General features: G+C 34.9%; 11 protein-coding genes and 2 non-coding genes across 13 annotated transcripts in view; 5 read left to right on the forward strand and 8 right to left on the reverse strand.

The window, feature by feature from the left end:
* Positions 1–4,668: 4,668 nt before the first annotated feature.
* Positions 4,669–6,802, forward strand: LOC104904936 (hypothetical protein). The gene is made up of 2 exons (XM_010693360.4): positions 4,669–4,958; positions 6,008–6,802. The coding sequence occupies exons 1-2, from the start codon at positions 4,731–4,733 to the stop codon at positions 6,449–6,451; spliced, it is 672 nt and encodes a 223-aa protein (XP_010691662.1). The 5' UTR covers positions 4,669–4,730; the 3' UTR covers positions 6,452–6,802.
* A 6,308-nt stretch (positions 6,803–13,110) lies between these two features.
* Positions 13,111–22,242, forward strand: LOC104904935 (hypothetical protein). The gene is made up of 2 exons (XM_010693359.4): positions 13,111–13,412; positions 21,604–22,242. The coding sequence occupies exons 1-2, from the start codon at positions 13,179–13,181 to the stop codon at positions 22,051–22,053; spliced, it is 684 nt and encodes a 227-aa protein (XP_010691661.1). The 5' UTR covers positions 13,111–13,178; the 3' UTR covers positions 22,054–22,242.
* Positions 22,243–25,124: 2,882 nt separating this feature from the next.
* On the reverse strand, positions 25,125–25,196 carry TRNAH-GUG (transfer RNA histidin (anticodon GUG)). The gene has a single exon. It is a non-coding gene; the product is annotated as a tRNA-His (tRNA).
* A 1,975-nt stretch (positions 25,197–27,171) lies between these two features.
* On the reverse strand, positions 27,172–32,425 carry LOC104904937 (methylthioribose kinase). Its single transcript, XM_010693361.4, has 6 exons — positions 32,065–32,425; positions 30,735–31,044; positions 30,161–30,335; positions 29,855–30,056; positions 27,935–28,149; positions 27,172–27,589 (listed from the first exon to the last, which is right to left on the reverse strand). The coding sequence occupies exons 1-6, from the start codon at positions 32,248–32,250 to the stop codon at positions 27,418–27,420; spliced, it is 1,260 nt and encodes a 419-aa protein (XP_010691663.1). The 5' UTR covers positions 32,251–32,425; the 3' UTR covers positions 27,172–27,417.
* Positions 32,426–33,509: 1,084 nt separating this feature from the next.
* Positions 33,510–42,737, reverse strand: LOC104904938 (probable bifunctional TENA-E protein). Its single transcript, XR_008967740.1, has 10 exons — positions 42,541–42,737; positions 42,296–42,358; positions 41,394–42,178; positions 40,980–41,300; positions 38,742–38,877; positions 37,018–37,194; positions 36,454–36,583; positions 35,858–35,895; positions 34,279–34,419; positions 33,510–34,074 (listed from the first exon to the last, which is right to left on the reverse strand). It is a non-coding gene; the product is annotated as a probable bifunctional TENA-E protein (transcript).
* A 3,303-nt stretch (positions 42,738–46,040) lies between these two features.
* LOC104904939 (triacylglycerol lipase 1) lies at positions 46,041–51,733 on the forward strand. The gene is made up of 10 exons (XM_010693364.4): positions 46,041–46,391; positions 46,484–46,597; positions 47,201–47,341; positions 49,362–49,472; positions 49,593–49,736; positions 49,856–49,896; positions 49,981–50,057; positions 50,682–50,777; positions 50,880–51,277; positions 51,434–51,733. The coding sequence occupies exons 1-9, from the start codon at positions 46,206–46,208 to the stop codon at positions 51,200–51,202; spliced, it is 1,233 nt and encodes a 410-aa protein (XP_010691666.1). The 5' UTR covers positions 46,041–46,205; the 3' UTR covers positions 51,203–51,277; positions 51,434–51,733.
* Positions 51,734–52,739: 1,006 nt separating this feature from the next.
* LOC109135930 (mechanosensitive ion channel protein 10) lies at positions 52,740–55,860 on the reverse strand. The gene is made up of 5 exons (XM_048636293.2): positions 55,738–55,860; positions 55,432–55,609; positions 54,827–55,120; positions 53,783–53,985; positions 52,740–53,410 (listed from the first exon to the last, which is right to left on the reverse strand). The coding sequence occupies exons 2-5, from the start codon at positions 55,579–55,581 to the stop codon at positions 53,212–53,214; spliced, it is 846 nt and encodes a 281-aa protein (XP_048492250.1). The 5' UTR covers positions 55,582–55,609; positions 55,738–55,860; the 3' UTR covers positions 52,740–53,211.
* On the reverse strand, positions 55,832–58,860 carry LOC130590008 (mechanosensitive ion channel protein 9-like). Its single transcript, XM_057391857.1, has one exon. The coding sequence runs from the start codon at positions 56,582–56,584 to the stop codon at positions 55,832–55,834; it is 753 nt and encodes a 250-aa protein (XP_057247840.1). The 5' UTR covers positions 56,585–58,860.
* A 12,438-nt stretch (positions 58,861–71,298) lies between these two features.
* LOC104904940 (gallate 1-beta-glucosyltransferase 84A23) lies at positions 71,299–75,597 on the reverse strand. Its single transcript, XM_010693365.4, has 2 exons — positions 74,368–75,597; positions 71,299–72,150 (listed from the first exon to the last, which is right to left on the reverse strand). The coding sequence occupies exons 1-2, from the start codon at positions 75,433–75,435 to the stop codon at positions 71,692–71,694; spliced, it is 1,527 nt and encodes a 508-aa protein (XP_010691667.1). The 5' UTR covers positions 75,436–75,597; the 3' UTR covers positions 71,299–71,691.
* Positions 75,598–91,883: 16,286 nt separating this feature from the next.
* On the reverse strand, positions 91,884–93,112 carry LOC130590250 (uncharacterized). Its single transcript, XM_057392312.1, has 2 exons — positions 92,179–93,112; positions 91,884–91,891 (listed from the first exon to the last, which is right to left on the reverse strand). Exons 1-2 carry the CDS (start codon positions 93,110–93,112, stop codon positions 91,884–91,886), a joined length of 942 nt encoding a protein of 313 aa, XP_057248295.1.
* A 9,824-nt stretch (positions 93,113–102,936) lies between these two features.
* LOC104904941 (UDP-glycosyltransferase 84B2) lies at positions 102,937–104,598 on the reverse strand. The gene has a single exon (XM_010693367.4). The coding sequence runs from the start codon at positions 104,460–104,462 to the stop codon at positions 102,966–102,968; it is 1,497 nt and encodes a 498-aa protein (XP_010691669.1). The 5' UTR covers positions 104,463–104,598; the 3' UTR covers positions 102,937–102,965.
* Positions 104,599–127,202: 22,604 nt separating this feature from the next.
* LOC104904942 (RNA pseudouridine synthase 4, mitochondrial) lies at positions 127,203–136,670 on the forward strand. The gene is given in 11 exon segments (XM_010693368.4): positions 127,203–127,539; positions 127,542–127,663; positions 128,937–129,005; positions 129,123–129,260; positions 129,344–129,391; positions 129,492–129,572; positions 131,284–131,397; positions 131,555–131,659; positions 135,268–135,373; positions 135,612–135,658; positions 135,751–136,670. Coding segments are annotated over 11 exon segments (1,434 nt in total). The 5' UTR covers positions 127,203–127,298; the 3' UTR covers positions 136,114–136,670.
* A 5,097-nt stretch (positions 136,671–141,767) lies between these two features.
* Positions 141,768–144,179, forward strand: part of LOC104904943 (probable cinnamyl alcohol dehydrogenase 1) — a 7,768-nt gene continuing 5,356 nt past the window's right edge. The window contains exons 1-2 of the mRNA XM_010693369.4: positions 141,768–142,072; positions 142,594–142,707. Of these exons, the coding sequence (XP_010691671.1) occupies positions 141,984–142,072; positions 142,594–142,707 (203 nt within the window). The 5' untranslated portion in view covers positions 141,768–141,983. The remainder of the gene's footprint in view (positions 142,073–142,593; positions 142,708–144,179) is intronic.

Consider the following 144,179-nt stretch of genomic DNA (forward strand, 5'->3'; position numbering starts at 1 on the left):
AATAAGTTTCTTGTATTTTTTCTTGTGAGGATGTAGTTGAATTTATATTTCATCTGAATTTACTAAAATCTTTGTTCATACATATAATTGTGGTTTGCTTCATAATTGACAGGTTCAACATAATATGAGTGTCGAAAGAAAACGCAAAATGTGTATTGCACTAGCGTACACAATGTCTCTAATAATTACATTTACAAGGAACCTTGCATGACTTCAATTTTAACGGGGGATGTGGATGAAAGAAGTGATAAATGGCCGCCCTATTCGATATGTCAATGCATTTAGGATGAAGCCTCAATTATTTTTGAGATTATGTAAGGACTTATCATTAAATTATGGGTTGAAAGCTAGTAGTAACATGCCTTTTTTCGAGAAAGTCGGCATATTTTTGTACGCAATTGCTCAAGGTGCCTCAAATAGAGTTCTTGGTGAGCGTTTTCAACGTTCTGGTGATTCTATTAGTAGAGCAATTCATGAAGTTCTTAATTCAATTTCTTGTCGAAAGGTGAAGAGTCTTGCACATGATATTATAAAGCCTTATGATCCCGATTTCACAAGTGTGCCTGCAAAAATAGCTCAAGATAAAAGATATATGCCATTTTTAAGGTACATTTTATATATATAAGGTTTCTACTTGTGTCATATATATGTATAAAACTATAATGTTTATATATATCTAATATGGGATTTATATGATATTTTTACAGGATTGTATTGGATGTATAGATGGTACACATATAATAGCATGTATACCTGAGGATCAACAAATGCCTTATAGAGGAAGGAAAGGAATTCCCACATTTAATGTAATGGCTGTCTGTGATTTTGATATGTGTTTTACATTTGTATCAGCGGTGTGGAAGGTTCAGCACATGATACTCGGGTTTTTCTTCATGCGATTGAAACTCCAGAATTAAATTTTCCTAAGCCACCTGAAGGTATTTTTATTTACAAATCATTTTTATGTTTCGAATATAATTTTACAAATTTGGGAATATAGTATGTGTTACATGCTAATAAATAATTTTTTCTTCAATCAAATTTTCATGTAGGTAAGTACTACTTGGCTGATAAAGGGTATCCAGATCGAAAGGGTTATTTGGTACCATATCCCAAAAAAAGGTACCATCTAGAACAATTTAAACACACACCTCCACGAGATGATCGAGAAACTTTTAATCGCTGGCACTCATCTCTTCGAAGTTGCATTGAGAGATGTTTTGGAGTCCTGAAGCAGAGGTGGAAAGTACTTACTAACATGCCACAATATAATGTTGAGACACAAATACAAATTATGGTTGCTACATTTGCATTGCATAACTATATTAGAATAAATTCACCTAATGACCCTCTTTTAGAGTTTTAGAGGAGTATCCTGATTTTATACCCTCGTTGGAGCTTCCTGATGTTCATGTTACTTCAGATGGAGGAATTAGAACGGGAAGCTATACTGAAATGCAGATTATTCGTGATTGTATAGCTGAATCTTTATGGCGAGCTAAACGTAGCCAAGTAAATTAATGTAAAGGATATTAGTTTTTGTAGAATGTGTTCCTGATGAAGACTATTTTTGCTTTTTAGTTAATGCATATGAATGCCTTTTATTATTTTAGTGTTTCACAATCCTAATTTTAAATTTATGCTAAATTTATTTGGAGAGCTAGACAACATTATTGAATTATTCGAAATAATATTATTTTTTTATATTTTATTCATTACAAGATGGTTTTAGTTTTCATAGAGCGTATACATTTGAGTACTATATTAAGAGTCGTAAAATCCAACTAAAATTTATTTGTTATGAAAAGTAAAATAATGCATTGTGTTCATAATATAAACATTTGATTTAACCATATAGTAATTAATCATATAATTATAATTAATATTATAATTAAATAATGTCTTTTTATCATATATAATCACAACAGCTGCTTTTACCGAACACTTATATTATAAACATCTACTTTCACAGCTAAGAGCTAACATCTACTAGTCGACAGCTATCAGCTACCCGCACAGCTGACAGCTACTCCAACAACCAACAGCTACTTTTGCCGAACATGCCCTTAATGTATCAATAAAAAATGAATTGGGTTTTTTTGGGATATGAGCATAGTTTACTAACGTTTACATTCGTATTCTCTAATTGACTAACCGAAAGAACTAAGAAATTAGTCATATTGAAGTATTAATTAATAAACAAATTAAACTTTAGTTATCAACAAAAGTCACCTAGGATATACATTGGTTGCAGCAAAGAATTTAGATATGCATGGGGTGAGAAGTGCATCATAGAATATGAAGAGAAGTAATTCACATAATCGCATGTTAATGAAGAGAATAGAGATGTGATCCATGAAAATTTGAGAATAAATTTTGAAACAAAGTAGTGTGTTCGAATATGATTCAAAATTAATTAATTAGTTACTTATATTCCTAATTTCTAGAATCCTTTGTTAGTAGTTTCTTAGTTTTTACTTAGTCAGAGTCATGAGTCATGACTCATGAGTGTATGTCGTTAGTGGGATCGTCATGCATTTACCCACTTCTTCTAAGCACTTCTCATCACTTACAAATCTAATTTTTGAATGCACATTATCACAAATCTTTTCATTGAATGGAACACTTTTCTCCATAGACTTTCTTTCTTATTTTTTAGATATATAGCAGTTATACTGGACGGTATTGGCTTATAAAATTTCATGTATTCCATTATTGTTACATCTGATAAGAATCATGAACTTGTTATACTGTTGCATCACTTTCTTCTCTCCTCTCTCAAGTTTCTATGGACAGGATAAATCTCTCAAGCACGTAAATAATATTATTTCCTATAAATTATTTACCGTCCCACTACATCTACATGCTAAGGTTAATTCATGGTAAAAATTTGTGAGATACGATGAAGAACTATATTCGGGTTCTTGGTGAAGTCATTGTGGGAGCCCAATGGTTGGAGTTCCGATCTCCTAACCTCATGGTTAGGTGTTCGACTCTCATCAGCTCCAATTTGAGAGTTTGTGTAAAAATGTAGGTTCTTGGTTTGTTATAAAGAAAAAATCGAATTACGGTTAATGATTTGCTAACGTCAAGAACAAGAAATATGATTCTCTTTTAAGCAAGAACTAATATTGTAGCTCATGAGATGCCTTGGGTCAATTGCAATAAACAAATATGGTATTATTTATAAATCATTTTGTTACTTTTCTTACTTTTTATCTAGTGAGAAATTGAAAAATTGAAGTCATGTCATGAAAAGTAAAAAAACTTTAAAGGTTTGTGTTTGAAGATAATAACGTAAAACGAATTGGGGTAAGAGAATATGTCATCAGTAATCTCTTGTTAGTTTCGTAATAAGAGTGTTAGAGGTATAATTTAAGACTTTTTAGTTAAGTATAATTATTATAAGATTTTGTCATATTTTAATTGAAACATCTAGACAATAAAGTTATAGCATATTGATGGTTAAGCTCTCACTTTTCATTTCAAAAGTCACGTGTTCGATATATCATATATACCTTGTAGACTGTAGTTACACAATATTTATACTTCCTCCGTTCTTCTTTAAATGAAACATTGGGTGAAATGACACTATGATCAATTTCGACTCCAATTTATCGACGTTATATAAAGAAAAACATAGTCGAGTGGGATCTTGTTAGATACGTCTCGATGCATACTATTAAATTACTCACTCCGTCCCAAAATATAGACATTCAATATAAGAAACTCAAGTTTGAATTTATTGAGCAAAAGACCCATAACATCATAACAATCTTTGTTGAATATGATCCAATTTTTCTCTGAATTGATCCATCATATCTTCCATTCGTTGAATGTATGAGTCGTCCATACACCACAGTCCGCAGGTCAAACATTAAAGTCAAAATTTTCGAATTTAAGGGAGTGCACAAAAGCCTACCCATGAAAATGTTAGAAGAAGAAGAGAAAAGTCCTCGCAAGCGCGTTTTGCATTCATCAGCCTCAACTCAACTAATATTATAGGTGTCGTCACTGATCATTCACTTCCCTTTCAAACTTGCCCAACTTGCTCCCTCTCTCCAAAAAAAACTAACAAAAATAATAAACTAAACGGCTTATTCAATCTACTCCAATACACCTTTTCATCATGTTTCATCTGAGTTAAAGGTCTATTTGACAATTAGAGTTTAGGATCAAAAATAGAGTTTTGGATCATTTTTCGAGTTTTGACTAGTCAAAAACTCTAAAAGGGGTGTTTGGTAAAAGGGAGTTTTAGAGAGAGTTTTGGAATAAAAACTCTCAAAATGAAAAAGCTCATAATATGAGCTTTTTCTTTAGAGGATTACTTAAATATATGTTCAATGACCTTTTTGCCTCTAAGAATAATACTACTCATATGTATTAAAATGTTTATAAATATCATTTCACATAAACAAATGATAATAAGCTTTTAACAATCAGTTAATTGTTACCAAACACATTTATACAAAAAAGTTGTCAAATCAACAGTCAAATCTGCTGAACAAAAAGTTAAAACTCTAACAGCAAACTCTAAATTCTAACAGCTAAACTCTAAACTTTATTTGTCAAATAGGGGCTAAAAACTTTTTTGTGAGAAAAAATTGGTCAAATCAGAAGAACTTTTTAAAACGTTTATTAGTATTATAAATAGAGAGAGTTGCAAGCTTGCAACAAAGAGAATTACCCAAACACAAGAACAATCCTTCATTCCTAATTAGCTTATCACAATGTTCCCACTTGTTACTCTTACCTCCTTCCTTCTACTCCTTACCACCCATGTTACCGCGGTAACTTACACCGTCACAAACACTGCCACAAACACCGCAGGCGGAACACGATTCAACAATGAAATCGGTATAAACTATGCACGCCAAACTCTCTCCTCCGCTACAAATTTCATTTGGAGAACCTTTCAGCAAAGTAATCCAGCTGATCGTAAGAGCACCGTCCAACAGGTACCTCCCTAAAATCATTAGTGTACATGTGTGGAGAATAATTGTGTTAACCTTTTAGTAGGTTAACCTGCATTCAATATATATAGTGTTTTATACAGGCCTATGACTAGTTACAGACTAACTATTCTATCCTTTTACATACATATAATGTTATCTAATAATTAGTACCATATTTTCTTATGCCTTCTTGGAAGAAAAATTAGACATGTATAGTGTGAGAGTATGCAACCTTATCTTAAAAATCATGAACGTAGTCATTCATTCAATATATTTTCAGTACAATATATATGTCGCGTATTAATTACTAGTTGTATTGGTTAAATTCGCTTATATGTATATTTTCATAATATTAACTTATTAGTAATACTATTACTAATAAAATCAATATTGCGAGTAATCATCAAAGATTGTTCTTAAATTAAAATCAAATTAAACAAAATAAATAAATTTGAAGTTTATCATACATACTTTCTCGTTTTCTTTTTAATATTAAAGTTTGAATTCTATTTGTCAGCAATACACTAAATCGAATTATTATTTTTTTAAGATGAACGTAATCTAATTATATATTCCAATAAATTTATGTAAGGCGAACATGCAAAATAGTTTGTCAAGATTTTCCAAAAGGAGAAACAAAATGAAAATGAGGGAGACAGAGAGTACACTGCTTATATAATTTGCATATACCTATCCTTTAAAATTTAGTGTTGATAATATCCCATTAGTCAAATAGCAAAATGAGAAAACTTGTACGTCAACAATTATCTACAAAACTAATATATATGCTAATAATTGTAAGTTGTAACCAAATAAAGTTAAGCTCAATACAATATGAATATGTCAATATAAACTATTGGGTGCCATATTTGCTTGACAATAACCAAGGATGTTTTGGCTTAGTGGTTAAGATTGAGGTGATGTGAACGATAAGTCATATCAGGTTCGATTCTCCCTCTCCTTCTTTGTACTTTGTACTGCCATCGTGGCTCATATAGATAAAAAGAAATTATTCGCTTGACAATAAACATCTTATATGTACTTGATCTCAGGTGAGCCTAACCGTGGAAGCCATTAGCGGCGTAGCATATACACAAGGCGACCGAATCCACCTGAATTCGAACTACGTGCAAAGCTACTCCCGCAACGTGAAAGCTGAAGTTACAGGCATTTTGTACCATGAGATGGCCCATGTGTGGCAATGGAACGGCAATGGGCAGGCTCCCGGAGGTTTGATCGAGGGGATCGCGGATTATGTGAGGCTTAAGGCGGGCTATGCGCCGTCTCATTGGGTTCAACCGGGTCAAGGAGATAGGTGGGATCAAGGTTATGATGTTACAGCCAGGTTCCTAGACTATTGTAACAGTCTAAGAAATGGGTTTGTGGCTCAGCTAAATAAGAAGATGAGGGGTGGATATAATGATTCATACTTCAATGATTTGCTAGGTAAATCTGTTGGTCAGCTCTTTAGTGACTACAAGGCCAAGTACAACTAACATGAACTAAGTTATCAGTTATGTCTTATGTGTAACATATATATATACTATATGTGTGTTTAAGTTATGAAGCATATCAATAATAATGAGAGTTTAACTCTATGCATAAAGAACAAAAGAGTGTGTACTGAAGTACTGTTAACAATTTCTTAAGTCTCAAAATCAACAAAGTAGATGAGATTTTTCGCAAGATTTTCTTTTGATATGTTGCTTCTTGTTTTGACTATCTGTTCAAGTTTAAGTTTATAGTTGTACGTCTTGATGATATAACAAGTCACTTAAGACTACCCTAAGCATTATATTTATAAAAAAGATGGGATTTCCATATCCTTTCCCAGTTTTCCTCCTATTTATGAAGTCCTCCTTTAAAATCAAGTAGGATTTGCGGATTAGTGTTACTAGTGCAGGAGAGTCGCATCTATCAGTAATAATTAAAGATTATCAAATTAGGCAATTAGCTCCCAAGTTGTAACAAAGGTTGCCTTGTCCCGCCTAGTGGCGAATCCGGGATTTGACCTGCGTGGGTTCAAAATTTATCGACCAAATACTCATACTTAATTGATTTAAAATTGCAATTTATTAGTCTAAATCTAAGTTATGACTAATCTCTATCCTATAAGGGAAGAAGAGGGGAGCACAAAAAATACTAGCTAACTAACTATATTTTCTTTAAAAAATAAGTACAGAAATACAACGGCACTGGATAGTGGATACTTAAGTGGAAGTCAATAACTTGTAAAACATTTTCAACTAATTTTTTTTAAAAAAACAATTCCTATTGATTGAGAATTACTTTTAATTTTTTTAAGAAAATACAAATTATAAAACACACTATACGAACTATCGTTTCTTCTCTTTTTCCTTCCATAATTTTTTTTCTCGTTCCTTGCAATAATTATTACCTATTGTATTTAGTAAAATTTTATATGATTTCGTACTCATCGAATACATATAAGGCTAATAACTACTAAGTTTGCTTATTGTTATTTTTTTTAAAATGAATGAAAATATAGACTTCCTCCGTTCTGTTTTAAATGATGAAACATTGCGTGAATGACACTATTCATTAATCAATTTTGACTCTAATTTATCATCATTATATAAAAAAAAACATAATTAAGTGATATCTTGTATGTTAGATTCATCTCGACGCATACTATCAAATAATTATAACTTTTTGATATTTTTTATGTGTACACAACTAAAGATATTAATGATTAAAGAAACATGTTGGGTTGCGTGAAAAAACAAACTTTTTATTTAAAATAGAATGGAGTAAGTAGTATAATCTATTGTATCTAACAAATTAAAGGTAAAACGCTAAGTTGTATCAAAAAAGAAAAAACAAGAAATGCAAAGCAAATTGTTAGGAATCGCCAAAGCCTTGAAAGGGATAAAAAGAAAAGAGAAAAGTAGGCTGCCAAAAAATTGTAAAAAAAAGGAGGAAGAGAGAAGCATAAAAAATAAAACCCACAGGATCCGAACCTGTGTAGAAAATGTAGGTCAGTAATATCTTTTCGCGAAGCTACCGCTGACGGCTGAACCAAGGGCTTGCTGCTTGCATGTGAAATAATACTGCGCGGGAAGTATATAACCTTTTCTCTTTTTTCATTTTTCGTCGTTTTTTCTTTTTTTTTCCAGATTTTCGTGGGTTCAGTTGAACCCACGCTAGATCTGCCCCTGGTCCTGTCATGATGGGCCTTCCAATGACAAGAAATATCATCTTGGCATCTAGAGTTCTAGACCACCTGGCTGGCATGTTTAGGCTATATTCTCTTCAAATTATTTTACAAATTCTTATAATAGACGGTCTCTCATTAGTGTTAACATGAGACCAACTGATGTCATGCTAACATCATGCGCATGCATTAAATAAGCAGTGGTATTAGTTAAGCGATTGAACCTATTAGTTACGCTAACCCTAAATTACTTCTGGATGAATTACTTAAGCACTTGAACCTATTAGTTACGCTAACGCTAAATTGCTTCTGGATCAATTAGTTAAACGCAGAAATATATTAGTTAAGCATTGAACTATATAAGTTAAGCGCTTGGACTTATTAATTATGCTAGTAAAATCATCTCATTTCCTCCTCAATTTATATTCTCTCTCCTCAGCCAACTCTAATTTGTATCTCCTATGTCCCTCTCTTATACCAACTTGTGTGTCTCTCTCCTCTATCCCTTTCTCTCTCCTCTGCACCGTCATTTCCCTCTCCTCCACCAAACTTCCATTTCTTTTGGAAGCCTACATCTGATCTCTTTCTTTTTCATTATTTTCTTTGTCTGAACATATGAAACTTTCAACTATATAACTTCCTTTTTCGCGACTTCTTCAATCTTGATGATGATAATTTCTCAAAACTCTTTGTTGTCCTCCATCAATGGATCTAAACTCTAATTAATCTCTTATTATGAGTTATAACTTTTAGGTAGAAAGTTACATTTTTTTCAAGTCAATAGTTATGGTTTTCTAGTGATTAGTTATCGTTTCCATGTAATTAGTTATGCAATTCGGTAAATAGTTATATTTATAACGTTAATAGTTATGTTTTTAGTTATTAGTAATTGTTTATAGTTATTAGTTATAACTTTCATGTTATTAGTTATAGTTATGATTTTGGATAAATTATTATATTTGCAAGGTTAATAGTTATGGTTTTTATTTAGTTATTAGTAATTGTTTACACGTTATTAGTTATAGTTTTCATATTATTAGTTGTTGTTATGGTTCCGGATTAATGGTTATATTTGTAAGTTTAATACTTATCGTTTTTAGCTATTAGTAAAATGTGTTAAAATCTGGTTTCTATGATATAACTAATATACTTCAATACTTAACTAATATAATTCACCGCTTAACTAATTCATCTAGAAGCAATTTAAAGTTAGCATAACTAATAGGTCCAATAACCAATTTCGCTGCTGGTTTGATGCACGCACATCATGTAAGCATGACATTACTTGGTCTCACGTTAACACTAACGTGAGACCGTCTCTTCAAAAAACAAACTCAAATTATCTTTGCTTAACTTAACTTATTGTTGTGCAATTTGATTTGTTTTTGTTGAACTTATTTTTTTTACTGAACTAAGTTTTTTCGAACTTATTTTTTACTGAACTTATTCTTGCTGAAACTTAGAGTAGATCTTTGTTGAACCTAAGTTATTTCTAAAACAATAAATGATACTAAAGAGAAGTGCATGTCTGTCGCATTAGTTTCAAGTTTCAACTATATATACAAATATATTGAAAGGCGTGTGTGACAATGTATATACGCCACGTGGCACCTCTATTACTCCACTAGAATTGTCCAATGTGTACATAAAGCATGTCAATTTACAAAAGTAAAATTATCTTGCAACAAGATTTGAACACATGACCTCTTGCTATTATACATGACATAATTACCATCTCAACCAACTTTTAATCATGCTTTAAGTGTCCACATTATTATATTTGTATCTTTTAAATGTTGAGTTTTCCTTAATATATTTTAATGAAAATGGAAAAAAATGCATATCAAGTTCGAAAAACAATACTAACCCGTTACAACGCCCTAGCCCAAATACTAATTACTTACTAACAATCAAATTGCCTTTTTTTTTTTATTCAAAAGAGGCCATGCCAAGAATAAAGAAAAACCAACGTAAATCAAACAAACGAAGAAAAAACAAAATAAACACCTACATAGGAACTAACCGTGGAGTTGTACCTCCACGAGCATCCTCAACTAAAATCCTATGAAGCTCCAATGGGGCATCCTCCAACACAATTGAGTCATTAACGTGCTCCACACCTCGATTAGCTAACCAGTCCGCGGCTCGATTACGCTCTCGAAAAACATGAATCACCTTAACAACCCAATCCTCTTTATGTAACAATGATAAACAATGACGAATGAGGTGGGTGCACCCACCACAACTACTACTACCCGAATTTAAAGCTTGCACACAACTACTATATAAAATTTCCATATATGATTATTAAAAAAATTAAAGATTTGATTGTTTTTATTATTGATCAAGATTTTTCTATTAAAAAAAGGTGAAAAAAAGTCCGGTCGGATGAGAGTTGGAGTCGGGTGTTAGGATTTTAATTCGGGTCGAAAACGCATGTCGGAGTCAGACTGGGATTTAAAATCCGACTTCTTGTACAGTTGGTGTCAGATCATGCATAATCCAAATCCGACCTGTGTTACCATCCTAAGACCCTAATTATATGAAATATGATTGATAGGTTGTCGTACACCTACCCGTCAAAAATAAGTCATACAAAACCTTTTAACAATGTAGTAGGGTAAGTAGGGTCGAATCCACAGAGAGATGGTCGTTTTAGAGAAACTAAACAAGATCAAGAATAATTGAATAATTAAAGTTCTAAACCAATCAAACTCCGAAAATCAAACTAAAAAGGATCTAGGGTAATGGTTCACCATGTTTATAACTATAATCTATCAAAATATCATCAATATTTCAATCAATCAGATATCTAGAACACAGGTTAATCTTTGGTCAGACATTAACGCTCTAAAATCAACATATGCTAGTACGGTCGCTCAATATAATTAGATTTGCTAATTGTAGGTAAACCTCTAAAGAGTACTATCTCTTGATCTATGACTCGACATTAGCAATATTATTTAATCAGACAATTAATCATATTGCAAGATTAACAATAAAACACTAATCAATTAGAGAAATTAATAACTAATCAGACCATTAATAAATATCAATCAATAATCATATCATATAAACATGGATTCCCAAACCCTAGAAATAAAACTACTCTATCATGAAATAAATAATGAAATCTAAATCTACAAAGAAAAGCATAATCAAATAAATCAAGGAAAGAAACTAAAGAAACTCATGAATTAATGAAGAATAAGAACTAGGATTTACAACTAAAACTAGAGAGAGAAAAAGGAGAGAAAACTAAAACCTAAAACTCAAAATAACGTCTAAGGGAGGAGGAGAGAGAAAAAGAATGAAAACTTATCTAAATAATATTCACCTCATATGACTAGGAAAGTAATTTTACAATATAAGGAAAGTCTTAAATAAATCATTAATAGGCGGATTAGTGATCTGCGCGTACGCGTGACAGATTCCAGCAGAAACAGTGCAATCTTCCGAAAGCAAGGCATAACTCCTTGACTAAAAGTCTCATTGGGCGTGCCACCTATCGTTGGAAAGTTCTTCAAGTCTATATTGCAATTCTGCTGGAATTACTCGATTCTAAGAATCACATCAAAAGTTATGATCATTAGTAGACATAACTCTTTTTCACATTTCTTCTAATGATTTTCCGCTTCGTTTTCGCTCAAACTCGTACTATAAAATATCCATGACGATCCTTATGCAATGTAGCTTCTCTCCAAGTGCTCATAATCGTCATGCTTAGCTAATCATACTCCAAATACGTTATCAATGCATGAAATTCATCAAAAACAAGAAAACATACCGAATATGAGTAGAAAATCATAACTTAAGAACATAATGCAATAATAAACCTAAATATGAAACTAAATGCTCTAAAATGCAACCTAAACGCACCTAAAAACTATATATATAAATAACTTATCAATAATACAGAATACATGCATGATATACTACAATACTATTAATTATTATGTAGTACACTGGGGAGTGGGGACTGACTACACTGCAATAACAGTAGTCTTACCGCCGTACGTATGAAAATTAATTTCATATTTTGTTGTGTTTTTATGTGGCTAGTTCTTTAGGACTTGGCACTCATATTGTTAAACATTGCTCTCGAATTATTTAAAATCACCCCAATTTCCTTCTATAAGTATTATTATATCCTTACAATATGTTTTTTGACATTTTTTTACTCTAACTTAACTCTTCCTTTAATTCATATTCTCCCTCATCTTCGCCATCACCACCGACTATCACCACCGACGAGCACCACCAACGAGCACCACCGACGAACACAAAATTTCGATGAGTACAAAATTCCGACGAGGTAAAATTTTTTTAACAAAGTTCATGGGGCACAACGGTCAACGTGTGGCATGGACCACAGTCAAAATTTTCGTTGAATGTATGAGTCGTCCATACACCACAGTCCGCAGATCAAACATTAAAGTCAAAATTATCGGATTTAAGGGAGTGCACGAAAGCAGGACCCATGAAAATGTTAGAAGATGAAGAGAAAAGTCCTCGCAAGCGCGTTTTGCATTCATCAGCCTCAACTAATATTATAGGCTATTAGGTATCGTCATTGATCATTCACTTCCCTTTCAAACTTCCCAACTTGCTCCATCCCTCCAAAAGAAACTAACAAAAATAATAAACTAAGCGTCTTATTATTCAGTGTACTACAATACACCCTTTAATTTTGCTCATATGATTTAAAGTTTTTTTTAGAGAAAATTGGTCAAATCAGAAGAATTTTTTAAAACAGATATACTTCCTCCGTTTCTTTTTACTCGCTACACTTTTCATTTCACGGACTCCTAGACAATTTTTGGAGAAGAGAGAGGTAGAGAGTAAAAAGAAAAGGGATCCATGTGGGAGGAGAGAGATAGAGAGAGTTTATTGCCAAAAAAAGAAGTGTAGCAAGTAATGTGAAACTTCCCATAATAGAAAGTGTAGCGAGTAAAAAGAAACGGAGGAAGTAGTTCATTAGTACTCTATATATAGATAGAATTGCAACAACACAAGAACAATCCTTCATTCCTAATTAGCTTCTCACAATGTTCCCACTTGTTACTCTTATCTCCTTCCTTCTACTCCTTACCACTACCACCCATGTTACCGCGGTAACTTACACCGTCACAAACACTGCCACGAACACCGCAGGCGGAACCCGATTCAACAATGAAATCGGTATAGACTATGCACGCCAAACTCTCTCCTCCGCTACGAATTTCATTTGGGGAAACTTTCAGCAAAGCAATCCAGCTGATCGTAAGAGCACCGTCCAACAGGTACCATATTTTTTTATGTCTTCTTGGAAGGGAAATTAGACATGTATAGTGTGAGAGTATGCAATCTTATCTTAAAATTAATATACGTAGTTATTCATTCAATACATTTTCAGTACAATATATATGTCGCGTATAAATTACTAGTTGAATTCGCCTCAATATATACTACCTCCGTTTCTTTTTAATTGTTACACTTTGACATTTTACACTATTCACAAATTGCACTTTGACTCTCGTCTGTGATTTATACGTGAATAAAAACATAGTCATGTGGGATCTTGTTAGATTCATATTAGTATGTATTTTATTAATATGTAGTTTTTATATTTTTTACAAATACAAAATTAGAGATATAAAGGCTCAAAGTAGTGCATCGGCATGCGTGAAAAGTGTAAGTGTAACAATTAAAAAGAAACGGAGGTAGTATATGCATATTTTCATAATATTACCTCCGTTTCAAATTAATTGTTACACTTTGACATTTTACACTATTCACAAATTGTACTTTGACCCTCGTTTGTGATTTATACGTGAATTAAAACATAGTCATGTGGGATCTTGTTAGATTCATCTTGTTAGATTCGTATTAGTATGTATTTTATTAATATATACTTTTTATAATTTTTACAAATACAAAACTAAATATATATGTCCTCAAATTTTTGCATTGACATGCATGAAAAGTGTAAGTGTAACAATTAATTTGAAACAGAGGTAGTATTAACTTATTAGTAACACTAGTACTAATAAAATCATATTATTGTAATCATCAAAGATTGTTCTTAAATTAAACTAAAACAAAAAGAAATAAGTTCAAAGTTTTTTATTTTTATTTTTTTAGTATACTAGCGTGTAGGAAACACCAACACATTCGCTGGTAAGACATGTATAGCATGCTAAGTAAATACCCCAGCGTTGATCAAACCCCTGACCTCAGGGGCCAAGGGATAGCACTCTACCCACTTGAGCTAACTCCTATCCTTATAAATCTAAAGTTTATCATACATACTTCCTTTGTTTCTTTTTCAATATTAAAATTTGAATTTAATTTATCAACAGTACACTAAATCGAATTTTTTTTTTTAAGATGAATATACTCCTATAAATTTTATGTAAGACAACATGCAAAATAGTTTCTCAAGATTTTCCAAAAGGAGAAACAATAAAATGAAAATGAGGGAGACAGAGAGAGTTATTCACTGCTTATATAATTGCATACCTATCCTTTAAAATTTAGTGTTTGTTGTGAGAAATAGAGAGAGAAGTTATGCAAATATATCAGAGAGTATTGTATTACATTGATATGAAGAACTGATTTCTTACATCGGTATTTATAGGCAAAAGTATACTGTTTTAACATTACATTTTCAACGATTTCTGCGCAGACGAAACTTTCCTAACATGCAGTAAATGCATGGCATGACATTCACTATGCTTGAACAGTGAAATTTTCCAATTCACTGTTTCTCAACACTCCCCCTTGAATGTCCATTTATAATTCATAATAGACGTTATCTTATTAAGAATCTTTGTTAGGAAAAATCCTGTGGGAATAATCCGTAACTAGGGAAAGAGTATAACTATTATGTATTTTATATGCTTAAAATCAACTGCCTCATTAAAAACCTTGTCAGGAAAAACCCGGGTGGATAAAAACCTGATCGAAGGGAAAAAGAGTGCAGCGCATATAATACTCCCCCTGAATCTAGCATATCATCAGAAGATGAGCATTCCAATTTTTCGGACTAATTCTTCAAATTTCTTCGCCGGAAGGGATTTGGTGAATAAATCTGCAAGATTCTCACATGATTGGATTTGTCGAATGTTGATCGTCCCTTCCTTTTGGAGGTCATGAGTGAAGAAGAGCTTTGGTGATAAATGTTTAGTTCTGTCTCCTTTGATGTACCCTTCGCTTACTTGGGTGATGCATGCAGTATTGTCTTCGTAGATGATAGTTGGATTTGTTGTTATTGTTTCCATCCCGCATTCTTCTTGGATATTCTTGATCATTGACCTTAGCCATACACATTCCCTTCCAGCTTCATAAAGAGCAATTAATTCTGCATGATTTGATGATGTGGCCGTCAAAGTCTGCTTTGTAGATTTCCAAGATATTGCAGTACCTCCATAAGTGAATACATATCCGGATTGAGACTTAGCCTTTTGTGGGTCTGAGAGGTAGCCAGCATCTGCATATCCAATGAGTGACGCATTGGGTCTTGACTGATAGAATAATCCGAGATCTTGTGTTCCTCGAAGATAACGTAATAAGTGTCTGACTCCATTCCAATGTCTCTTGGTTGGTGCATTGTGTATCTAGCTAACAAGTTTACTGAAAAAGCTATGTCAGGTCGAGTATTGTTAGCCAAGTACATTAAAGCACCAATTGCACTTAGATATGGTACTTCAGGACCAAGAATCTCCTCGTTCTCTTCTCGTGGTCTGAATGGATCATCTTTCTCATTCAGGGAACGCACTACCATTGGAGAACTTATTGGGTGGGCTTTGTCCATGAAAAAACGTTTCAGGATTTTTTCTGTATAGTTTGATTGATGGACAAAAATCCCATTTCTTAGATGTTCCATTTGCAGGCCAAGGCAAAATTTTGTCTTCCCGAGATCTTTCATCTCAAATTCTTTCATCAAGTATTTTGCAGTTGCTTCAAGTTCTCTAGGAGTTCCGATAATGTTCAAATCATCGACATATACAGCAATGATCGCGAATCCTGATTTAGATCGCTTAATGAAAACACAGGGACTGATTTGATTATTTTTGAATCCTTCTTTCAATAGGTATTCACTAAGACGATTATACCACATTCTTCCAGATTGTTTTAACCCATAGAGTGATTTTCTCAATTTTATTGAGAACATCTCTTTGGGCATGCAATTTTCTGGTAGTTTTAGTCCTTCAGGAACTTTCATATAAATATCTGTGTCAAGTGAGCCATACAAATATGCGGTCACTACATCCATCAATCTCATTTGCAATCCTTTCGAAACTGATAAACTTACCAGAAATCTTAGTGTAGTTGCATCGACTACTGGAGAATATGTCTCATCATAATCAATCCCGGCATTTGCGAAACCTTGGGCTACTAATCTTGCCTTATATCTAGTAACCTCATTTTTCTCATTTCGTTTTCTCACGAATACCCATTTGTACCCAACTGGTTTTACACCTTTTGGTATTTGGGTTATTTGACCGAATACTTCACGTTTTTCAAGTGATCTCAATTCTGCTTGAATTGCCTCTTTCCATTTTGGCCAATCTTTTCTACGGCGACATTCATCAACTGTATTTGGCTCTACATCATTTTCATCGTATGTCATTTCAACCGCTATCGAGTAAGCAAAAATTTCATTCAAGACAACATCTTTTCGATTCCATTGTCTCTTTGTAGAAACATAATTAATTGAAGTTTCATTGTTGTCTACGCTTTCATGTTCCTTTTCTTCTGGAACACGTTTCTCTTCATTTTTGTTTTCATCATGCTCTGTTGGGAGATTTATATTAATTTCGTTCGTTGTCTCCCCTTGCCTTTTCATTTTTCTCGGTTTTAAATCTTTAGAACCGGGTGGTCTGCCACGTTTTCGACGTGCTATTGACTCATTTTCAATTGCCTTATTGTCATTAGGAATTTCAATCCGTTCCGGAGCATTCGCAGCAGGTACATGTGACTTTGTCACTTTCTTAGAATCTGTGAATGCATCTGGCAATTGGTTTGCAATACTTTGCAGATGAACAATTTTCTTGACTTCTTGTTCACATGAATTTGTTCTCGGGTCCAGAAACGACATTTGCGATGCGTTCCATGTAATTTCCGATTTTATATTTTGTGGGTCCACTTTCTCTCCCCCTAAGGATGGGAATACCGACTCATTAAAATGACAGTCGGCAAATCGAGCCGTAAATAGATCACCAGTTGTTGGCTCTAAATATTTGATAATTGATGGAGATTCAAATCCAACATATATTCCCATCCTTCTTTGTGGACCCATTTTAGTACGTTGGGGGGAGCAATAGGTACATGTACAGCGCACCCAAAAATTCTCAAATGTGAGATATTCGGTTCTCGACCAGATACTAATTGTAATGGTGAGAATTTGTGATAGGCTGTCGGCCTTAATCTTATCAATGTTGCCGCATGTAATATAGCATGACCCCAAGTAGTAGATGGCAATTTTGACCTCATTATTAATGGTCTTGCAATTAATTGTAGTCTTTTGATTAATGATTCAGCAAGACCATTTTGTGTATGTACATGAGGTACAGGGTGCTCAACAATAATCCCAATAGACATGCAATAGTCATTAAATGTTTGGGATGTAAATTCCCCAGCATTGTCTAATCTTATTTTCTTTATTGTATGATCTGGGAATTGAGTTCTTAATCGAATTATTTGAGCCAAAAGTTTTGCAAATGCAACATTTCTGCTTGACAGAAGGCTCACATGTGACCATCGAGTAGAGGCATCAATTAATACCAGAAATAACGAAATGGTCCACATGCAGGATGAATAGGCCCACAAATATCTCCTTGAATTCTTTCTAAAAACATTGGAGATTCAGTGGCAATCTTATTTATAGATGGCCTGATTATCAATTTGCCAAGTGAGCATGCAGAGCATGTTAATTCATTTGACCGAGGAATTTTGACATTCTTTATAGAGTGTCCATTTGAGTTTTCAATGATTCTATGCATCATTCCTGTGCCAGGATGGCCTAATCGGTCATGCCATAGAGTAAATGATTTTCTATTATCTAACTTCTGGTTAGATATCATATTAATTTCAATCGGACGTATATCTATGCGATATAGTCCCGAGGAAATTGCTGGCAATTTTTCATAGATGTATTTCTTGCCGTTTTTCTCTGCCGTTAGGCATATGAATTCCTCTTTGTTCACTGTCATTGTTTCCAAATGGTAACCATTCTGACGTACATCTTTGAAACTTATGAGGTTCCTTCGAGATTTACTCGAATATAATGCGTCATTAATTATCAATTTTGTCCCATTTGGAAATATAATGCAAGCTTTTCCAGAGCCTTCAATTAGCTTGGCTGTCCCAGAAATTGTACTAACATTTGCTTGGAATATTGTAAGTTTTGAAAAATACTCTTTATTTTTCAATATGGTGTGTGTTGTCCCACTGTCCAGGAGACATTGTTCTTTAGTTCCAACTTCTGATGAATTCATATCTTCATAAATAATAAATACGATGATTAGTATAAGAAAAATACGTATTTTTATTAATAATAAGGAACAAATACATGAAAGTGGATATTGAAGCAGTTGAAATAAACTAAGCACATTAATCGATTGTGATCTAAACAAACTTATTTTCAACTTCAGCATCATCCATAAAAAAATCTGAAACATCAAGGCTGGGCATGGATGTAGTGGCTTCATTAACAAAGTTTGCTTCAGCATTTTTTCCTTTGTTTTTTATTGAAGCTTGATATAGATCTACCAAATGTTTGGCAGTACGACATGTGCGGCCCCAGTGCCCAGTCATGCCACATCTATGGCAAGTATCATTTCCTTTATAGGACGTCTGCCTCTGATTTCCAGATGATTGTCCCCAATTTTTATCAGAATGTTTAAAATTATTATTTCTTGGGGAAAATCGGCCTCTTCCACGTCCACGCCCTCGGCCACGGTAATTACCACGTCCTCTCCCACGACCGTTGTAATTACCGCGTCCACCACTATGTATAGCATTTGCTTCTGGTGGATTAGAGCTTTCTATAGCATTTATCTCATGAGTGGCTGAAGACCCCGTAGGTCTAAGATTATGATTTTTCAGCAAAAGATCATTATTTTGTTCAGCCACAAGTAGTACTGAGATTAGCTCAGAGTACTTTTTGAAAGCTCTGAACCTGTATTGTTCTGCCAATATGATATTAGAGGCGTGGAAAGTGGAGAGCGTTTTGTTTATCATTTGCTCTTCTGTGATGGGATGATCACAATATCTTAACAATGATACAATTCTAAACAATGTTGAATTGTAATCACTGACCGTTTTAAAATCCTGGAACCTCAGATTGGTCCAGTCATAATGTGCCTTTGGGAGAAGCACATTTTTGTGATGCCCATATCTTTCATTTAGGCTATCCCATAGTTCTTTTGGATCATCCACAAGTAGATATTCACTTTTTAAACTTTCATGTAAATGATGTCTTAGGAGGACTAAGGCTTTTGCCTTTTCTTGTACAGTCGCAATTTTAACTGATGCGGCTGTTGTAGTTGCATCCCCTTGTTGGGTTGTCACATCTTTAATTGTATGTTCCAGTCCTTGGGCCTTTAAATTCATTTGGGCGTCCACCGTCCATTCTAAAAACTTTTGCCCAGATAGATCTAGTATGTTAAATTGTCTTTTCACTAGATCTCCCATTCTTTTGACTACAAATAGGTAAATATTTGAAATTAGTAATGATGATAAATCACATATATATATTATCTCCCCCTGATTTATATCATTATTATTATAGATAAATAATACAAACAAAAAAAACTAAAAATAGCGTACAACAATAATGAAGCTAAGCAAAAAAAAACAAGAAAATACCAAAAATAGAAACAAAATACAACAAGTGAATAAACAAAAAAAACTTCCTAAAATGCACTTAAAGACAAAAAAAATTGATATTCATGTGCATTTTTCGCCATTCTTCCGGGGGAAATTTTTTTTTTTTGTCTCCTATTTATGTATTAGGAGATATATCATTAATGCCATGAGGAGGAAAAAGAAACCGGCTATAAGAAATAAGTAGAGTTTTATTTTCCTAAAATCCTCTTCAAAAGAGGAAGATGAGGGTGGAGGACGGTTGTCGTCGGCGTTAAACATGGTGGCCGGAAGGTTGAGGAAGAAGGAAAAAAATTTGTGGGTTTAGAGAAAGAAAAATCGGAAGAAGATAAGGGATATGTGGTGAAAATGGGGATGGTAATCCGCTTTTATAGAGGGTTATCCCTAACTGTGCAGTTCATATACAGTTAAAAAATATACAACGCAATAAAATTCTAATATTGACAAATATATATTAGAGCATGCTAGTAAATTGGTAATATAATATATGTAACTATAAATGCAAAAAAAGTAGAAGATTAGAGACAATAATATATAATAATGTTCTGAATGCTTGTTCCCTGCATACATACGACATTATTGCACATATAAGACATAATAATGCTATCATTCACTAGGCCGTCCATATAGGTGGCAATAAAAAAAATTAACCTGTCCATATAGGCGGTTTAAGAGCAGATAAAATAAAATAACGTAAATAAAATGTCCTTGCCCTCCATGAAGGTGGCGTTAAAATTATTTGTTTTCTGCGTTAGTAGTATGGTGACGTTTACTACTAGTTTCTTCCTGTTCATCTCTATCTCTTTTATTACTGGGCGGAGGTTGATTTTCAGCTGGTTGTATAGGAGGGTTATTATTGGTGTTGGGAACAGGGGTTTGTGGGTTTTCTCTGGTATGAGTATTTGTACCGTTGTTACGGTTACTGGGTCGGGGCTGTATTACAGTTCCCCTCGCTGGGTTGGTAGTGAATGGCACATTGTTTCGCTCTATCCAAAAATAAATACCCGAGACAGAGACATTGTGTAAAACAATGTTAATCCCGTTACTTTGTTGGTCCATGTTCGGGTAGTAAAAGGGTTGGGCTTGGAGAAAAAAATTTAAACTTAAAAACAAAATGGATGTAAAAATTTTAAAGATACCTTAAAAAAAATTTCCGGTAGAACACTCGTGCTGATAACGTGTTGTGAGAAATAGAGAGAGAAGTTATGCAAATATATCAGAGAGTATTGTATTGCATTGATGTGAAGAACTGATTTCTTACATCGGTATTTATAGGCAAAAGTATACTGTTTTTAACATTACATTTTCAACGATTTCTGCGCAGACGAAACTTTCCTAACATGCAGTAAATGCATGGCATGACATTCACTATGCTTGAACAGTGAAATTTTCCAATTCACTGTTTCTCAACAGTGTTGACAATATACCATTAGTCAATAGCAAAATGAGAAAACTTGTACATCAACAATTATCTACAAAACTAATATGCTAATAATTGTAAGTTGTAACCAAATAAAAGTAAGCTCAATACAATATGTCAATATAAACAATTGTGTGCCTTATTTGCTTGACAATAAACATCTTAGATGTACTTGATCGCAGGTGAGCCTAACCGTGGAATCCATTAGCGGCGTAGCTTTTACACAAGGCAACCAAATCCACCTGAATTCGAACTACGTGCAAAGCTACTCCGGCAACGTAAAAGCTGAAGTTACAGGCATTTTGTACCATGAGATGACCCATGTGTGGCAATGGGACGGCAATCGCCAGGCTCCCGGAGGTTTGATCGAGGGGATCGCGGACTATGTGAGGCTTAAGGCGGGCTATGCACCGTCTCATTGGGTTCAACCGGGTCAAGGAGATAGATGGGATCAAGGTTATGATGTTACAGCCAGGTTCCTAGACTATTGTGACAGTCTAAGAGATGGATTTGTGGCTCAGCTTAATAAGAAGATGAGGGGTGGATATAATGATTCATATTTCAATGATTTGCTAGGTAAATCTGTTGGTCAGCTCTTTCGTGACTACAAGGCCAAGTACAACATGAACTAAGTTATCAGTTAATCAGTTATGTATGTAACATATATATATATATATAGTATATGTGTGTTTAAGTTATGAAGCATATCAATAATAATGAGAGTTTAATTCTATGCATAAAGAACAATAGAGTTTGTACTCAAGTACTGTTAACAATTTCTCAAGTCTCAAAATCAACAAAGTAGATGATAATTTTCGCAAGAGTTTCTTTTGACTATGTGCTTAATATCCTTTTAATATGTTGCTTCTTTTTTTGACTATCTGTTCAAGTTTAAGTTTAAGTTTATAGTTATACGTTTGGATGATATAACAAGCCACTTAAGACTACCCTAATGCATTAGATTTATAAAAAAAATGGCAAAAGATCTTTATTATGAGTTACATTACAGCTTTTAGGTAAAAAGTTATATTTTTTTCATCAGGTCAGTAGTTATGATTTTCTAGTGATTCATTATCGTTTCCATGTAAATAGTTATGATGCAATTGGGTAAATAGTTATATTTGTAAGGTTAATAGTTATGGTTTTAGATACTTCCTCCGTTTTTTTTAGATGTTACACTTTCTATTTTAGGAAGTTTTAAATTAGATGTTACAATTTTATTTTGGGTAATAATTTCTCTCTATCTCTCTCATATCACATGTTCACATGTGGCCCTTTTGTTTTCCATTCTCTCTATCTCTCTCCTCTCCAAAAATTACCTAGGAGTCCGTGATTTGAAAAGTGTAGCATCTAATAAAAACGGAGGAAGTATTAGTAATTGTTTATATGTTATTAGTTATATAGCTTTCATGTTATTAGTTATATAGTTATATATGGTTCTGGATAAATTGTTATATTTGTAAGGACCTAAGGTTAATAGTTATGATTTTTAGTTATTCGTAATTGTTTACACGTTATTAGTTATAGTTTTCATATTATTAGTTATGGTTATGGTTCTGGTTCTGGATTAATGGTTATATTTGTAAGGTTAATAGTTATGATTTTTAGTTATTAGTAAAATGTGTTATAATCTGGTTTATATGATATAATAACTAATATACTTCAACGCTTAATTAATATAATTCAACGCTTAAATAATATTTTTCACAGCTTAAAAAATTCATCCAGAAGCAATTTAAAGTTAGCATAACTAATAGATCCAATTGCTTAACTAATTCCATTGTTGGTTTGATGCGCGCACGTGATATAAGCATGACTAACATGAGACCGTCTCTTCAAAAACGGACTTAAATTATTTTTGCTTAATTTAACTTATTTTTGTGCAATTTGATTTATTTTTGTTGAACTTATTTTTACCGAACTAAGTTTTTTTAAACTTATTTTTACTGAAATTATTTCCGTTGAATTTATTTTTATTCTGAAACTTAGAGTAGATCTTTGTTGAACCTGCTAACTTATTTTTACTGAAATAATTTTTGTTGGTGTACATTAATTGTTAGCACTAATAGCAAATAGAAAAATATTTTTGGTTGATCTTTGGGTTAGTTAACTTTAAAAAGAAAACACATTTAAAGGAAAATAAAAAGAATAATTTCATATGCCATATTCACTAGAATCTAATAGTCGTGAACCCTAAGACTTGTCTACATATGAACAGTTTTAAACCAATTAATGATACTAAAGAGGTGTAGGACGAAAGTGCATGTTTGTCGCATTTGTTTCAACTATTACTTACTAACAATCAAATTGCCTTATTAACTTGTCGCAGACTCGGAATGTTTGTATGTTACATGAGTTCTATAAATTCTTAACCTAATGTTTGTATGTTACATGAGTCACCACCTATATTTTGTTAACCTTTTACTTCCTCCGTTTCAAATCAAATGCGACACTTTGATATTTTACATTATTTATAAATGTCACTTTGACAATCGTATGTGATTTATACGTTAATAATAATATAGTCATGTGAAATCTTATTAGATTAATCTTATTATGCATTTTTTTCAATATGTATTTTTTATAATTTTTATAAATACAAAATTAGATATATATGTTCTCAAAATTTTACATTAGCATACTGAAAAGTGAAAGTAGCACAACTAATAAGTAATGGCAACATTCCACTAATAGTCTTAGTATCTAAAACTAGTTACAATTTACTAATTGATATTTACGCTACTATCTAAATGACTAAATATTTCATTTTTAATCGGTTGTATCACTATAACTTTCGCACTTGCAACAATATCTTTAATCGAATAGCATATATAATAATTATGAAAAGTTGACAAATATTAAGTTATGCATTGAATAATTGAAACAAATTATTAAAAAACTACCGTAGTAAAATTTGACAATAGTGTAAAGTCAAACTGAAACAAATAATTTTGTTTCTTCTAAAAATAATTGAATATAGATAAATTAAGTATATTATTTGAGATGGACTATAATAGACATTAACATGTAACAACTTTAAAGTAAATTTTTGTAGTAGTAATAATATGCTTTGAGCAGAAAAAATGTGGTGTATGTGTGGGGAAGACCGAAGGAAGGGGTGTTAGACTGTAGTTAGAGGCGGAGCTATCTTTTGACGTGTGGGGTCATTTAGCCCCACTAAAATCTTAAATTGCGGTATTTTTTAGTTAAAATTTTAGTTTTATTTCTGTAAAATTGGACCATTTACACTAATTAAAATAATGATAAAGATAATTACACCCACTAATATGTTATTCTGCAATACTTGAAAAGGAAAGAGATCGGTAAAAAAAAAAAAAAAAAGATCCGACCTGCCGGAATCGAACCAGCGACCATTTACACTAATTAAAATAATGATAAAGATAATTACACCCACTAATATGTTATTCTGCAATACTTGAAAAGGAAAGAGATCGGTAAAAAAAAAAAAAAAAAATCCGACCTACCGGAATCGAACCAGCGACCATTTACACTAATTAAAATAATGATAAAGATAATTACACCCACTAATATGTTATTCTGCAATACTTGAAAAGGAAAGAGATCGGTAAAAAAAAAAAAAAAAAGATCCGACCTGCCGGAATCGAACCAGCGACCTAAAGATGGCTGGGGATATCCCACTACAGTCTTCCGCTCTACCAACTGAGCTAAGGTCGGACAAATCTGTGGCTGCTGGGATTCGAGCCCAGGTCTCCACGGCCACAACGTGGAATTCTAACCACTAAACTACAGCCACTTTGTTGAACTAATTGGGCACGCATTCCTTATATTTTAGTCTATACACATTTTGTTGGTTCTTTGGCACTACGAACTTGACCAAAAGTTAGGTACGAGCACTTTCTTATGTTTTACTTTTCTGCTAAAATAACATGACATTGTCAAGATTCAAAGACTTCTTTTTGTTTAGAAAAAAAAAAGAGGGGGAGTTTGTAAAGCTAAATCAAGTCCCATTAAATTAGAGATATTTTAAGGGAAAATAGTCGGCTATATAATCTCATTGCTCGAGATACAATTCCATCGAGTTAACAAATGGGCAACAATATTACCTGTCCTCTTATAGATTCAAGACTTCATATCAATACTTCGGAAGGGTGGTTAGTTGCATGATTTGACTACAACAAGAACATCTTTTTTCATTTCTAGACATCTTTAATATCACTTTTCCGGGTAGAATTTTAAACTAGTTTGTGAGTTGAAATGTGTGCTACTTTTTTTACAAAGTTTTTGAAAACATTGTCGAATAGTAAAAGAAACATTACAAAAAATAGCTACAATATAAAATAACATACTATGAGATCTTAAAAGTTAATTAGTTACTAAAAAAATACTCAAAATTATATTTTTAATGAAGTGAAATTTTAGTAGTCTTATCAAAACCATTTAGCCAGCTGAAGACCACATAAGATCTCTCACATTTTTACCGATTATTATTATTATGACCACCACTTTTTAATCAACTGATAATTAAAAGTAACGAACAAATAGTACACAAATTATGAGACAGGAGATTCAATGCTGTTCAAAAATAAGCACATAATCAACTTGTACCTCATACTATTTTGACAAGAACAAATATGTGCATCATTATTCACTAGGCCTATTGAACATCAAGATTGAAAGAAGAGAATAACTTATCCAGTAGTACCAATATTTCCTCTATTATTGATGCGTATACAATATATATCCAACACACATGTAGACTGTTTAGCTCATCTATGGCTCTCCAAACCAATCCAATCACACGTCTATATTGATTCAGCAAACTTGATATATAGTGGAAATAACTTCATCAATAGACACGAACTTCCGCCTTTCTTTCATGAGCACTTTTGCACAATTGAGTGCTTTCCTCTCACAGCTAGCTCGTTTGACAGCATCAGTTATCAATTCAAAGTCCTTCACATGTGCCACCCCAACAATTCTCCTGTAAAAATGCGAACAAAACGAACAAAAAAGAGAGGGGAGTTGTTGCGGGCCGAGAGTGATGAAGGGGGGTGGGGTTCTGCGGGGTGGGGGTGGGGGCTGCGAGGTTGGGCTACTGGGTTGGTGGGAGAGGGTTAGGATTAGGGTTTAGGGTTAGAGTTTAGGGGTTAGGGGATGGCAAAATGATAAATAACACTAACGGAAACTTGACACCGTTAGTCATTAAGGGTATTTGGTGCATTTTATGTAAATCACAAAGGCATCTGGTGCATTTTTGAAACAACGAGGGTAACTGGTGCATTTCGTGAAACATCAGGAGTGCCTGGTGAAAATACCGTAAAAATAATCTATCTACCCCAAAATAAATCATCCCTTCTTTCCAACATATAGGAGAAGGAGATTTTCTAGTTTAAACAAAGCAATATTTTTTTGTATCTATCACCTAACAAACATCACCAACTAAAATTTCAAAAATTTGTATACCACATATTCCTCCCGCACAATTTGATGTGTATTTATATAATATCTTTATATTTTTTTATTAATACATCATTAAAACAAGTGAAACAACTATCAGAGAACTGAGAAGCAAGAGAAACAGTGATAGACCAAACTCCTGAGTGGCCAGACTACAGAACACAAGTTGAACTGTAAGTCTTGTAATGATCTTTTTCCCAAATTTGACAAGAGGAGCAATTTCTTGATCTTTTTCCCAAATACCACCTGTTTTCATTGGAATGCATCTGTAGCTTTTAGTTTTATCACACTCCATATCATTTCATCCCGAGTACAAAAATAAACTCTATAAATATCGTGAACTTATTTGACAAGGTCGTATACATCCAGTCCGCCTATTTTGCATCGAGCTCAAGAAAAGATTATTAGTTCAATAGAGTCTAGATGTAATGTTTCTTCTACACGATGTATTACAATCAACACACTCGTAGATCATAATCTCAGGGGAAGCTATCAATAATTCCCCAAACTACTCTAAGAAAATCTGCCGAGTAATGTAATCTGTGCATAAGAGAACCTTATAAATCAACTTGTTCTATGGCCGAAACTACATCCTCAATAGATACAAACTTCCTCCTTTCTTTCATGAGCATTTTCGCAAAATTGAGTGCTTTTCTCTCACAATCAGCTCGTTTAGCAGCATCTGCTATTGATTCAAAGTCCTCAACATGTGCCACTCCGACAATTCTCCTAAAAAAGGCAAAACAAAAAGATTGATCATGTCACATATTATTTTACTTTATTTGAAGTTGAGGGGTGCCTCAACTAGTATCTACTTCCTGTTCCATGATACAAGTTACGAAAGCAGGCCTCATCCCGGAAGGGGGGGGGGGGAAGGGGGAATAGGCCATAGATCGATCATGGTACATATTATTTTAGCAATTTTTCGAAATAAAAGAAAAGGGACGTCGTACTTATACACATAAGCCCACATTGTTTAGTCTACACAGAAGCTCCAACTGACTATGGAAACAATAGAATTTATAGCAAAAAGATATAGCAAAGACATAAAAATTACAGGTTAGCTGAACTCACCTAATCATTTTCGCAGACCCGAATCCAAGGGAATCATGGAACAGATCTCGCATATAGTTTGTCTGTATGAGTTGCCAAACATCAGGGTTGTTATAGATATGTGGAAGATATGCCTCACCGGGACCATCCTTATTTTCATTCCACAGTGTGATAAATTTTTTGTGGAAAAGATTCCAAGTCTCTCCGAAGATCTTGAGGATCCATTTCTTGTAAGTCTGAAACACATTGTAGGAAATAAAAATAAGGTTTGAGCATGAAGTGAGCCTAAACAGTGACTCTTCTACTGAAGAAAAACAACTTAAATGGTTGATGATCTTCTCATTTAACAATAGGGCATAAGAGTGAAAAAATACCCACAGCCTGTTTGGTAGTTGGTATTAATTGGTCGTGATGGTAATGGAATCATATTGATTTGTAAGGAAAATCCCTACTCATTACAGTAGCAATGCAATTATCATCCCCAAACATGTGCCCTCAAAACATTTTGTTCCCGCTCAATACCACCTCTAAAGTGGAAATGAATAGTAATTAATCACAAGTTTTGGGGTGGACAAGCATTACCATTAACGTTGACATCATACTTTCTATACGAAACTAGATATGAGTTCGATAATCATTACCAATATTAATTACTATCTAATAAATCGGCTGCCAGGGGATTAAAATGCAAGAAGTGCTAATACTCACTGCATTAAAGAGGAAGGCTTAGGTGTTGGACTTGTGAAAGAAACCAATAAGCTCGGTAAGGGGGAATTTTCTACAGTTTTGACTTCTGACTAGTAGTTCTGAAGGTTTCCATCACTAGGTAATAAATTTAGTACACTTGACGATAAGCAGATGGTATATGTTAGATAAACTGTGAAACAACTTGAGGAACATAATGACTACTGAACTTAACAAAAACGTTTGACAAGGTTATGTTTAATTTTGCCAAGTGTTTATATATGTTCGATCTTCTAAGCTATGTTGCTCAGACACTCAGACACGAACTGAGTGTCTACTCGGATACGGGTGTCCAAGTGTCTGACTCGGCTATTTTGTAGAAAAAAGACAAGCTTTTAGTTTAAAATGAAGTATCCAAGTGAAGTGTCGTGTCATACACGACATGACACCCAATTTTTGAAGTAAATGAAGGTGTCGGAGTAACATAGCTTCTAAGTATCATAGCCTCTAAGTATCATAGCCAAGAATACATTCAGAGCAACAAGTACACAAGATGTGCAACATTGAAAAGTAGATGGCAATCAGAAGAAATCTCTAATTATTAAGCCTACCTATTTTCGAGCTGACATCAATGAAAGCATAAAGCAAATTCTTCTTATACTTTGTGGCATTTTTAAGAGAAGAATGATAGTGTAACTGCTGTGAATTAACATAGCTTAAGCGTCATAGATGGCAGAGATTAAGGAAGAAGTGAGAATATTGATTAACATAACAGAAAATGTAAAGGTATTCAAGCTTTCAAGAGGCTTGAGTCTCTCTCAATGAACGCTTAAAAGCTCAACAAAACACTCATCAATATTCAACATTCTCTTACCTATCTAATTTGCCTTATCTATAGAGCTTCTACTCTAACAAACTATCTCCTTATCTATCTTCTCCTTCAAGCTACTACCAACACAAAGCTATTTCCTGAAATGCCCCTCTCCCTTATATGATATCAATTTATTGCAGTAACATCTCTTATAGTTCAGTTAAAAAATGCACAAAAAAACGACAAACAACAAGCATTGGGGAGAACAAATGAGATATTAATCGATCTTCTAAGTTACTCAATGACAACCACAAACATTAGCAGATGAATAACATAGCACAAAACCAAACCTGGCAGATACAAAAGAGCTCAGCAAGGTAAGCAGATGTACAGTGAGCAATGTCCATCTTGAAATTGGAAAACGGAGTAAAGATGATTGAGCTAACCTTTCGGTCGTTTTCTTGATTTGCATGTCCATCTTGAGCAAAGAAGGCTAAAATAAGATTCCCAAGAAAGGCTCCTATGTCAAATCCCATTGGCCCATAGAAGGCAAATTCTGGATCAATCACTTGAGTTGAATCCTGCGTAACCATGACAGAACCGGTGTGGAGATCTCCATGAATAAGGGCTTGAGCCCTTTCACAGAACCTATCACAAGAAAAATCTGTCAATTGACTTCTAAATGGAATTATAACAGAAGACCCGTTTAAAAGTTGAAAAGCAAATGCTGTCAGTTTAGAGAGCATAATTACATTGATTTCAATTGAGCTACTTCAAGCTTCAGGACATTGTCCTCACGAACTGCCTCAGCATCATGATCAAGGTGAGGAGAGGTCCAACGATTATATTCAGATACTCTATAGGGATCAGAGAATACAACTTGCTCAGTAAGCCGGCACAACTCCACATTTCCACAAAATTCAGCAACTGCATAAAACATTGACATACTCAGGAAGGATGCACTTGGGTAGGAGTGCAATCAGTAGAAGACCCACCAAATTAGTGCACAGTGATAGATGAGGTAAGCTAAATTCAGTAGAGGCAATGACGAGTAGGATTAAACAGCCATATAGATTGACATCCACAACAGAATCTTCAATTTTGATAAATATATAGCAAGATAGTTGTCATAATAAAAACAAGGCAGACAATTTGAACAGAAAATGACAGACAACACTTGCTTACATAACATATGCAATTTACGAAACTAATACACTATCTTTCTTTTAGAACATGAACCATTACGTTAGTTGGCTAGCAAATGGACATTGTCGGGCAACAATCACACGGGAAAGGGGGAGAAACAGAAAAACAAAAAAATGCTACCTGCACGTTTATGCTCCGTTGTGGTAGTATAAAGAAGAGAGGTGTAGAACAAAGTCCTTGACATATATTCTGCCATGTGTTCAGCAAGCAATGGATATTCAGCTCCAGCAATCAAACCTTTCCTAAGGATAATGTGTGGAGGTTCCAGATAACGCATGCCAATTAAAGACATCATACGATCAAAATGATAAACCTCTGGAACATGAGCAGGACACAAACTACCATGTTTCTTTAATGTCGTCGCCTCAAAATATGCACGTTCTTTAGTCATTGGCCATGATTCCCCTATGCAACGTATGTAAGGAAGAGCCTACAACACCGCAAATCATAATTTCATATTTAATAATTAATATACCAAGAGAATTAAGAGGAAATCACATCATCAACAACAAAAACCTGCATTTCCAAATAGGCAAATAGTTGCACAATCAATCATTAAATAAGAGATTAGACAAAAGGGTCCAATCTCAAAGATAAACCGGGATGATGCATTATCTTAGTCCTTACACTTTATTCATTTCCCACCTAAATCATTCATACTCAGCTTGATTAATTTTAAAGATTATAAACCACTTCTAGGGTACACTTTTTCCACCTTATTTTTCCTTAACTTATTTGAACTTATTGAAACTTATTGACACGCTTATATATAAGGTGTTAGAACTTATCCTTAAGTTATTAGAACTTATCCTTAAGTTATTAGAACTTATCTAAGCTCCAAGCTCACTAGACCTTGAACTTATTTTTTAAGGTGAAGACAACGCGCCGTTAATTGGTTTTAAAACTACTTCCTCCGTTTCAAAATTGAACCGTTTGCTTTTTCACATTTGCCAACACGCTTTCTTAAACGTTAATATCTCTAGTTGCATAAAAGTAAAAATTATAAAAAGTTGATATTCCAAATCCTTGTATTGAGACGAATTTAACAAGGTTCCACTTGGCTATGTTTTTTCTTATATAACGGTGAGAAAAAGCCTGTCAAAGTTGGTTCACAAATAGTGACCAAATACTAAATGATGCAACTATTTTGAAACGGATGAAGTATATGTTAGTCCAAGTCATTGAAGATGCAAACCAATTCAAGTTCCAATTTCCACATAACAACCCTAATAATTATTGAGAAAATTTATCCCAACAATCTAGCTCAAATAAAACACCATTTCTCTCAAAATAATAAAGCATAAATTACTGCTTATATCACCCAATGAACAGCACCAACTAAACTAAAATTGCAGATCAGTAGTTAGAAAAACTCAAAACAATTACAATGAAATAAAAGTGAAAACTTTAAAGAATTACAGTAAGATAAAAGCAGGAAATAGAGGAAAACCTGCTTGATGACAACAGAAGTATAAGGAGAGACAATGATATAGACAAAGTTAAGGTTGCCATCGCCGACTTCTTTGATCTGCAAATCGTCGGAGACACCAAGTAAAGAGGAGAGAGAAGGGGTTGCTTTAATGTATTCCACGAGTGATTTCTCGTCAAGTGGTCTGAATTCATCAAATGTTGACATTTTTACTGGTGCTGGAGAGCGAATATGAGAGAGAGAGAGAGTATGTGTGTGTGTTGAAGGCTTGAAGCTTGGTTGATGGAGGAGTTTTGGTTTGTTAAAGTTTAAAACAGAGAATAAAGCGGCATGACCGGCGTTGGAAGGGAAATTTCTCCGTGTCTATCCGGGGTTTTGTCAATTCAGAACAGTGAACAAACGTTGTTTTTTGCCGAACTAGTTGTTGTACCGCGCGCTTCGCGCACGCTACCCCAAAATACCGTAATTATAAGGGTTAAATTGTTTTTCCAAAATCAAACACAAAGAAACATAGTTTTCCCAAATGGTTAAATTGTTAAATACGAAAACATAAATTTAGAGTAATACAAGCCAAAGCTCTCTCTAGATAATATCGCCTTTTTTTATAGGGTAATGTTATAAGTTAATATGTAGCCCTTAGGGCTACATATAAGCATTAAATACATGTCTTAAAATGGAAACAGTTTATGAATTCATAACAAAATTTCACATCATTTGAGATAACAAATGCTTGATTCAAATTTTTGTTTCTATTTTAAGCTTCTTATACATAGCCCTAAGGGCTATGTATATCATTTTCCTTTTTTATAACGTAGTTGTACCTTTTTCTTAAGTGTATGTATCTTCCTTATCTCCAGCTATTTGAAGTTGGAAATTTGAGCGCCGACTCTTGAGCAATCTAAGGTTTAGGTTAATATTAACAATTCTATGATAAAAGGAAAAAAGGTATTCTTTTCTCTTTCCCTTTCTTTCTTAGTCATCTTTATGATTTTTAAATTTTTTGAAAGTTAACTCCTACTCGTCCGCCTTCTTACTCCCTCCCCTCTTATCCTTTCTCCATCTTTCACTTGTTTTTTTTGTCCTAAACTTTAAAAAGATTGGAAATAGAATCTAGAATCTAGTGACTATTAAATGTAAACATAAGCTGGTATTCATTAATAGATTGTATTACACTTGTAGCATTAACAAGCACTTAAAGAAAGAGCCATAAAGGCATATGATGTTTGAAACTGACTTATAGTTATCTTAGAGAAATTATACAATGTATTTGAGTGTATTTGCTAAGAAATCCATACATTAATGCACATAACTGTAAAACTCCATGTCTTGATTCCAAACCATGTTTCTTCATTACACAATACTGTCTTTGAAATTCGTGGAAATGTAAATTTGTGAAAAAGAGGTATACAAAGACAGACAAAGATTACTATTTACATTTGCATGATACTTTTTTCACCGAAAACCTATAAATTTATAACTCTTTTTTGCCATTCATGATTGTCTGCCAAACAGATCGCTAGAGTATTTAGTTATGGATACACTTGAATCGGTGTAATTGAACCGATTCTCCCATGTGAAAGTAACATATTTGACTCAGATGAAAAACAAACCTTTCTTCCAACTTGAACAACTTAGTAAGTCTAAGTACAGTCAGTTTTTTACTACAAGTCTACAACAATCTCAAGCATACAAAAACAAGAATTTTTTTTCTCCTAATTGTTTCGTCCTTCACTCATGTTCCAAAACTCAACTTCTAGCTCAAAAAATTGCAAAAGCATCACCTCAGCTTTGACTTGTACACCCTCCAATGCCTTCGATAAACAATGGTTAGCAATCATACGGAGGGAGTCACAATACTTGCCAAATCCTTCATTACCCCAACTCTCACAAGCTACTCGCAATTCTGGAGGAGTTCTGGCATCATCTTTAAGGCAGTGGGCAAAGCTGAGCTGATAAAACAGCCTCAATTGCCCAAAAGGCGTGATTGCCACTGTGTAATTTACTTCTGGTTACATCAGGTTTTCTATAAACCTGAAAATTGAGTGCATAGTTTAAGACATTACTACAAAGCTATGATATTTATCAAAAGGTTGTGCTTCACAATATCATTTCTGTTACTTTGATTATGTCATATAATGTCTTCATTATTGGGTCCGTCTATCAGCAGATCCTGTAGCTTTCTAAATGCATCACTATTTCTAAGGATGATCCATGAAGGGAATTCGAACGTGTTACCTGCAGTAGTTCTGGTTTGTCTTTTGAGGAGTGACGACATTGAGCTGGACATCCCACTTTGCCGCTTCTTTCTTGAACCACTGAATTTCATCATACAGAGAAGCCAAACCAGCCAAAATAACTTCCACATCTGTATATTCACTTCATAATTCTACTGGACATCAGTTTCAACCAAATTGGCCAAGACCAACTCAGACAGATCTACAGAAATATACCAAAGTATTCATGGAGGTCGATACTGATAAAGATGGGAAAATATCTGGTGCAGAGGCACGCAACCTATTTCTAAGTTGGAAGTTACCAAGAGGTGGGTCATTAATTTTCTCATCTTCTTTTATGCTTTATGGTTTTTAATTTCTAATAAAAGTGTGGTTCTTCCCTATTGCTTTAGTGATTTCCATTTTTTTTTTATTGTTTATTCAAATTTCGTTTTTCAATATTACTGTGTCCTATGTGTCGTACTCTATTTCTGAAATTAGTTCTTAATTCAACTTCCAATTTGTATTAAGTGGTCGATATTTCAATATAGTTCTTGATTAAGTGGTCAATATTTTATTCTTAAAGGAATGGATGGTTGACTAAAGTTCTTTTATGAATTTGTTCCCTTAGAAAGTTTAGTGAGGTGCGAGCTGGTTTGTGTTTGATGAAGCCTATCCCTACAACAAAAGTCATACAGTTAAAATCTTTAATTATGTGCGTTGTGCGCTACTGCACATATCTTTTGCTTGTAGTGCTCTTAGGAACGTCTTTGCTGTGGTGGATCATGGAGCTTAAGGAGTGATCGTAGTTGAATTCTCAGCGGTATTACTAATGCATTAATTCAGATGACTTCCTTAGTTACCTTCTGCTTCTTAATTGTTCTTAGAGTAGTAGTCAATTTATGTTTTCCAACCTATGGTAGTACAAGTGTACAACTATCACTGAGTAAGGTTATGTGCTCTTCTAATCATGGTACTCTGTCATGGCATTTTAGGTTCATGAAATCGTATTATATGGGACAGAGTAGCATGCAGCTACATATCTCTTTGCACTAAAACTTGTGGAGTTACGGAAATGGTGTCTCTTGCTGCGCCAGTACCATCATGCCTTGCAGATCTTGGATTTCAGAATTAACATTGTCTGCCTAATCTCACCAAGATTGCTATCTAGGAAAATCAACCTTGAAATCTAGAGTTCTAAACTAATCTTTTGTTAAAATTTGTACGTCGGTTTTTTTTTAAAAAAAATTCTCAGATAATTCATTACACAAAATTAGAGATTATAGCATAAGGTTGATAGATGAATAGTCTTTACTATAGGCCTCAGTTATAGAGTTCAACAACCATACACCATACACGCATTCAAGCATCTTTAAACAATGTCAGAATTTCAAAGAGCGACTGATAACATGCATCATAAATTTGTAGCATACAACACAAAAGATATGTTCACAATTCAGTTAACATTCCATGTACCAGATATTTAAACACACTTACAAAAAGTCATAAAGATCAATGATAAACACATCAAAAACCCACTACAAGCAAAGCTATCAATCAAGGAATAATCTACTAATTAAAATAGCATAAGCTGATTGTACCTTAAACACAGATTGTTCCACAGATGAATCATTTGTAACTGGGATAGCAACAAAGACCCAAAAACAAAACAAAAACAAATTATACAACAAAGATCAACAGAAGTTAATCATATCATAATCAAGTTACTAAAGTGGGTTTTAGTTCTATAAAGACACCCATAACCAAATTTTATTCAAGCGAACAAATTTCCAGCATTTATGCAGTCATCAAAGTGCAGGAGTCACAAATTTGAAAGGGAAAGCTTTAGAACAAATCAAGCATTAGAAATCTCAAAGTCTAGTACATAGAAGGTATAATCAAACTTCCAAAACCAACCCAAAAAATTTCTCCTCAAAATCATCAACTTATTCACCAAAAATATATCCAGCAGAAACCTATTTGTAATCAACAAATAACATTAATCCTCCAATATCATACCTAAAATCACCAAAAATTGATCAAGTCCACAAATCAAGATAAAAATCAACACAATCATAACAAAATAATACATGATCATGCAAATCCAATAAAACCCAATTCCAAAATCGAAGATCAAAATAATATAATTAATCATATTCAAAATATAAAAAAAATAAAAAAGGGATGATTTTGATACCTTAGAAACAATATCTTCACTGACAGCAAGATGAGTCCTACAGTGCTTGCAACTATAGCTCTTCCCTTCCAAATGCACCACAAACAACCTCCCCATCTCACCAATTTCAATTCTACCCAATTTTAGCAAGCTTTTTCCAAAATCACAGGAAATACCCAGATGAGAAAAACAATCATAAACAAAAACAAAAAAAGTTAAGATATCTTGCAAAAGTTGATAGAATGATTCCAGAAGTATACGCAAAGAATTTGAGCAAAATGTGATGATAATATAAAGTAAGATACCCAATGAAATGAAACGTGCAAAAGTGGAAGAGAGAAATTTCAGGTTAGAAATGAAGAGGAAATGAAATAAACCCTAGAAAACATTCTCTTTGATAATCAGTTTAGAAAACATTCTACCCGTAAATTTCAGTTCTAAACGAACAACATTCTCTTTGAAAAACATTCTACCGGTAAATTTTGGAAGATTTATCAACAGGTATTCTCTAGATGTTGGCTAAACTTATTTCCACACTATTGTTTATGATACTATACAAATAAATAAATTGATTAAAAAGTTTACCACGAACGACTCATCCATCATCAGACGGAGACGTTTCCTGCTGAACCCCAACGCCTCGGGGAAGAGGAGAAGCACCAGGTGTATGAGACTTTTGCTTTGGCAACACGACAAACGAATGGTCCATATGTGAGGAAGCCAATACACTGCCTGCTTCTTGGAATGATGAGCCCTATAACCCTGCAAGTTGTCTTAACATCACATACACATACAATTACACAAATGTACAACCAGGACCAAAAAAAAATCCATTCGATTAGATTAAAAACCCAATATCAAGAAAGATCCCATTCCATACTTTCATATCTTAGAAATTTGTTCAATTTCAACCCCTCAAATTGAGGACCTCAAAAAACCTAACAATTAATCACCAGAATTACAATACCTAAACCAGAAACCAAATTTTGATGACAAAATTAAAAATTTCCAAAAAAGTGACAATTTGATGAATTCATCACTTTGAAAGTTCAGTATCAATCAAATCAAAAGAATTGCAAGTACAAATTCGATCAAAGAGATACATAATCTTGTAATTATTCAGCGATCACAAAGAAGAATTAGAACAGCTTAACAACAACAACAACAACAAAATATTTAGATATGAGTTTATAGAAACGTCTTAATTTAGATACGAGCAAACATTAATTAAAGTAGATAATCAAGAGATACATTCAAGGAGAAATGGGTAACTTACCCGGAATTGAAATTGTTTTGCTGCAATCGTATATTTCTAAGGAGCTGCACCAATGAGGATTGTAGAGAAAGTGGGAGGGGTGGTTTTGTGGTATTCGTAATTCCAAAATATTGTAATGGTAATTTAAGGTTTTGCATAACCATGTAAAATATGGATATCACATCCTAAATCAAGAGATATCCATTAGGGCATTGAAGGAGATTCATGTGAACATGTCATGTAAAATTAGGATGTAAAAATTAGGAGGAAAAGAAATTCCTCCTATTCCCCCACCCCAAATACCTCGCCCAATTAAGTATTATTATCCAAAATTAACAAAAAAAACCCTCCCTTTTGCCTCATCCAATCAATCTAATTGTTATCCAAAACGTGGAAAATAAACCCTTCACTTCCGCTTCCCTCCAATCCTACTACCAAACCCAGCTGTTAATATTACAACATAAAGCATGATGAGGAAACCATGAGAGCCTAAGTCATTACATACACATTATTACTTCTTAACTTTCAAAAGTAAACTAAAACTTAATAGACTTAACAATTTTCGAAGCTCCAAGAGAGACAGATATAAGTTCAATGATGTCATATTACTTGGTAAAAAAGAAGTTATAAATGCATAGGAAAAAAAAAAGTAACAAATATAAGCAACAATCCAAAAGCAAACTACAGAAGAATGCTAGCTTAAGCCTAAGCCAAACAACCAAAGTTAATTGATAAAGATGCTCCAGTCCCAAGAAAACGGACAACTAAAGTTACCAAGTACCAACAAGCTGCAGTTGCAATGCATAGGCTGCACATTATGGTATGCATAAGCACACAAATACACATATACCATAGTCATATATGTTCAGATAAAAGAAAAGATACTCCAAAGTAGCCAAATCTGAATCTAGAGATAATGCACATCCATTACTATTAGTTGATAATTATAAACAAATAGAGCAAGTGATACTAATACTGTGACACATTGGTGAATGCGAGATAACCGAATTTATATTTGTACATTTTTTGTTTAAAGCAGAAAAGGCTGTCGTACCCATTGATGCAAGGTGATCATGGAGCCTTTGACCTTCACGCTATACTTCCATTTCTTAGCTCTAGAGCCTGTGTGCTTTTCCCATTCACTTAATGACTGCTTTCTTGTCCCACAATTACCACACTTACACACAACCCTGAAGGAAACAGAATAGCACAAATAGTCATCACATAAAAATAAGTTTTGTCAATCAAGGAACAGAAACAATTTACAATCCCACCTCCCAATCCAATGGCAAAAAGAAGTTACAAAAGAAAAAAGAACATCAAGGGAATATAGTAAATCTTTTTCTATTCTTGAGGACTTACAAATGAAGGCTTGGAATATATGCTGCTTCCATACCATTGCACAAAACAGTTACCTCAGCAGGCGGCACTGGTTGTCTACATTAGTCAATGCTAGAATATACCTAAATCACTGATTACCACTTTGTACTGATATTTACTTTATTTTATGTGACAACAAATACTAAAATTGAAGCTACAAATCCATAATAATAGATCCAAAATCCACACTGATGAGATTCCTAGAACAGATTTCAGCAATATAAGTAGCAGAACTATTAAATTGAGTGAAATTTCTACAATTATACAAAGGACTATTAACACGTAACAGAACCAATCATATCAAGCAAACTTGTAAGGTAAGTATCCATCACCATCAAGAGTCTTTATTAGTATTAATTTTATTTCAATTTTGACAATAAACATACTAACATCCAAGAATCCGCAATAACATATCCACTATCCACGGAGATTAGATTCCTAAAACAGAATTCAGTTTAATATAAGTGGCAGAACAATTTTCTGCAATTATACAGGACTATTAACATATCATAGAACACAATCATAACTATTAAACATGTAAGGTGAAAAGTCTTCATCATCATCATCAAGAGAGTCATACGATCAACCAATGTTTTTTTTAGTATCCCTAACCCGAAAATAATTGTACCCAATTCTCTCCAAGAACACTGTCTAGTTGCATGTACTTTTTGCAGAAAGGATCATTAGAGAAAGAAAGAAGAGATTTTAGTCCTATAGGTTATACGAAATAAAAGTTGAAAGTAGGTAGACAGAAGAAAGTTCGAAATTATTGGCGAGAAGGGAAAAAAATGTAAATTAAGTGTGTGAAGATCTTTATAAGACACTCTAAAATGGCTCATTAGGGAATGGAGGGAAAGGTAATCAAGTCAGTAGTTATATAAACTTTTTAATCAAAGACATTACATTAGGCGCATCGACAATGCTCACTTGTTCGCAAAATTCCAAAGCAGTGCAGTCATACTTGAGCTGGACCAGGTTGATACTCGAAAGCGGGTCGAGTCATTAGTGGGTCGCCTTGTTAATAGACAAAAAGCAGGACGGGTATGCAGGTCGATAGCAGGCAGACCAATAGAGAAATAAGGAGTAAGGAAATAGGAGAGAGAAAAACAAGCACATCAAAAACTTACACCACGAGTGATTTTATTACACTTTTCTTCAATTACCAAAAAAAAAAGGACCTGGCTAATAAATTTTCTTTCATCTTCACCCAGCCCTTAAATATAGTGCACTACCCTCTTCATTAACCAAGATTTATTTGTAAATGAGCATGAAAATAGAGTTTAACTTCACTGTCCTGTCATCATACATTATCCATCTCTCGTTGTCATGACTAAAAGCAAAGCAATAATAATGTTGACCATAGTAGCAAACTTGCAAAGCAAAGGAAAAGTTTTCAAGCTAAAAAAGATCTCACTGGTGGAGATCAAGGAGATACATATACAAGGGCTAGAAGCATGGCCAATCAAGTAAATATAATTCCAGTCATATGTTACATTTGAGACGGACATGTCGGAAGCCCGAAGGACATAAGCCCAAAGAGTAGCTAAGACTAAAACTGGATCGCAACAAAAAAGGCAAAGTGCTGGCTAACTGATGCATCATCCAAACCCAACCAATTCACCCAAAAAACCAGCAAAAAAAAAATTTGAAAACCACCACATAATTTTGTGCCCTTTATACCTCTTAAAACCAACATATGCCCTGCAGATGATCCCAACAATACTATAACTATATAGTCTGCCAAAGATTAATCACTGGACTGTACTGCAAGAGAAAATCCCCGACCTCTGTCGTCTATGAATTTGTTCTAAAAGGGGAAAATAAAGTCGAAACACATATGAGTAGTATAGGCTATAGCACAAGAAAATACCTATTTCACACAAGAATACAAAAACTATTCCCATTCTCAAACCTGGCAAGAAGAAATGCAGATGTCAGCATACGTAAGAGTGCCCATCATAAGGTCTCGTCGATTGTTCTCGTTTAACGGCGTCAAAAGACTGATCACTTCATTCTCTCTTTTTTCCCTTCCTATGAGAAGAAAGGTTAGAGCTGCTATTCTGCACGCTGTCCGGACTATGTTTCAATGGTGATGTTGCTACTGAACCATTCACTGGTTTTGGAGAACGGGGATCTTGTTGCTGTTCCACCGATCCATGCATTTCTATACGTGTTCTATGCAACAGTTGATCTACTTCTTCCTGCCGGTCCTGGCGAAATTTTCCACAACAAGCTAATGCCAGAAGAAAGAGGTAGCAAACACAACATTAAAAAAGAAAAGGAGCAGTTCGACCAAATTGTCAAACAGCATTACAAAGGAACTTACATCAATGTAATCCTGATCTGCCAGGCACCACAGACACTTGTTTGTAATGTCATAAACTCGCTGACAAACAAACAAAGAAATCCCTGGGGGGAGTTCAACACCTTTAGACAAAAATGCAACTTTACACGGGTGAAGTAGTGATGCAACAGGAATCTCATCACTGTAGAATGAGTAGGAAACTTCGTTCGGCGCAGCTTCAAGTGCAGCGCGTTCCAGAAGTTTAACTTCAGCGGGTCAATAAAGCCAATTCACACGGAGCTTTAAAGTACTTTCTTTTTCAGATGTCCAAGAACGAATTAAACCTACAAAATGGGGTTAGGCGAGGAGAGAGAAAGAGAGAAGAGGCGAGTGAAACAGAGAGGAGAGAGACGAACTGAGGAGGGGCAGAAGATCAAGATGAAACAAACTACTCTCACTCTTTGGGGGTTAAAAACCTCACTTGAGCCTGTAAATACTCGAATTTAAAACCCAAATTCCATCAATTTCAACCCAACACACATCCAAAAACCAAATACAGCTTGTTTATTTACACCACAAACAAAACATACAATCAAAAAATAACAACCAGGCAGCAGAAAGAAACTACACAGCAACCAATTACACAGAGCATCTAACTTTGACAGAAATCATCACAAAATACAATCTTGCAACACAAACAATCCTTTAAAAGTAAGCAGTAAAATTCAATCAATACCTCAAACGAAGATGAAGAAATCAAGGGGATCGGATGGTCAGTCTTTGTTCATCACCAGGATTACACACTTCTCTGCAAAAAATCCGAAACCCTAATTTCACATCAACAGTAAAAGTACTCAATTTCAGATTGGTCGTCCCAAAATTCAATCAAAATTCACTCAAAATTCAATCACAATTCACTCAAAAGGGTGAAATTCAATCAATACCTGCTTTGTTGATCCAAGTTTGACATGATTTTCCACTCGATTTCAGAAAAACATACAATAGATCTAAAAGATTCATAAATATGAGGAACCCAAAATCAAATCACGAAGTGAACAAAAAATAATTGCAAAACGCACATCAAACTTAAACAAACCATGAAGAAGGTAGATAAGAGATCCATTTCTAGGTTTTCCCCATATGAACGAAAATCTGAAAAAAATAAAATAAAAAAATAAACAACTCATACCTCTTGCTTGTGAAATTAGGCTTCATATGGGGAAGAAGATCTGATTGCAGCCGCAGAAGAGGAGAGAGAAAAGATGAGATCGCAAAAAGAGGAGAGAGGAAGAACAAGTGCAGAAATGGAAGAAAACGTCGGGGAGGTGCGAGAATGAGGAGAAGAAAGAGGGAATTGGTCACGTGAAACGTGCGTGGAATGAGGAATAAGAGGAGTCATGTGAGCAGCACATGATATTGAAAGGAACAGTGAATTTCACCATTTTATCACCCAGAACACTATTCCTTTGAATAGTGTAGGCAACTCCAACTTTTAAAAGGTCTAAGATAAATTTAGTTTTGCTAAATAGGATCTGATTTTTACCTACTAACGCTTTATATACATACTTCTCATGTATAGAGCAGCAGGTGATAGCCGAGTGATATTGGCATCACCTCCGATCCTAGAGGTCACGGGGTTGAGTCTTACCCTTTGCAAGGAGGAATCCTCAATTTTCCCCTTCCTTACCAGCGACATCATCTTACCTTTAAAAAAAAATACTTCTTATGTATATATACTCAAATATATTTCCTCACTCTCTCTTCAACAGCAACAGGTTTTATCATCAGAGACTCCGACGCCAACCTACTCAAAGCAGCAGCCTTAAACCTTGGTACATATTCAGTTTTGGTGGCAGAAGCTACAGCCCTTTAGCATGGCGTTAGGCTAGCTATTCAAAATGCTATTACTCATCTTCACATCGAAGGAGATAACCTCATAGCTATCAACTCTATCAAAGGCATCTGGTCCCCCCCCCCCCTTGGCAGATCGCCCACATCATTCAGGATATTCAGACTTCTCTCCGCTCCTTTTCTTCTTGGACTATTCGACATGTCTTTCGGGAGGCAAACAAAACAGCAAATTGGATTGCCAATGTTGGACACCTCATAGATTCTAGTTTTTGTATTGAAAATTGTACTCATTCAACTCTTCATTCCATCCTTGTAAATGATAAGGTTGGAGCTCCCCTCGTGCTGAGGGTCTCCTAACCTTCTTTTCCTTACTTTTATTATAAAAAAAAAACTCTCACTCTTCCACTCTCAAACATCCTCACTCTCTTTCACTCCCATCTCATACTTCCTCACACTATCTCATCATTCAAGGACTTTTCCGACCACTTTTCTTGCCAATTTTTCGATTACTCTCTCTCATCACATATTGAAGGAGGTTGGATGACATCATCACACCGCTACCCCTCCGGCAACCTATCCATTTGCAATATGTGCAACTTTTTCGAAAAGTAAAAATGTTGAAATTGAAAATGCTGAAAATTGAAAATGCCGAAAAAGTGGTCAAGCGCTTATTTTTAGGCGTCCGAATCTGTGGTCAAACGCCTAAAATAGGTACATGTACCTGTGGTTGGGCGCCTATTTTGGGTGCCGGACTAGAGGTTCGGTTGCCTAAGATAAGCGCTTGTCCCTGTGGTGGAGCGCCTATTTTAGGCTCTGGACCACAGGTTTGGGCGCCTAGGTATTTTTTCGGCATTTTCAAGTCAATTTCTAGTAAATTTTACTCTACTCTAAGATGTTTTAATAAAGCTAAATAAAATCGGCCAAAATAGAGACTAAAATGAAAAATGATTACACTAAACCCATGTAAGTTTCGGAGGCGTTGCTAAGTTTTTCGAAGCGTATGTTTAAGACATTGTACCATTTTTATTCAAAAAAAATTTAAGTAAATTAGCATTTCTCCATAATATAACGAGATGGTAAAAAAACTTGAAGTAATTTGAAAATGTGAACTTGTAGAATTTTTTTTAAATTTAGTAGTCCTTCATGGAGAAAATGGAAGGGATGAGAGAGAGTGTGTGTGAAAAATGAGAGGGAATGGAAGAGGTGAAGAGGAATGGAGGGGGGGTTTGGAAAGGGAATGAGTAAGGCCTGAGGGAATGGGAAATGGAGGGGAAAGAGAAGGAAAGGCCCTTGTATTTTTAAACAAAAATACAGAGCGTTAATAGGAAAAGATAGAACGACATTTAACAACCCAACATAAATTTGGAATAGGCTAAATGGCGAATTATTTGTCACAAATTCACAATAGTGAACAAGCCTTTAGAGTCAAGAAAGCTTAATCCTGGTTAAGCTTTAGGTAAAAATAATTACTGCTTCCACTCTAACTTATGATTAGCCGAAAATTTTAGACGTCTGACTATAGATTTAGGCGTTTGAAACTTCCGATTCAGCATATGGTTGGGTGGAAACAAACGCTTTTTTGCGGGGGATGTAGCTGTGGAGTATGTGGTAGTGGCAGCGGTGGTGGCTGCAATGACGGTGGTGGTTTTCCCAATTTGGGTATCCTTGTTCTTTGCCGGTGTGTGGTGGTGGTAAAGGATGCAAATGAGGTTGCATATGTGGGGATGGGGTAGGAATAGTAGAGTGAATACACGGAAAGAATATGGGGGAATAAAGGGGAAAGCCATGTGTATAAAAGTACAAAATATAGGACGATGTATGAAAACATAAGGCAGAGAATAGCAATGCCTAAATGCCGCCTTGATTTTAATTGTTGTTGCCCTGTATTTTAGTGTAAAAGTATGAGGGTCTTTCCTTCTCTTTCTACCCCATTCCCTCCTCATTTTCCTACCATTCCCCTCAATTCTTCCTCACCACTTCCATTCCCTTTCATCTCCCACTTTCTCTCATCATTTTGCTCTTCTTCAATTCCCTCCATTGAAGGACCACAAGACCTAGAGTTTTCCCAACGAGCTCCATTTTTTTCGCTACTTTAAATAATCCGAGCATCTCGTCATATCGCAAAAAAAATGCTAATGCAATCATATTTTCTTCAAATCACCAATGGAATGTCTTGAATTCATAAACTGGCGCTTCAAACAACTTAGCACAAGGGGTCGTAGTTTTGTGTATTTATTTTCTGTTTTAATCCATATTCAAACGATTTTGTTTAGGTTAATAAAAACACCATCAATACTATAGAGGACTTACTTAAATGACTTGAAATTACCAAACAAACACCCAGACGTTTATCATAGACGCCTAAATTCGTAATCAGGCTTTATAGGAGGCGCCCAACCATAAGAACTGACACCTATGAATTATGATAGGTGCCCTATCACAAATAGGAAGTTTTTATAATATATCAAAGACTATTTTTTTGATCATTACTCATTATATTTATTCAAATGAGTATAATGGCATAATAAGTACTAAGTAGAGTTTCAAAAGAGCAAAAGATAACCTTGACCCTTGGATGTACCATTACCATGCAGGTACGGTGTATAATGAATGAAATCAAGCGCGTACCCATAACTAATCATCATTACCAAGTAAGTGTTGGCCCAGTGGTGATGGGGACTGACTTTGGTAGGACGGACCCGTGTTCGAATCCCCGCAATACCCTTGGGAGAGGAATGAAACCTAACCACTCCGAACTTAGCCTCGACCCGGATGTAGCCCGAAGGGTGAACCGGGTGCAAACACAAAAAAAAAAAAAAAAAAAACTAATCATCATTGATCATCCCAACACAATCATTTTTATTTCTTTCTTCCTTCTTTCCTTCATTGTTCAACACCACACGAAACAAAAACCTCCAGCCACTAGGATTCCAGCACGCCATTCCCTGATTCCCTCTTCTAATCTCAGTCTCCCCTTCCTTGTCGGAGAATCAAGTTTCAAAGATGGCAACAACATTCACATTCACACTCGCACTAGCATTATTCTCACTATTCTCTCTCCTCATCTCCGCCGCATCCTCCGTCGTTAACTCTTCCTTCGTCGACCTCCTCTCTCACCGTCCCTTGCGCACCGGAAACCTCTGCGATCAACTCATCATTCCCTCCGGTTACCCTTGCTCCGAACACACCGTAAATATCCTCCGATCATTCCAGAAAACTTTGCTGATTTTTTATGTTTCTAAAGAATTTTGCAATTTTATGGTGAAATTTTGTTGAATTAGGTTCAAACAAAGGATGGATTTATACTGGCTCTTCAGCGCGTCTCATCTCATTCTTCGGAGAAATTGAGGTCGCCACGAGGTCCTCCTGTGCTTCTTCTACATGGACTATTTATGGTAATTTTTCCCTTTTTTTTAAAAAAAAAAAGAAAAAATTGTTGTTGTGAAATGAATGAAATTGGATGCCGTTGATGTTGTGGTATTGTGGACAACACAATTTGAGCTGATGTAGTAGTTGATCATTTTTACTGTTTAAAGTATTACAAGGCTTTTTCTTTTGGATTCTGAACTTAATTTGTCTAAACTGTACTGAACTGAATTTAAACTGTGAGAGGGGAAACTAACTGAACTGAATTTGTCTGAACTGAATTTGTGCGAACTGAAGTGAAGTGAATTTGGCTGAGTGAATTTGGCTAATTCAGTCCAAAAGAACAACGCCTTAGTCATTTTACCATTTATAATTTCTTGATGTTCTATTAAATGAAGTAATATCACTTGATTAGGTTTGATTATGTTATCTACATAACGCAAGTATTAAAGTAAATTGTGTGATTTAAACTTTTTCTTTAATCAATTTGCCATATATCTTGATAGTTCTCTTGGCATTGATGTCTTTGTTCTATTGCGAAGATTTATGATTCGAGGATTGAATCAGAATACATAAATGGAGAGTCGCTATGATTCGGTTAGTTTTTGATGGTCTCCTAATTTTATAATCAGGCAGGTGATGCTTGGTTTTTGAACTCAAAGGAAGAATCTTTGGGCTTCATTCTTGCTGATCGTGGTTTTGATGTGTGGGTTGCTAATGTACGGGGGACACGTTGGAGTCATGGACATGTATCTCTTTCAGAGAGAAGCAAGGTAATTTGCCACGTCCAATGTTGATTTGCTTGTGAAATTAAGTAGCATTAGTAATTATTTTCTCGTTACGGTAGAGGTTTTTTGAGCTGGCTGTGTTATTGTAGGCTTGTTGAATGCTTTGAGGTTGCTCCTCACTAGTCAGAAGTCTGTAATTTGATACAGAAAGCCCTTGCTTGTCTTCTTTTCGATTGCAATAGGTCTACAATTCAAATTGGTTGGTGGTCTAGTGTTTAGTCAAACACATTATAGAACATTGTGATGAAGTTATATCAAAAGGTTGATTGCTATGTTACTTGGACTTAGCTACAAGTCTCCTACGTGGGTACTGGGTACATGTGTGAGTCTCAACTATTTTATGCAAAAATCTGCAAAATGTTGGTCCAAATTGAAGTGCTTCTAGAGATAATTGTCACATATACTATCTTTGAATGCTTGGAAAAAGTTGTCACATTCCTAAAGAACAATGAATTATCCTACAATATTCCAAGATAGTTTCATTTTGTAACAAATGAGAGAGAGAGAGAGAGAGAGAGAGAAGAGAGAGAGAGAGAGAGAGAGAGAGAGAGAGAGAGAGAGAGAGAGAGAGAGGAGAGAGAGAGAGAGAGAGGAGGGAGGGAGGAGGGAGGGAGGAGGGAGGGAGGGAGGGAGGGGGGGGGGGAGGGAGGGAGGGGGAGGGAGGGGAGGGAGGGAGGGAGGGAGGGAGGGAGGGAGGGAGGGAGGGGGAGAGAGAGAGAGAGAGAGAGAGAGAGAGAGAGAGAGAGAGAGAGAGAGAGAGAGAGAAGGTGAGAGAGACCACTATCACAAAGGTTAATTTTATAAAATGGTGCTAAATCCTTAAATATGATGGATTAAGACATGACAACTACTTTTAAATGGAATCCTAAAGAACAATGAATTATCCTACAATATTCCAAGATAGTTTCATTTTGTTACAAATGAGGGAGAGAAGGTGCGAGGGAGACCACAATCACAAAGGTTAATTCTATAAAATGGTGCTAAATCCCTAAATATGATGGATTAAGACATGACAACTACTTTTAAATGGATGGGGTATCTAGCTCCCATTTTGGAGTTTGATGAATGTCTGGCATGGCTGCTTGAGGTGGAATGAGGACTTTGAGGTACGTAGATTGACGTCTATGCCGCACAAATGTCTCAGTCTCCATGCCGTGGTACCCAGCATACTTGAGCTGCCCGGAGATATTGTTGGGTTTATCCCCCCCCCCCCCCCCCCCCCCCCGATGTTGAAGTTAGTAGGAGATACTAAACAGTGAGGGCTCTGGGGAGAGAGTAGAAATGTAGGTAAAGAGATAGTGGGATTGAGTCTCGACAACAATACAACACAAATGTTTTGATGAAGTCATGAAAGTTCTTTTCGCGCTGTTAACGATGGGGGGGGGTGGGTGTACAGAGGCTTCTCACAATTGAGGTGTCCCCACAAACCTAAGCTGAATAACTAGGTTGTCACTATATTCGTAGCACTTGGCATTTGAGAATTGGGCTTGGTTCGTAGCCAATGAATGCTTACCCTGATTCCCGCTGCTATGAATGGACATGTCTTGGACTGATAAGAGACTAGGTATCTTGTACCACAGCAGTGTTCAATGTGATGTAAGTAGAAAAATCAATTTGAATCATGGCTACATATTTTCTTTGGTGTAACCGTCAAATTGAAGATGATTTGGCGTTGACTGAGAGAAATGTGATCCTTGTAGCAAGGAGTGGATCTGTGGATGCATTTAGGATATTGTATTGTGAAATCTATGTCGATTTCCATCACCTGCATGGCTGCGTTTCATGTGATCACTTGCAATATTTGTGTACAACAGTGCAAATGAAACAATAATTGTCCTTGAAAATCTTTTTTCTTGCTGATTTGGACGATGTTGTGAGTGAGCTTGGAATGTGGTTCATGTATCTTTGGTTTTTGAGGAAAAAGAATAAACGATAAAATTTTGCTCTATAAGAGTGCTTTGTTGGGACTTGGGATCATACTTACTGCAGTTTCCCTTGCCTACAGGCATTTTGGGATTGGAGCTGGGAGGAACTGGCTTTATATGATCTTGCAGCAATGGTACGGTATATATATAGGGAGACAGGTTCAAAAATTTTCCTTGTTGGACATTCACAGGTGTGACACTTTTGACCTTTTGCTTAGTTGCTATATGACTTCCCTGGGAGTTTTTCATAAATGTATTTAGTAAGGTTGCGATTTTTTTTCTTGTTGCTTAACTATGAATATTCCTGACAGGGGACAATAATGTCTTTGGCTGCTTTTACTCAGCCAGACATAGTGAAAATGGTGGAAGCTGCTGCTTGTCTTTGTCCAATATCATACTTGAAACATGTGAATGCACCATTTGTTCTTCGGATGGTTAATATGTACCTGGACAAGGTACTTTTTGTTTGTGTTTCTGTTGAGGGCATCTCATATATTGCTTAATTATTGTGGGATCAGAAGACCTCAGGATGCACAAAAGTTTTTATTTTGTTTATGTGTGCACATGTGCGCAGATGATTCTTGCAATGGGCTTTCATCAAGTAAATTTTCACAGGTATAGCCTTTTTTTTTGCAGTTGACATGCTTAGAAACTGAGGTCCATGTGTATATGCTTTAAAGTTTTATGTGGTGCATGCAGTGATATAGGAATTCAGCTTCTGGATTCTGTATGCGATGGACATCTAGACTGTGATGACTTGTTGGCTTCTATAACTGGTAAATTTCTTGATTTCCTTCTTCAAGGAAAATGGAAAGAGCATTTAGGAGCTTGGACATAACTTGTTGCATTAAATGTTAAAGTCAGTTGTTGTCTGAATCAATAGCAAAACCTCCTTAATTTTTCACTTTTTTTGGGGGGTAGGGGTGGTGGTGGAAGATTTTTATTACTATTAAAACATATAATTAAATTCTAGATCCTTTTGTGCACCATGTGATGAACCGTTAAAGGCCTTTAGGTTGTGACCCGCTGACCCTTTTAAGTTCTGCCCTTGGTCCCCATTATTCTCCATTTGTGTCCTATATGGAAGATGAATTTACATGCCTTTTAAGATTACATGTAAGGAGTAGCTGTTGAGCTTTTTCCATATCTGTTCAGTGATAAGGCTTGTTAAATGTTTTGTTGGAATAGAGGACAAACTTGTCAAATTTCCTTCCAAATCTAGTATTCTGATTGGAATTTGTATATAAAGCGTATATTTTCTCAAAATATATATTTTGTATAAGGCTTGCCTTTTTGCTTCATTTTTCTTGTTCAATTTCTCCATATACCTTTGATATTTCTTCTTTCTTGGTAGTATCTCTTTATTTGGTGAAAGTGTTGACTATTGACATACGTTACAGGTAAAAATTGCTGCTTTAACACTTCAAGAGTGGACTTTTACCTTGAATATGAGCCCCATCCCTCATCAGCTAAGAATATAAACCATCTTTTTCAAAGTAAGTGCTATGAAGTCTTGTGATATTCATATCTTACCTCCTCATATCATGACCACTTTTCGGAGTATAATTGTACTTATTATCCTGATTTTTTGTTTTCAGTGATCCGTCAGGGTACCTTTGCCAAGTATGATTATGGGATATTCAAAAATATGAGACTCTATGGGTCTCTCAAACCTCCCATGTTTGATCTTAGCCTTGTGCCTGAGTCATTACCTTTGTGGATGGCTTATGGGGGAAATGATGCTTTAGCTGATGTGATAGATGTACAACGCACTATGAGTGAGTTAACATGCAAGAAAGAGGTGCTTTATCTTGATGATTATGGCCATGTTGATTTCTTATTGAGTGTGAATGCAAAGGAAGACGTATATGGACACATGATAGAGTTTTTCAGCTCATGGGGTAAATCAAGCACCTTCTAAGGGGCTGCTGCATTGTTCATCTATTGTAAAGTTCATAGCGACACAATTGGTTGGGTGAAGAAGATGATATAGATTGTAAGTAGCTCATTTCTCTTTCCCCTAATCTTTCATATGAAGGCATGGATGAAATGAGTTTGATTAACTTTGCTGCCTTTCTTACTACAACGTGGCTTCATGCTTTTTAATTTGATCATTGGTTTTACTGAATCTGTTATATTTTCTTGCTTGCAGGATCATACATAGAACAACTATTCTCTGGCACTCTATAGCAGGATCCATCGAGCTCCTTGTGATGCTTGGTAAGCTCTTGCTTTCACCTTCACATGTGTAGTGGTCTTACCCGTGTGAATATATACAGCATTTTAGGCACTAGATAGATCGTAGCTAGGAAGCATGGAGCAGATGCTGTAAGCTTACATTACTCTCTTTCGAGTTTATCCTACTTTCTTCCTTGCAATTCCTGAATGGCAAATGGTGCTTTTCTGTTGTGGCATTGTTTTATTGTATATATATATAACATTCCATAGTGTATGCACTAGATTGTATGCCAAATATTTACGCGATAATGTTGGTGACCATAAATTTTGGATCTGTGTTAAGTCATAGGCATATGCAGATGCCGGATGATTCTAAACTCTGAGAGTGGACCTGTTGTAGATTCTCATAAGCGTTTTCTGGTTATTTAGCGACATTTTTGGTTATTAGGAAGGGCTGAGGATGACTGAGAGATGGGGGAATCCTTCTCATTGAGTAGGACAGTGATTGAAAGCCGAAAGAAAATAAGGAAAAACTGGACGAGAGTTTAATAACACTGGATTCTTACATACTAATCCTAGTATTTCTCTAGAAACTGGACGAGAGTTGAAGAAAACAAAAAAGTCGGGAGAAGAAAGCAAAAAAGCCGAGAGAAAATAAGGAAAAAGCCTACGTCATAGTCCATGAGATTATCACATACTTGATCGAACACCCTTGATCTTATTACTTTTAAGAGATCTTATTCGAGTTCAAGGAGGTCTTGCTTGGTATTCTAGAAACATATAGGAGTTTTTCTGGAGAACAGCGTTGAACCTTTTTTTTTTCTGATTCATCAGAACTTTGACGAACAAAATCTGTTGTCACCGTAATTAAAGGAACCCCTCCCCCCCTTCCCACCTTCCCTGCCCGACTGTTCGTCACCCCTATGATGGCCTCCACTACTGTCCAGTGTCCACTCTGCAATCACCATTCTGCTAATGTATTTGTTATTTGTCACAATGCATCATACGAGCATCCCAAAGAAGCTCTGGCAGTGCAGGACAGCTGCAGGTGTTGTTGGTTTTCCAAGCCACCAAATTGTCTCAAAGTCAAACACAGTAAGTACTAAGTGATCTGCTACTATTTTGGCATGTGCTCCAGTCGACATCAGTATAATAAGTATTCACAGTGAGAGTAGTAGCTTTCTAGAAGAGACCGAGATCATTTGTACTACTTAAGTATAGTAGTATATATATATATTTTTTTTTTGTGCAAGGCGAGATTTACAAGATGCAAGGACTCAATACCCAAATTAGAATTTCAAGGCTTTGATAGTGAAAACCAAATTTAGTTGATATGAAATAAGATTGACAGATTGCCCTGCTTAGCAATACAGTAAAACAACGACAGCAATAGTAGTAAACCTCGAACACATTTTCCTCTGTACATATCTCCCTCTTTTTTTCTCTCACCCTATCCGTCCTATTTTCTCCATTTTCGCTTCTCAATTCACCTTTAACATTTCCTTTCAATAACAAATCTTTTACAAGTGTCTTTTTCCCGGAAAATGTCTAAATTTACGTTGAAAACATTTCTATTCAACCACATACAGCTTAAGCTGTTACATTTTTTGTTTCTTGGGAATGCTCTTCTGCTGATTTCTCTGAAAATAAGGTGAAATTGAGACCTAGTAAACCTTTCAGCATTCACTTCCATTGATTTAAGATTTTGACATTTATCAAAAGATTAACCTGAAGATTCTGGTCTCCAACTTCCTATTGATCCATGAGGTTTTTAACATAGAGAACGAAGTCAGATCGTAACTTGTGCTTCACCTTGAGACATTCAAAGTTCGTGCTATTTTGAAGGTGCACAATATGTCTGATATATACAGCTATCTTGATGGTATCGTTTGTTGTCACCACCACCCAACTATAACTTGGTGCGAACTTATCTTTATTACCTTCGAGATGTCTGTTTAAACAGAAAGCTACATAAAGTTAGAGATCATTAAAGAGAATTATATCTTGTAGTAATATGGAACTACCTTACTATTCGATTTCTCTTTTGAGAATAAAAACAAAACAACGTACATAGTGAGCAACATTAATAATGGAGTAATATATATGAAACTAGGGACCTTTGCCTGTTTGCACTGTATACTGTTATCCAATGATTTTATTATTTTAAAATTCATACGATATAGAGTTCTTCATAACTATGAGAATTTTGAAAAATGCAGCAGGTAAAAAAAAAAGGACTATTTTAAAATTTTTATATATTTTGATTTTCCTCGCAAATTTTGTGAAAATTATAAACAAACAATGATAACAAACATGTCCTTACTTTTCAATTTCTTGTTTCAGAATCTTGAGTTTTTCGTCCTTCATAGAATCCACATCGAACTCTATGTAGTCATTCCAATCAAAGTCAGATTTGTGGTTGATGATGTTTTTCTTCGACAACTCTGAATTTGGATATATCACTTTCTCTTGTGTACCAACTTTTGTGAAGGTTGTTTTCCAAATGCCAATTGTTCTTACCTCCATCTAAAAGAATATTTAACACAAAGTTAATCGCATCTCGCTTAAAAATTCCATTATACTTCCTCCGTTTCTTTTTACTCGCTACACTTCTCATTTCACGGACTCCTAGGCAATTTTTGGAGAAGAGAGAGGTAGAGAGTAAAAAGAAAAGGGCCCATGTGGGAGGAGAGAGATAGAGAGTTTATTGCCCAAAAAAAAAGTGTAGCAAGTAATGTGAAACTTCCCATAATGGAAAGTGTAGCGAGTAAAAAGAAACGGAGGAAGTATACTTTAGGCTACTTACATTTTGTATTTACATTACACATTTTACATATTTTGCTTATTTAAGCAAAAAATATATGGCAATTGTACAAAGAACAGTACTTGGGAGTGGAGCACCTAAGAATTGCACACTTAGGACGTGTTTGGTTGGGAGAAAAGTGTTTTCAAAATAAAGTATTTCCTCACTTTTCTCTATTTGGTTTAGATCAGAAAAAGGAAGGGAAAATATGGGTTGAACTTTATTTTTCAAGGCTGGAAAATCACTTTCCATAGGGAGGCAAAGGAAGTCACACTTTTTCCAACTCTATCAAATAATAACAAAACACAAACAAAAGAAAACGGGTTCAAAGGAAAGTTACTTTCCTTGCAACCAAACAAAGGAAAAACAATTTAGAATTGAGTTTTCTTCTGAAAAATGGTTTTCATGGGAAAATCACTTTATGTTGGAAATGTTTTACGCTCACCAAATAAACCTTTAGCGGGTGTATAATACATGTGTTGCATCTCGCTTAATCTAGGATTAAAGGTTTTGAAGAAAAGCAAGCAAGTATTAGTGTTGTAACCAAATAGAATTCACACTCACCATAGTCCCATCAATGACACATAAATCACTAACATCAAAAGGATGAATCGCATAGACAAAGAAGACGCCTTGGAATAGGATCTTGCAAGTGTCTCCAAATACAAAAGTTGCAGCAAGCAATGGTGATGCAATGAGAACAAGTACTTTTGTGGAAGCCAACCTAGTGAGAAGCAGCCATAATATGAAAGTTGCCGAGATTAGAATCACACTGATTATTTTGTTAAGACAATCTGCGACTTCCATGGCACTGCTTAAAGTATTTGCAAGAAACAAACAATTGTTGCGTGCCCTTTCCTGATATAACATAGAAGCACAATCCAAGGTGTTAATCATAATAGGATTGCATCTCAAACCACTTCGCGACATATGTGGCTGAATTACGATATAAGTAAGCTTTGATAGTTTACTGCGGGATATGTCTCGTTTCAAGAGTAATTGCTTGGAATCTTAGTGAAATTTCAAAGTTGTTTTTTATAGGAACGTGTAATTTTTTAAACCCCCTTTAAACATATGTAGCAGATAGAAGTTAAACACTAGATCAGAATTTGCCCAAAAAGAGGGGAAATCAGTTAAAATTGGAAGTAGAGAAATGATTAAGTTTGTACCATCCATGCTTCAAGCCTTTCAAGAGTTATTTCTCCAGAGGGATCCATATAATCACGCAGTTGATCTTTAAAACCATCCCAATTATGCCTCACTCGTCCTTTTCTGCAACACCCACATGACTTTTGGGTTTTATCATCCGCATGTTGCATAAGTTCCTTCAAAATTTCTTGAATACTCCTGCTCTTAGCCATAAATGGCATGCAGAATATGTAAGTTTCGGGATTGTAGACGGTTAAGATCGATGAACATCATCGTTGAAAAGCGATAATTATTTGATAGCTTTGAAACCAAAAGACATATCTTACCTATTAGTATTACCATCATCAGGTTGATCAGAGCTCTTTAAATTATCAAGAGTGACAGAGGTGTAATCCTCCTTTGACAACGAAATTTTAGCTGTCAAAAAATGTGCAGCAACTTGTTGTATACCGTACCAATCTGAAGAAGGTTGAATACGTCGTAGTTGTGTTGATCGATGATGCCGAGGAAGTGCAACTGCAGCCCTCCGTCTATGATTTTACTACTCCAATCTAATCTGTTATAAACTACACTAGCTTCCCATGACAACAATAAACAAGTTTTGATAAGCCAAAGAACAGAAGCAATGAGAAAAGTAACACAAGTCCAGGTTCCAAATTGTATTATATCTTGGGTTCGAGGCGTTTCATCTACTTTGGAGCGTAAGTACAACACCCATGTAAGTAGAAGCATCACTGAAGTAAGTATAGTGTTGATGCTGTGTTTCGTTCCATTGGCGTAATACACTAGATACTTTCTTTGCAAGATCTTCTCCATTATGAAATATCGTTTTGACTTTTCGTTAGGCCCTGGATCTAGCTTTTCACAAGCTAGCTCTCGTAGCAGCCACACGATGATATGAGTAGATATCTTAATGACATTGTGAGATATAAGAACCAGAATCGATACATCAATCCATCTTCGAGTATACAACCCGAGCAGTTTGTGATGCATTAGAGTCGGAACAGCTCTCATGACCAGAAACTGGATAGCCCAGAAAGTAACACAGTCGATTATCTCAAGCACTGCTGCTCGAACATAAAGGCTGCTTTCCGTATGAGCCAATGGGATTGATGGCATTAAGCTAATGAGACAATATAAAATAAAGACGTTGTGAAGACACGCCAAAAACATGAGCAAAAATATGTATAATGATCTGCTATGGGCAGTATTTTTAACATATCATTTTCAAAGCCAGGAGAATGCATGGTGATTGCAGACAGAATTAGAAGAGTGAAGGCTAACAAAGTCAGTTCTGCGTAAATCCAATCGCGGAGGGTTAGTGAAAGTTGAAGAGTTTTCTCATAGCCTTCACCATGCCTAAATAACTGGATGAATCGAGTAACGAATACAGATACGACTAGGAATGGTAATGTAACGATGGAAGCAATGATAGTTATAGAGATGGCTAGACCAAAGAAAATCAATGTTATTACCCCTGTAAATGTGACAGCAAAACAAGCAACAACTACCTTACAGCAGCAATTCTCGAAAACTTGTTCGACTTCAGCAGCCGCTGAATCATTTTCTGAAATGAGTAGAACTGTAGGACGATGGTGTTGGTTATACGTTGGGTTCAAGGGTTGAGGTTGAATCTCATGGGTGTTGAAGTTGGATACAGATGAAGTTGAATCATCTTGTGGAAGTAGGGTAGCCATTTTTTTCTTCTTCTGTGAATAGAATTGAAGGGCAAGACTGTATGTGTATACTACATCACTACTTCCTTAATCAAAGAGCTAATTAATTATGTAAAAGTATATTGCTAAATGCTAATCTAGGACTTAGTGAAAGCTGATGATCATTACTCATCTTGCACATGACTTGTAGCTGTACATAGCCAGACGTGTTGATCTGATACGATCCACACATAAAACAAATCAAAGTTAACTACTTTGTGATTATATAATTAAGTGTATAAAAACACTCCTTTTTATCTAAACATATGTCAAATTATTTCCCTTAAACACCTCAGCTTTTCTTTAGTGAGTTTAAACCTGCCACCATCCTCAAGTCAAAGTTAACGTTATAAAACGTTTAAATAAATTCATTGTTTAATAAAAAGAAATTACTAAGTACATTACAATAACTGAACTCCTATTCATCACCCTGAAATTACTTAAAATCGCGACAACTAGCATGTAAATGTACCATTATACCCTTGGCTACTTTTACAACTCTCTTCACCACAACCTAAAGTCACTAACTATCAATCGCTACTTCCAACCCACCAAAAACAAGAAAATAAATGGGGGAAAATCCCCACTCAAAGCGGACCTAACGGCATCCTCTAGCTCCAAGCCCCTCAATGGATGAGGATGAGAGATCGGAATAACTATATGCAGACAATGGACTCTTCTAGAGCAATTGCTGGAAAAAATGGCTCTATCAAACTTCATAACTCTATTGCGGGCTTAATGGAAAATGGAGGGATCTGATCCTCAGTTTCCAGGGACTGACTGCAATTTGAAGGAAAAGGAAGGGGAAGCAACATATTAGTTGATGCTCTAGCAAAGGATGCGAGGTCAAGGCAATAAGGGTTGTATCTAACTGAGAAATTCGTGTGGTTTGTAATAGCCTAAGCTTGAACAATGAGACCCTTTCTAATAGGGCTTGATGTTATGTACTACTTTTAATTAATTTATGCTATCTCTATTTTCCCGGGGGGTATTAGTACTTTTATGAGTTATAAATATGAAGATGTCGAAAATAAAAAAGAGTATTGGTACTTTTGCATGGGACCATTAGTTACTAAATAAGAAAATGTAGCGACTAGCAAGTAAAAAAAAAAAAGACATCTATTTATAGAAAATCATAAAAACCTTGTGCTAGACTCGACCTGCTAATGGTTGAGCTTCTCTCAAAGACTCAAAACATATCTTTTGACCAGTAATGGCAGATCCCCCAAGGGGAAATGGCCAAGTCAGTGCATGAAGCATCTCCAACCACATGCATTGCAGCCATATATGTGGACTACTGGACTGTAGAGGTTAAACGCCCAGCTGCTGGCCCGCACTTGGCCGCTTGAGGCTGCTCAGTGTTCACTTGTAGCAACATTTTATTTGCGGTCCAACATAGCTTTCCCGATGCTTGTTCAATTAAGCCCAGCTAATCACAAGCTGCTGAACTCCAAGTCTCCAACGCAGCATCGAGCCCAGTACACGACACTGACGGCCCGTTTGGTAGTCGTTAATAAATTGCGGTAATGGGAATGAATTTTAAGTGTAATTTTATTAGAAAATCACCCTTAAAATCTCCATGGGGAGGCATTTTTCTTCCATGGACAAGAATCTCACTCTTAAACTTGTGTTTTTGTCTCCAAGGGGAAGCAATTTCCATTACCACTCATTACCACCTACAAGGTGGTATTGGATGAGAATGAAAATTCAAGAAGGAAAGTGGACATCTTAGGATAAATTAGCATTACCATGGGGATGAATAATGATATTTTTCACAAATTTACACACAAATTCATTCCCATTACCACCATTTATGACCAACTACCAAACGGGCCGTGAGTAATTTAGATACCTCAAAATGGGCCCGATCTAAAATCCGTCCAGCGAAAATGGACTTGGACTTTTTTTGATTAAATATTTTGAGACACAAAATCCAATTTACATAAACCCAAACAACTTTGTGGATGTTTATAACTCTATCGACCTTTTTATCGGTTTGCCCTGGTAATCATTGGATTTGAAGTTATTTAACGACGTCACCCGTCAAACTATGAGTATGAATATTAAGCTCACGTCCGGTTCCAAGAGGTCTCCCAAGTAGATGTTTAGTGCTCACCCGAGCTTCAATCGAGCTCACCTGCCCGCATGAGCACTAGACATGCCCGCTCGGGAGGTATAGTGTTCTCTCTTCGTTTTCTTTTGTTATTACTATTTGAAATAGGGGGAAAATTAATGCAACTTATAAAAGGGAAAAGATTCCACAATTCTAAATACTTTGTCCGTCATATACATATAATACAATGTTTACATTTTTTTTTTTGGATGTCCCAAACTATTGTGCCTTTTTTATTTTTTATGAATTTGTTTGGACTAAATTTTCTTCGATTTTTACGCAAATTTTCAAAATACCCATACTTTTCTTTCAAAAAATGTGTCCCCTTATTTATTGCTTTACACAATTTCAAGAACAAAATAATACCCCTATTTTTCTTTCAAAATGTATTCCTCTATTTATTGCTTTACACCATTTTAAGAAATATTTATTATTTCTTAAGGAAAAGGAAATTACAAAAGTAGTTCTAAGACAAAAATACCAAATAAGTAATTCGTTAATTTTTTTTTACAGAATCTTACTACTCTCTTCATTCTTCTTGGTTCCCGTGAAAAAAAAGTAAGCACTATATTATGGGACAGGGAAAGTAAAAATTAAATTAATTTCAACAAAGATTATAAACCTTTGAGTTAATTTATGTTGGACAGTCAATAAGACAAAAGTTTGAAGAGATAAAAGTGTAAAATGACTATGGAATAGTTTGCACACATTTATTGTAGCTTAATTAAGTCACAGAATTATTCTATGTATAGATAAACCTAAAATAGGAACAACATATTGAAATTTTTCAATGGTAAATACAGGGACAAAAAATAATAATTGAGGGAGCATAAATTAAAGACCTTATATGTATAATTTAAATTATTAATTTGACCCTTTTCTTGTAAAATATAATATAATATTACTAATTAATAATTAAAAGTTAAATATGAGTGTATACATTCAAAAAACTTAGTTTTTATATTCTTTACTACTTTATATTTAACGATATTAATATTTAAAGTCAAGAATTGACAGATATAAAATTCAAAACAAAATTACAAAAAGATGGAATATGACTATAGATAGACATACATGATTTTTCTACCTTAGATTTTTAAAGCAAAGATGAGTTGATATATGGTTATGCTAGGAGATAAGAGTACTCCCAGTCGTTGTCTTCTTTGTGGGTTATGAATAGGGGTGTACATAAGTATTCGATTTGATTCAATTTTTTGGAATATTCGATCCGATTTTTTAGATTTCGAATATTTCGGATCGGATATTCGAAGATTTTCAAATCGAAATTTTTCATTTTGCGGATATTCGAAACATTATTTTTTTTGGATTTTTTCGGATACCCAATTTTAAGGTCGGATATCCGAAATATCCGATCGGAAACTTGTTTTATGAACTTTTTGAAATTTTCAATTTTTTAGTTTCCGGATATTCAATGATCCGATCAAAAACTTGTTTTACGAACTTTTCGTTTGAAAATTTCAATTTTTTAGTATTCGGATATCCGATGATCCGATCCGATCCGAAAATTTTTGGATCGCATTTTTCCCGATTCGAATTTTTTGGATATTTGAAATTTCGGACCGGATATCCGAAATGAACACCCCTAGTTACGAGGAAAGTGGGTATAAAAGTAATATTAGTTTTTTTAGGAGAGAAAAAAATTTGGCCAATAAACTAATGTCCAATTTTTCATGATGGATCAAGAAAAAGAGGAAAGAAGGAATTGGAGGAGAAGGAAAATATGGTGGAGTAGGTGGACGAGTTTGAAAGTAATAAGATAATTAATCACCACAAATTATAGGGCAACCATTGATGGTGCTCCTAGGGATAATTGATAAGGATGTAAATGTCCTGCCAAGAGCATGTAGACAATGGTGGCATGGTGCGGCATTCACTGTTCATAGACAGCCTGAATTTATCTGTATTGTAAATAAGATTCTTTTTTTTCCTGTTGCCAAAAAAAAGAACTTCTTTTCTTCGTGCAAATTCAATCCGTCTATCCTAACTTGGAAATATCAATTTGGTCTTATTCAAATAACTTCTAATTTTATTTTATTTATAATGGGAACTTGTGTTCAACTTGACTAGTGCAGCCTAAGTAAATATACTTCGTACTATATAGCCAAACTTTGCTAGGCATAGTCCTTAGGCTGAAAGGTACATATACATATTCTAAATATAATTAACTTGAAATTTTGTTGACAAAATTGTATGCCATTTATAATAGGTTTAGTATTCCTACTTTTGATTAACTTAACTACTTAAGCTATCCTATTCAGAGATGTCTTGAACACTTTTTTCTAGAAAAAGTTATGAAATTTGACTCTTTGAGTACAATAATTATGTGTTGATGAGATAAATTATTAAGCTGTGGAGACAACGAGAGTTTGCCGAACATTTTTGGGTAGCCTTTGCTTTCATTATGCTGCCAAATGGTAGTAGTTTGATCAAGTTTTGATGTGGATATTTACCAACTCATGCACATCGTATCATGTTGAATTTTCTAATATGTTAGTCTTAGTCTAGATAACCGAAAAAAAAATGATTTTTAACATGCGTTGGTGCATTGATCCATCCACTTGAGATTTTTGTTTGATACAAAAATAAATGTTGAATAAGAATCAAACTTTTGATCTTTCAATTAGCTAATGATACTCATAATTAACTCCCTCTATAATTTTTTTAAGGAACCTCTATTTTAATTTTGACATTTACTAAATGCAACGATTTTTTCACCAAATACCCACGAGTTTTCAGAAAATTTACGAGTTATCCTCGCACTTTTTAAAATACACGTGGTACCCCTCAGTTTCACGATAATATATTCAGATACCGTTAATGACTAATGGCATTTCATTAACCCTAATTTTTAGTTTTCAACCTTAATTCTAACTCTAATCCTAACCCTTACCTCCAACACTAACCCTAACCACCCTTCCCCACCGTCCCACCACCCTAGCCACCCTCCACTCGATTTCCGCACCCCTCCCCTACCCACGTTGATTTCCACGCAACCCTCCCCCCGCCCCAGTTGATTTCCGCAACCCTTCCCCCCACCCTCGTCAATTTTCGTGAAAGCACTGGAACAACCCAAACCCAGTCGATTTTCGTTAATGACTAATCGACGGGCCGTGGTGGTGGTGAGTGGGCCATGCGGTATTGTGCGACAGAAATTGAAGGGGGGTGGGGGTCGGGGCTGCGTGGGGTGGAGGGAGAGGGCTGTTCCAAAATCGAAGGGGGGGGGCGCGATGGTGGGGGAGGGGTGGCAGCCTGTTGAATTGATAGGTTTGGACTGCGGGGGCACGAAGGTGGGGGGAAGGGGCTGCAGATGTGGTGGGAGGGTGCTTAGGGTTAGGATTAGGGTTTGTGGTTAGTGGTTAGTGGTTAGTGGGTTAAATCTCCTAAATTAAGGGTAATTGTATGTATTATTATGAAAATGAGGACTAACCTGTGCATTTTTGAAAAGTATGAGCGAATTTTCTAAAAACTCGAGAATATTTAGTAAGAAAATCGTAAATGCAGAGTAATCTTGACATCTGTTTTTCTTTTGCTTATATGAATTTTGTTTTCCTTTTTCTCTTGTTATTCATATGGGTTCATTTTTATGAATTATCTCCATCTTCTCTTCCTGTTTTCTCCTTATATGTTTGACAAGTCCATTGGATAATTTTGAAGGCATACCTAGCATGAATAATATATAGTAACGTGCTAACGTTAAAATAATATAAAGTGGATAAGTATGAGTCATTTGCAAATATTGACAATATCTGTGAGCCGTTTTGCTATACAATATATCTGCATAAACAGTTTGTCACAATAAGGGGAGGGACACTACTGTAAAAACACTTGTCAATCAAGTGCTGCGATTACAGCATGCAGCCGTAGAGATAGAACTGACGAAGAGAAACATATAAAAGGTTGCAGCACCCTCTGGCAGCTTGAAAACAAAATGTGCTTTTCAGGTTTAAGCATTGCATCAGCCGTTTATTATGTTTTTTGTTCTTTTACATGAACAAGCTTGATAAGAAAGAATCCACGTGTGACCTGGGGGATCTAGGTAATAGAACATAATGCGAACTACGTACCTCACCTACGGTTTAAATGTGTTAGCATGTCCCTCAACGTGGGTTTATAATTATATGCGCAAGTCTAGAGGTTGGTTAAACATCGTCCCAAACTATTTAAATTGCTCCAAGTTCATTTTTATAGACCATTTTATCTTTCTTTTTTCCCACACCACCCACCACCCCCACCACCACCCACCACCCCCACCACCACCTGCCAACCTCTGCCATCACCTACCTCCCCAACCACCACCACCTTCGCATCACCCCTACCCCCAGTTAAAGGCCCGTTGAAATTTTCTTACCATGGCGAACGTCCGACCGGGACGTTCACCCCGTGGCATGAACCCCCGACCAGGACGTCCGGGCCATAGGGTGAACGTCCTGGCTGGACGTTCGTCCATGGTAAAAAAAAATTCAACTGGTGGGGGGTGACACGAAGGTGGTAGTGGTTGGGGGGGTTGAGTATGCGGTTGTGTGCGACAAAAGAAGTGGAGGTGAGGGTGGTGGTGGGGTGAGGTGGGTGGTGGTGGTACGCATATAGTGTTGAAGAAGGAGAGACGGGGGGTGGGGGAGGGTGTGAATGGTGGTGGTGGCAGGATGTGAATGGTGGTGGAGTGAGGTGGCTGGTGGTGGTGGTTTAGGGAAAAAAAGAAAAGGTTAGAGATGTAATTTCAATTTTTTTGGGGCGATTTTAAGTAGTTTTAATTAGGACGATGAATAGAAGTTCAACAAGTATAGTTATCTAAATCGACTCAACTTAAATCTTTTATGGCTTGTAGTCAACCTATATGTGAATAGATGGTGAAATAATTCGTGATCTGTATTCGATCAATATGATGTCAATAGATAATTGTTTTAGCTCCATATTATGTGATTATATTCAAGCATAAAGTTGTATCTGACTTATAGTTGATTTGACCTATAGTGAATTTGATATTTGAGAGTTGAGTCAATGCAAGATCGAAACCTAAATAACAGAATTCTAACTCGGACCTCGGTTACAGTTTAATAAAGATACGATTTATATTGACTCGATCTGTCATGGTATGTGAGACGATTTGATCGTTAAGACAACATGTAATCCTCATCTAACTGGACAATTATTTATCTAAGTATATATCTAACACGACAAGTGGATATATAAATTTTTATAAGGGGATTCAAACTAACAATAAACATTTTCACAAAAAATCAAAGTAGATGTTTCCCACTTTTACGTGTCTTAGATTGACTAAATAAATTATTGACTCATAATCCGAAGTAGTCCAATTATTGACTCATAATCCGAACTAGTCCAATACACTTTTACTTCTGTGTATGGGCTAGATTTGGGCGGCGGTGGTGATGGTTGAAAGGGGGAGGGGGCGGCTGGGGGTGGTCGAAATAGGGTCGGGGTGGCTGAGGGAGGGACGAACAGGGGTGGGGGTGGTTGGTTAGCTTGGAAAAGGGGTGGGGAGGGTGGTGTGCGCCCAGGGTGGATGACTTTTCTTTGGGAAAATCGCGCACGTCTCGACACGTGGTTTTTCGGAGATGAAAACACGGTCAACGGGTAAGTATGTCAACAACGGTTTTGTACAATTCAGGTAGTTTTGGACAATTATGTGTATTTAAGATAGTTTCTCGCAAAGTGCCTAAAAGTTAAGGGGGTTTTGGACAAAAAAATCCTAATGGTAACTTCAGAATTAGAGATCACTCCCCAAAAGTGTATTTTGTCCAACAACCAAGGAAGATATAAAACCATGTATTGAGAGACTGTCCCCGTGCTCGGGAGGGTTGGGGGCTAGCTAAGATTGATGTCCATCATAATACCAACTTCAAAACCTGATTCAAGGATCTGTTAACTACAAAAATGGTCCTTAAAAATTGTGTGATACCTTGTAATGTTTGGGCTTTACTTATTTGTTGGCAGATTTGGCTTAGAAGAAACACTTGGCTTTTTAAAAAAGAAACACTCCATCAGGTATCCTTATAAAAATATTAAATTGGGCCACCACCAAATGGTTCTTCTCTCATGACCATCATAATACTCATACGGAACCAACTTGGACTCCCCCACAAACACACAACCTCAAAATAAACACTGATGTTGTTTTCCTTGTCACTACAAAGCAAGCTTTCCTGGGTGGCGTTTGTCGTGATCACGAAGGTCTTTGGGTTGAGGGCTTTCATTTCGCCACTTACGCGAACAATGCTTTTGAAGCCGAGATAAAAGCTATTCTCAAATCCTTACAGTGTAAGAATGGAAAAATGTTACAGTGGAAACGGATTGTCTTCGTGCAAAATTGGCTATTTTAAATGATATTAACATAAACAGTCACGAGTCGGATATGTTACATTTGTGCAGGGAGTTGCTCCAAAGTCGAGAATGAACTAGACTACAATATAAACGAAGAGGAGCAAACAAGCTTGCGGATAGTATTGCTAAGAATGTGAAGGGGAAAATAGATCGATGAGCTTAATATCTTGTGTATTTTGAGCACCCCTCTCCAATTCCAATTTGTAATAAATTCTAGGATCTTGCTAACGGACGCCCCGGGGCGCTAGATAAGAAATACATTGTTGTACTTAATTGCTTATATTTATACAAATAATAGAATAATGTATAATTCCAATGCAAAACATTTAATGTTTTTCAAAAGGAAAGGGGAAAACATTTAATTCAAATGCAAAGCATTTAAATGCATTGCATTGGAATTCTACATTATTATATTATTTTATATAAATATGAGTAATTAAATACAACAATATATTTCTTATCTAGCGCCCCCGGGGCGTCCGTTAGCTTTTGCCTAAATTCTATCAACTTGATAGACTACCTGTTTTAGCTACTTCATCGGATTCGATGGCGCACAGCCATCAAAGGAATGTATTAAACTTTGATAGTGTTTAATAGTATTGCTCCTTGATTTTTTAAAAATAGGAGAAGAAAGGATTAAAGCTGCCCACGTTGGATGAAATATGCACATATAGAAGTAATGGGTCACACTAATCAATAGCTATTTCTTTTGTTTATCTACATCTCTTCTTTGATTAATTGATTAGTAACCACGTTCAGTGCTGGTCAATGTCATAATTCATAAACTCACAAGAAATAATGTTATAAGAATAATTCATACTCTCAAGAACGATATACACAATAATTTCCTAGATATGATTTAATCAAAATAATAAATAAGAGCAAGTGGAAGAATGCGATTCATTGACTTTGTAACAGAGTTGATTTTGCAAAAATTTTGTTACTTGTAGCACTAGCATTCTACGAATATTCAGCTCTGAGGTTAATATAAATTGCTGGTAAATGGACAATGGTGCCAAACTGCCAATCGCCATCGTGGAGATGGGTAAGCAAGAGAATTGGTATGCTTGGATAAGAAAAAATTTCATTAATTAATTAACATTGTATTTTAAAATTGTAACATTAAATACAACTTAGTTTAGTGGTTAAAATTTTAATATATATATTTTTTAATTGGTAAGAGAAATTCCTCTAGGGTGTCCTGGCACACGACCCCCACCTAGAGGCCCATTACAAGCCAAACACCCCCAACCCCCATAAATTCCCGAGCAAATGCTTGTGGTAGGAATTGAACCCTAGACCTTGTTAGGAAAGATGGAAAAGCTCACCACTTCAGTCAACCCCAATTCCTAACAGGTTAAAACTTTAATATATGAATTTGAAGTCACGAGATCAAAATCTATATTATGCAATTTCTAATTTTTGTTTATTGTACATGGATTACATGAATTTAAAGAGAGAGCGTCACGTATCACATTTCCTTGTTTAGGACACCTTTCAATATATTATATAGATTTATATAGATGACAATGGATGGTTTATACATCAAATAGATAGACTTTTTCCATCATTTATACTGTTAATACTTATAAAGGAAAACTGCTCAACCTAATTAATGTTGGGTGATCATAATCTACCCAACCCTTATAGACAACTGAAATCAATTTTACTTCTGCATTGAGTTTTATTAGTAACTTATTTAAATGCTGCATCTATTAAAATCAATTACTTAGTGTATATTATGTATTGAATACTTTTGTGAACCTTGAAAGGATTGAGCAAGTCAGACTTATGGTTTCGAAACGGGATTGTTTGAAATGAGCAAAAACTATAGTATTTTTCAAAAATTTCAAACTGGTAATAACTAATAAAACTTTGTTTTCATGACTTGCGTGTTTTACGGAGTTTATTCATCGTGAATTCATTATTCATGTAACCTCAATCATTGGCCATTTGGTGAACAAAGTTCTCCAATTCCTAGCTTTATAGGTTCTCATATCAATCGAAAGAATCTCATACATGTGACATTGTGACTATGTGAGTCATATCTTACAAAATCCGCTTCACATGTTAGTTTTATTTTATTCTTAGTTACAGTCAGTGCCGAATCCAGGAATTTATGAATAGTTGGTCACTACCGACTAGGTTGCACAGAAATGGCTACGGGTACGGGTTCGGATACGCGTATCCATATAAGATAATCCATGAATTTAAAGAAAACTACTTCAAATAAAATCAATTTATGACTAATAATAGTTCATATTCGATAAAATAGTACCTAAAAATATTACTTATTACAACCAAATAGTACTTAGAAAATATTACAACTGTTCTCGACGAGTTTTCATATTTTGATATCGATTTATAATATCATCCTTGCTAACCTTCAAAAACATTTCTTTCTCCACATAAGTAATCAAGCAATCATTCAACATTTGATCTCCCATGCTATTACGCAATTTATCTTTCACTTGCGTCATATTAGAAAATTGTGTGATGGAGAAGAATGTTGTTCACTTTGTTGATGAGAAGGATTTTGTTCATTTAGTTGAGATGGAGGAGGAAGATTTTGTTCATTTTCTTGAGGTGGTGAAAGATTTGGAGGAGAAGGTGGAGGAGATGGAGGAGGAGAAGGTGGAGGTGGATTTTGAGTTGGCGTTCTTTTAACAAAAAAACTTGAAATATCCTTCGTTTTTTTCCTTTTCATTCTGAAAATTAAATTAATACTTTGAATGAGATTAAGTAAGTCGATTGAAAAATCCAACACAATACAATCAAGCAAATGATTTCTAAAACATTCTAATTCCTATCCTTAGTAACATAATTCATAAATCACAAATTCACATCAATTTCCAAATCACAACACAATCAAGAATGATTCAATCAAGAATGAAATCAAATTGACTAAAATTCACAAATAAACATCAATTTTCAGCAACAATTTACAACCCAACAATGATTCATGAAGAATAATTCAACAATTTTCAAGAATGATTCAATTAAGAAGGTTGAATTAGAACTTTAGAAGAATACCTGAAGTTTCTGCCTGCTGCCGTCGCCTGCTGCCGCCCGCCTTGCAGTCGGCCTGCCGCCCTCTGTTGGTGTGTTGGTCTGTTGCAATTCGCAAAACAAAGACACAAATCAGATTTTTTTGAGACAAAAAAAAAACCCTAACAAAATCAAAACAACAAAATCGAAATGCTAACAAAATAAAACAAAACAAAATCAAGCAAATAACAATTCACCGGAAAACTCACCAACAAATCGAGTCGACTACTCGACTTTGTTTTGCGAATTGCGAGACTACACGAACACGGCGCTGCTACTCGACTTTGTTTTGTTAGGGTTATCTGACTGAAGACTGAAGTGCGTCGGGCGGTTTGTTCGCGAACTCACCGGCAAACTCACCGTGCGGCTGCGGCGCTGCTACACTTAGGGTTTTTGACTTTTTGTTCGCGAAGGAGAAAGAGAGAGAAAAAGGAAGGGTTTGCTCTCTGCTTTGGCGTGTGAAAAGTGAAAACGCTGCAAATGAAATTTTTTTTTTTTTTTTTTAAAAATAATAGTTGGTCACGTGACCACACGTGACCAACAGTAGATCCGCCACTGGTTACAGTAAGATTCCCTCCATTTCATTATAATTGTTACACTTTGATATTTTACACTATTCACAAATTTTACTATGATTTATACGCGGATGAAAATATAGTCATGTGGGATCTTATGCTTGTTAGATTCATAATAATATGTATTTTATTAATATGTACTTTTTATAATTTTTACAAATACAAAACTAAAGATATATGTCCAAAAAAATTTTGCATTGGCATGCGTAAAATGTGTAACGGAGGTAGGGAACTTCGTCCACTCGATTATACCTCTATCTCCAAATCTCTAACGCAGCCACTTAAACGTATATATAATTTAATTTTCCTTAGTATTTTTTCAAATTGTAACATTTTGTCTTTCATACTTATTATATAGTATTAATTTGCTTGACTTAAACCTTTACACTTGTATATTATTGAATTTATCTCCACGTAAGATATAGTCACCCTTTCAAATCTCTAACATGTAAGATATTGTCAAATTTATCTAAATACATATATATTAGAACATCATTTTATATTGTTTATAAATATATAAATAATTAAAAGTTATTTATAATCAAAGTTATGATGGGAAAATGATGAGTTAGAATATTGTAACAAGTAAACATAGTGTATTAAAGTAGGTAAAAAGTGGATTTATAAAATATAAATTTCTCATAAACCAATAATAATGTAGTCACAAAGTTTAGATTTCACGCTTCAATTAGCCTCAATCATCCAGATCAAACAGTAGGATGCTGAGTGTTTGAGAAATTTCTTCCTAGAATAAAATTCAACAATCGCCATCAATATTAAAATCTATGGACCTAATTTTCCAATATTAACGCTTCAATCAACCTTATCGTACATGCTATTAAGTTTTTCCCCTAATCTGACTAATCGCTACTTGATTTAGACTCACACTAGTCAATTGAAAGGCACTTAATTAGGTAACCCGTAACTGTGCCAATAATAGGAATTATGAAGATCATTGTTGTGCAGAAGGAACACATGATTATTGTACTCCGAATCAAACACAAGCACACCTAAGTAAACTTCCCTGAGCACAAAATTACAATGCCTTAATTCTCAGCTCTTTGTAACATGTCCTTTTATTTCTGCTTCTATTGTTTTACAGTTTCTTTTTCTTTGAGGGAAGCCCACAACAAAGGACCGATGCAATAAATCGAAACGAGCAATGTCTACAATACTATTGCTTTACAGATTTTAATTAGTCGGTGATGCTTATTGTTCCGGTATGGAATATACCTTCTCTTGCTTTTTCCCCTCCTGTATATTCGCGTTTAATATTACTCCTCCTTTATCATGCCAAGCTCTACGTGATGAAGAAATTCTAGAAGAATGTGATGGATCAATGATCATGGATGCTTAATGTTTGACTAAGTCTAGGTGCTCAAATATGTCCAAATTTCAGTCATTATCAAACAGACTATTGAGCGCATTATTTTATGGAATAGCCAATAATTAGCCATGTGTGTACCGCAAGTTACACCGAAACTACAGGAATGAAACAACGAATAGAGCTTTCACAATTTTCCTAATTAAATCAGCCTGTCAAGTGTCAAGATATATGAAAGATTAAGGTCATCTACCTAATTTTGTTTATTCTTCAAGTATTTTTTTTATAGTATATTTTAGTCGGTGCTTTTATATACACTCGTTTTGCTCATTTGCTTATTTAGAACTTTACTCATTATGTAATTATGTTTATTTAGATGTTTTAAATGAGCAATAAGGAAAAAAAAATAACCTTGAGTGTACCATTAACATAGTACACCCGAGTGTACCATTTCCCATTTTAGCTCTTTGAAGATTTACGATATTGTCGTTATATGGAGGTTGAGGTGGTGGAGTAAGCATTGCTCCCCGCCTCATAAACCTGAAATCTAGGGATCAGAACTCATGAAATTCATTTGAACATTTCCCTTATCTCCCTTAAGTGAATCTTCTTCATCTTACTTTAATATATATAGTCGTTACATGAACAATCATTTTTTAATACGAACCAACTTATAAACAATTACAAATAATGAGCCGAACAAACTTTCTATTGTATGCAAAGAATCATGAAGTCAGAAATAACAATACTAAAGCAAAAATCTGAATCAAATTAATAAACAATATTAGGCATCTTTACACAGTAAGAAGAATATTAAAAAGTACAAAGAAAATGAGAAAAAGTAATCAGGATTTCTCCAGTTATTTCTCACGAAAGTGACGACATGGATTTTTGAGGGGGGAATAAGGAATTTTCCTATCCTAAATCCTAAAAAAGCCATAACACACACATTCTTGATTCTAGGGGCCGAATTAAAGTATAAAGAACTCCAAAGACCAAAATGGTCCAACACAATATATGCTAAGGTATAGAAAAAACTATAAATCGACCCTACACATTAAAAAAAAAGCAGCCAAATAATTAACAGGCCTCATTATAATTATTTCTTCTTATATCTAAGCAAACAAACATTTTGAGAGTACTTAGTGTCCATTCTCTTTAATAGATAAACCATTCGCCATCGTCTTAGCCATAGTCGCGACATTTTCACTCCTCTTGCGGACTTCATCGACGAAACACTCGATATTCATGTCAGAAGAACCGCCATCGGCTACTGCCTCGTCGGCTAAAGCCTTCCATTTGAGAGCATTTTTCTTCATTTCTAATGCCTTAGGCCCCAATGTGGCTTCTCTTAAGCATTTTTCGACTTCGTCCCTAGAGATAATCCTCCTCTCATGTTCACCTCTAGTTAGTTGTATACCTGTCTTGAAAACATCACAAAGGAATTTTGCGTCTGTCACTTGATCACCCCATGATGGAAATGCAACCACTGGTACTCCGCAGGAGAGTGATTCCATTGTCGAGTTCCATCCACAATGTGTCACGAAACAAGCCACGGATGAGTGTGCTAGTACTTGCTCTTGTGGGGCAAATTGGACCACCTGTAGAGTTTTTAAGAATGTTTGTAAGGAAACAAGTTCACCACAGTTACTATTTATGGGCATCACTGCATCAGTACAATACCTATATCACTATATGATGTCATATGTGATGTGTGTGTGCACCAAAATTATGTGATTGACAGACTACATTCAATTCCTTAGTTGGTGAATTCGATGAAAACGATAGCGTGATAACGACTTTTTTTTGTTTAACTCGTAATCATATCATAAACAACAAAGAGAAGAAGAGATAGAACGATATAAGTGGAACATAGAGCAACACATATGATTAATCTCAGAACTCAAAACTCAAAAGCGTCATATAATAATGGAAAAATTGAACGTTAAAGGTGGGAATGAGAGCTCAAAATGATATTTTTTAACCTCGAAAACATATGAATTACAAGTTTACAACGGGAAAATATTTGAGTAATCCTCAATGTTGTCAGCCCTCTTAAATACATTAAAATAAAATATTAATATATATGTAATAAATGAAAGGGAGAAGTCAAATTAAAAATAATTTATTGATGAATTCCTAATTTAAACACATTAGTCACTATATATGACCATTTTAATCTGAATTCCGAGTTTTGTTTTACTGATCATCGACAACGGTAAAAGAAAAATACGAATTCGTTTTTGTCAACTTTAAGAAAGTCTCTTCTTTGCCTTTTCTTTTAACTTTCCTTCATGTGATGTGGACCAAGGTGGCAAAATTAATTTTGTACCCTCGTTTTTTGTCCGTTATTTCTTTTCTCCTCTCTTACTTCACTCCTGTTAATAAAAATCTTTTCTTTTTTTGGTGTGAATCCTATTATTGAATTGTAAGCTGTAACTGTGTTAAAAAGGAAGTTGTATTCTGTATTCATCACCATATAAAGGTAATTAGGCAAACTCCTTAGATGATTACAATACATTCTCTATATTTTAATAATTGCTTAATAAAAAGTTTTCACCGTGATGCATTTTGCTTAGAGTTTGTCTTGTAAGAGACCGCCTACTTTTAAATTAAAATTAGGCAATAGTAAACCCAATATTAGAAAGAGAAATGTCTAATAGTGACTAGTTTAATTTCTTTGGGTGACTAGTTTAATCAATTGAGTAACTAGGCCTACTTTTATATTAAAATTAGACCGTCTCTTTTAATAATTTTTGTTTTGGTTAATTAATTAACAAGATCTAATAAGATACGTCCTTCCAAGTGTTTTAGATGTAACATTGGGTGAAATGACACTATTCATTGATCAATTTTGACTTCAATTTATCGTCATTATATAAAAAAAATATAGTCAATTGAGATCTAATTAGATTCGTCTTGATGCATACTATCAAATTATAACTTTTTTATAATTTTTACATGTGCATAACTCAAGATATTAATAATTAAAAAAGCACGTTAGATTATGTGAAAAAACAAATGTTTTATTTAAAACAAAATGGAAAAAATATTTCTATTTTCATAATAAACATATTTAGAAAACATTAGTGCTCAAGTTTTTAAAGTTTAACCTTGAAAAAAAATGGGGTGAAACAATGTTAGTAAACGGTGCTACATGATTAGATATTTAGATCCATGATGCAGTCTGCACTTTGCAATGACATTAAATGTGTCACGGCTTCACCAAACCAAGCCAAAGTGAAAAAAGTCCAAAATTTAAATTTTTTGTCGACACCTTAAACTAATATCAAAAAAATTATCTCTTGTTTAACCTACCCCTTGGAGTCTTGGACCCACTTTAAAAACATTAAAAGAATTTTAATCAACAATACAAAACGAAATAGATTGATATATCGTCATCTAGAACTAGAAGTCGAATATATATAAAACTAACAAATTGCACACTTGAAAGTGATACAACAACAGTTAGAAGAAAAATAAAAGAAGACATCAAATAACGCAGAAAATCACGTATCTCATATGTTTTGTCGGTGAAAAGAAATCCATGAAATCAGGTGTGTTTGGTTCATTTTTAGTAAGGAAAGAAAGGGAAGAGAGAAGAAAAGAATGGAAGAAAAAGGAAAAAAAACCTTCATTTCCTCCCCCATTTTTTTTCACTTCAATTTTTTTAATAATTAAACATTAGAAAGTAATAAATTTCTTTCCACTTCCTTTCTTTTCCTTTCCTTCCAAATGAAGTGTTGAATTTACAACCAAGAATGGAAGAATAAATAAATAAATGTGTTCGAAGTGAGGAACATTATCATTAATCATACCTTGCCATTATCGCCAACTCTATCCAAGAATCCATCGGGTAGAGAATGCGGGCTAAGCCCGGATTCCTTCAAAGGCGGCTTCATCACCCACAAGAATGAAACCCCAGCTGCCTCGATCCCTGCCGCGATCTCATCCACCTGCTCCTGCTTCGGAAACACCACGGTCCCGAACGATATGTACACCACGGACCCCTCGGGCCTCCCGTCGAGCCACTCCAAACAGTCCCGATCGGGCCTCAGCGGGTCGGCCCGGACACGGGCCCCGCCGGGTACGACCTTTTTGAAGAGCGGCCCGACGGGCCTGATATCGGGCCTGATCGGGCTGCGAGCTAGGAGGGCGACGGTGTGATCGACCGTCGCCCGCTCGAGCTCGTAGAAGGTGTCCATGAGGATACAGAAGGGCTTCGAGAGGTTGTTGTATTGTGCCAAAATTGCCCTCTTGAGGAAAGCATAAGGCGTGGTCGGGTGGAGGAAAGTGGGGATCTCGTCCCATTTAAGTAGGGGTAGAGTTGGGATTTCGACGTCGATTTCGAGGGTATTTTCGGTAGGGAAGGGAATTAAGTTGTGGTGGAAGCAATAGTAGGCAAGGAAACAAGCACATGATTGGGGCCATAGCATCGCGCTATGTAAACCCAACTCCTCTGCCACGTCAGAAACCCAAGGAAGAAATGGGTTATTAATTAAGCAAGAAACGGGCCGGCCCTCTCGGGCCAGCCCGGCTAGTCGCTCGGGTACCCAACGGCGACCCACAGCTTCAAGCTGAGGGAGGTATTGATCCATATCATGCTTCCTCGGGTCGCCATCGGGCCATTCGTCGTCGAAGAATTCAAATCGGATGAACCCGTCCCCAATGGGTACGGGTTGATCCGATACAGCATCGTTGGAGCCCCGGATTCCTTGGCCGAAATTTTCAGTGGTAGTGAAAGTGACCAAAAGACCTTTAGATGCAATCATCTTACCAAGCCTAAGAAGTGGATTAATGTGGCCTTGACCAGGGAAAGAGATCATGAACACATGAACAAGTTGATTCAGTTCATGGTGCTGATTACTTTCAGTTTCTGATCCCATAATTTTTTTGAACTATTATGGAATGAAAAACAAACCCAAAGAAGATTCGGAATTTTTCTTCTTGAGCGGGTAGTTTATAAAGATGCAAATTGAAATTGAGCAACTTTATATAGTGGTTATAAATAAATTGTGGTAGTTATTTTATTGCGTGTTGGTTTTAGAATTGGTACGTACTAAATACTTATAGGAGTGTTGTCCCACTACCTCAATTGACTTTAAATTTAGAGACAGCTAGGCAGCTACTAGAGTCTAGAATAATAAGTTAGAGGTGGAGAAATGTATATAGTATTTGATGGTTTGGAATGTTATAAGTTGTTTTGTAACATGAAGACATGATCAAATTGTTTGGTACTTTGACTAGTCTATATCTTTTTCACTTAAGATAAGTAAACAACTATTCCCTTCGTCTCATAATATAGTGCTTGTTTTTTTAACACGGTCTTCAAGACATAAATTTGACATTTAATATTTTCTTTCGTATTAATAAAAATATAAAAAAGTTGATATTATGAAACTAAATATTGAAACGAATCTAACAAGATTTCACATGAATATGTTTTTTAATATATACAAAAGAGAATATTCGTTCAAAGATTTTGAAGTTTAATCCACCAAAAATGAAGTAGGCACTATATTATGGGACGGAGGGAGTAAAATCTAGTTAGAATTTAAATGTTATGGATGCCAGTTGAAAGGCTATAGAGTGTGTGTTTAGTCGATTGTATTTAGAATGACATTTAACTTATATGAACTTATTATTTATTGAGCTGAATATTGTAAATCGAAAATTATGGAGAACGATTATTATAACTTCTTTGAACTTTTTGTTATATAGGTTATAAGGAGTTCAACATAACATACAAGCGGACACACCTAAATGATGTACAATTATCACAAGTTTTGCAATTATGAGTGAGAGATTCTAGGCAAAAATTCTTAGTGAAAGATTAATTGGATTAGAGGATATGTAATTAAATTAATTATGAAAATTTCACCTCATGACCACATAACCACCACCACTATCACTCTATAAACTAGCACCATCCCACTAAAATAACCACCACTAACGTCAAACAACCACAGCGAGCGCAGTGACGACATACCCATTACAGCACCGACATACTCGTTGCAACATTGACATCACCCACATGACCATATACTCACGGCAACACCCAATGCCACCCCTAATCACCACCAAACACCACAATAACAACCCAATACCACTAACACCACCAAAATCACCCCTTTTTCACCACCAAACACCAATCAACAACCACTGATACATCCAACTCCATTCTCAAATCACCACCAAATACCAACCACTAAAGGAGAAGAAGATTAGGCGAATAAGAAGAAGGAGATCGGGTTGGAATTGGTGTCGAATTTCGAAGATTGGTGGCTCATATGATGCGTATGAGAAGTGTTAATTATGTAGTATTCTAAATCAGTTAGAATTCTATGCAATTTAGGAGTTTTAATTTTTAGTTTGTTAAGAGTTTGTTTGTTTCCTAATTATAGTAGGAATATGACTCTTGAAATCCTAAGAATTAGAACTCCTAATTTTGTTAGGAGTATATTAGTTTATGAATTCTAGGTAAGTTAGAAATCCAAAACCTAGTTGGATTAGGATTCCTAATTGGATTATAATTATAGTTTAGTTAGAATCTAGTAGTAGTAGAAGTCTTTTGTTTACAATGTTTTACTATCCTAATTGGGATATGTTTTACTTGTTTTAAGCTAGCTAGCACTCTTAGTTAGTTTACCTTTTAGTATAATTAATTATCTTTTATGTTTTCCAGTCCTAGTATAATAATTAGGTCTTTGTAATGCCTATATAAGGCATCTTTGGATCATTAATAAAAACAGATTGAGATTTTGCTTTGTGTTTTAAACATACTTCTTGATTATCGTTTGCTTGTGAGCTAACTAATCAAACCATTAAAGACTTTTCAGGAGTGTTGAGTTTTTAGTGTTAAACATCTTAATTTCAGGAGTGATATTAAGAGTGGTTAGATTCTCGTGTACAAGTTCCAGGAGTGATCTTGATTCAAGAAATATCCTTATTCTTGTTCGACTAATATCATTCATCTTTATTCGATTCTTGGAATGCATAAGATTCTTATTCTAACTTGATTATTAAGTTTCTTGGTTTAGTAATCATATCACATGGGTTGAGGGGTTGGAATATCAGTCGCTCGTGGGTGTTGGTCGATGTTCGTGGTTGTTGGATGAGGAGAGAGAAGGTGGGTCAGGGTGGGGTGAGGACCACGATGGTGGCTCGGAGTCGGGTGAGGATTGAGAAGGTGGGTCGGGTGGGGTGACGAGGACCACGACGGTGGTCGAAGTGGGGTGAGGAGTGGGGAGGTGGATCGGGTTGGGGTGAGGAAAGAGAAAGTTGGGTAGGGGTGAGGAGATACAAAAGGTTAGGCGAGGCAAAAGAAAGGAGGTGGTCAATGTTGGTGGAAGAAGAGATGAATTGTTATTAGTCATTTAATTAATGGTTGAGTATACATAGGTTAGTTTTATGAAGTATATTTAAATTTATATGTCAAGGGTAGTTTTGTAATAATTCCAACACTTAAAGCTTACCATAATAGGAAAGAAAAAAATTTACATCTATTTGTTACAGTCTGATATGGATAGGGCAATATCTATTTTGTTACGAGTAAAGTAATACATAAGATCATTTTTGCGCAATTGGATTGATATTCTTGAGTATGAACTTAAACATTTGTTATAACTTTAATTTTGCATAGAATACGATGTCCAATGCATTTTCTTGATCTTTAATATCTTTAATTTTGTATGAACAAAAGTTACAAAAAGCTGATATTATGAAAGTATATATATACACTAAGATGAATCAAATGAGATCCTACTTAATTATATATATTTTTTATATACATTTGTATTAGAATGTGAAAAAAAGTTGATATATAAATAGTAATTATTTTGCAAATTTTGCATCCTTCAAATAATGGAGGAAGTATATATATAAACAAATCTCTCCTTGTATGTTTGTTTAGTTTGCTACCTTTTTCCTACATAATCAATACTTTAACGGATCTTAATTTAAATTGATATAATTCTCCCTTATCCATCTCCCTTTCATAAAATATTCTCTATATTTAGGAAAAATTGATATGAATAATCCAAACTTTCAACTGTTTTCCCAAAATAATTCCAACTTTGGATTATTCTAGAATAATCCTAACTTTGAGGGAATCTTCTCATAATAAACTAAAGTATCACTTTTCTTACCTACACTAATCCGTTTTAGGTCTATAATATATAGAAAATTAATAGTTTGAATTATTTTGAGAAGACGCTCTCTAAAGTGTATTCTAAGATAATAGTTCAAAGTTGAGATTATTTTTAGAATACTGGTGAAAGTTGAGATTATTCATGTCAATTTTTCCCTATATTTATTGGTTGTAATATGAATTTACTTAATTAAATAATGTCGTTGATTGCCTTTTTGAAAACCGAATACTCATATATGAATATTCGTAATCTTATCAAACTCACATAATATGAAGAAAGATATCCCTTTTTAAGCTTTCTATTATCTTAAATGAATCACTTACTATAAGTAGGACTTACGTTTATATCAAGACAAAAGTATTTGAAAAGTAATTATACTCTTTATTTCAAGTTTGATTCATAGGAGAGATAGGCTATGTTTAGTTCACCTGAAATTTTCTGATATGAACTTATCTGATCTGATCTGAACTTATTTTTTTTGATCTGATCTGATCTAATTTGAACTGATATGATCTGATCTGAACTGATCTGATCTGATTTACAAGATCTTATCTTTTAAATTTTTCTCAATATATAAGAAAAATATAGTCATGTGGGGTCTTGTTTGATTCGTCTTAATGAGTACTTTATTAATATTCAATTATTATAATTTTTACTAATATGTAATGAAAGATATTTAATATTAATAATAATTTTTAAATATAAGCATGATCTGAACTGATCAGATATGATCTGAACTTATTTTTTCTGATCTGATCGGATCTGATTAGATCTGAAATAAGCAAAAATAAGGTGAACTGAACATAGCCTTAATCTCATTGTAAGACTAGTAGACCACTAAACTAATCCGTGGTTTTTATTCCCAAGAGCATAATGAGAATTGTGCCCCCACAAAGTAAAATAGGATATTTACGAATTCGAAAATGAACATTTTACTATTAAAGTGGAAAACTACAAAACTTCACTTACGAAAATGAAGATTTTATTGTTGACATGGAACATTACTAGAATTTAATTATGAAAAGGAACATTTTACTGTTGAAGTGAAACATTTATTGAAATATAACATTTGCTTATTGAAAAATAGAATAATTTTCACGAAAAGTAGAGCATATATTTTTTTTGGCTGAAATATATGTTTAAAACGAACATATGTTGAAATAGAACATTTCCTTACTGAAAATAGAACGACAATTTTTACAAAAAATATAATATATACTTTTCACTTAAAAATATGTTTAAAACAAACATTTGTTGAAATAAATCATTTAGTCATTAATAATGAAATAGTACTCCAGGGAGCATAATAAAACTTTGACCACTAGACTATCATCTTTTCCTCGATCAGTTATAGCTTGTACACTACATAAATATTTCATACTTGTCATCATTTTGGATCTACTCCACACATATAGCCTACATAGTCAAGAGGCATCATGAATCCATAAGGTACCTACAAACTTTTGTCGCAACAATTTTCCCTCCAACTCTATTGAAATACTTCTAAAAAGATCTGTTCAAAAAAAAACTGCAATGTGTGCCTTGTTACTCCACTTGCTTCGTTACCTCTATGGCTCTATCAATGTTGAGTTCGTATAATCGTATGTGTACACCAGGCAAAATGTTTCCTTTTTTTTTGTTTTTGTGGAGAAAAATTAAGCAAAACTTATGTAGGACTGTCTGTAGGACAGTAGGAGTTTTATATGTAGTCCATTCGCTTACGTTATTAGAGAGAGATATGAAGGCAAAAGCTAACGGACGCTCCGAGGGCGCTAGATAAGAAATATATTGTTCTATTTAATTACTCATATTTATATAAAATAATATAATAATATATAGTTCCAATGCAATGCATTTAAATGTTTTGCATTTGAATTAAATGTTTCCCCTTTCCTTTTGAAAAACATTAAATGCTTTGCATTGAAATTATACATTATTCTATTATTTTGTACAAATATGAGTAATTAAGTACTCCCTCCGTCCCATAATATAGTGCTTCATTTCCATTTTGGGTGTCCCAAAATATAGTGCTTGGTTCTATATTTAATTCCATAATTTTTTGTGATTTGCCTAGAAAATCGTGCCATCATTATTTGTTTGCTTCTTGAAAATAGTTCTTTTGCTTTGTTTATTCAACCCAAGGGTTGCATTTAATGCTCTTTTACCAATTATTCTTCATTCTCTCTCCTAAGATCACCTTTTTCCACACAATATTTATTTTAATAATAAAAAAGTTTTTACTTTCCTCTTAGATTCTATTTACCTTAATTCCCGTGAAAAAATGGAATCAAGCACTATATTATGGGACGGAAGGAGTATAACAATATATTTCTTATCTAGCGCCCCGGAGCGTCCGTTAGCAAGATCCATATATGAATTATGAACGTACACTAACAATTGCTCCTTTCTCCTCATGAATGTTGAATTATTGTTATAACTAACCATTTGAATTTAATTTGACCTTTCATTCTTCCTCGATGATTAATTGACTATGCGACAAAGGGAAAGGAAAAAACCATATTAACTGGACCCTGGGTCTGGGTGGCCAGCCGGCGACGGCTAAATATGAATGGATATTATGAATCGTACAACTACCACCTAATGAGCCAACGTTGACCAATCCTTGTTTCTTTTTTATACGGTTTCCAAGATGTAACTTTGACCTTTAATATCTTCAATTTTGTATTGATAAAAAATATAAAAAAGTTGATTTAATTAAATCTCGAGATATATTTATGATGTATTATGTCCGTCTCATAATTTATTGTTTGTTTCTCTCTATTAAAGTCCAATTTTAAAAACTTTGAGTAAATATTTTTCATTTGTATATATAAAGAAACATATTCATGTGGGATCTTGTTAGATTCGCTTCAATGTATAGTTTCATAATATCAACTTTTTATATTTTTATTAATAAGGAATTGAATATATCAAAGGTCAAATGTATATCTTGGATACCATATAAAAAAACACTATATTATGGAACGGGTGGAGTATTACTTTTGTTTCTCTTTAATCTTTTGACTTATACGTTTGCCGACATAGAATTTTTAACTATTTATATTTTTAATTACGAATTATTTAAAATTATAATATTTGAAAAATCATAAATTCTTATATGTAATCGGCCATATGGTGTCGTTGCGTGCGCATGTGTCAGCCAGTCAACTCATTTTCAAGAGATCATATCTATCTCGTTTTCATCGAAATTGAGCTTTTAACTAGGTTTTGAAAAGCTTTCAAGCCAAAATTTCATTACTAACTTGAATCTTCCAAAAATGTTGATTTTGTTGCGAAAAATGTCCATTTGAAGTTGACCCAAATGTTCATGAGCGTTTCCTTTTCTTATAAAGCTAACTTCATTTGTTTATATAGTAACTCCTATTAATAGTAACCTCATCCGTCAGAGGTAACCATATATAATCATACGAATAACTCCATTGATTCATAAGAGTATGCTCATTATTATCCCCTTCTATTTATAAAAATAATCTCATTTATTTATAAGATCGAGTATCCCGACCCCTTCTACTATTATGTGCAATTTTAACAATACTATATGAATGACCTCTATTATTTTTCAAAGTAACCTCATAATTGAATCATATGAGTAACGTCATTTAATCTAATGAGTAATCATATTCAATCATAAACAAAACCTCATTTATTTATATCAGTATCCTCAATGAATCATACGAGTAACATACAAATGTTTACAAATTAAAGTAACTACATTTATTCATATCAGTAGAACATTCATTCACAAGAGTAAATTGTACTCCTTTTTTTTATTTAAGTAAGCCATTTATTCATAAGAGTAACCTTTTTTATTGGTAAGAGTAATCGTCAAAGATACCCACATTTAACCATATGAGTAACGCATTTAATTATACGACGACCCCGTTTAATTATACGGGTAATAGTTCACAAAAGTAACCTCCTTTATTCATACGAGTAACCTCGATCATTCATTCATAAGAGTAAACTGATTAATGTTTCTTTATTTATAAAAGTAAACTCATTTATTTATAAGAGTATCTTAATTCATTCATTAGAGTAACCACCTCATTTGTTAGAGCAACCACATTTATTCATATGAGTACCTCCATTTGTTTATAAGAGTAAATATATTCAAAAGAAAAATGTATAGTATAGCAACGACTCATGTTCGCTCAAAAAGGTCATGGGTAAAAGTAAAACCAAGTAGTACGTGGTCTAATGGTTTGATTTGTATCTCATAAGCTTAAGGTTGTGGGATCAAACCTCACTAGAAGCACTTTGGGGGTGGGGATTTTCCCTTACCTTCCCCCTACTTCCAATGGGCCTTACCTGCAAACCTAGTCCGAATTGACCTGTGCGAGGTTTCGATTGTCTAAAAAAAGATGGGTAAAAGTAAAAGAGAAAGTTACTTAACCATAAAATGATGTTTTAGTGCTTATCACTAGTTTTGTTGGGTAATCAAATATGTCTTAGCTTAGTAGTTAAGATTGAGGTGCTGTGACGATTGGTCACAGGTTCGAATTCCCCTCATCTTCTTTGTATTTTGTACTGCTTTAGTGACTCATATAGATAAAAAAAATTAGTTTTCTTGGGAGAGCTTCGTTTTGTCTTTCTATCGTTTATCGTTTTATGTTTTTTTTTTATAATATCATTTTATGTTATGTTCCTATTAGTCATGGAAAATGTTTGTGTGTGACTATTAGTAATGGAAAATGTTTGTGTGACTGTTAGTCATACATAAGTGACCACACGTAAACTCTCATTTCCAAGAGGCCTTAGCTTGTTTAGTGATTTCCTCTACTTTTCATTCTTTGTTTGCGTGTTAATATTATGATACTATTACTTAGTCCACCTGTCCTATCTTTTCACTTCGGAAACATGTATGCGAGTAACATTTTTTGGATTTTCTTATACACTTGGTGCTTTTCCTGTAAGAACATATTTGGCACATTTTCGAATAACGAAGGACTTCGAAGAAGAAGAAGCCACACTAATGTTCCGATGATGATTTAGACTTATAGCATATTCTTCATGTTATACTTGTAAAATGCCCTTTGAGATCAAGAGGGGATAATATACAATACCTTTTCATTGGACAAAATCTTGTACCAGAGTGACATATATGGCGATAATTTAAATGACTATATTTGGGAGCTTTTATTACTACCTTTTTCTTATTAGTAGTTATCGAGCCACTCTAATGCATGTACAGATTATTCGTTAGGATGCTTTTATTTGAATACTTTTTGGATAGTGTGCTATAAATGTATTGAAAAAATTTCGTTATGAGTAGTCTTTGGTGTAAAGTAAGTCCATAACTTCTTGTGTAAAGAAATTTTTACATGTGTATAATGACAAAGATTTTAAGAAATATGACATAAGCTACAAAAATAATGGCATGAAGCTGATGTCATTTATTTATATCATTTGAGTTTTGTTTTCATGTAATTTTGTTTTGGAATTATTTGATGTCATTATTGAAAGGTTTCAACTTATTTTGGAACTATTTCAACCCATGGTTGTATGTAACCTCATCTGTCTCCAATTCTCTGCCCAAAACACACCTTTACTCGCTCTCTTTATGTCTCTTACTTCCTTTATTTCTCTCTCCACTTCACGAGTTGAATTTTACAAGCAACACTCCTCGCGATTTTTGATGCACAAGCTCAAAATCATATTGGCCTCCTGTTGTAGTAACTTCTCCGACACCAATGATGACAACATCCAGAAGAATCTAGAACATTCTAATAAGTCACACACCTAATCCGGTTGACTCAAATCCGAGTTTCATCCTTCAACCAAGGTGATTTGAGCTAAAGTCTCTGTGCGAAAACTCGGCCAGAATCACCAAGCTAACTCGGTTCGTTGCTGACCTGCAGGTCTATCCTTTACCGCGCCAACCGTGGGTTCTTGGGCTATTACACTATAAGTTATGGTGTAACTGTTACACCAAAGAATTTATGTAAATTTCGTTAATGAATAGAGGGCCCAATTTGTTTGTTTGTAGCCCAAGGCCTTCATTAGGACCTTAATAATTGAACCACCCTTGATCTTACATGAGATGAATTTCAATTACCGATTGAGATTACTTTTTACTATTATATGAAGCTATTTAGAGATTGTATAATACTCTTTCAGGATATGAAAGATTGGCATGAATAATCCCACCTTTACATGGTCTTCTCAAAATGATCATAATTTATACATTTTAATAATATGGGAATAGTCCTAACTTTAGAGAATGTCTTCCTCAATTAGGCCTAATTAAATAACTTACAATGAACAAAAAAAGGGATTATTCCCAAATAATTGAAAAGTGAAACCATTTTAAGATAGTCACATAAAGTAGATATTATGTATTCCTATAATTTTCTTCAGTTTGTTAATTAAGGCATTTGTTTTTGGAATATTTGATGGCAAGAATCCCACCTTTCACCAATCTTTCCAAACAGTCACAACTTTCATAAAATTGGGAATAATCTCAACTATGATCAATGTCTCCCCAAACTGGACCACTTTAACCAACCTGATTGACTGGTTAAAAACACTTGTTGACCTAACTCGACCCACCCCGCCCCCAAAACCACCCTTCCCCTTCCATCATCCCACCCCTGCACCAACTCCCCCTGTCCCAAGTCCTCTCATTCCTATCCCGTCTCCTTCCATCATCCCATTAACGCTTGCAACAACTCCCCCTCATCTTCTCCTTGCTTCGACCCATTTTTCAGATGAAAAATCCAACTCCGCCATCATCTTCTCTCTCCTTTAGAAGCCAACTGCTCGTTCTCTCTATCCCTCTTTCCTTCCTCTCTCACCATCATCCCATTCTTACCTGCTTTTTTTGGCTTTTTCCCTCTCTCTTCGCGTACTCCAAAAACCTTCTATTCCTCTCTCGGTGGTCTAGTGTGCAATGGAGTTTCGTCGGAAACAGCAAACCTACCGACTTTGATGCTAGCTCATGTCTTGTACCACGCAACACGGATGATTCGGTGCGTGACCGGAGGGAGGTTTGAAACATAAGGTGGTAGTGGACGTAAATGCACTAGGGTTTGAGTCTGTAGATTTAGGTTTTAATATAGTGGTGGGTGGGGCCTTTTGTGGGTAGTTAAGGTGAGGGTGGGGGTAGGCTTGGGTTTGGGTGTTGTGCGGTGGTGGGGATGGTACGGTGGTGGTTGGACGAGTGTAAAGGGTGTTGTACTTTTGGTTTTAGTGGATGGTGGTGGTGGGGGCTAAGGTAATTGGGTGAAGGAAGTGGGTTTAAGGAGTGCAGGTTAGTGGAAAGGAGGTGGTGGTGGAAGGGGATGGGAGGGGGAGGTGTGTTAACTTTTTTTTCCTTTTAATTTACAAATTAACATAATTAGATTTAAGTGTTTAATTAAGAATTTAGTTTTAAACACATCAAATCAGTTAGAGGTGATCAAGATTAGTCCGACCCGACCCGCGACTTTGGCCCGAAACGGGTCACTTTTTTTGGTTAAAGCCCGGTCCGACCCATGATCACTTCTAAGATTAGTTCTTAATGACATACTGATTAGGATATTAAACCTGCATTTGCAGGTTACCAACATGTAATGATCCATTTTGGACAAACACACCCCAAAGATCGAATTATTCCCAAATTTTGAAAAGGTGGAGTATTTTGGAAAGATCGTCTAAAGGTGAAATTATTCTCATCAAAAAATCCTCTGTTTTTTCATTTAAACCACCGAAAAAGTGAAAAAAAATAAGGGGACGTTTGGTTCACAAAGGGGTAAGGGTAAGGGTTTAAGGAATGGAGCGGAGGAGAATAGAAAGCAGACCCTTAAATTTACTTGGTTGTTTGTTTTGAAATAGGTAAAGAAAATCCTAATATATCACCACCCCTCCTCCACCACACCACCACCACCACAATCTATCTTTTAAATTAAACAGCCTTGTCGCCTCCCCCTTCCGCTCTTCGCCTGCATCGACCCCCTTCCCCTCTTCACAGCCGTCGACCTCCTTCCTCAACTACCATGTTTTACATATGCACACACATTTCAAAAACGAAACCCCACAAAACCCGACCACCTACAAACACCACCACACCAAAAGAGGAGAAGAGTTTTTGCACAGGTTTTTCGGTGGTGACGGTGGTTTTCGGGGGTCATGGTGACCGCAAATAAGGTAGTTTTTAGGTGGCCATGGTCGATTTTCGGCGGCTGGGTGATTTTTTGGTGGTCATGGTGGGTTTTTGGGGGTGGTTGGGTGGATTTTGGGTGTGTGAGGGTGGATTATCTTAGGTGGTGAAAAATTTCCAGTGGATGTTGGTGAGTTTTCCAGCGTGGAGGTGAATTTTGGGTTGTGTTGGCGGTTGGGTTGGGTAGTTGTGGGGTGTTTGTAGAAGTGAGATGGGTGGTCAAAGGGTTTTTTTTCTTACTCCTGTTTCTAAGTGGAAGGAGTAGGGGAATCAAAGTAGAGGGATTTGGGATAATGGAGGGAAAAGGGAGAAACAACCCCCCTCCCTCCCAACCAAAGCCAATCAATCTACTGTCTTTTTCTTTCTTGTAACCCCATAACCAAACATCCCCTAAATAGAGTGAAGGGAACTAAAGGTAAAGAAAAAGGTGAAAGGAAGGAATGAGAGTAAAAACAAAAGAGAGATGTATCAATTTAATGATTCAACTAACTATCTAAGAAAAAGACTAAAAGAGAGTCCGCTGTCTTAATATTAAAAATAAATTACACTTAAATTGCACAATGTTCCATACTACACTCCTGTATGATATTTTCTCCTATGTACACTATTTGAAGCTTTAGCTTTCAAGTCCCACCTCTATTTTGTCCGGGGCTTAGCTATTTAACGTTTAAGTGGAGACAACCAATAAAAGTGTTAGAATAATTGTATCTTTTTCTAAAACATGACATTGTAACTTTATCATTTCACTGTAAGCAATAGATGAGTTTCCACACATTTGAATTTGACTCTATAATTATTTATTGATCGTGGCCTATTTGTTGCCTCGTTTTCGATCTTCCTAAAAGAATTGCTCCATTATACAAAAGCGAAGCTGTCAATATTAGGCAAAAAGAAAGGGAAGTATCTTACACTTATTTTTGTGAAACGTCCAAAGTTATTGTTAAAATAACGCAAAACAAGTCATTCTTATACGGTAGAAAGTCACATCATCTCAAAATAATACATCCAAGATCCTTTCAGACATCTTGGCGGATTGCAACGTTAGTGGAGTATATGCGGTGTCTATCATAAAATCTCCACGAAGTTTGATTAAATGATCAGAATCTAATTATCCAGAAGCTTAACCAAGCAGCAAATTGGTGAATAAATCGCAGACATTTGAATTTTTTTTCTCCCTTGATCTTAGATGACATAGATTTTTTTATTAGGAAAGATAATTGGTTTGAAAATCAATCAGTACCAGGCTACTAGCTTGTAGCGCACACCAACTCAGAAGATGGTTACAAGGCTAAACAGACGAGAATTATATGGGCCAACATATAATTGGGATGAGAATTCGAACCCTGGGTAATGTCCTGGAATTTGGGGTGCTACTACACGAGCTACCATCTCTCTCTCTCTTAAATAATATAGATGGTTTAGTGCTCTGTATATATTTTGAATAATGATGCTTCAAGTATTTTCCTTATGAGCAGATTCTCCTAATTAATGCTTTATATATTTTTTTCTTACTATTTATGAAAAAGAAGTATTAGACTCTCATAATCAATTGTATATTACATTGTTCAATTGACAAGCTTAAAGCAAAATAGTGGAATGACCTAAAAGAAATAAAAAGTAAGACAATAAAGTCTTAAAACTATGTCCTTGTAGGAATAAAGACGGGTAATTGGAACAAACTTAGCTTAAACAAATTGTAGCGTGAATTATCACTATTTTAAAGTTGAATAATTTACCTCATTACGTACACACGACCTTTTGGGAACCAATCACCAAGGTTATATCACTAGTATATGACGACTGCATAGAGTAAACTTAGCTTAAACGAAGTCGTTACGTGAATTCATATTGTGCTAAAAGTTGAATTTTCCCCGTTACGTTTACCTAACCTCTTGAAAATCATGTACACTAATACTTTCCCTGCAATATACGAATAATAAGTATGCTATTATCTTCAATACAATGATGTGTACACCCATTTTGATCCATTGTTTATAGGAGGTCGATCATTACGATGGGTTATAATGTCATCTAGGATAGAGGAGGTCTTGGCTAACTTATTTTTTATAATGACATCTAGGATAGAGGAGGTCTTGTCAAACTTTTTTTTTTTTTTTTTTTGACGGGAAATATCAGCTTTCATTCATGAGACTCCAAATCAGCCTCAACAAGAGGCATTACATCAACTGGTACTTCCTCAATCCACACACGCATGCTACTGAAATTACGACTCAGATGGGCTAGTTTGTGAGCTACTTGATTCCCATTCCTACCTACATGATTGAAGGAAAGACTACAGCAAGCTTTACCAAGATTTAAAATGTCAGCAACTAAATTTCCAAAGCTGGATACTTCTAAGACACCTTGTTTTAAACTCTTAATGAGATTCAAACAATCAGATTCCAGTGTTAAGTTCCTCAGACCCGCGTCGATGGCAATTTCTAGTGCGTGTCTGGCAGCTAAAGCCTCTGCTTCATCAATTCCATAACCACCCTCTATCAGCATTGAGGTGGCAGCCAGTACATCACCATATTCATCTCGCATTATGGCCCCACATCCCACTTTACCATCGTTGAAGAGCGCCGCATCCGAATTCACCTTATAGCCTCGTCCTTCCGGTGGTTTCCATTGGTTTTCCACTTGCGTTTGCGCTAGTGTCTGCCCGAGACTCAGATCATTAGCTGCTTGGAATTCCCACACACTATCTACAGCTTTGTTCAGAACATCCTCCACCGAAATTTTTTTCTGGTCAAAGACCCATTTGTTTCTTCTGAGCCAAACCCCCCACATGATGCACCAAAACAAATTCCACCAGACCTCGTCTTTAGCATCTCTTGCCAAAGTTTCACACCATTGTTTCACAGATTTGTGTTCACCTTGCTGCACTACTAATCTGAGAGGCGAGACATACCACATCCTTCTTATTTCCTCACACTCGAATAGAGTATGGATGGTAGTTTCTCTTTCTTCACCACACATGGGACATCTCACTTCCTCTGTTAGGCCCCGCATTCCTAAGTTCGCCCTTACTGCTACTCCATTGTGAATTACCCTCCATCCAAATTGTTTTATTTTGATGGGAATCTTGGCATCCCAAATTCTCTTCCATATACCCGTGCTTGCTTGAGCCGATGTAGAAGCTAGCTCTTGCTTCTTCCTACTTAACTCCATGTAGTAAGCGCTTCGGACCGTGAACTCACCTTTCTTAGAGTAGTGCCACGCCCATTGGTCACGGCAATCAGTACGAGGTAGAGCAATACTCTTTATGGCAGAAATCTCCCATGAGGAAAAGAGTTGGTGTAGCACATCATTTCGCCAGTTTCCTTCTTCAATTAATTCACTCACCATCACTGGGCCTCCATCATATGTATTCCTTCTAGTCAAAACCCGGAAGTTTGGTAAACTAGGCACCCAAGGGTCCGCCCATATGTCCACTGAGTTTCCTGAACCCACCACTTTTCGCATTCCACGTCTCACCAACTCACGCGCAGATAATATGGATTTCCATGTGTAGCTCGCTACTGGACTTTCCTTAACATTCATAAAGCTGGAATGTGGGAAATATTTGTGTGCAAGGGTTTTCGCCATCAAGGAGTGAGGATATTTAATGATGCGCCAAGCTTGTTTCGCCAAAAGGGCCTTGTTGAACACTGCGAGATTACGCATTCCCAACCCGCCTTCTTTCTTTGGTGCATACATCTTCTGCCACGCTACCCATGCCAATTTTTTTTCATCCTTTTTCTGTCCCCAGAAGAAACTCCTAAACATACTTTCCAACTCATTTAGTAAATTTGCCGGCAGAGCGAAACATTGCATTGCATAAGTTGGTATTGCTTGAGCTATGGCCTTAATAAGTACCTCCCTTCCCGCATGAGAAAGAAAGCCCTCTTTCCATCCTTTCAACTTCTTCAAAACTTTCTCCTGAATATGTCGGAAAACTTTTTTCTTTGACCCACTAACAAAAGTTGGTAGTCCCAGATATTTCCCATGATCCTCTACCGCCTTAAAAGATAACTTCGTCTGAAGCAAGTGTTGCTTTTCTTGATCAATGTTTCGGCTAAAAGAGACCTCAGATTTCTCCATATTCAGTTTCTGTCCCGAAGCAGCTTCATAAGTAGAAAGAATTTCCAGTACCTTATCTATTTCATCTTCATTTGCTCTCGTAAACAGTAAGCTGTCGTCAGCAAAAAATAAATGAGAAATTGCGTCCACTTTCTTTCCTATTTTTAGGCCATGAATTTCTTTCTTTGCTTCCGCATCTCTCAGTAAGGATGATAGGGCCTCTGCACATATAATAAAGAGAAAAGGAGATAGGGGGTCTCCTTGCCGGAGCCCCCTGGTGGGAGCAAAACTTCTTGTCGGCTGGCCATTAAGTAAAATAGAGAAAGAAGTTGATTTTACACAATCCATTATTAGGCGCACAAAAAGCTCCGGGAAACCCAATTTTATCATTACATTCTCCAAAAACTTCCATTCTACCCTATCATAAGCCTTACTCATATCCAGTTTGAGCCCCATGTAACCCACTTTCCCTGTCTTCTTCTTCCTCAGATAATGAAAACATTCATAGGCAACCAAGATGTTATCCGATATGAGTCTCCCCGGCACAAAACCACTTTGAGATTCATGTATGATGGTTGGGAGAACTTTTTTAAGGCGGTTGGCTAGAACTTTGGACAATATTTTGTACATGACATTACATAGGCTAATAGGTCGAAAATCCACCGGCGTTTCACACTCTTTTTTCTTTGGGATCAAGGCAATATACGTTTTATTCAGATCACCAATATTGGCACCATGGTTAAGTATATCCAAGATTTTCCCCGTAACATCATCACCCACAATATCCCAGAATTTCTGATAAAAGAGAGCACACATACCGTCAGGGCCAGGAGCTTTTGTGGGGTGCATGTGTTTCAGTGCATCAATGATCTCTTCTTTTTTAAATGGTTCCCCCAGCATCTGTTTTAAAGGGCTTGACAGTTTTTCCTGGATTATGTTTAGGACCGGATCCATCTCAACGTTCTCATTTGCCTGAAAGAGTGTATGGAAATGACGCACAAGAATTTCTGCAATATCCTCCTCTTTGTCGTACACCTCCCCATCTGCATCTTTGAGTCGTTTGATATTATTTCGTGCCACCCTTTGTTTAGCTTTAGCATGAAAAAATTTTGTGTTTTGGTCCCCATGCTTTAGCCAATCCTGACGACTTCTTTGTTTCCAAAATAATTCCTCTCTCAGTTCCAACTCATCCATTCGGGTATCAAAGGCTTTCATTTGAGCTATAGTGCTTTGAGTTGGCTCCTCGCACATAAGTTTACCCATTTGTTCTTTAAGCATTCGCATTTCTTTTGCAAAATCTCCGAACTTCGCCATACTCCATTCACGCAAATCACTAGCAATTCTTCCTACATTGACAGCTGCATCTCCGCCTTTCCTCCAGTTTGCCGCTATCACTTCACCACATTCTTCTTCCCTTGTCCACATCTCCTCAAATCTAAACAACCTCTTGTTCCTTTTTTTTCCACTCTGCGGCAGTTTTGTGCGAATACTAAGCAAAATCGGCAAATGGTCAGATCTTCTTTTTTCTAAATGTGTGACATAAGAGTGCCCAAACTTAGTTTGCCATTGTGAGTTCGCTAGGAAACGATCCAGTCGCTCTTGCAAGTTATGATCCCCACCTTGATTATTGGTCCAGGTAAATGGATGTCCCACGTAGTTCAAATCATACAGTTCACAATGATCACAAGCTTCCCGAAATAACTCCGCTTCTTCAAATCTAAAGTCTCCTCCACCTTGCTTCTCAACTGACCAAAGCATTAAATTGAAATCACCGCCGCAAAGCCATGGCATACTCTCTCTATTGTGCAAAGTTTTAAGCAGAGCCCCCGTCTTCGCTTTGTTTTCAGTTTCAGGAAAGCCGTAAATTCCCGTGAATCTCCATGTCATTCCTCCCTCGGCATTTACAATTGAGTCAATATGGTTTGTTGAAAAAGACAAAATAGTAATATCCCAATCTTCACGCCACAATAAGCACACTCCTCCTTTCCTACGTCGTCCATCTCCCACACAGTCCACCACAAACATCCCTCGAAAATTTAATCGTTTTTTGACACGCTCCATTTCATAGCTATGGAGTTTGGTTTCTTGTAAAAATACCAGTTGGGGTTTCTCGTTGATCACAACACGCCTAAGCGCATTGACTGCCGGTATAGACCCCAAACCCCGGCAGTTCCATGAAAGCACGTTACTCATTGATCACCAAGGGCCCAGGAGGTGGGGCCCGCCACTGTTTCAGTAGTTTCATTCTGCATTTGTTTGCTTAGAGCATTACCATCCAACCCTATCTTCTTTTTAATTCCACAGTTCTCCCCCTCCCTCAATTCAGATCCTTCTTGTTCCTCCTCCCTATCTTTTCGTCTCTGCCCAACCAATACCAGTTCATCTTTAACCCCTTCCCTTTCCTTTCTGGGGATTCTATGCCATCCTCTCTTTTTTTCCACAGGATGGTCCATTTCCACTTTTCGATGTATCGTAACTTCACTGGTATGTGGAGCATCTTCCACATCCTCATGTTGCCTAGTATCCTTTTCTTTCAATACACACTCTCCTTCTTCTCCTCCCCTACTATGCATGGTGTGGTGTAGATCATCTTTATCAATTAATCCCACGTCTCTCATTCTCCCTGCAACCTCCTGCATCGCTTCATGAAGTTCCTTCGAAACTCTCCCCTTTGGTTTGGTAATGAAAAGAGCCCGAGCTTTTAGTCCTCCCCTTTCCCTCCCTTCCTCCTCCTCTCTTTTATTGCTTTTCCACGGGGAGGCTTTTAACCAACCCCCATACCTTAGTTTCTGGTCTTCCTCCTCCCTATTCTCCATGCAGTCCTTCAGCCCGTGTCCCATTAGTCCACAACAGTAACAGAATAATGGTGGACGCTCGTATTTCACTTCAAAAACCTCCTCTACCCCTCCCCGCATTTTAACTTTGATATTTTTCATTAGAGGATTTCGTACATCGACATTTATACGAAGCCTGATAGACTTATCTATCCCCATAGACCCCGAGTTATCTACCTTAATGAAAGTTCCAATCTTTCTTCCGATGGCTTCAACATTAGTTAGGTTCAGACGACCTTTAAAGGGTAGGTTATATACTCTAACCCACATAGGTAATGCAAAAAATTCCATATCAGACGGTTTAACATTACCTTGAATATCATCAAAGATTATAGCATGTTTGTCGAAATGCCACGGTTGACCTTCCACAACTCGTTGTTTGTCACGCCAATGGTGGAACTGAAAAACGAAAGTGTTGTCTCCAATAGAACTTATATCCAATCCATGGGATGGTTGCCAAACACTTTTCATGGTTGTCATAAAAGCGTTCGCATTGATCGATCTTCTCGTCCATAATTTACCCACCAGCCCTAACTCCATTCTTGCTTCCTCCTCCTCCTCGCCATCGTCATTCCACTCCACCACATCTTCCTCCTCCGTGGGGGAGTCAGCGGGAGTTTTCGCTGCTTCCCCTAACACTCTTTTTTGTAACCCTAATACTTCTATTTGTGATTGTTGAACTTCTCTCTCACTCCTAGGTCCCGAAGTGGAAGCCATGACTAGGCTTACACTGATCTCGAGGCAGCCACGAGCAAAATCTCACACCTGATGAGAAACCCTAGGAAAATCGCCTAGAAAACCCTCCCAAGGAAACCTAGAGGGAACCGCTCATTGTACTTTTGTCAAACTTATTTTTATGTGTACTTGTGCGGTGAGTAGTGGCATCATATTTAGAAAATATATTTAGTAGGGTCAAAATAAAATTGATGAAATTCAAAGAGATCAAATAGTTAAATATATAAGGAAATACACCAAGATTTCAAAAAAAAAAAAAATAGGAAAAAATTCCATACTTTTTAAATTCGAGTGGAGTCAATTGACCCCACAACTTGCTACGTGGCTCCGTCACTCGCGGTGAGGCATCTAAATTGTCACCATTCTGAAATAAATTTTTGTTGTGATTGAGTAACTTTGACAAAATTGTGGAATCTTAACTCGAACATATGATAATTTTTTGGGACAAGTCCCCTACCAGCCTTGGAACATTCTCTAATAGGAAGTAATCATGTAATGTGTCATTAATTACTTATTATGTCATGCATTATTTGATCTAACCGATCAAATATTTTAGTAACAATATTAGGTGGATTATATGGCTTCAGAAAAAAAAAATGGTGGATAATGCGATAACGTTTACATAATAGTATCGGTTAGCTTCCTTTACAAACAAAATACAGCTTTCTGTGCAAAGTGGGAAGAATCTAATTCGCAATTGTTCTGTTAACTCCTGCATTTGTGAATCCAAGTTGATTATGTTTGTTTAATGTAAACGACATGCAAAATCATGCTTTACATGTTTTGGTGCTATGCTTTACAGTTTCTCATAGTAATAACAATTAAGATTGAGTGATTAAAGACAAACCATGTTATAGTTCCGGATGCACCGATACACCTTTTCTTTTTTTATTCCCTTGACCAAGGTGCACTACAAATCCTAAAGAATACACGCTGGCTAAATTATTAAGGGTAACACCCCCAAAAGATTACATTAAGGGTAAACCATGTTATAATAATTAGAGTTTTGAAGTAAAAAGAGAGTTTTAGACTACTTTTGGAGTTTTGACTAGTAAAAAATACTAAAAGGATGTTTGGTAAAAGAGAGTTTTAGATCAGAGAGTTTTGGAATAAAAACTCTCAAAATGAAAAAGCTCATAATGCTTTTTCTTTAGAGGATCAGGTAAAAATATGTTCAATGACTTTCTTACTTCTAATAATAATACTACACATATGTATTATAATGTCTATAAATATCATTTCACACAAACAACTGACAATGTATTTTTAGCAATCAGTTAATTGTTACCAAACACATTTATAAAAAAAAAAGGTTGTCAAATCAACAGTCAAATCCGCTGAACAAAAAGTTAAAACTCTAACAACAAACTTTTAACTCTAAACTCTAACAGCTAAACTCTATTTGTCAAACAAGGCCATAAAATTTAAAACCTCTCATTCAAGTAATACATCACATAATTACCAAAAAATGAACGTATATATAAACATACTTCCACCGTTTTAAAATCAGTGAAACACTTCTCTTGTTTATGTGAGAGCTTTATGAGTGAAGTATTTCACAATCGAACTATGATTTTTGTTGTCAAATTAGATGTTATATCACAATTCACAACTAAATCGTAAACAAATTAATGGAACACCACAATTAGAGAAAATATCTTTTAGAGTGAGATCATTTATATTATACTATATGCCAAATTGGTTTATGGTCGAAACTATTGAATTTCAATGATGAAAGTGTGTATTAAGTTTGATATAGAGACAAAATAGAGGTGGGTAATCGATTTGTCCTCCTATAAATTCTACCTTTTAAATTTAAGTACTTTTATTGATTATTTAAGGTTACTAATCTTATATATACACATAATTCGTGCGAAAGCATATAAAAATTTGTATAAAGATACAGTAGGCAACAATCATTGAAAGGATTGAAGAAAGAGAAGATTAAGGAAGGGAGAAGAGGTTGGAAAAACCCATAGTTTGTCTAGGATGTGTAAATCTTTGATTTGTTCATCTTCATATGAATAACTACTTTCATTTTTTATGGATGGATACATAATTTTTTTTTTCTCAAAATAACGCGGTCCATTTATGTTATATTCATAAAGTGGAGTTCTTTATATGAGCGCACCCAACATTATAGTTGGTGATTTGTTGCAATCTTTACCCATTTTATAATTGGTGTTGTGCTACACTCCAAATTATAATTGGTGTTATATAAGTCAATTTTAGAAAATTGTGGGGAAGATTAGTAATACCATGAAATCTCCAAAATTATGAAGGAAGAACATGAAATTTTGTAACAATTAACACGATTCACTGATCTGGACCACCTGTTCTTACATCACACCACAAGAGGGCAAAAGCTCATTCAAATTTGACAATTTTCATATTTAATTTCACCCATATGCTCTGATATTATTGGCTAATTATCCACATTATTAGTTCTTCCATTCTATCTTGCCACCTTGGGTTGGGTTGGAGCCTACACTAGTGGAACGTGGGGGCTCAAATTACAAATATTTGGTGAAATGTAACAACAGTCAGCTTCATTCAATAACGGTTTTTGTGATTATAAGGGAAAAGTTGGCTTACTTTATGCCTGGAATATTCATTAATCATTATGATTGTTTTTCATAGGAATGATAAAAGTAAAATCGAAAAAGTATTTCAGTGGAATGCGTCTTATTTGTAATATGTTATATCATAACGTATTGTATATATAATATAATGACATAAATTTTAAGAAAAATGACATGGACTATACAAATAATGACATGAATCTCATGTCATTTTGTCATTAATTTTTTCTCATTTGAGGTCTTTTTACAAAATGAGCGGAATTTATAAGTTGTTACACCATAAATTATGTTGTAACGATTACATCCAATAATTTGTGATTTCTATATATCTCCTAATTAACTACTAACATATATTCTTAAAACTAAAAGCAAAAATGTTGTATTAAATTTTTCCTTTAATGTTCATTATTTTCTGTTTTTATATCCTAATCTATGGAATTTAGGACAATAATATGAGCTGTATATATAATCATTATCCAATAATCTATGGAATTATGGTTGATGGCTAGTTTTGCATGCAGATAATAGAGTTCATTTAATAATTATTGCATGTATTGTTGGGTGTCTGATGTCTCACATGACCGAAGAATCTTTTGATTATTTGACAATTGACATACCACCTGTTTGGGCCCAAGCTAAACAAGGCCAACACGCCAAAGTAAAATAACGAAAATCCAGAAAGGAGCACATTTTAGATTATCTACTCACTCTGTATAACTATAATATTATAACACTATAAAAAAAAAATTATCTTTCATTATATATTAGTAAAAATTATAACTTATTAAATTAATAATTGAGACAAATCAAACAAGAATTCAACATGACTATATTATAAATTGAGAATATTTTTTTAAATATGAATAGTGTCAAAATTTCAAGTTAAAAATATTTTTTTTAAAAGATAGTTTTTCCACCAAGTATTCGAGTTTTCGGAAAATTCACCAAGTACCCTCACACTTTGCAAAATTCACCAGGTACCCCCGAATTTCATGGAATACATCAAAATGTCCTTAATAATTCACGACGGTTAACTCCGTAGTCATTAACCCTAATTTTTTTGTTTTAAACCCTAATTAACTCCCTTCCTCTCCCTAACTCCTAACCCTAACCACCACCACCTCATCCCTCCAACCATATACCTCCCCCTTCCCCCTCAACCGTCGCAACCACCCATGCAGACTCCCTACCACCCTACCCCATCACCCTCGCAACCCGCACCATCCCCCTTCAATTTCTGCATCCCCCACCCCTCTTCCACCCCTTTCAAATTTCCGCAACCCCCACCCCCTCCTCCCCTCCCCCATTAAATGCTACTACAATACTTTCTCTGTTTCACAATGCATGTATCATTTTTCATCTAAGCACTATTCATCAACCAAATTTGACGATATCTCTCTCACCATTATGTGAGAAAACACATCATCAACCGGTATTTTATTAAATCCAAATCGGTGCGAGAATTTCATATATCAACTTTTTCTTATAATTTTTACTTATATACGACTAGAGATATTAATGTCCAAAAAGTGTGTTGGAGTACGTGAAAAAGCAAATGATACATGTATTATGAAATGAAGTTAGTATAATATAATACTAGCATTTTTTGCACGCTATGCGTGCATGTCCTCTTAACTTTTTTGATTTTCTCAATTAGTTATTAATCAGTGTTACAAAAAATTTGATTTGTAAATCTATTTTTAATTATTTTTAATTTTTTAACTATATTTTTCTTAAATTAATGCTTCATTGGTTTTTTAGTTATATGTTCATCATTATTCAAATATATTATCGAGAGAAAGAAATATACAGTAGAAGAAAGTTTGTGCTCAAATAAAGTGTAAAAAAATTTGTGTAACGGGTTCAATCGCCGAAAAGAGGTTGATTTACCTAATAGAGATTAATGAAGAATATAGGTTTTGAAATATTATGAGCATAATTATTAATATAAAATATAAAATTTATATTTTTTCTTCTAATTGCGTCAATCAAATTATATTGTCATTTTAATTTTTTAATAGAGTTTTCACACATAGGTAAGAAGAGGAAATCATTCTCCTTAATTTAATATTTAATTAAAATTTCAAATTCAATTATGTTATTAACTTGTTCAATATATATGGCAAGTAGGAGGAAAAAAAGGTTATTTAAGTTATATGACAATTTAAATTCATCCCGTTTGGTAGTCGTTAATGAATTGCGGTAATGGTAATGAATTTTAAGTGTAATTTTATTAGGGAAGCACCCTTAAAATCTCTATGGGGAGGCATTTTTTCTCCATAAGCAAGCAATCTCACCCATAAACTTGTGTTTTTGTCTCCAAGGGGAAGCAATTTTCATTACCACTCATTACCACCTACAAGGTGGTATTAGATGGAAATGGAAATTCAAGAAGGAAAGTGGACACTTTAGGATAAATTAGCATTACCATGGGAATGGACAATGATATTTTTCACAAATTTAGACACAAATTCATTCCCATTACCACCATTTATGACCAACCACCAAACGGACCATAAGGGTATATTAGACTTTTTAAGTGTGGACACCATCTTCCTCCCCCGTCACTCATATAATAGAGATAGATACATCAACAAGAAACAAAAATGATAAAAAAAAACAACAAACAAGCAGATGGACGATATATGTGGAAAGAATGATATGGGCGATAATGAACGTAAATGGAAAAGAAATGAAAGCATAAGCTCTTCACCTGTAAAATGCGTCTAATGGGTTACATTAGTTTTGGTTTAGCTATACGGGTCGAATAGTAAACGGGTTGGGTTATATAGGTCCCTGGTGAACTAAATGCCAAAATATGGGTCAATAACATATTTTTTGTGCCATTTTCTCTCTACTTCAAAAATGAGTGAAATGTTTTTATAAATTATAATAACGGTGTTATCATTAGAATTTCATAATAATCATATATGCAACATATAATAAGTTAAACTAATATAATTGCTAGATTCAAGAAAACTCCTCAATTTGGAGTGAAGAATGATCATTGATCAATATTTATAATTTACGATCTAAGAATAAAGTATATCCTAAAGTACATCGTATTGTATCAATAATAACTAAAATTATATTGACAATGGTAATGGGGAAGAACTAGTGAGCTTGCGGTGGAACCTATCAAGTGAACAACTGATCCAATGAGACTCAAAAGTCGATGTAGTAGATTTTCTATGATATATTTTCAAAAATAAGAAACTTTAAAATATATTCAAACTGACCCGCTTCAATCGAAGCCTATAAACTCTTCGATGGGTTTTCCGTGGTGTTTTTTCTTTTTGGTGTGAAAAAAAAACAGGGATCACCAATTTATCATTTTATTGTTCAGTTCACTTTGATCTTCAAAACATTATGATAGTCTGAAAAAAGTAACCAATAATAAACCAAAATTTGTTTTTTCAGCTCAAATAGTTGTGTCCCATGTTAAAACCAAACATTAGCTATATGGGTCCAATAGCTTTGGTTAACTTCATGTCTCGAGTCGGAAACGCCTAGTGTTGTGGTTCAAGTGTATTAGGGTTCAAGTTGATTAACTTTTTGATGACAAGCAGGGGCGGATCCATAATTTTTGGTTTGGGAGGGGGCCTTCATCAGTATAACTTATCAATTACTAAATCACATAAAGTAATAAGTAGTCTGTCATATGTCTAGTACACTGAATCATCAATCATTTATCACAATACTACTTCATCTGTTTCATAATACTTGCTACACAGAAAAAGTGAGGAGGTTTTATAAAAATAGAGAGAGAAAGTGGGAGAATTATAACAAGTATTATGAAACAGAAGAAGTTTCAAAGATATTGTATCTTTATAATTGTGAGGACTTAAGAATGGATTTTGGAATTAAATAATGATTAGAGTTGGATTCTCTTTATAAAAAAACAAAAGTGGTTCCTTGTACTCTAAAGATAAACCTAATGAATCAAAAGAACATTTTTCTAAGTTAGACCAAAAGATATAAGCAAGATGGATGAATAATTTTAAAAAGGAAAAAGAAAAATTAGAAGAAGAAAGGTTAAGAAGAAATAACAAAGTAAGTAATGAGCATACTCTGCGGATTCAAACCAGCACGATCCACTTATTACTGAGCCACTCCCACCACATATTATCTATGCGGTCATTAACTTTTATTGTTACAAAAAATGGGCAAAAAAGCCCAAAAACAGGAACTCTATTTTACTTTGGGAAGACCTAGACCACCCAAGCCCCTTACTAGATCCGCCTCTGATGACAAGTTTGATTGCACTTCATCCCTACCTAAAAAGTTAGACCTACTATGTATTCATAGTCTACAAATATAACCAAATCAAGTCAACACATTCACTATAAGTTGATTTCATGTATTAGCAATAATAATTACCACTAGTGGAAAAATGAAGAAGGGCTGCGCTAAAAAAGGCATGTAGGGCTGCGCTTTTTGACAGCAGCCCTTTCAGTAGCAGCCCTTCACTTTTTAAGTAGGGCTGCGCTAGAAAAGCGCAGCCCTTAAGCTAGAAGGGCTGCGCTAGTTAGGAAAAAGCGCAGCCCTTCTAGCCCAGAAGGGCTGCGCTTTTTCCTAACTAGCGCAGCCCTTCCTACCAAAAAAAAAAATTTTTTTTTTTTTGTCATTTTTTTACTCATAATCTCACATTTTCTGAAATTAAACAGAAGAGAAGAGAAACGAAACGAAACGAAAATACTAAACCCAAAACAATAAAAAGAATGAAACGAAAATGAAAAAAAGGAACAAAAACTAATATACAAAGAGAAGTATACAATAAGTATACAAGAAGTATACAAGAACATTAATCAAAATAAACAAAGAGAAGTATACAAGAATAACATTAATCAAAATAAACAAAGAGAAGTATACAAGAATAACATTCAAAACAAAGAGAAGTATACAAGAACATTAATCAAAACAAAGAGAAGTATACAAGCAAGAACATTAATCAAAACAAAGTGAAGTATACAAGAACATTAATCAAAATATATAAACAAAGAGAAGTATACAAGAACATTATAGATCTGAAAAAATACAAGAACTACAACCTAATAATGTTTAAATACATAAAACAAAACCCAAATACATAATTTAAAGGAAAAAAAAATTTCGGAAAAACTTAAAATGGCTATTTGGAGGCTTAAACGAACTCGGATGGCTTAAAAAGCCTAAACATCACCGCAAAGCAGTGACTTTGACTTGTTGGCTCGTTCCGCTTCCGAAAAGGTATCACAATAGGCAATCGGACTCCGTCGTCATGTTTAGTGCAAATCGGAAAAACTTAAAATGGGTTTTTGAGACAAATGTTTATGGGAGTTTTTGAGAGAGGAGAGAGATGAGAGAGAAGAGAGGGTGAGAGATAAGGAGGAAAGGAATAATGAGGGACGTGAGAGAGGAGAGAGAATGAGGGATAATATATTTGACGAATCCCCGCTCAATATTTCAAAGCGCGCGATTCCGAAATTTCAAAATTTTTCGGGAAGGGCTGCGCTTTTTTAAAAAAGCGCAGCCCTACTAAGCAGAAGGGCTGCGCTTTTTAAAAAGCGCATCCCTTCACTTAGTAGGGCTGCGCTTTTCAAAAAGGCGCAGCCCTTCTTACCTACAGAAGGGCTGCGCTTTTTTGAAAAAGCGCAGCCCTACTAGTGAAGGGCTGCGCCTTTTTTAAAAAGCGCAGCCCTTCTTCTTAGTAGGGCTGCGCTTTTTTAAAAAAGCGCAGCCCTTCACTAGTAGGGCTGCGCTTTTACGAAAAGCGCAGCCCTTCCTGCGCAGCCCTTTATGTTTTTTCCCCTAGTGTACATACAACGAAATAGTAATTAGTGAGAATGGCTAGTGTATGCTACTAGCATAAACTAAAGGTTACATCTCTACAACATACAATTTAAACCTTTATTCTCAAACACTTTGGCTTTCCATAGAAGAAGAATTCACATTACATTCTATACAAGAGGAAGTCCTAATGATATCATCAATGAACTCTTGAACATTCCGATCCGATGAGCCGCCACCGGCCACCGCACCCCTAGCGGTGTCCTTCCACCGTGCTGCCTTGGCCCGAATCTCCGTTGCTTGTGGACCATCCATGATGTCCTTGATGCACTCCCCAATAGTCTCACTTTTAACATCCCCTTCATCATTAGGCCACAATCTAATCCCAACACCTAAAACCTCAACCATAAGCTTAGCATTTGTTGGCTGATCAGTCCACAGAGGATAAGCAATGATAGGAACTCCAACACTAATAGTCTCCAACATAGAATTCCACCCACAATGTGTTAAAAAACAAGCAATAGATTTATGTGACAAAACCAAACTTTGGTGACACCAAGGTACAACTACCCCATGTTCCTTAGTTTCATTCAAGAATCCCTCAGGTAATTCTCCTGCACCTTCTGGTACAGGATAATTGGAAGGTTTCACCACCCAAAGAAATGACCTCTTACTCTTCTTCAACGCGATTGCAATACTCTCCATTTGTTTCTTCGAAAGGACTACTAAACTACCAAACGACACGTAAATAACAGAATTAGGCTCCTTTTGATTAAGCCACTCGATGCATTGATCATCGGCTTTCCACATATCTATTCCTACAAAATCGCGAACTTCATGATCTTGGCCTAAGAGTTTCAATGGGACTAATGGACCAACGGCCTTAATCATGACGAATTTAGACATAGAATCAATCACTTCTTTTTCAAGCTCATAGAAAGAATTAGCCAAAACCCACCTTAATTTATGGATGTTTTTCAAGGCTTCAAAAAATGCTTTTGTTATACTCCCAAAAGGACTATTAGGGAGCACAAAAGAAGGAAGATCACAAGTTTGTAACAATGGTAAGCCTGGTAATTGCACGCTCTTCTTAGGGTCTTCTTTTGTAGGAAAATCATGAGCATTATTATAGAAGCTATGATAGATTGCAAAGAGTGTACAAGGTTGAATCCACAGCATGCTACATGGTATTCCTACTTGGCTTGCAACATCAGCAACCCATGGAACAAAAGGATTGTTGATTATGCATGAGAATTTTTTAGGCCTAATATTGTCACAAGCTAGGGATGTAATAAGGTTTGTTAAATGTATTGGACCAGCTTTGGCTAGTGTGTCCATGTATATATCTAGGTTGTTCTTCCTGTCATACTCTAGACTAAGCCCATCGGAAAAGAACACGATATCGATCCCCGAAATTGCGGGGATCTCGTCAGTGATGGTGGTGGTGCCGATGTCCGTATGGTGGTGCTTGATTATACGGTGGCGGAAAGTCTCAGTGGTTGCAAGAGTGACATGAAGGCCTTTGGTTTGTAAGTGTTTTCCTAGCCTAAGAAAGGGGTTGATGTGACCTTGGGATGCAAATGCTACCATCAACACATGAATTGTTTGATTTTCTAACTCCATAAGATTATAAGAATGAAGTTGGATGAGTAAGGAAGGTAGCAAATGTGTTTTGAGAGAATGGCAGCAAGAAGCATAAAGGATAAGTGCACTTATTTTTGAGTGTTTATATGGCCCTAATTAACTTAATGAATCAATATATTATTGCACCAACAAGTGGTGTGTGAATAAATTGAAGTAGATCTTTTTGCTCTAAGGTGGACCAAAATAGCTCAGTTGGGAGATTCCTTTTATAAGTTTATTGTTTGTATTGGAAAGATTTGTTTTTTACTAATTTTATGTAAGTAGATGAGAAGAAGGATCGTATTTAATTAATACCTCTCACAGAATGATTAAGGAAGCATTATACAAATATATTAAAAGGCGTTTCTAAATTAGAAATGACATAGTATAAGTTTCGATTTCCCGTGACATCAAGTTTATAAACTAATGTTTTAACCACTAAACCAAATTGTATTTAGTCTTATCATTTTAAAGTATAATATTGATAAATGAAAATTGGCCTTACTTGGGACATAGCCCGAGCATAGAAACTAATTGCTTATAATAAGTCGTTGATTATAGAAAAAAAATTTACTAATTGAAATTACTTTTATTGATTAACGTGATTCTCGTGAAATCTGAATATATCATATTTAAAATTTGAAGGGAAGAGGGATTTTGTTAAAACTCAAAGTTGGACAATAATTTTCTTCAATAAAATTCGATTGCGTCCGTTTCTTAGTTACTTTGTCGCAATAGACATCTTTTAGCTTTGGCATGATCTCTATATTGGATTTTCTTTTCGTCTCCTTCTAGTAAGGAACATACATATGGTCATATGGATAGTGCTCTAAATAAGAGAAATGTTTTGATTCTAAATACTTAAATGCCACATGAGCACATCCCTTCAGTCTTCTTTTCATCGGCGAAATGATACAGTTTGTCCATCTTCAAAGATTTTTATGACATGATAATTCACCTGTATTAGATCAAGTGATATTTAGTATTATTATTTTAAAGTATAATATTATTAAATGAGTATTTTCTCTATTTGGACATATCAGGCCTACTAACTCGTTAATGTTGATAAGGTGGAACTAGATATATGATTAAAAAATTATCATAATATTATCAAGAAAAAGGTAGCAATAATAAATACTAGCTTTTTATGCACGCGATGCGTGCGACGACATGGATAATTACTCAGTAGTAAAACAAACCAAAAACGAAAGTTGAATATTTAGAGGCGTTAAACTATCATTTTCTCGTCTAGCTCGTCTTCTTGCATTTCTAGAATCTCTTTGTTCGGGGTCCATTGAATTTCTTTGTCGCCTTTTATTTTCCATCCATCTAGTCTTACGTTATTGCGTTATTTGCACTTCGAAGTCGTCCATTATAAATCTATATCGTAGCATATGTAATGTTCTTAGTGTAGTCATTATCCTATAAATATGTTAGGAAGTTTTATTTTTGAAAAAAATTAATCACCTTTGTTCTTGACAACTTTTTTTCCTTAATAATTTGTGCATTTGCGAAAATGCTATCAAGTTCTTAAAAAATATTTTTTTGATCTCAATATATGGGTTTAAGTATTTTATCTCAAACTCTTTTTAATATATGGGCACAAAATAGTTCGAGTTCTCATATTTTATCTCAATTTTTCGCCGATTTAAACGAAATTTTATTTCTTTTTAATAACGAGCACAAAAACAATTCGAGTTCTCATATTTTGTCGAAATTTTTGACAAAAAAATTTATTTTGACGAAATTCCATTTTTTTTTTCAAGCATTTATGATGTAATTTTAATTTTAATTTCAACTATTTTTCGAATTGAATTCTAAATAAACCGTATTTGAAGTTAATTTTTTTTTGAAAAAAATCAAATACAACACATATTCTTAATAGTTGTTGTAATTTGAGTTTAATTTACTCGAACATATTCCATATTTTTAAGATTTACTGACCATAAAACAGTACACATTACTTTATTTCGAGAGTTCATTTAGTTGTGGTTTGCACTATATAATTGCGTACCTGATTAACAGTAAAAAAAATCGACAAATTTGAGAGTTTCGTATCTGAGAATGTCGTGAAGCTCTAATGTATGAAGAGAACTGTTTTTTTTTGTTTAGAGTTTGTGCTCTAGAAAATTTGATTTGAGAGGCTCGTGAATTTTTTTTTTTTTTTTGTTATGTATGTTGTATTAATGTTTGGGAAGTTACTGATAGTGCATCCTTTTGATAGAATTTTTTATTGGCAAGTTTATGTGATTGAACATTATATGACTTAATTGGATTAATAGAGATTTTGTTGATTTTATTTGTTTTGGCAAGTTCATGCATGAAATTGAGGTTGATTAGCCGTTAGAAGATTGTTTGTGGAAAATAGGAATGTATAATTTATGTTATGAGGGGCATTTAAGTATATTTCAAGAGGGATACCGTTGCTCCTCCCTTGACTTATATAATAGAGATAATATGACTAAAAAGATAGTAATGTTCAACTTTTTAGAAAAACAAATTACGGTGTGACAGTGACCTATTGAAAAGTGAATTTTTGCAACTGAAATAACATAGATCAGGTTTTACCGTTTTATACGTCCTATTGTGATCTATTTGCTTCATTAGGCCCAGTAAGTGCTTAGGCCGTTCAACCATCTCTTACTTGTTTCGAAGAAACAGATAAGCCCACTGCTTTGATCAGCAGGGCACAACCCCTGTTTTTCGGCACTGTCCTGTAAAGAATCATAGAGATGTACCAAATCCAAAGACAAAAGTCCAAGCACCTCAAATATAAAACAACACCTCTAACATCTTATATTCTCTTATGTTCTCCCCAAAAAAAAAAAAAAAAAAAAAAATTTAGGACTCATTCGGTATTACTGTGGTTTTCTAGTTTTTTGGATTTTTGATTCTCAAAGTCATATGATATATGTCCTATAATGAATAAAAAATCAGTCAAATTTATTAGGAACATGATGATTTTGAAAACTGACAACTAAAAAGTGAAAACCATTTTTTCTGGTTTCCTGTTTTTGGTTTTTAGTTTTCTGAAAAACCGAAAACTGAAAATAAAAATCGATAACAAATGGACCCTTATATTCTTATTACTTTATTATAGATATTAGAAAAAGTGGAACTACTTCACTTCTTTTTAATTGATAAATTTCCATTTTGGAAAATTAACTTGCCAACTTTGACTGATTTTTTGATTTTTTTTTTTTAAGTAAAAAAATAATCATGTGTGTGTCACGTGTCATCCTCCCTCATCCAATAACATTTCTCATATAGTAAAAATGAAGAAGAATGGTTTACGTAAAGATTCGAACCCACTACCTCAAGTATGAAAGTAAGAAATCCAACCATTACTCCGCCATACCATTATTGATTTTGTAATCAAAATTAATGATGACATATGAATAGAAAACATTTGAAATACATATAATGAATAAGATGACTTTTTTAAATGAGATGAGAATACTTATTTAACTACTAATAAATTTTAGCAAAGAGAAAATTCGGGGCATCACCCAGGCCTAAATACTAGTTAAGAGTTCAAAAATGTCTTAAAAAATATGCTCAAACCATATAGCAATTAAAAAAACAAATTAAGTATATATATAATTAAGATAAGAAAATATAGGCTTATAGCCGTCAACACCACAGTCAACACCCACCCCATCTCCCCCTTGCTAAAATGTTTGTTCCCAACTTTTCCCGGTGACAATACGAGCCTTGCTCTTAGTTTGTATTTCTCCTCCTTTCAGTTCTCCTTGCCTCAATTAAGACATTTCGGTAATTAACTGTTCCAAGTAGGGTCAGCCCTCATGAGTTGGGGGGTAAGAAGAGGGATCCCAACCCATAAAGAAACTTTCAGAGACTAGATACTTCTAGAGACTATAAACTGAATATTACCGAGAAGCAAATATTTACACAAACTCTCCAAATTGGGGTAAATGAGAGTCAAACACCCGACCAACAAGTTGGAAAGTAGAAGCTCCAACCATTGAGCCCCCACATGATTAAACTCAATTAAGACATATGGAGCATATAAACAACTGAGATTTTGGACGGGAAAAATTAAAATAGGAGAAACTTGAGGTTTCAGCTAATTCTGAGCTTCATCAGCTCAGAAACAACTTGCATTTTGGAAATGAAAACCTTTAAAATTGAGAAAACGTCTGGTGTTAGAAGTTTCTGTGCTTCATAGGTTAGGACTTCCCATTATAGATGCTTCAAGAGCTGCCTAAGCATAAAGTCACTCAAAAATTGTCATGTGTCGTAGAACTCTAGACTACCCATTGAAAATAAATAATTAATTCTGCTAAGTTAGACTATACTAAGGTATCGTTTGGTTGTACTTGGGAAGTTGATCTTCCCTTGATTTTTCACTTCCCATGAAATTTCACTTCCTAGGAAGTAAACAAAATTGTTTGTTGGCTATGGGAAGTTGGAATTCTCATGGGAAGTGGCACTTACCTAGGGGGAACTAGGTAAGCAACTTCCCCCATTGTGTGGGAAGTAAAACTTCCTAGGAAGTGCAGATTCCCATGATTTTGCCAACCAAACAACTTCATATACTTCTACTTCCTAGGAATTTGCACTTCCTATGATTTGCTTTGTCAACCAAACAAGGCCTAATTATTAGTATCTATCTCTAATAGGTAAATAAAAAAAATTTCCCAATGGGTGTGTGTATTAGTATATATATATATAATCATTAGCTTTAATAATTTTAATTTAGTACTTCACCAATTAAGTATCATTGCAAACGTTGGATTGTTGTAATAAAAATAAGAAACAGAAAGGGAAAAAGAGTTGAGAATACTTTTCTGTTTCTTTATTTGATGGGTGATTAAAGCTCAGTCTAACAAAATGACATGACATTGATTAGTCCAATCCACTTATCAGAAATTTCTTCTTACTGCTTAGTTTTGGTAATGGTCGAGGTCGTCTTATCTTTATCTGCATTATCAAACTTTATTTGCTTTGAAATAATGGTTAATACTTTGGCTTTTAGGTTTGTCAAACCATAATTTTGAATAAATGCGTTTTAAGTGTAACAGGTTACATCATATCTTAATCTTATTGTGTAACAATATTTTATATATGTAACTAATATAACTGTTTCATTTCATTATAAAACGACTCTTTCGTGTCATTGACGGTGTATTTTATATCATTTTGGAGTTGTTTCATGCCATTTTCCCCTATATATATCATTATTATTTTTCAACTCTTTATATACCTTATCATTATTACACAAACTAATATCATTATAAGAGAAATTGTATCATCATTACTCACCTCTATGTCATTTTCTAACAAAATTGTATTTTTTTCTGTTTTATTATCATTTGTCAACTGTTTATATATACCTTATGATTATTACACAAACTGATATCATTCTTACTCACTTTTTATGTCATTTTCTAACAAACTTATATCATTTTTTCCCTTTTCATTATTGTTTTTAACTCTTTATATACCTTATCATTATTACAATACTGATATTACGTATGCTATCACTATTACTCACTTCTATGTTATTTTCCAGCAAATTTGTATCATTTTTCCCTATTTTATTATCATTTGTCAACTCTTTATATACTTTATGATTATTACACAAACTGATATTATTATTATTCACTTTTATGCCATTTTTTCAGCAAACCTGTATCATTTTCCCCTTTTTCATTATTATTTTTCAACTCTTTATATACCTTATCACATTAGCACAAAATTATATCATTCATAAGAAAATTGATATCTTCATTTTTCAGCAAACTATCGTCTTTTCACATTTCATTATGATTCGTCACCTCTTTATATACCTCATTTGCAAGACAATATCATTATTACTTCTTTTATGTCATTTTCCAACAAACTTTAACTGAATTTATCTTAATTTCGCCGAATTTATTATAGTTAGATAAAAATGACGTAGTAGTTTCAAGCAAATATTGCAACAAATTCTTCATTTTACTCTGAAAAATCAATAACTCAAAACCTAAGATTCCAACAAAGAACTAGAAGAAGAGGAGAGGAGAGAGAAAATTTAAAAGTTTTATTGTAATCAATCTCTATTATATATGGTAACACATAGACACCAAAATAAAAGAAAAAAACAAGGAAGATAACTAACTACGTACTTCATTTAAACGAAAAAAATGAAAAGAAATTACCATATTAAAATTGAACAATAATTTTTTTTAAGAAAAATAAAATGAGAAGACAATTCTTTTAAATTTATATAAGCTTTACTATAAGGCTAGTATCTTAAAAAGCAATATTGCAGCAATTGAGTTCGTATCCGTGAAATTCCTTATAAATCACAGATTCCTAGATAACAAAAATTTTCTCTGTATCGTTCCAATTTTATCAGATATCTCCGAAGAATTAGTGACGTTTTACAAAAAAAGCAAAGGCAAGGAAAAGGAGGGATGATATTTTGATGATTAAAGATAAGGTTGGAAGATGGAAAGCAGAAATGAAGGAGAGATGTCATCATGAACTTCTTCAAAGATATTTTCCAATGTGGCGATCATGGGGAAGAGTTAGCCAGATGGAGGCCTCCACATGAGATTATGCATATATTGGCTAAGCTATCAACCAACATCGAGAGGCTTTGCAAAAAGAGGTGATGGCGCAAGAAATTACTGATGCTATATTTCAAATGGGCGCTCTTAAGGCAACATGACCTTACGATGTCCTGGCTATCTTCTATCAAAAGTATTGGGACATATAGTAGGACCTGACATTATAGCAGCAATGAAGCATTTCTTCGATCAGGGGTACCTTCTTACGGAATGGAATTCAACACTTATTTGCTTAATCCCTAAGGTTGACAAACCTAAGGAAGCCAGTCAATTCAGGCCGATAAGTTTGTGCAATGTAATTTACCAGGTGATATCAAAGGTGTTGGTCAATAGATTGAAACCAATTATTCAACATTTGGTATCAACATTTCAAAATGCATCCATTCCTAGAAAACTGCTCTTAAATAATCGCCTCGCTCCTTGCTCATGAATTGGTAAGCATGATTAAGAGAGGAAGGGGGGTGAATTCTTGGCGGGCTTCAAAATTGATATGTACAAGGTCAACTGAAATTTCCTAGAGTGGGTGTTGGATAATATGAATTCACCCGCAAAATGTTGACATAGGATTATGCAATGCGTCTCTACCATTTCCTATTCCATTCTCATTAATGGTGAAGTCACGAAAAACCTCAAGTCGTCTTGTGGAATCAGGCAAGAAGACCCCCTTTCGCCGTATCTCTTCATCCTAATAATGGAAGCAGCATTCTCTAGACTATTCTCTAAAGCAGAAAAGAATGGTAGAATTAGTGGCCTTCAAATTTCGAGAAGGATCCCATCCATTTCCTATCTATTTTTTGCTGATCATTCTTTGTTGTTCTTTAAAGCCAACCCGCAATCATGTGTAGCTGTCAAGCATTTGATTCGAAAGTTCTGTAAATATCTAGGTGAGGTTATCAACTTTGCGAAGTCCTTTGTCATGTTTAACCCGAATACCCCTCAAAAGTTCAAGAGGTTTATGAGGAGCTTAATAGGCACTCTTTCTGCGGACGATTTTGGTAAATATATGGGTGTAAATGTAGAAATAAATGGGAGGAGGAGTTCCAGTAAGTTTTAACCGTTACTAGAGAAAATTGAGAGGAAAATAGAGGAATGGCAGAACTTGACCCTATCTCATGCAGGTAAGATCTTATTGGTAAATGCAACTTTAGTGTCACTTTGTCAACATATTCAGTCTATATTCTTAATTCCAAGGAAAATTGCGGATAATATAAATAGGATCTTTGCCAGATTCCTATGGAGGAATAATAATGATAAACATAATAACAATAATAATAATAATTTATTGGCCATCAATAATAATAAGAATAATCGAACTGGAAAAGTTCAGATCAAACCAAATCAGAAAAGTTCAGGCAGACCAGATCAGAAATGTTCAAATCAGATCAGATCAAACCAGATAAAAAAAGTTCAGATTAGATTTGAAAAGTTCATATCAGAACAGGTCAAAAAAATTCAGATCAGACCAGACGAAAAGAACATAGCCGGAGTCACGCTCGTATTTCGTCTTCTAAATTGAAGACTGATTTTGGTTTAGACAACTCGTCCCATACTATTCCATCTAAATTAATTAATCTATTAGCTGTGAAGTTTAGTTCAGTAAAAGTAGTCTGCAATGTTATTTTATTGTTATTTATCTCTGCTTATTATTTATTAATATCATGTTAGGATTGTTATTTATTTATCTAGTATATATTACTCAGCTTTGCTGATTACGTGCATTGTGTGTGTATGTTGATCATGGCTATGGCTTATTGATACTCTGATGACCCATTTGGTGAGCAATCTCTAGGAATCAATAGTGCATCATCATTTACAAGTTTAAAGATGATGCATCATGGGTTCGGGATTAGAGAGCTTGTATTGACTATTTATTATATTTGACTTTACTCTTTTTGTAGTTGACTTTGACTATTATCGTTGACCTTGACTTTTGTGTTTGACTTTATAGTTGACTTTTTGGTTGACTAAGTTTTATTTCTAAAGTTTATTTATTATGTTTTCCGCTGCAAATTTCTGAATAAGTCGATATATAGTTATCACACTGGAAATAATACTTTGATAATTCTTTAAGTTTTATACTAAAAAGGTATTTTGGAAAATAGAGAATTGTCGGGTGTTACACAAGCTATGTCAGAATGATAGACTTCCTCATCAATAGCTGCTTGATTCAACTAATACAAAGGGATTGCGCTTGCTCAATTTGGTTCCTTGTAGTTTTTTCGAAGACGAATTTTATTTAATCTTGTTTAATTGTATCTTTTTTTTCTTTAATATCTATTGTAGATGTCGTTTGACCTTCAATTAATGAAATTTCTCTTTAAAAAAAAGCAATTCACTGAGTCTCAACCAATGTCAAACTCGCTTTCTTTTTGCTTCTCACTCTAAACCTCCTCCTCGTACTCTTTCTTTCTTTGTCCTCCATCTTTTACCGTTTCTATCCATTTTCTTTAATTCTAAAACTATATCTGTGTGTTTCTTACAATTGAAGAAATTAATTGAAGGTTAAACAATATGAAGATGATATGATGTTCCTTACTTCTCAATTAATCCCTAGTTTCGATTCTTCTGCAGATATTTTCTTTTTCGACATTTTTGGCTTTTTTCGTTTTTTTATAGAGATAAAGAGAGGGGTGGAGTGGTGGAGCAATCTGGTGACGACGAGAAAGAAGTGGGATTGGTTGGTTTTGATGAGAAAGTGCAAGAGGAGGAAGAAATAGAAAAAAGAAGAGGGGGTTTTTGGTTTAGGATTTTATACGTGTAAACGGGTTGTTATACAATTTCTTATTGTGTAATAATTACACCCAATAACATCTGAATTCTTACATATATCAAGATAAAAATAATCAAATGTTCTTGGACCTTGGCTGTAACTAGGGAAGGCAACGAGTCGACTGGATCTGGACCAGCAAATTCAGATCCTATGGGTGGTAATGATGCAAGTCGAGTTCGAGCTTGAGCTACCTCGACTCGACTTGTTAGCGATACGAGTCGAGTTTGAGTTGAGTCGAGTTTTTCCTAGCTTTGTCCGAGTCGAACTTTTACCGAGTATATTTTGAGTCGCTTGCAAGTGTCTCATGTTACAAGCAACAATAAGGTACAAAAATGTTGAATTTAGATATTTTGCTATTGATAATTAGGTATACGAGCTTCTCACGAGTTTCCGAGTCGAGTATCAAGTTGCTCAACTCAACTCACCAACATCTTGTGTTGAGTTCAATTCGATCTCACTCGAGTCAAGCCTTGATCGAATCAGTATTGAATAGCTCGCGAGCTGTCTCGTCTTATTGCCACCCCCTACGAGATCCGTTTTTCAGCGGGTTCAAAAAAGTTGGACTTGGATCCGGATCCAACGGGTCCTGCCCAAAATAAATTTGTCTATAATGAAAATTTACAACTAAGTTCAAGAGCTTCACGACAAATTTCAATCAAGAAATTAAATAATGCAAATTTAATTCAGCCAATTCAACAACAAAATCACAAATTCACATTAAAAAACCTAAATTTTTAATAATTAGAAATATTACACAAGAATTTTGCAACAAAAATGAGAGAAATTCTAGTATAAAAACCTAGAATTCGAACAGTTACATGAGGAAGCTGGTGGTGTGCAAAGAGCTAGCAGTACGCGCTGGTGGTCATGACAGCTATGTCGACGAAGGTGAGGAAGATTGGGCTAAATCTCATGAGAAATTAGACAAGAGAAACCGAAGAAGACCATTACTCGAACTTCCCGCCGTAACAGCACCTCAGGCGCAATTCGACTACGACGACGATTACAAAAATACTCCTCCACCTTTTCCGGCTTATGTAGTTGTGCATACAAAAGGTTCTAGACCTCTTCGAGGCGTAAAATAGGCGACATTGTTGATGATGTGAATTCCGAGTTAAAATTTGTAATCTAAGGATAGCACCGGAGAGAATGCGAGAGAGAATACGGGAAAAAGCGTTGGTGGGAACTAAGCGGACGGTTGGAGAGAGAAAGGGAATGCGGGAAGGTGAAAGAAGGAGTTAGGGTTTTGAGGCTAGGGAATTAGGAGTTGAGCATCAAGGATCCAAAAGGTGGAGGAGTGTTCTTGTAGCTTTAGTGTGAAAATCATATTAGGTTTATTATGGCCCACTATTGCAGTCTTGCTAATACAAAACGGGTCACAGATCTGGGGCTAGATCCAGTCCCATATTGTAATTTGAAAGTACAACATGACCCGGATCCGACCGGACCCGGCAGGTCTGAAATTTCAGGATCCAGATCCAGGTCAGTCCAAGATACATTGTCATTCATAGGTGTAACTGTTACACCATAAGAAATGGTTAAAGAAATGTTATACAATTATTGTATTAGAATTCACTGCTCATACATTGACTTGCACAGCTAATTAATTACTAACAATTTAGAATTTAATATTAGCTAGCTAGTTATGGGATGTACTTATATTGAACAAATGATATTTTGTATGCTTTAAAATATATAAATCAAAATTCCCTAATATTCGGTTGTAATTTGGAATTTGTATTCATCAAATGTATTTTTGTTAACTACCTATAATATTTACCTTAACCCACATGAGTCAATTATTAGAACAGTCGTTGATTATATATATATCATACAATTAATATGAATAACGTAAAAGTTGTCAATAATCCAATTTGTTAGAAGTATTAATTTTTAGCTCGTCTTTCATGTAACATGCTAACACAACGCTTAGATGAGATAGCAACATAATTTATTTACTTTTTTGCACAAAAAAGAGGAAAGCTCCAATAAGAAGTGTGCAACTTAATAAGTAACCCCCTTGTATACATAAACAATAATTACTATATTTTTAGTGATGCTTACATAGCCTTAAGCCCTTATATATTCATTATTGGTTAAACTCATGCTATAAGTTTGTGAGGCACCCACGTCATACCATCAAACAATGGTGCAACACATTACGTATAAAAATTTGTGGTTATTATTGTTACACCATGACTGAAAAGTAGAGATGGCCAACAGTGCGGGCCAATCCAGCCCATCCAGCTCAGCCCACTTCGTGGGCCGTGTGGGCCGGGCCAGCAAAAAGCCCGGTCCAGCCCAACTCGAACTGTGAAATTGGTGGGTGGGCCGTGGGCCAGATTTCTTGAGCCCAGCCCACTAAAGCCCACTACTAAAACCGCCCAGCCCGGACCATGAAACCGGTACAACCCGACCCATGAACCAGACCAGCCCAATCTAAGTAAATATTGAGCCAAATTGTGTATATTTTAATCAAATTGTATATATTCTAATCAAATTGCATATATTATAATTCAATAAAATTTAAAAATAATAAAATTATTCATTAATATTAATATTTGTATATATTTTTAATTCATTTAAAAAAAATTATATAACAATAATGAATAATTTCAATGATTAAATAATTTTGAAAAAAAATTCTCATGTCGGCCCGTCAGCCCGGTCCGGTCCACCAAACCCACGAACAGTGAAAACCGGTAACATGCCGGTGTGGGCCAAGATTTTTCAGCCCGCGAACCAGCCCGCCCAGCCCATGAATTTCACGGTCCGGTCCTGGGCCGTGAAATCTCAGCCAAGCCCACTACGGTCCATGGTCCGGCCCGTCCAGCCCGCACCAGTGGCCATCACTACTGAAAAGCCTACATCTCTATTAACATTTAATAAAATGCACGTTCAACTCTAACATAGAATTTGAGGAAGTTTTATATTTCGTTAACTCCAAAATGAAACCCATACTAGCTAGTTTTTCAAACACTCAAAGTTTGTCAAGTCATTTTCCTAAACCAATGTTTCACTGTAGCCCTCCCATAAAGCTCGGTTAATTTTCCACTTATGCGAATCTGCCTTGTTGGTTTCCTACTTTGAAACCAAATTAAATGTATATGGGAGGCGGCCAAAGATATACGCAATGACTCAATTAACTAGTCTCAAAATTTCACGTACATATTGTTCGCTGAATAGTATTACTTTCTTTTCTAGGTCCAAAAAAATCAAACACAATTTTATGTACTCTAACTCCTATATAAACCCCTACAACAAGCATTGTTTCATGCAAATTGCACAAAGCACGAGCACAAGTTTTTTGCCTTCAACGCTACGGCACACAAACTCTATTGTCCTTAATAACTATATATGTTTATATATTTATACATTCAATCCTTTTCATCATGCATAATATGCATTCCATTCTTAAACATATTGTATACTATATGAGTAAAATGCTTACATTTTTGTTTCTCCTCTCTCTAATTTTCTGCTCTATTCTCCCGGAGATGGAGGCTCGGCGATTGCATTCCGATCACAAAGACGGCGAAAAATTCGCTTTCGGGTCCATGATGAGCTCGGGTCCTAGCAAAAGAGGTGCAGGGCATAAGAGATTGAAGCACTTTGAAATATTCAGGGTAAGCAAGGACTCTGGTCCTAGTCCTGGGGTAGGACATAAATGAAGTATGTATATGTTATAATGTTAATGACAATCATATTAGTTTATTTCTTTCCTACTCTCTAATTTTGCAAAACATAAAAGTAAATATATTTTGTAATTTTGTTTGTTTCATTCATAGATTTAGTTGTTTGTAAGCAGTTGATAGCATATACTATAAGTTATAAATATACTTTTGCATATGTTAATTGTATGCTCTTGGTTAAACGTCATTCATTTGTGCTATCATTGGTTATTCAAATAGATTCTCGCCTAAAATGGAGTGCTTGAGCAAGAAGGGAGAATAGACAAGTATTGTTAATAATCAAGAATTTTGATTAAATGTGATACAAAAATTATTATAAGACGGTCTAATTTTAATATAAAAGTAGACATAGTCACTAAATAGATTAAACTAGTCAACGAAAGAAATTAACCTAATCACTATTGGGCTAATTCTCTTTTTTGATATTGAGCTTACCATTGCCTAATTTTAATTTAAAAATAGGCGGTCTCTTACAAGACAAACTAATGTGATGATATTTTAATTTGGTCAATATTCTAGATATCATCCTTAAAAAGTTAGACCTCACTAACTTAATTAGCTGACATGACTCTCATGACGGTAATTAGAGAGTGTATCATGTCACTTTTGTATGGCATAACTAATGACGTGGTTATATTTTTCTATTATAATCAATATTAAGCTTAAATCATGATCTATGTTATATGGATCCTTCAGTAGTTACGTATTGCAGTTCCTGATGTCATTGTCTTGCAAATTAAAAGAGCTAGGGAGATTAGAAATTATGTGGAATGGTGATAGAAGTAAAAACAAACCAATATCGTGTACGTAAGTTTTATATCCCATTTTTGCCTTTGAATTAATTAGTTAATTTGATAATGTGTCATGCACCCGGAAATTGCGATCAATAATACTTTGGAAAAAGTGACGTGAATAATCCTAATTTTTACCCGTCTTTTCAAAATAATTTCAACTTTGGATTATTCCATAATAGTTCTAACTTTCGAGGTGACCTAAGTCAAACTATCTTTTTTATTGCCTACACTAATCCATTTCAGGTCTATAATATATTGAAAATTAATAGTTCGGAGTGTTTTGAGAAGATACTCCCTAAAGTTGAGATTATTCTAAAATAATTCAAAATTGGGATTATTTTGAGAAGACTAATGAAAGATGGGATTATTCATGTCAACTTTTTCTAATACTTCATCCGTTTTGATTCTATTGCAACAATGAGTTTTTTACATTATTCACTCACCACCCTTCCACTATCTATTGTGATTTTTACGTAAGAAAAAATATAGCCATGTGAGATCTTGTTAGATTCGTTTTGATTTATACTTTCATAATATCATATTTATATAATATTTACTAAAAAATTAATATGTAAGAAAAAAATAGTCATATGTGATTTTGTTTGAATCGTCTAAACGAGTACATTAAGATTATCATATTCTTATAATTTTTATTAATATGTAATTGATACTATTAATCATATACAACATGCATTGGCAAACGTAAGAAGTGGAAATAGGAATATCTTTATAAAACGGAGAGAGTGTATATTTAAATATTAAAAAGCATGGGAAAAAGTGTAATCTAGTATCGCACAATTAATTGATGACAGATTCTCTTTTTGCTAATACAATTAAAAAAACATAACATAGAACATCACCAACACTCCTAAATGCCTCTCTACTAAGGAACCTCAATCCAACTTTTCACATAAATTTTGTGAAATTTGTATCCTCGATAACTGGAAGTCCTCCCCCTCTTCTTCTCCTAATATCCACATTCTCATCACCACTGTCCTCTGGGGTATGGATGTCATCCTCACCGTCCTCATACTCACTTATTTCCTGCCTCAACATTATGTGTCTTAGTTCTCCACTATTAGCAGCATGATATCTAAGCCCTAATCTTCCTCTTGTTGCATCCTTTTGAAGCTGCTTTGCCAACGGAAACAACTTTGTGTTTGTGTCTTATCCCTAGCTAACCTTAGCTCATCATCACTACTCTCTCCATCCCCTCCTTCTTCATTGTGTTCTAAAAACCCATTCTTCTTCCTTTTCTAGATCACTCAATCTCTCAAGTTCCAACTCATATAATACCCATTATCTCCATCAGAATTGCTAGAAGGTTCATACCCACAATCTGATTCTTCTTCGGCAAATTCTTTTCTGATGAGCTCTTTCAAGGTTAATGGGCTCTCTGGTCTATTATCATACCATTCATAGTATTCATATGGAAAAGTTTCTTAATAATAACTAATTTCTTGTTCAGGCTGACTAACTGGATTTTTCCTAGTTCTAGGAGTAGGTATAGGTGGTCTTGGTGGTTGAACTTGTGACTATGTTTGTGGAGTTGTTTGGGATACAGTTTGTGAAACTAGGGTTGTCTCAAATCGAGTGTCTTGGGTTGATTGTATTTCATTTAATGTGGATGTACCTGAGCTATAGTTCAAATTGTTGAGGCCAATTTTGCCTAAAAAAAGGACTAATAATCCAGCCCCATAATATCAATTTTTCCATTAAAACTAGTTATTAGGCCCGGGCTACGCCCCGTGTAAGAAAATTTTCATTTATTAATATTGAAATTTAAGATGATAACACTAATTATTATTTGGTCTAGTGGTTAAGACTTTAGTGTATGTTCTCGAGGTTTCGGGATCAAACCTTACATTATGCAATTTCTAATTTTTTTTATTGTTGTGGATTACATGGAGTAAAACTCTCTTAAGGAGAGCGCCACATGGCACCGTTTCTGGCTTATGCACGCCTTTTAATATATTAGTATAGATATCCTTATTTAAACTTCTGCACACCTCAAGGCTTGTAACTTAATTAGTGAACCAATTTTCATGCTCCACAGTCCACACCTTAATTTGCGAGTCAGCCTGCAGCCTAAGTTCCCTCCCTTATAAACTTGGTAGAATTAAAGATGGCATTCACCTAATCACCTCCATGATCTAGTTGGTCTCATAAGAGCTGGACACAAGCAAGACTTTCCATTTGTATTAATTAAGAGTTTGATTGAACCCAGTTGCTTTGCCATTTCTTCGAGCAAGGGCAACTGGGCAAGTACACTATTAAAATTGTATATATTCATCAGTCCATATAGCCAAATTAATTGTATATCATTGGAAACAACTCAAAGTCTGCTTTCAAATATGATTCATATGTCATTTACTTGTACAACATATATGAAATATCATACAAAGGAAGACAATTTTATCACATAATTAGTATTCATATTTTTTTATGTTTGGATTAGGTTTTGTATATGATAGATATGGAGTGTTCAACAGTTCAAGAGCATAGATAATGATGTCACTAGGATCAACAACCTAAATTATTAGGAAATTAATGTATCAAAAATTTTAATTGAAAAAAAAATATTTGATAACTTAAGTAAAATTCTATGCGTTTCCCAATTAACAACCCAACATCAATAAACTTAATAACCTAACTTTTTTTTTTGTTTTTCCAGCCCAAAATTTTAAAGCTAGTTTACTAGATTTTTGACTAAAGAAACAATAAATAAATTAAAGTCTTAAGTGACCATTAATTATAGAATATCCTCAAGGATATTTATGTATTCTAAAATAAAAGTGTTCTATTAAAGCATATAGGTCATATGAAACCCCACATTTGTAAGTAAAATTTAAACATATGAGATATGACCAACATATTGTAATGAAAAGTCTTACGGTCTTATTTCGTCAAGAAAAAGGAAAAAAAAAAAAGAAGTTTTACCATCTTATTCAACTAATCCTATCAAATATATTTGATTATTACAAACACAAAAGCTCAAACCCTAGCCTTCCATACCCCTTCTTCATCAATTAGGGGCTGTCATGAATGTTTTCATCCATGGTAAACCCCTTTTCCCCTTTTATTTCCAGTTTTTAATTCATTTTTTTGTTTTGTTCAATAAATTAGTCTCTTTATGAGATTTTCTCAAACCCTGTTATGGGGTTTTTAGTTTCTGTTTTGGAAATCTCCTTCTCCCCTATGGGAGTTGTGAGTATAGTTCTTTTGTTTTTAGATATGAGAAATTATTCTCATTGGTTGAAGTTCGAGACTCAACATGAAGGTTTTGGAATCTCGGATGCGGTCAACCTGACTCGATCAAGAATGTTCTTCCGAAACTATATCAGAATGATAGACTTCCTCATCAATAGCTGCTTGATTCAGCAAATACAAGAGGGTTGTGCTGTATTGTTCGATCTGGTTCATTGTAGTTTCTTCTAAGACGAATTTGATTTAGTCTTGTTTAATTGTATCTCGTTTTACTTTAATACCTATTGTAGATGCCGTTTGGCCTTCAATTAATGAAATTTCTCTTTCAAAAAAAAAAAATTACAAACACAAAAGTGCGAGCGCCACATACATACATAGAAACACGCGCACACACACAATAAGAAGTTTCTCAAATTGAGAATGATTGATTTGCCTTTTTTTAATAGATGAGATGCACATTCTGTAAAAAAAAAAACAGATGATACAAAAACTACATATTTAATATAAGAAATTGCATATTTAATATAAAAAATTTACATATTTAGAGGAAAAAAAATGCAAATTTAATACAAAAGTTATGCAAAAAAATTCCTCTCAGCAGCCTTCTAATTCTAATAATCTTCTCATATGATCTAAACCAAATGTTTATTAAATTTTTTTCATATTACTTCGTATTAGCTTATCTAGCTTCATAAGGTATTGATAGCAAGACATTTTAATTTTGATACTAAATAACTTTAACGTTTTTATGGCTTTGAACAATAATAATTCAACAAAGATACAACAAATCAATCTAAAATAAATATAAGCTTTAGGAATAATAATTATATAAATAAGTCAAACTCAAATTATATTATTATTTAAAGTAAAAATTCGAGATATTACTCAAACCACACACATGACACAACACACAAATAAATAATTAAGTCACGTCGATTAAAAGGAACCACTACTATTGTTAGTCGGCTCCGAATAAGTTGGTCTCTACCACTTAAAATGTATTATTATCATATCACATTATTCACATAGTATGCTCTTTTAGCTTTCTTTTTCTCTATATTGTTGTGTACATTTTTGTTTCCATGCATGGTAGTTGTGAGGGTGATATAACATGACTATTGCTTCCGCATTTGGCAATTGGCATAACTAGCATGTTGTAGCACCCAAAGAAAAAACACAACTAGCATGTTGATCTCGCTCCCTCTTGCTTAAAATTATTTTACAAAACCAAAGTCATATTTAAACTATGTTTTTGTTTACTAAAATAACTCCAGTCTTCTATTTCACAATTTGGGATCCGATTTCTAATGGATTGATTATTATATATTTATAAGATATAATTTAAAAAAATTAGTGAGTCATCGTAAAAATAACTCTAATTCAGCAAATGACAAACACAAACGGTACATAACTTATAGGATGAGAAGAATTTGATTCATTATGAAATAACCATATCAAGTAAATTATATTGGAGTTACCCTTTTATGTCTAAGTTTCCAAGTCACGTATATAAATAAGGTGACATTTATGGTTAAATTAAAATTGGCCTCATGATTCTTCAAATGGATTGCTAAGAACGGGAATAGCAAAAGTGACGGATAGTAAATCTTTTTCTTTAACATGCGGACTTTTTGTTCCAAACTTTGACTCCCTCCTTGATGAGCGAGATCCCTTGGAAACATGACTACTGGTAGGGATGGCAACGGGTCGGACTTGGACCGAATTATGCATAATTCGATTCTGACCCTACACGAAGTCGGATTTTAAATCTGAGTCCGGCTTCGACTCCGACATCCGACTTCGAAATTCCGACTCCGACCCGACTTAAAATCTGGGCATCCGACTCCAATCCGACTTAAAATCCGAACATCCGACTCCGAATCTGATCCGAGTTATTTTTTGCCCATTTTTTATAATAGATAGTCTTCTATAATACAATAATTTAATCATTACAATTTATTCTAATAATCATATGGAAATCTTATATAGTACAAATAATCTAAATATTACTATTATTTTTAACAATTATTTCTTCAATGGGAAAATCATATATAATATAATTGGATGGAAGTCGAAGTCAGTTTATACATAAATAATACATTAACATAAATATAAAAAAAGGATTGATTGACTAAAAATCGAAGTCAGATTCGGATGTCGGATTATTTTTGAGATCCGACTCCGACCCTCATCCGACTCGGAGTCGGACTTTTTAAACGGAGTTGGAGTCGGATTACTTTTTTGTCGGAGTCAACTCGGATTTTTTCCTTCGGATCGGAGCGGACTAGGGTCGGATTCGGACTGGATTGCCATCCCTAACTACTGGTTTATGTATGAAATTTTTCAAAAAAAAAAACAAATATTTGATATTTTTGGAGAGTGATATTGGGATTATTTGTTTGAGAAAGTTTTATGCCGATTGGTTTATAACGTAAATTCGAACTTACTATATTATATAAATGTATTAAAGAGTAAAGACTCGGACTAATAACATCACATTTGAAATACAAACTCCAACTGGGTTAACATGTGAGAGGTTCCGATCTGGCAGGGGACTTCATTTTACCATGAAATTCCTTGTAGGAGTCCAAAAAACATTTGAAATACAAATACAATAACTAACTAATGTACAATTTCATAATGGTTTTTGTAGGGGCAAAAAGTATTTTAAAACAAGATAACCTACATCCCGCAATTATTAAATTTAGTATTTGGTAAACAGATAGAAAAATCACAAATATATCTCATTTATCCTAAAATGATAATTTTATATCTTAAACACACTAAACAAAATAAATTCAATAAAATACATTCATGATTCATCTTATATTTTTTATTTTTAAAAAAATTATAATGACTCCTATTCATCTCTTGCATGAATATTGTTCTTTCAAATGACTATCAATAGTATATTTAGCTTTTACCATCATGTTTTATTCAAATTTTAATTGTATTTGCTAGATCAATAACAATTTTTTTATGATGAATTGAAGTCCCTTGCAAGTAGGCGGAAATATGGGGATCCTTCTTGCAAGGGGTGAAATTCGATCTTAGGATCTTTGTAATCGGATGTGATGTCAACACCACTAGGCTATCATCTGTTGCTTTGAGTAATAAATAATAGATACGATCTAAGCTACAAGTGTTTTTTTAACTGAATTCTACAAGCGTGTATCAAATGACTTATCTTCATTCCTTTTGTTATTATAAGATTTTCTTTTGGCAAATTCTCCAAAATGATCTTCCCTCTGGAAATAATCTCAGTATTCGCCACATCATTGTTAGTACCTCATGCCCATTATATCGTATGTGCCTCAACTGAAAATATAAACCACTTAAGCTCTCTTCTTTTGTACAACTTAAATGAACTAAGTTTGTCTGAACTTAAATGAGATAACTGAACTGAAATGAATGAAAACTGTGGGAGAAAACTAACTCAAATGAACTAAACTGAAATGAACTGAATTTGTCTAAATTGAATTGAACTGAATTTTTATTAATTCAGTCCAAAAGAGCAAAGCCTAAGTCCAAAAAATCAAAGAGTATTCTGCAAACAATATCCAACTTTTGCAAACCAAAGTCCCGATCACTAATACATCACACGGTCTCTCATATTTGAAACAAGATTGATAGAATAATAATATAGTTAGGATATATTTTGTTCCTAGCAGAATTCTACTCTGGATAGGCTTCCTAATCACAATAAGACTATCCTAGGATGTATAACTATAAATATTGATCAATGGTAATCACTCCGGTTGAGGAGTTTTCCCCAATATAGCACGGTATCACAGCTATAGGTTTTCTCTGAATTTATATCCTTTCCTGCACCCCGTCCACCGTGTACACCACCCTTTAGCTTTGTGCGCCTCTTTGTTTTATGCCGTCCAATGGCACCGACTGACCAATCCGAGCCTTCTAAAACCGACCCGCCTCACACTGAATTCCACATTGCTATTTCGGTTACAAACATCAAAAAATGTATCCCTTTGATTCTTGATTGTGAGAAAGTTAAGTATTCAAATTGGGTTGAGTTGTTTGAGTGTCATGCCCACGCCTTTAACGTTTTGGATCACATCAATTCTGAAATCAAACGCCGTTCTGACATCTCTGATGCGTTACGGTCGCGTCTTGATTCCATTGTTAAACAATGGATTCATGGTACTATCTGGTTGAGGAGTTTTCCCGAATCTAGCAAAAATAATGCAACCTCCCTTCTGAAAACCCCCTTCTTTCTTTGGAGCCTATAGAATGAACGATAATAAATGATTCTATATAGTAGAATAATTTTTATGAAGAAAACAAATTTTGCACCTTGAATGGCAAGCCCAAAGTATCATTTTTTACCATCTTTTACTAATTTACTTTTTTCAAATTACATGCCCACTCCCCCAATTAAAGTTCATTGGAGAACCTTCCCTCAATAAGTTCAAGCTCAATTTCGATGGCTCCTCGGGAGTCAAATTGTCATCCGCAACTCATATGACCAGGTCATAACATATAAAACGAGACTGTGATCCTAATTGATAATAGGGGTAGTATGTCTAATGACCTGACCTGAATGCAAAAAACAAACATATGTACAAAAAATGTAATCATTGTAGGAGACAACATTGTTGTCATCAACATTATGAAAGGAATTCTCAATTGACCATGGGGATTCAGTGTTATCATAGAAGAATAATGACCGGTGGAGAATAAAAATAAAAAAGTTCGAAGAAAATTAGATGTCTACAATTTCATACATGGATCTTTTTTTTAATACTTTAAACTATCGATTAATTAACATAAAGTAGTACAAACGTTAAAAGATGTACTATTAGATAAAGTCTGAAATTCAAGGTGGTATTCCATTAATCTACCACATTCTCATCATTTTGTTTGATCTATTACGACGAAGTTACTATCTTTTGAAAATATATATAATTCAATTATATCCGAATGGAAAATTCCATTTCGTACCATCATACATTAGGTTTTTTTTCATTTGGTACCAAAATTATTTTTTGGATTCTACATGGTACTTATATATTTTGGACTGATTATCTGCCGTAACATTATATTAAATAAAACATTAATTTGTGATTAAACATGGTTAATAGTTTGTCATATTTATGTGCCTTGGGCATTGAAAATTGTTCAGCTAAAGTTTGGGAGCCATTTGGTTATTATGGGTCAAAATTGAAGTCGAAATTGGAGAAAAAACGACTAGAACTTCTTTTTACGTGTTAGGAAATGCATGCTTATGCTTTTTACCAAATTGGACCTTAAATTTGGTCATTAAGGTTAAAAATGACTTCCCAAACCTTAATTATGCAAAATTAGACAAACCACTAATCCTATTTAACCCCCAAACTAATATTTTGTTTGACATAATATTATGATAGAGAATAAGTCAACATATATATATAAAATCTAGAAAGAATTTGGTTACCAAACCGGAAATCCCGAAGAACAGTGGTATCAAGTGGAATTTCCCTATTCGAATTGAAAAAATAAGACAAACAAAGAGGGCACACGAAAGATGAATTGTAACCAAGTGGTCTTGACATATTGATGATTCACTTTGTCCCTTTACCAATTGGTCGGAGGTTCGATCCACAATATTTGAGAATGAAAACAAATTCTTGACCAACCCTCGGTGAAGTACTTGGGACGAGAGTATTAGCCACTACTATTAGCGGTTCGTATCTTGGTTGTAAAAAAAAAAACGAAAGATGATTTGAACCCTCCAAATATTCTTTATTGAAATTTTGACCTTTGCTTTCTACTATCCCACCTGAGAAACTCGTATAATGGGCAAACCATTCCTTTTCCGGCAACTTCTGCGTTCTCCGGCAGCCGACACCGTCGCTGCACAAATTGAAACTTTCTTCAAACAACAATGTTATCGCTTCACCTCCGCCGCCGTTAAAGTGGAAGCCCATGAATCACCGGAGAAGAACGTCGGTGGAAGTGAGAGAAACAAAGGCAAGTGGGTCACTTTAACGCCGTTTATTCCTACAGTTAACGCCCCTTCATTAGGTAGAAGAATAAGTCCCGGAATATTGAAGAAGGAAATGAGATTATCGAAACGACGACGTGTGCTTTGAAATGGGTTCTTCGTTGTTGTCCCCACCTTCCTCAGTCACTTGTTCAGAAACTCTTTCGTCTTAGACAGGTTTATTTTTCTCTCTTTAGTAATTATGTGTTAGTCAAATTTACAGGAAAATTTTTGCTGACAAAAGAATGGAAATTTGTTATGATTACTTGTATATATGTTTGTCAATTTGGGGTACATATTATTGTGCAAAGTAAGTTTTTATGTCATTTGTATCACTGTTTTTTTTGGAACTAGGAGATAAATTACATTAAGCCGAAAATAGAGTTATTACAATCCGAGATGTAAGCTTTCGTGCAAAAATTAGGAGGGGAAGGTAATGTCCTAGTTACATTTGTGCATTCATCTAAGCTTGTTGCTTCTTTAGCTAGATTATCAGCACGTTAGTTCTTCGTTCCAGTGATGTGGATGAACCGTAGGGCGTTAAACTCCTTGCGTAATTCCCTGCATTCAATGATAAGATTGGTATACATGTTAGGGTGTTTAGGCTCCCTTTGGAGGAGCTGTGTTGCCTGCAAGTTATCTGAGGAAAGGACACACTATAGATATTTGTATCTTTTGCTAACTGAAGTCCCTCTTTATATACTTAGTAACTCGGTCATCAAGGGAGAAGCTGCATAAGTTTGCTTACAAAAGCCTTTAGTCCATTGCCCTCGTTTGTCTCTAATGATCCCGCCAAGGCCCACTGGTGAGGAGATATCTCTAAAAGAGGTATTCGTGTGAATCATGGACGAGAGAATCCCATTTGAATTAAGTTGGGGAGATTGTTGGGGGGGGGGGGGGGTTATGTGTTTGCATTTGAGGTTGGAGAACATTCTTTGCAAGAGCGCAAGTGTGACTCTTGGCCTGGTAGATGATGTTAGAAGGGTTGCTAGGGGGTTTCTCTTTCAAAAACTATAAATTTCTAGCTTTCTACAACTCGAAGCATAACCAGGGGAAGAGAGAGTTCCACGCTATACCCTGCACCAATTATATTATACCAGAAATTATATCATGTAGTGTTATTTTTTAATGTCTGGTAAAAAGATAGTCAATTTTCCGAGAGATGATTTATGACTTCATTTCCCAAGATGAAGCTAATATGAGTAGCTTACGGAAGATTGTCTGAATTATACAGCTATTGTAATGCTGTTAATTTTAAGAAAAGTTTGTGTTATCCTTAACTATGAGTAATTAGGAGAAAGGGATAATTATTTCGGAATGGAGGGAGTGTTTGGAATTCGTTTTAGTAAATGTTAGTACAAGGAGAGGTTGGTTTACGGTGGGAGGGGTGTGTGTGTGTCAGAAAAACTCATACTTCAAAAAAAAACTCACTTTTTGAGGCTGTGATCAGGTTAGAAGAGAATGCATGGAAGAAGATGTGGACTGCAGTGCTGATGCCAAAGAACGCCGACTGAGAAGGGTAATTAAATGATATAGCTAATAGCTGATATAGTGTGTATGTCTCTTAATTGCAAGTGATAGTTGTGAAGTGTTCGTTGCCATGTATATCTAACTAGTAGTTTCAATATTTGGGAAGGTGGGAGCTAAGGACTTGATGAAGAAAGGAGAGCGTATCTTTCTTCCTATAACTGTTCAGGGATCACCTGTGAAGAAGCGGGAGTATAAATGCAGTGACGAAGAATTGGACTTCATCCGTGGCCTTGAGTTGTATAAGGTGCAATATCGTGAAATTTGAATTTTGATTGTTGTCTTCTTAGTTTTACTTAGATGATGACTCTCGGTATGGTGTGTAATCAGGATTCTGCCATTATTGCCATTAATAAACCTCCGAAACTGCCAGTACAGGTAATGGGTAGGTATAGCATGTTTAATTTTTATTCTCTGGTTTGTTATGTAAGGAACTAAGCATCCATGCTCCACTCTTACTGGGGTCAATATTTATCAGGGTGGCATTGGGATCAAAAAAAGTTTAGATGAGCTGGCTGCAACATGCCTTAAATATGACTTCAAGGATCCTCCAAGGCTGGTAAGTCATTCATGAACTTCTTGCTGTGTTATTATTGCTATAAATCTTTTATTTTTTAAGGTGCAGGCCTATAGAGCATGTTCTAGTATTATGGCTTTTGGTGACTTAACATCAAATGCTAATGTGTACAAATTTTCTGATGATATGTAAAATTTGGGATAGAGTTCTGTGCTTTACTATTATAGCTTATGCTACTTGGGTTCCTTCATTGCACCTGCATGTAGTAAATTAGAATGTGGGGAGAAACTGTGTGAGAGAAGAGTAAATATAGTTGGCTGGGGTAACAAAAATTGAGAGGTGGAATTAACTTTTGTCTAATTTCTATAACAAATATTATTGCTTGCTTCTTCCCATTTTTAGCAATGCGGAAAAAGTCACTAAGTTGTTTACAGTTCTAAAAAAAATGGAATTTATAAAAATCTCTAATTGTGAGTTAGTAAGTTTGTTACATCCTTTCCTATTATAACAGAAACAACCTCTTTGCCATCTTCCAGCGCAGGGGTGAACTAAGCTCTTTATGTTAAAGCTCCTTTGTTACCCTGCGGTTTTTGTTGTTAGGATTAATGGGGGTGATGGTATCGTAACTCGTAAGTTGTCATGTGCATTGCTTCTTGCTGATGCTCTTGGTTGGCTAGAAGCCTAGAACACTTGGTGGATTCAGTGGTTGTTGTGTGAACAATAATTTCAGTATGGAACTCATGAACTGTTGTGTCAACCTTGTGAGTTGTGACTAGTGGCAAGTGCTGAAATGTATGAACCTTTCTGGAGAATGTCAAGAATACATTCTGTATATCTCTCAATTTTTTTTCTCGATTTGGTTCTTCGACCTGACTTCTTAAATCCTTTATCCCGCTAAAGTTTTACCCATAGAGCTATTGTTAGCTAACTGAATTGGTATTCTTTAGGCGGAACTGCAAATTTCTGTACATTCAGACTTCTCCGGTGAACCCAGGTGGGGGGCGGGGGGTAAGAAGTAGCCTTTTGAAAAGGAATGATGAGAAAACTATATATTTATTTATGAAAGAACTTGGTCTCTTTTGCAAGATGTCGAAATATATACTACTATTTCATTTGCACTGTTGTAAGAACTCACTAGAATTTGTAAGAAACAGCAAGTTATTTGCAGAATTGGATTAGTTTAAGGCAGAATAGAAGAGATATGGTTGTATTGATAGAAAAAGCTGATGATTTAGGATCAAATACAACCTACTTACATCTGGGAGGTGGAAACTGGAAACTTCCCTAGGGTGAAATTCTCCCGCTAACTTTCTGAATGACCTCAAATACAAACCTCCCCTTACCACTGATCATCTCAATGTCCCTTCCTCACCTCTGCTAACTAACCCATTTCATCATTTTCCAAACTACCCCTTTCTACTTCTTTTGTAAATCATTTCCTTTTGCACTTTCATCGTTGCCCCATTTTACTTTGCTTTGCATGTGTCATCAAGGGTGATGGATTATGCTTATGTTCTTGCAAGTTAATCTGAAATAATGTACATATAGAGCAAAATCGAACCACTGAATGACTTTTCTCATGATGACATGGTGCATGAAAATTTCTGAAGCTTATTGAATATGCAAGGTTGAGTAGAAGCAAACTCTGAGCAATTATCAGTATTTAAAGTGTGAGAACAAGGTTGAACCATCTTCAGTGTCTCGCTTTCATGTTTACGTAAGCCTGTTGTTGAACAGTTCATGTTTCTTTAAGGTCCACAGACTCGATAGCGATAGTAGTGGAGTCTTGGTGATGGGAAGAACACAAACAAGCGCAACAATTCTTCACTCAATTTTTCGCGAGAAAACTATTGGTATATCAGAAGATGTAAGTTGCTGTATGTTTCAGTTTTAGTAATGTCTGCTTGACAGTCATCAGATAATATCTAATTCAAGAGCTGTTTCTGTTTCCGGAGGATTTTTTTTGTCTTCATTGCTTTAGGATTAACCATGATAATGAAGCTAAAGTTATTTGTTATTTTCAGCGAGAGATTGACTGGGGAAAGAAAATCCTACAGAAGAGATACTTGGCCCTTGTCTTTGGGGTTCCTAAACAGTCCAAAGGATTGATCTCAGTACCACTGGCAAAGGTGGTTGCTCTTCCCCTTAACCTCTTACATCAACTATTGATCTTATGCCTACTCAGTTTCCTTATTTAACTTTTATACTCTTAACACGTAACCAGAAGTACATGGTACTAGTTAGTAGTTAGTCTTGGATCAGGTTTACACAGCCTGTGTTGCTCTGTTACTTTTTCCCACTCTTTGAAGCTGTCTTAAGTATAATACATTTGCAGTGATGCTTTGGATTAATTTTCAAGCTGGTCACTAAACATCCGATCTCCATTAAATGTTCTCCCTTCAATCCTAATTAATCTATACACTTTGCTTTTCATTATAATCAAGGAAAAATGACAATGTATGAGAGATGGAGAGGAAAAGTATGAGACCGAAGAGTAAGTTACTAGAAAGTAGATCACATGGGGTTCGATTGGCAAAAGGTGTGGGGCCCACATTCTAGAAAGGTATAATAACAGTGTGTAATATAAAAAAGCAAGCGATTCCCAAAAAGGAAAGTATGTAGAATAAAAAGAAACGGAGGGAGTATCAACTAAATACTTAGAATAAAAATTAGTTACCCTTATGCAATTTACATAATTCCACCATTCTGTTCTAAATGAAATGTAGGGCCTTGGCATGGGGATTTAGGCAAAGATAGATAGAGAGGAAGAAAAGAGGAACCCATGTAATGAAGAGAGAGATAGAGAGAAGTAAGTACCAAATATAGTAATGTTTCATTTCGTTTGGAATGACCTAAAATGGTAAGTGTTTCATTTATATTAGAACGGAAGTATTATATTATACCCCTTTGAAGTATTTCATATTTTTATTTTACATAGCTTCATATATTTGCTCTAACTAAAAGAATAGCAAACAACTTTTTGATTGAAGTTATGAACACACCCGAATAAATTAATAAGAATTTAGCGTGACAACAGTTCATAAGAAGCGTGTTCCGAAAGCTAAATTTGAGCCCATATGGCATTTTTTTTTTTAAAGTGAGAAGTTGATATAATCTGGCTTAGTTTATAGCATTGGATCAAAGATCTACTTCCCTTGGCAAATGCCAAAGACTGATATTTGAATTTAATAAAAAGGCCTCCCAAGGATTGGACTTTAGGCTCTTTAAATAGTCTTTCCATGTTGCTTAGGGTCCGTATCACCCTCAGTTTCTAGATGACAAAGCTGTGTTATAAGTCCCCTATGGGCTTTGGGCATGGAGAAGAAAGTTAGCAGGAATTAGAAGGAAGCCTAGGATTGGGTAATTGCTTATCAATCCGTATGTTTTATGGGCCCTGGGATATTTTTTTTAATCCCGGACCTTCCTCGGGATGCCTTGGGTTGAATATTGGGTGTTTGGGGCCCTTTGCATTGCCTTAAAATGTCATACACACCTTCATATGCGTCTTTCCGTTTCTCCACCCCGAACTAGCTCCAGAGCCTATATATGTCCGTTCTAAGGCATAGAAATGAGTTCAAACAACTTTTTATTTCCAAGGGTGCATTCTGTTGGGCCAGTTGTCAAGACTCTTGAATGTTCGAAAGCGTATATTATAGCCTTTAAATTTGGTGTTTTTTTTGAACTTTTCAGGGCCTAGTGATGTTTATTATTCGGGGCCTTCTCGACTCACAAGGTCCTTAGGATGACTTCCAAATGATTTAGACCATCTGCATTGCCTTAAAATGTCTTTCGATGCTTCATTTGCATCTTTCCAGTTCAACCTTGAAATAGCTCTGAAGGTATTGAATGTTTTATTGTTTAAGGCATAAAATGATTTCAAATGGTCTCTCATGATCCTAGGATGTGTTTTGTTGGATTAGTTGCTCGGGCATGGAGGATGTTCGAAAGCGTGTATCATAACCTTTAAATTTTGGCTATTGGGATGCTGTTTTGGATTATTTCAATCCCAAGAATGCTTTTATTCAAAATATTTCCAAGGGTCTCGGGATGTCTTGGGAGGATTGCAGGGGTGATTGAACCTTTGCGTTTCCTTAAAATACCTCCATGGCTTCTTTTGAATCTTTCTTGTTCGATCCCAAAATAGCTACGAGGCACCAATATATCTGATCAATTGCATAAAAATCACTTCAATTGGTCTGCCATGGCCCAAGGATGCATCCTGTTTTGTCAGTTGTTTGGGCCTTGGAATGTCTGAAAAACTTGAATGTAGTGTCCAAATCTAGTTTTTCCCGTTATTTCTAGGCTTTTTTAGGTCCAATTTTTTTTTTTTTTATCCGAGACCTTCCTTAGAGCCTCAGAATTTCTTTGGGTAACTCCCGGGTGATTCGGACCTTCATCATTGCCTTAATATGCTTACGAGGCTTCATTTGCATCTCTCTAGTTCAACCCTGAAATACTCGAAGGACAACATATGTTTGTTTTAAGGCATGAAAATGCTTTTAAACGACTTCCCATGATCTTAGCCTCTTAGGAGGCGTCTCATGGTATCATAGCCTTCAAATTCAACTATTATGAGAATCTAGCTATCCGGACTTTCTTGAGTTTCTCGGGATGCCTTGCAATTACTCCTTGGTGATTGGGACCCTCTATATTACCTTCAATTGCCTTACAGTGCTTCAATTGCATCTTTCCGATGCAACTCCGAAACAGCTCAAAAGGCCCACAACCCCACATACGTCTGTTGTAAGGCTTCAAAATGATTTAAATGGCTAGGACGACGCCTTAAAGCCAATCCTTTTCTGGTAATTACCCCTGCCAACATCACATAATCCACTTCATTTACGCCAAAACCGGCATGTTCCTCACCAAGACATTTCACATATGTACCAAACTCCAACACCATTCAATGCTAATATTAAAAGTAATATGTTAGAGCATTAGACAATTCAAATGATACCTGCCATTTGCACTCAAAGCAACATGACAATCTCAGAAGAGGGTGCTGTGAATTAACATAGCTTGGACACCATTAACAGTAGAAAATAAGGGAGAAGATGAGTATTTGATTGACAAATTGAAAATACAGCAAAATGTAAAGATATTCAAGCTTTCGAGAGGCTTGATTCTCTCCCGATTGAACTACTAAGAGCTCACCCAATTTTCTAATCAATATTCAACATAATTTTCTCTCCTTAATTGTCCATATATAGAGTAATTTCCTTAGCACAACTACCTAGCTTATTCCCCAAGCTAACTAATGAACATAATATCTTAATTACCCTTTCCCTAATATGGATTCATAGCAGAGGGAAATCAAACTTTTGTCACCATTGAATCTCACAAGGACAGTGAACTAGTGGGCCTTGTGTAGTGGCCTTTATTACCTCATATCCCAGTACGGTTCTAGCTAGATTTGTTCTAATGCTCGATCCTTGTACTAGACTACCTCCAGATGAAGAAATTGCAACAAGAATACGAGGGGAAGTCTCTCTAAATCCTCTATTTGAAGATTTGTTCTAATGCTCGATCCTTGTACTAGACTACCTTGTCAAAGCAATTTTTTCTGGAGCTTTAACTGAATGATCATTCTCACTCTATCATTGCAAAAACATAAAGTAGAACCCCCTTAAATATTGCTTCCATCTTTCCGAAATGACTGGACAAGTCTTAGTGCACCTTCACATCTTCAGACTCTGTCCTTGGTTCATTAATTTACTTGTGCTTTTGTTGTCTATAGGTGGTGCTAAATGATGGAAAGTCAGAGAGAATTACGATTTCAGATAGTGCTTCCTCATCTCAGCATGCTGTGACAGAGTATAGAGTCATTGCGACTTCTGTTTACGGTATTCTTTAATTTTTGGCTCAATATCTGCTACAAAAATGTTAAATGCTGTATGGTCAGCTAGCTTAAATAAAGGTTGCATTCTGAATGGTAGTTTAGCTTCACTGGAGTCTTAGGAGGAAGCAAATCTTCTGCTCAACTTGCTCTAGATTTTAAACTTGATTTTATAGGATGATAATTGAAGATCAGGTGGTGTTTTTTTAAATAAGATATGGTTGACTGAAGTAGAATTATTCCAGGGTATACATGGTTAGAGCTATGCCCAGTCACTGGCAGGAAACACCAGGTAAATTCTGACTATTTTCTCATAAATCCTAACATGATGGATTTTATTTTAACATTAACACCTGTCGATTTGCCATTTCTATGTAAGTGCAGCTTCGAGTGCATTGTGCTGAGGTGCTACGTACACCGATTGTAGGAGATTATAAATACGGTTGGCAAGCTCATCGGCGATGGGAACCTTTACAACCAAGTCCTAATGAGCAGTCTGGTGAAACAAAGCTGCATCCCCTTGGCATTGGTCCAGAGTGTGGAAGCATCTCTGAGAAGCAACCCCACCTGCACCTGCACTGTAAACAGATGGTTTTGCCGAATATCTCTACCATTCTTGAGCAAATCTCTCTTGATTCGGAGTACGACTTCTCTAAGTTGGAGAGCCTAAACTTGGTAGCCCCCTTGCCGTCTCACATGCAGAGGAGTTGGAACCTTTTGAATTCTCTAGCTCAGCGAAGTTCTTGATTATCCTTCTTCAGTGTATGATACTCCCTCTATCTCAATATACTTGCTCACTTTTCATTTATAGGTGTCAAATTACTTGATCTGTTTTCCATTTGGGATGTCTCATATTACTTGCTCCACCCTTAAGTTTTCCCCTTTTGGTTTCTCCCTAAATTTGGGTCTCTCACTCACCCACCGGTGCTTTTCTATCTATTTTTTCACTCATTGAAAATTGGGCCAACCTGCTATGAAGCAAGTATTTGGAGACAGAGGGAGTATTATAGTCTTTATTAATGGTAAGCAAAAGGCATGTTTTCGGTCTATACCTTTTTATTCAGTTTAGGTCATGATTTGTAATGTAGCTTTGGGGTCTGTTTGACAAAATTAGTTGTTGCGGTAGATGTTAGTTGTAGCAATTGTCAGCGGTTGTACTAGCTATTCGCTGTTAAGGTTTGATTGTAAAAACTGCTTTTTAAATTTAGTTATTAGTTTAGAAAAATGACAAAAGGAACAATAAGATGATCTTTTAAGATATGAAATCAACTTATGGGTAACTTCAAAGGGTTTAATATTTTATATATGGAATGACAATTAATTAAACATGGGCACACATGGCTTAATTAGGACAGTTTCTTGATAATTTAAGGCTTGTAGTGTAAGAAAAGAAGAAATTAATTTTTTGTACGAATTTGGCTTGAAACAAATCTATAGTCGAATTATGTTAATTATAGTAGTCCTATACTCCTATATATATTTGATTCTTTGTTGGCCACTTGGATAGTTGGATGGACATGTAAGCTTGACTAGTGCATGGCGTGTTCTTCACGATGATTTGATTGGAACTTGATTCTGCGTTTGGTTATCACCTAATTAGCTCCACTATCTTTTGCATTCCCCTTCAAAACCAAACCAATATGACCTAATTTTGATTTTAGCTTAGAATGACTAAATTTATCAATTGAAATTACTCCTAATCACTAAAAAGTGATTTGGACCTATAGAAAGACTTTTACTTAATCCTTGTTTTTTTGACTTATTTTCAGTTTCAATTCAGTTTATTTTTTCTCAATTCAGTTCAGTTTCTCTTAATTTAAAAGAACACGACTTTAGTTCATTATTGGTGGGCGAAGCACTTGAGGGCGAGAGTATCGGGAAAGGTAAAAGGATTCTCAGCTCAAATCACCATCACTTGTGTAATGGATATGAATATGAGTATATGACTTAATTAAACATTATCTCCAAACATGACCTCAATTGACTTTTACTCAATCTACTACTCCCTCCGTCCCATAATATAGTGCCTATTTCATTTTTGGTGGGTCAAACTTTAAAATCTTTGACCGAATATTCTCATTTGTATATATAAAAAAACATATTCATGTGGGATCTTGTTAGATTCGTCTCAATGTGTAGATTCATAATATCAATTTTTTATATTTTTTATAAATACGAAATTGAAGATATTAAAGGTCAAAGTTACATCTTGAAGACCGTGTGAAAAAGAAACAAGCACTATATTATGGGACAGAGGGAGTATAAACTTGTCTTGAAATATTCATAGTATGACCTTTGAATTTAAATTACCCTAATAGGATGTTTAATTTGTCATTTGTGTCGTATGTATTTTTCTTGAGTGGGTAAAGATCGGAAGAATTTGAGAATTAGGTAAGGCTCAACATGGTGGTACTTAAAGAATTTAAGGAAGACTAATGTATAATTTATGGATTTAACTTTAGCAAAACAAGTAAAATTTTAATGTAAAACATCTATATAATTAACCTAATTGACTATCTTCTGACCTCGGATTAAAAAGAAGAGCACCCATCAACTATTTACAGACTATATTTTGTCCTTACTTTTTCTTAACCAAAATAGACTAATAGATGTTTCCAATTCAACCTTATATAAATACTTCATCTGTTTCGTTTTAAATGCAACAAAAGGGTATTATAAAATATTCTTTTGTTGCATTTAGATTCCGTTTGGTATGGCGTAAAACATTTTTCGGAAAAATTGTTTTCCTCTATTTTTAATTTTACGTTATTTGGTTTGCAAAAGAGTGTGAAACCATTTTTCCTAGGACTGGGAGTAAAATTGCTCTTTCAATGATGGAAAATTATTTTCCTTTCAAAACGAGGGAAAACTATTTTCCTTCATTGTTCTTTTCTCTCCTTTACACTACTTTCCCTATCTCCTTACTTTCTTTTTCATTTTCCTTTCTTTTCATCATTTTTCTTACCTGGAACCAAACAACGAAAAATTGATTTTGGAATTATGGTTTTCATTATAAATTGTTTTTCATGAAAAACATTTTGGGAAATTCTACATGGTAACCTCCTACTTTGGGTTTTTCTACTTGGTGGCAGGCCAAAAAAAAAATTATACCAAGTGACCTCCTATTTTGACTAATTATCCTTAGTGACCTTATTCCACTTAAACTTAACTAAACCATCATTTGAAGTAATTTTACTAACCTATCCCCTAGTTAATACCCTAATTCTAAAAACCCCTTCCCTAACAAAAAAAAAATCCATCCCTGGTGATTGATGTTAACCATAACTCAACTTTCCCTGTCATATTTTTCATTCTTTTTCACAACTCATCAGGTATTATTTCGTGCAATTAGGGACTTCAAGAATTTGTCTGTTTCAGTTTCTATTCTACAAGAATTTCATGCAAGCAGGCATTGCCTCCGTTGTTCGAACTTCAAACGAATTTACTGCCGACACTGAAACGTGAATGATTCTTCAACTCATACTTTCTATGCATATGTTTTGACTAATCGAGTCTAAATTCGGCAACTTAAGCCTTTATTTTATTAATCACTAGGAGCTATAAAATCATTTTGTACGCCTCGTGGGAAAAATAAACCAAAATGACAAACTGTCAACAACAAGAAATATCCATCAAAATCCAACAAAATATGAGATTGAAGCCATGAAAAAACCTTGCCATTTAAGACCCACTGATTTAATTATGTTATCAATTGAACCCATACAAAAGGTTTTCTTTTTTCACTTAATTCTATCAATATTGGAACAGATCAAACCACATTTTTATCCAACTTTTTAGAGAAGCTTAAACATTCACTCTCAGTTGCACTTGTTCATTTTTACCCATTACCAGGCATGTTTACTAAACAAAAATACGTCAATGAAAACACTTGTTCGATCTTCATCGAACCCAACAAGAACCCGACTGTCAGGTTTATCCATGCTATGGCCTGAAAAATATGACAGGGGAAGTTGAGTTATGATGTGGTTCTTTTTTAGGGGAGAGGGATGGGGGTTTTGAGGTTAATTAATTAGGGATAGGTTAGTAAATTTATTTTAAATGATATGTTAGCTAGGTTTTAAGTAGATTAAGGCTACTAAGTATAATAAATCAAAGTAGGAGGTCACTTGGTATAAAATTTTTTTTGGCCTGCCACCAAGTAGAAAAACCCAAAGTAGGAGGTTACCATGTAGAATTTCCCAAACATTTTATACTGAAAATGTTTTACACCTAACCAAACGGAGCCTAAAATACCACGAACCAAAAATAATTTGAATGAGGTCCGTAGCTCACTTGACTTCAACTACGAGTCATATCAAATTATTAAAAAATAAATTTATTACATAATATATTAGGTCTTAGGACTACTATATAAATGCATTTAATAAAAAATAGATAAAAACAAGGAAATAGCTGCTGCGTTGAACATGGAGTGTAAATCTCCTGGTACTGAATTATATCAACTCTCACCTACTACAATTCCCAAATTTTAGAATTTTCAGTTAAAGAGATTTTTGGGCAGCAAAACAATCTTTTTCTCCTACCAACTATTGGGTGTGGTGGGGATAGGGTGCTCTCAATTCTTCACTTCTACTACTACTACTATTCTATGCAAGTTATGTCTAGTCAATTATGGTACTAGTTTAATTGTGGTTGTGATACTTTTGGAGAGTGCGTCAAAAGCATTATGATTTATGCTTCCACAGACCACAATAGCGATTGCGAGCTTAAAAGAAAAAGAACATAGTCAAGGCAAACAACCTAAATAAATTAATCGTGTTCTAACGCGAGAGATCGATCAGTTAGAGATGGATAGTTTTGTCAAAATTAACTCACTATACATGTTACTAGAGATGACAGTGGCTAATGAGTGATGTTATGCGGGTTTATTTTCCATCTAGTGGCATCTAGGTGTTACGGCCTACTTAAGTTGTATTTGCCTACATAATATTAGCTACATCGGTCGTGTTGAATTACATATCTCTATAATTTAAATTATACATTTTGTGGGTAATGTACAATAAAACTACTTTTTTGCTCATTTGGGTTTGTAGAGCTCTAAACAAACATCTAAATAGCGTTAAGTGTACGGTACATCCGAATGCTTAGTATACATCTTAATATACCTCTTAAAGCGTTTTTCTTATAGGTTGAATATGATAGTATGTGATTGTCTATTAAACATGTGACGTGTTAGTTTTTGATAATCACAACCAATGCATTAGTCAAGAGATGGCCACTGGTGCGGGCTGGTCCGTGGGTCCTAGTGGACCAGACTGAGATTTCACGGTCCAGGTTCAGATCGTGAAATTCACGGTTTGGGTGGGCTGGTTCACGGGCTGAAAAATCTTAGCCCACACCGGTCCGTTACAAGTTTTCAAGGTTCGGGAAGCGATTTTGGCGGTTCGTGGATCTAGCGAGCCAGCGGGGCGACATGAGAATTTTTTTCAAAGTATTATTACAAAAAAAACCTTTAATATTAATTAAAATATATACCATTATTAATATTAATGAATATTTCATTATTTTTGAATTTGATTGAATTATAATGTATGCAATTTGATTAAAATATTTACAATTTGATTAAAATATACACCATTTGGTTGAATAATTACTTGGGCTGGGGTGGTCCAGTTCATGGGGTGGGTTAGACCGCTTTTGTGGACCGAGGTGGGGGATTTTAGTAGTGGGCTTTCATGGGCTGGGCTGGGCTGGGATGTATTGACCCGTACTGTTGGCCATCTCTAAGCCACAAGACCGATTCATGCCAAGCTGATATCAATTGACACGGACCTATTTCCATCATTACATAAAACATTAAGATAACTTTATTAAAAAGAAAGTATACCTTTCATAATCATTTAGTTGAAAAATCTAACCCTAACACCAATAATCTATTACCTTTCAATTCCTTTGGACTACCATAGAGAGATGGGGTGATTTAGGATAGATTCTCTTCAACTTATAAAATAAGTTTCAGGTCTAATAAGTTTAATTCAGATATATTTAAATTTGATTAGGTCTAACACAACAATCAAAATAAGTTTCAATAAAGATCAATCAAGTCTAATAAGTCGACTTCAAATTTTTTCAGGTGAAATACTCAAAAATAAATTAATAAGAGCTAACTAAAACTGGACCGGAAAACTATAAAATAAGTCCAAACGAACATAACCTAGTTCTCCATCTCCTAGGCTTTGCTTTGTTGGTGATGACGACTAAATGACATAGCAACCTCTTGCGCACTTTACCTACCACAAAACCCACTTTTTTGTAACAGTAGACGGAAAGACCCTTTAGTATGTGCTCGCTTAATTTGCTCATTTTTGTTGTTGTTCTGTTACTAGTCTCACCAAACTTTAATTGTAACGCAATATACAAAAGCGTATCACAGGCTTATCCCATCAATTCTTGTTTCTTGTTTCTTTGTACTTTGACAAATTTATAAGATAATATCCACACCTTTTTCCTTATATATTCCCATTTACGTGCTTCTTTCTCCCTTCCACCTCATTTCCAACAATTCCCATCAACAACCTTTTAATTCTAAGTTACATTCTTCCTAATAAACTCAGCTTCAAATTTTCTTCTTACTATACTAAAAATAATATATTGATATGGGTAGCCAAGAATCAGAAAGAGTCATCACAGGTTGGGCTGCTAGAGATCCCTCTGGAATTCTTTCTCCTTACTCTTACTCTATCAGGTACTCTATTCTCCTTATTATCACACGTCTCGAAATTCTATTACTTCCTCCGTTTCTTTTTACTCGCTACACTTTCCATTATGGAAAGTTTCACATTACTTGCTACACTTCTTTTTTGGGCAATAAACTCTCTATATCTCTCTCCTCCCACATGAGTCCCTTTTCTTTTTACTCTCTACCTCTCTCTTCTCCAAAAATTACATAGGAGTCCGTGAAATGAGAAGTGTAGCGAGTAAAAAGAAACGGAGGAAGTATGTTATTTGTTAACCCGATCAATAATAAGTCACGTAGGTACATGTGAGTGTACAAGACCTTCATGATGGCTCCATCCTCATAGCCAACATTATGATCTTGTACACCACGTAGTACTCGCTAAGTGTAGTTGGTTGGGGTTTCACCTGAATAGCTAGGTTCGTGTCCGATAGTGTTATTCTCTTTGTTATATTGGAATAATATCGCGATGTTGATTATACTATATGAGATTTAAGGTGATTAAAAGAATTGGTTGATGTGATAAATAGGAATCCAGGAGCAGAAGATGTGTACATAAAGGTGCTATCATGTGGAATATGTCACACAGATCTTCATCAGGCGAAGAATGACCTTGGCATGTCTCACTACCCCATGGTTCCTGGGTTAGTTCACATATCCTTTATTTTACCTCTTCATCTTCATCGATCTCTTTGTCGATGTAATCATTACTTCCTCTGTTTCTTTTTAATTTATATACTTTTTTTTTTATTTGTCTTTTTTAATCTACACATTTTTTTATCAAAAATTATTAGAAGAGACGGTCTAGTTTTAATATAAAAGTAGACCTATTCACTAAATGAATTAAATTAGTCACTGAAAGAAATTAACCTAGTCACTATTGTGGCTAATTATGTTTCAAATATTGGGCTTATCATTGCCTAATTTTAATTTAAAATAAGCGGTCTCTTAAAAGACAAATTCTTTTTTTATTCTTAGTAACTTGTGTCATCTATTTTTTTTTCCATCCATGCATGTCACCCACTTTTAGTTTCTCTTTTTCACTTTTTAGTTTTTCTCTCCACATTTTTTTTCTTTCATATTGTGTACTTCCTTTTTGATTTCCCCCGAAAAATAAAATGAGTAACTATATATAAAAAAAGAAACGGATGGAGTATAATTTAACAGCAAAATGAAATTAGTTGGTGTGTAAAAAGATTGCCTTAGTGTCTTACTAATTGAAATATATATGGGTCACTTGAAAATTGTAACATAAATGAAAAGGGCTCTGCCTAATCTCAAATGAGTATAAATTAGTCTATGCTTATCGGGGGCATTTTGATAGGTATATATATATATATATATCTATATCAACATTTATAAAATAAAATACAACATTTGCAAATTAATATACTTCCTCCGTTTTTTTAGATGTTACACTTTTTATTTTAAGAAATTTTAAATTAGATGTTACACTTTTATTTTGAGTAACATTTTCTCTCTATCTCTCTCCTATCACATGTTCACATGAGACCCTTTTATTTTCTTTCTCTCTCCTCTCCAAAAATTACCTAAGAGTCCGTAATTTAAAAAATATCACATCTAAAAGAAAACGGAGGAAGTAAAATATTCATTAGCCATGAAAGTAAAAATGAAACATGACAAAATAAACATGTATGATAGGTACTTACACACAAGGCACAATACTCAACATTTATAGACTAATCACTAATGTAAACTAATATTCAACTTTCATTGATTTGTAAAAACATGTTTAACTTAATTACTATATAGTGATATATGCAGATTTCATGTATATTGGTTCGTGATTTGATATTTCTCAATAAAAAGCGATGCTTTTGATCAATAGCGAGACTGTTTTTCACTACAATCTATGGCTTATGCCAATTTTCATTGAGTAATTTTTTGGTCTCTCAAGTAGTATTAGCTAAATTTAGGAAGAGAATGTGTAGTTTAGTATGTGAGGTGGAGTCCATACTCCATTATTGGGTGGAAATGGAAGGAGATGTTGACGTATCAAAAAGAAAATTACAAACAACAAAAAGAAATGGAAATGGAAACAGGAAATGTACTTTTTTTTAAAACCCCCACGTGTCCTCCACAGACTAGCCACAAT

This window comes from Beta vulgaris, chromosome 9 (assembly GCF_026745355.1).
Source record: "Beta vulgaris subsp. vulgaris cultivar EL10 chromosome 9, EL10.2, whole genome shotgun sequence".
NCBI classification, from domain to species: Eukaryota; Viridiplantae; Streptophyta; class Magnoliopsida; order Caryophyllales; family Amaranthaceae; genus Beta; species Beta vulgaris.

Bases quoted from the DNA above. Each gene is read 5' to 3' on its own strand.
- LOC104904935 (XM_010693359.4), top strand. From the start codon at position 13,179: ATGTTCCCACTTGTTACTCTTATCTCCTTCCTTCTACTCCTTACCACT. The intron at 13,413-21,603 runs GTACCATATTTT...ACTTGATCGCAG, and splicing joins GTAAGAGCACCGTCCAACAG to GTGAGCCTAACCGTGGAATC.
- LOC104904936 (XM_010693360.4), top strand. From the start codon at position 4,731: ATGTTCCCACTTGTTACTCTTACCTCCTTCCTTCTACTCCTTACCACC. The intron at 4,959-6,007 runs GTACCTCCCTAA...ACTTGATCTCAG, and splicing joins GTAAGAGCACCGTCCAACAG to GTGAGCCTAACCGTGGAAGC.
- LOC104904939 (XM_010693364.4), top strand. From the start codon at position 46,206: ATGGCAACAACATTCACATTCACACTCGCACTAGCATTATTCTCACTA. The intron at 47,342-49,361 runs GTAATTTGCCAC...CCTTGCCTACAG, and splicing joins CTCTTTCAGAGAGAAGCAAG to GCATTTTGGGATTGGAGCTG. The intron at 50,058-50,681 runs GTAAATTTCTTG...CATACGTTACAG, and splicing joins CTTGTTGGCTTCTATAACTG to GTAAAAATTGCTGCTTTAAC.
- LOC109135930 (XM_048636293.2), bottom strand. From the start codon at position 55,581: ATGCAACATGCGGATGATAAAACCCAAAAGTCATGTGGGTGTTGCAGA. The intron at 53,986-54,826 runs GTGAGTGTGAAT...ATATTCTTTTAG, and splicing joins GTGTCATTGATGGGACTATG to ATGGAGGTAAGAACAATTGG. The intron at 53,411-53,782 runs GTAAGGACATGT...CTGTTTAAACAG, and splicing joins CTGAAACAAGAAATTGAAAA to ACATCTCGAAGGTAATAAAG.
- LOC104904940 (XM_010693365.4), bottom strand. From the start codon at position 75,435: ATGGGATCAGAAACTGAAAGTAATCAGCACCATGAACTGAATCAACTT. The intron at 72,151-74,367 runs GTATGATTAATG...AAAACTCTACAG, and splicing joins GAGTTGGCGATAATGGCAAG to GTGGTCCAATTTGCCCCACA.
- LOC104904941 (XM_010693367.4), bottom strand. From the start codon at position 104,462: ATGGAGTTAGAAAATCAAACAATTCATGTGTTGATGGTAGCATTTGCA.
- LOC130590250 (XM_057392312.1), bottom strand. From the start codon at position 93,112: ATGAGTAACGTGCTTTCATGGAACTGCCGGGGTTTGGGGTCTATACCG.
- LOC130590008 (XM_057391857.1), bottom strand. From the start codon at position 56,584: ATGTTTTTGGCGTGTCTTCACAACGTCTTTATTTTATATTGTCTCATT.
- LOC104904937 (XM_010693361.4), bottom strand. From the start codon at position 32,250: ATGTCAACATTTGATGAATTCAGACCACTTGACGAGAAATCACTCGTG. The intron at 31,045-32,064 runs GTTTTCCTCTAT...GCGGTGTTGTAG, and splicing joins CTTCTGTTGTCATCAAGCAG to GCTCTTCCTTACATACGTTG. The intron at 30,057-30,160 runs GTAATTATGCTC...TTCTTGTGATAG, and splicing joins GTAGCTCAATTGAAATCAAT to GTTCTGTGAAAGGGCTCAAG.